Source organism: Macrobrachium rosenbergii, chromosome 10, assembly GCF_040412425.1.
Source record: "Macrobrachium rosenbergii isolate ZJJX-2024 chromosome 10, ASM4041242v1, whole genome shotgun sequence".
Taxonomy (NCBI): domain Eukaryota; kingdom Metazoa; phylum Arthropoda; class Malacostraca; order Decapoda; family Palaemonidae; genus Macrobrachium; species Macrobrachium rosenbergii.
In genome coordinates this window covers 67,919,875-68,064,053 of record NC_089750.1, presented here as the reverse complement: position 1 = coordinate 68,064,053, position 144,179 = coordinate 67,919,875, and the positions used below count along the sequence as shown (strand labels likewise).

Sequence of the window (144,179 nt, the reverse complement as noted above, 5' to 3'; positions counted from 1 at the left end):
AATTTGAATAAAATCTTTATTTAGCTTTAATAAATATCTATCATATTCTACAGTATCTTAATAATACACTTGGAAATTCGCTTCCATGCAAGTACCAAATGAAAAAAGACATTTTTACATTGTTCAAAAGCTCCCTGGAAGCCTTTCTTATTCTCTGGAAAACGCGTCTTGATTGATTTTCATAAGAAACGATTTCAAATTCATTTTTCTTCCACTGTTGACTGACTGTTATGATGAATGTGCCTCAACAGTTATGTTTTTCCCAATCTTCTTCCCTAGATGTCCCACAGGGGGGTATGCCGTCAGTGCACCTCATGCGGTGCACTGTGGGCATTACTTAAGGTTCCTTGCAGCGTCCCTTCGGCCCCTAGCTGGAACCCCTTTGATTCTTTTTACTGTACCTCCGTTCATATTTTCTTTCTTCCACCTTACTTTCCACCCTCTCCTAACAATTGTTTCACAGTGCAACTGCGAGGTTTTCCTCCTGTTACACCTTTCAAACCTTCCTACTGTCAATTTCCGTTTCAGCGCTGAATAACCTCGTAGGTCCCAGCGCTTCTTGGCCTTTGGCCTAAAATCTGTTTTCAATTCGTTTCTATTCCTTGCCAGGTGGATCGAAGGTTGGCTGAAGAAGTGGCGCCAGTCGGTGTGCGTCGACAAAGGCCGCCTGGACGAATACCTCCGATGTCAGGACACCGTCCACCGCCTCCGCCAAACCCCCTGTAGCAACAAGAAGAACAAGTCCATCATGGAGGCCCTCAAGACGGACTTGGAGTGCGGGTCCGCTGCCGGGGCGGACTTGGCATCGCCCTCGCCTCTACTGGCACTCCTACTTTTGGCACTCCCTTTATGGATGACGGCGCCGTAACCACATCCAGGCGCGCTATGATCGATAGTACTCCTCAGTCATTCAACATTTCTCATCACGGAATGTCTCTCTCTCGATCCCCCCACCCTGCCCAGAACCTCACCCGCCATCTTGAGGTCAACAGTGATGACCCCCTCGCTGGGAGATACCGGAGAAGCATTCGCGAGGAAGAGGTCAAGTCAGGTCAGGACAAACAAGATGAAAATTTAAGTTCCAGCAGGCATCCGTCTTGGAAGGTGTCTCCGAGACCAAAATTAGACGCCCTTTCCAGGACTATTTTAATCAACAGGGACATGAGTGTTACTCTGCTGAATCTCACCGGTGACGAGTTAGGAATCGAAGGTGGTGAAGTCCGCAGGTCTGGAAATGGGAATTCCAGTTTGGAAAACGACTCGCAAGGGAAATCATTTGCAACCCCGTCAATACTACCGAAGTCAGGCGCGAATCAAAACGAGTCTTCGAGAATATTATTTCCCACAGAGAAAAGGAAGGGAAATGCGATTCCTTATGATTCCGGTAATGGAAAGATCAGTGGACGGGAATCAGTTGGTGCTTCAGGGGATACTATTGACGAGGACCCACCTATAGCTGACGAAGTACTTGGCGAAAACGACAGAACAGAGGCGAATTGTGCCAACTTCCATTACGACGTCGTCTGCGAGTGTTGGTGGTCATTCGATCAAAGTCACAGTGCGGCGTATGATAACGTTGACGATAACAATGACATCGTTTTGTGTCCGACTTCGGACCCTACTTTATCCGATCTTTATCTTCCTCCTCCTCCCCCCAGGTTACCACCGCCTCCCCCTCGCCCACCTTTCGCAGATTTTTCCAGCCCCTCGTCTCCTTTAAACTCTTGCTGGAAGCCTTCTTGTTCCTACCTCGAACATCCACCCTCTCTTGCTCCTCTCCCTTCTCTCTATCCCTCCTTCCCTCCGCCACCTCGTCTTCCACCTCCTCCTCCACTCCCTCCTTCTCCTTTCCTTCCTCCCCATTATTATAATTTCAGCTCATGCGAGAACGAGCACAGATATCCAATATGTTTCCTTTGAACATCCCAACTTCTTTCCACACTCATGTTGCTGTTGCTTTTTTTTTTTTTTTTTTGTCTGTTGGTGTAATCATATTCTTGTCGTCGTTTCATAGTAGTTTTTCTATTTACTGTTTATTTAAACTGTCCAGCTTGAACTAAGCTTTTTTTTTTAACAGTTTTAGTAGTCTTAGTGGTCCTTCCAACAAAGATTTCGGTTTTTGAGAAATCCATAATAGCTGCCAAAGAAAAAGACCACAGTTGATGTCCGCCATAATCGCATTCGCTTTGTGAAACTTTTCAAAGAAAGATGAGGGAGAGAGAGAGAGAGAGAAAGAGAAAGAAATAAAAATAAAAAGATGTTATTGCCATAATGTGATCCCGTAGTTTACGTATCGTAGCTTGTGAAGCCAAGTAGCTTATTCAAGGAAAGCGCGAGATAAAGATAGAATAAATATTAAAAAAAAAAAAAGTCTTCCCGGAACCCCGTATTTTCTTCCCTTTTTTTCTACCAGGGGAAGATAAAGTAAGAACAACATCCGGCAATAATCTACACGGCCGTCTTGATGTAATCGCCCGGCCGTTGTTTTCACGTGATGCTTTTTTTTTTTTTTTTTTTTCTTCCATGCTCGTCTTGTGGTCCCGCCATGTTGGCGGGGCTTCCCCATTGGGCGTTCTTAAATAGGAACGTTTGACGTGTTGATTGATTTGTTTTTCTCTGATGTGCCGTTTCACTCATCGCCAAGAGTAAGAGGAAATGTTTTTGTATTCATCCAAGATTCTGTCTTACTTTCTAGAAAGCTGAAACTGAGCATGAATCGTATTTTCATTCCCAGCTTCTTCGTGAGTGAACCGGATTCAGTATTATTCTTGTCATTACTTTTCAGAACTAGGTATTGTTTCTATTATTGCAATGTTGTTTGTTGAGATTCCGAATGTAATGGTGATTCGGAGTTTTTGAGAAATTAATCGAGTATACCAAAATTAGAATTAAAACAAAAATAAATAAATCGGAAATTACAAGCACCAGATGAGTTCTATCTGGATGTAGTACATGAAACTGATAGCCATAAGTTGTTTTTGAATATAGATTTTATTATGAAGAGACTGTCATATACTTGATATGTGTTTCTATGATACACCCTAAGGTTAAGAGACCGCAGGTTTCTGTATATGTCCTATAATATATATATAAAAAAAGCCATTTGTAATAACTGTCTTGTTTACTGTTAGAAGGAACAGAGATTCAGTTGAGAGTAGAATTCGTCACTGCGAAGCCAAGTCCACTAAGTCCCTTCCCTGTACAGTAGAAAACGGTTCCTGTAATTGTAATAACTTCAAATGAACTGTCCCTTCCTCCCCCCCCTCCCACACCCCTTCCCTTTCCCCCTCCCCTACTCCCAAGAGTGCACATCAGTACATGCATTTAAAAGTTACCAGATTTTATAAATGGTAATCCTTTTTACTTCACACTTTATTCCATGTATAGAATAAAAGGATATGTGATATGGAATGTTTTCTTTCGTAATCCTTCCCATAAAAGAAATGCTTCTCTCTCTCTCTCTCTCTCTCTCTCTCTCTCTCTCTCTCTCTCTGGAATAGCCTATATCTGTTATATCTAGTCAGTATTACAAAGTTTGACCATGTCTATGTAATGAGCAAAATGGGTATTTGCATGACAAACAATCATCAATGGACGGCCCATACGTGGAGAATTGAAATCAGAATATAAATCACGGTGCTTAGCGAATGAGTTTTTCTCACTTAAACTATGTAGCCTCATCCAGTGGTAAATATAATGGCATATAAATATACATGCACATATATTTATTGCAAACAGCAACAGTTCAAGGCAAACTATTTCTCAAAGAATTATGTTCTTTTAAAAAAAAAACATTGCTTAGCGAACGAGCTTTTCTTAATCAAATTGTATGCAAACTCATCCAGTGGTAAATGGCATATGAATACAAATGCACAAATATTATTAAAGTAAACAACACTTCGACAGTTTGTAACTTTGCACCTGTGATGACAACCACAATTACTGAACGCCACTATTGATCTGATTCTTACAACATAATGTCGATTAATGATTACAAGGACAAAATCCTAAAATGAGATGAAATGAGAATTATGTCATTGGTGATAAACATGCATACGACTGGAAATGACTTGGCGTAAATATGTAGTCACTGCATCGACAACTTGACAATACGCAAATGTTGTCGTTAAATATCCAAACCCAGCAAATAGCGGGAAAAAACTCACCAGTTTCTTTTGATTTCATGACAAAAACACCTATGGTGACCTCCAACATACAAACAAACAAAAAACAATGAAACAATTCATGCAGTGAATCACGTCATTCTTTCGTACAAATGTGGGATGGATTCGTAGACATCGTCGTCTCTCTGTTCGCCGGGTCCTTGTTGCTCTTGCGGTTTACTAGGCTGATGAAATTCGAGCTCTCCTTTGCCAGACCCCATTCCACTTGAGACGGCCGATGGATAGGCGTTGGAGAACTGTTGGTGTTGGTGATGGTGGTGGTGAGTGCGTCCTTGCGTGGAACACAACGCTCCTTGCATCTGGAGTCCTTGTCCACTGTTTGCCTCTGTTTGTCTCTCGCGGGCTGCCGCCCGTTTCCTCATGCAGCAGACGATGCAGGTAAACGTCATGACTGCATTCAAAGCTAGTGCAGCAGACCAAACGATACCGTCCATCATTCCTGTAAAATTTCGAAGATGAGTGATTATCACGTTAAGTCTCAGTAGGTATGTCAAATGTCTGAGATGATGATGAGCCTAATGGTGAGGCGAAGAATTCGTGTAATTTGCTGTATCCTTTTTCTGCTCTGGTTCACTTGCCCGTATCAGCGCTAATCACGAAGCTAAGTTGAATATGGTTTTGGAAGTTGTAGTACTGATGTTAAATATTACTCATTAAATATCAGACAACACGTACTGTACGTATAAAATAAAAGTATATATACAAAGATAAAGACCTATAGTCTGTCAGAAACTCTTAAGATCGTTAGCGTGTGTTCCGGTAGAAAAAAGCAGCATGCCACATTTATTTAGCCATTTAAATCTTTCACTTAGTGTTAACCTTTTGTTTATGGTTTTGCATAAGACCTGTCATTTACTGTAGCCTCTGCTTTGGCTTTCCATATTTTCGTATCACAATGGCAGCTTGAACTCGATAGTTCCTTAAGCAGATGGCCGGTTTAAAATTAAGCCAGTATAGCCTAGTTACCGCTGACTTTCTAAATGCCCTATGTCTCGTGTCGCGTAAACTGAGGTTTGGCATCGCCGGTCAAAATTACGCCACATTGTGTTTAATGTAAAGAATAAAGTTTCCAGTGAAAATATATAAAGTCAAATGTGTTTTAGTGTCAATGCTAAACTCCAGGCCTATACTTTTATCATAACAATGAGATGTTTGTCATCGTGGGAACTCCTTAATCGTTCCGCGAGCGCCCTAACGGCTAGCGATCTGTGTCTGACAGACTTACGGGGTGCGTGAAATCGGCAAACTGAGTAAAGAAATACGGTTTTCTCTTTTTCCAAAATGCACTGCACTTGAGAATTGTATGTACGGCCCGATTCCTAAACGTTTAACGAACTTCTTAATTCGTATGATTGTCACAGAAAGCGGTCGAGAGCTCACCGAAGGCTTAAACTCACTTGCGTCACGTAAGCCTAAATCCCAGTTATAAATGGTCTCCCGTATGCATGAATTTACAGTGAAATTTGAATTATTTTGCCATTTCTCTGTAGACGTCTGATACCATACTTCTACCTAGGCCTACATAATGGGCACAGAGAATTTTTAATGAGATTTTCGATTTTCTCAAGCTATTTATTTGGCGTCGTTTGGTTAAAACTTCTGACATTACGTTAGTGTCTAATGAATCTTTACATGGTCTAAAGTGGACTACATCGAGTCTTGTGGCATTTGCACGAGTTTAGACACTTTGTGTGTGTGTGTGAGAGAGAGAGAGAGAGAGAGAGAGAGAGAACTCGTGCGTGCATGTTTGGGGAAACTGTTCGTATCTTCACTTGGATCACAAACTTTCCTTATGCATCCAACTTCCGACTATTTATATATAAAGGGTTGCGTTCTCTGGCAAAAAAAAAAAAAATATGCCAATATTATTTTAACTGTTCAAATTTTGTTTTCTTGATGACAATTCCAAACAAATCGTGACTTTAAGAATCTTAATCGGAAAAGGAAGCCACTTTACAACTGGAATAGACTTTTAATATTTTCCCGGCAGTCTCGTTTCTCATAAATTTACAGATTGAATTTGCGAATGAAATGTAAACACGGCTGGCAATTTCAAGATCATACTTGTGATATGCCAACCACTATTCAGGCGTTTATTTAATTTATAAAAAAAGATATGAAGCATCGGTACCGCTATTGGATTCTATTACTCGAAAGGTAATATATTATAGTTCCTTCAGGCCATAATTCCATTATCCGTTTCTGATATCCGACATCTCCCGCGTACGGACTGACTGTCTCCCATCACACGTAGAAGGTACAAGGTCGAAATTGAGTCAGTTAGCTTCCTATTAAAAATCCAAAGAAAACACAATTGAACAGAAAAATTCAGTCAGCTAGCGTACGACTGGAAATACAAAAAAAAAAGTAATGAAAAAACTTTGGCTAATCTAATAAATCATTTAGAAAAACTCCCTATTTGAAAAAAAAAAAAACTATAGATTCTTTCTTCAAAACCTAACACCAAGAAGAGAGCCTCATTTTCATTAACACTTTCCCTTGAACTGATTTAATTCCCCTTGTTACGGGAGAGATCGTAAACTCACCAGACTTCCAGCAGTACCAGGAATAAACATCCGATTTCTCCCGATAAAAAACGGCCGTGTAGGGTGGCCGGGTATCGTCCGTCCACCTGAATTGGTCCATGGGTCTTTGGAGGGTTGTCATTAGCAAGAACATTCCCTCCTTGACCAGCTGAAACTCAGTCCACTCGCGCAAAGGCAAAGGTTTCCATTGTTGTTCTGCCTGTTCAGACGCAGAGAAGCCATTCTTGCGTAAGATCAGGGTTACTTTCTTCTTGTCGCTGTCCAAGACATGTATGGTTAGACAGAAGTCGTCAGCAAGCGGCCTCAATTCAAAGACGATCTTGTGGGCATCGCTCCTCTCGTCTTCTCTCAACAGTTTGATGGACAAGGGAATCTGTTCGCAGTCTGGAAAAGACCGGAACAATTTCTCGTGAAGGTCTGACAGCATCAGAACATACAGTTCCTGTATCGTTTTTGACGTATTCATCTCTCTCTCTCTCTCTCTCTCTCTCTCTCTCTCTCTCTCTCTCTCTCTCTCTCTCTCTCTCTCAGACCACTGTCCTTTCACAAAATTTACACCTCTAATCCACCTCCCACGTACAGCAACCAGCCTTCTGTATTCTAACTGAATCCTCATACGATATCTCCCGAGAGTATGAAAACAGGATATTAGGATTTCGCAATTATGACATGGTCTGTTGCATTTTGAACTTTGTCTTCTATCTTCGAGAAACAAGAGTGACAATGATCCCTGTCTTCGATAGTAAGAAGAAAGACTATCCAGTAACCATCATCGTAACTTCTGAAAAGACAGTTGTGTATGTCAATGGTCTCGCGCGGAATTTTGATGAGGAAATTATTCCGAGATTAAAATATCCTCACAAGCTTTAATAAAGGTCAGGAGTTAACGTAGTTAGACATTAAGACGCGGCTCCATTTACCCGAGAATTCTTCTTCTTCTGCTGCTGCTGCTGCTTCTTCTTCTTCTTCTTCTTCTTCTTCTTCTCTTGTTTTAGAGCGGAGGACTTAATTAGAACTTAATAAGACAGATGGATAATAATACACTGCGGATTTTTTTGGCTAGCTTTTATATATAAACATTCCGTTTTTTATGACATATTTTATAATAATCCTTTTTGGGACTATATTATAACACCCTACCCTTTTTTGCTCGCTTTTATATTAAAATACTTCAGTTTTTTTTTTTTGCTGATTTTAATATACCACTCCGCTTTTTGTTTGCTGACATTTATGTAATACAAAACGGTTTTTTTTTTTTTTTTTTACTTTTATATAATAAAATACTCCATTTTTTTTTTCTGACTTTTGCGTTATAATACTCCGGGGATTGTTGCCGACTTTTATATTAAAATATGCAGTTTTTTGCTGACTTATAATACTCCGGTTTTTTTGATGACCTTTATGTTATGATACTCTGGTTTTTGCTGAATTTTATAGTAATAATCCTTTTTTTGTTGACTTTTATGTTATAATACTCCGTTTTTTGCTCATTTTTATATTATGATAACCCGTTTTATTGCTGACTTTTATATGATAATTTTCATTTGCTTACTTCTATATTGTTATAATACTTTTTTGCTAATTCTATGTGATAATAATACCCTTGACTTTTATATAATAATACCCCGGGGTTTTCCGCTGGCTTTTAAGTTATAATACCCCGATGTTTTTGCTCTTTTATTTAATAATACTACGGGTTTTTGTATTATATACCTCTCCGGTTTTTTGCTAACTTTTATATGACAATGCTCCGTTTTTTTTTTTTTGCTGACTTTTATAGTGTAATACCCTCGTGTTTTTAGCCAACTTTTGTATTGTAATACTCCAGTCTTTTGCTGATTTATTTTAACACTTTGGTTTTTCTTTTGCTCACTTATATAATATCATACTCCCGGCAAATTATATATATATATATATATATATATATATATATATATATATATATATATATATATATATGCATATACAGTATATATCAGGCCATCACTACTAGCAATCCCAGCAAATGCAACCCCATATGTATTTTCATGCATGCACTTAGGTTGTGACTAATACGAGAAAAGTTATTAAATAATGAATTAGTTACCATTATTTTCTTAAAAGAATGTCTGTTACCATTATTCTCTGAAAAGAACGTCAGTTGCTATTATTCTCTTCAAAGAATGTCAGTTACCTTATCCTGTTAAAAGAACGACAGTTGCTGTTATTCTCTTAAAAGAATGTCAGTCAGTTACCATTATTCTCTTAAAAGAACGTCAGTTGCTATTATTCTCTTAATAGAATGCCAGTTACATTATTCTCTTAAAAGAACGTCAGTTACTATTATTATTTTCTTAAAAGAACGTCACATCACGGCTTGACACTTACCAGCATTCGTAGTTACGATAACGCCAGACAACATGGAGGCCACAGTCAGGATAGTGGAGAGTGAGAAGGGGAACTTTGCCATGTAAGTCAGGGTCTGCGATTTCCGTTCTTTCTTCTGCCAATGAAATTGAAATAAACAAAGAGGAGAAGACTGTTTCATGGAATTTGTGGAACTAATGTGGCATATGACTTCTACTTCCTCGTAAACTCGGTGATTCGATAAAAGTTTTGCACACGCTTGCACACACTTGTATATATATATATATATATATATATATATATATATATATATATATATATATGTGTGTGTGTGTGTGTGTGTGTGTGTGTGTGTGTGTGTGTGTTGTTTGTGTGTGTGTATGCACCCTACAAGCCACTCACCCTCAATGAAATGTTGAAGACACACGGGTATCAAACATACTGGTTCCTCTGTGGTTACGGCGCCTGGCATCGAAAGAAATATAAAATATTCCACGTGACGCAGTTATTACGAAAGAACTTCCGGCGGCTATACTTACTCGAGATAGACACAAATTGACGGAATTGTTTTTTTCAATTCAGTTGCTGAGGCGATAATATTTGTATTCTTCACGCTCTGTAGGCTGTAGGCATTACTTATAGTTCATTGCGGCGTCCCTCCGGCCGCTAGCTGCAACCCCTTTCATTCCTTTTACTGTACTCCATTCACATTCTTTCTTCCGTCTTACTTTCCACCCTCTTCTAACAATGTTTAATAGTGCAACTGCGGGGTTTTCATCCTGTTACACCTTTTAAGCCTCATAGGTCCCAGGACTTGGCCTTCGGCCTAAATTGTATATTCTAACTATCAGGGGCGTCATTTCAGACTTTTGTTGGGGGGGCAAAGGTGGTTTGACGAGCGAAGCGAGCCTAACCAGCTGGTTTTTTTTTTTATTTTGAGCTATTTTATGTGCTTTTTGAAGCCACATGAGCAAGGTATTTCAGAAAAATAGGCAGACAAACAAACATTGTGTGTGATAGAGAAATATAGGTAGATAGATAGATAGATAGGTAGATAGACAGATAGATAGATAGATAGACATAACTTAATGTGGTGACACATTTGAATTTCGGTAGGAATAATGGAAAACCCACTGCTGTTACTTCTTGGGGCTTGGGTGTGTGAGGGGGCAAGTTGAGGCTGGGGGAAACTTGTGTCGGGGAGTTGCACCCCAGTCCCCCAAAATGACGCCCCTGCTAACTATCTATCACGCTTTGTAGATGTTTTGTCGGTGGTCAGACAGGCTTATGAATTGCAGACATCCAAGAATGAGTAATCTGTTCTTGAGCTAACTGTGCCAAGGTATATGGAGGTGCTAGTACTAAACGTGGCAGAAGCTCAACGGAACGTCGTATTTAGTACTAGCCCCTCGGGGATCAAAATATTATATACACCCATTTCTATATTGTGTGGTCGGCAAATTATATTAATAAACTATAGCTTTGATCCCCGAGGGGATAGTACTAAACACGGCGTCCCATTGAGCTTCAGCCATGTTTAGTACTAGCACCACGAAGGTGACTACGCCTAGATAACAAGCCAAGGTAGCACCGTATTGTATATGGATGTCATTGATTACTTTTAGATGTACGCTTAGCGAAAATATAACCCACATTATTGTGCATGCGTTACACCAGCTCAGTAAGCTATTGGCAGCTGTGTGATAAAATTAAATTTGGATACTGCAGATACCAGCTTTGCTGTAAACAGTTCGGTTGTGTCTTCACACGTACAAATTGCACGATCAGAAATAAGATCAAATTCAATAAATTCGGAATATTTCCCACCCTGTACGAGAATTTATATTAAAAAATATTATTATTATTATTATTATTATTATTATTATTATTATTATTATTATTATTATTATTATTATTATTATTATTATTATTATTATTATTCAGAAGATGCACCCTATTCATAGCGAACAAGCCCACAGGGTCCATCGACTTGAAACTCAAGCTTCCAAAGCATATGGTATTCATTCGAAAGAAGTAACGGAAGGTAATGGGAAATACAGGAAGCGGAGAGCCGTTATTAGAAAAACAAAATGTTTTCTTTAATGTCACTGGAATCAAGAATATTTTTCCGTGACCGAATGTTTGATGTCTTGGGCATCAACGTTGACCTGTGACCTGGAACGAAAACGGAGAGGATATACCCGGGTTTCCCTTTAGGGTGGTAGTGCCGTCAGTGCACCTCATGCGGTGCCCTGTAGGCATTTCTTTAGGCTCTTTGCAGCGTCCCTTCGGCCCCAGGTTGCAACCCCTTTCATTCCTTTTATTGTACCTACGTTCGTATTCTCCTTCTTACAGTATACCTTTCTTACCTCCCTCTCCTATCAATTGTTTCATAGTGTAGCTGTGAGGTTTTCCTCCTGTTACACCTTTCAAACCTTTCTACTCTCAATTTTCCCTTTCAGCCCTGAATGACCTCTTAGGTCGCAGCGCTTGGCCTTAGGCCTAAAGCCTATATTCTATTCTATTCTATACCCAGGATTCAGCTTCTGATTCCACCGAATTCCTGTTAAAAGTTATTCGTGAATCACCTTTAAATTGATGTTTGCTCTTTTGGACGAGATATAACTATTTAATCCAGCCCTCAGATTTATCCAGCATACCACAGACTGATTTTTTTTTTTTAGTTCAGGGCCACCTTTCCCCTCACGACCAAAGGGCTTTAACCTCGGGTTAACCAAGCGGGAAGGGTTGGTCTCCCTGTTTAAGTCTAACCTCAGAGAACAGAATAATAATAATAATAATTATGGAGTTATGACCCTGAAATTTAATTGCAGTCTAATTAATAAAATATGTTTTTGACATATCATAACAGAGGACGCAATACAAACGCGACAATTGCGACATAACTTTATGTAAACGGTATACCCCTACAAATTCCGTGACAGCAAAATGGTATCGTTTCCCTTTGAAATCTATTCCCACCACAGATTCCGTTTTCTTTTTTTCCAGGACCTTGCGTGGGCCCGAGGGCATTCCATTGGTTACACTAATTGGAAGCAAAGGATTGCAGACCGTAAAACAATGAAATAGGGAACAGGCAAACTCAGCCTGGGTTATGCGAAAGAATTTGACATTTTATCACAATACGTTCAATCAGTTTTTCCTACATTCAATCATTCATTCATTTACGATCCCTTTCCCAGTGCAAAAACGAAAGGAAAGGATTTGGCATTCTATCACACTGCGTTCAGTCACAGAGTTTTCGTATCTGTCCAATTATTCATGCAATTGTGTGCCTTTTTCCTGTCGTTCTATTTGTTCAAAATTTCCATTCTTAATTACTCAAAAAATATTTGATGAAGGGAAACCACGCTTTGAGTAGGAAAGTAGGTATGAAAAGACACGAGCGACGTCTCTCTCACTTAGGCTTAGCCCAAAGTCGGCACTGAGCTTATTCCCTTTAACACCTTACCGCAATTGCACACCTCCCTGAGGCAAGATTCTATGCTGGCATTAAGCGGACTTTAAACCACCCAGCAGTGATCGCCGAAAAAGAGTTGGGGTTGAATAAATAGAAAATAAGTCTAATTAGAAATAAAGCAAGGTACTGATATGCAAGAGGAGACGGAGAGCTACAAATAATAAAAGTGAAATCAGGCAAGTAAAGGTGTAAAAGCAGAATGCAACAGACCAATGACATTTTTACTCTGCCAAGTGTCATGCAAAGCGCTCAGTAAACGAAACACGCTTCCAAACTTCGTATATGCATCTTCTAGATTATTACCATTGAAATACCACAAAGCGTACATCTGGAAGAATAGATCTAGATATTAGATCATTCCCCGCATGTCATCCTGTCCATGATGTTCGTGGTAGAAGAAACTTGAGTTCTTCCCTCTACAAACCCATCTTCTGGATTATTCTCTCAGAATAGTGGGATATCGGAAGCCTTCAAGCATTATACCCAAAATATTCAAATAAAGGAGGGAAAGTATTGGCTTAACAAACTGCACATCGTATTATGAATGAATAAGTAAATACTGAAAAAAAAACTAAACCTATGGGATTAAATCTATGGCATAATCAGGAGTACAGGGGATGTGGTTATGATACCTTTGTTTCCGTACAAGTATCGTAAAACCGCCCTAGCGTAGTTTTAAGTAATCAGTGTTCTCGTCAATACACTCATTTCAGCCCTGGGAATGTGATGATTGCATACGGATCTGCATTACATCCGGGACTGTAAACAGTACGTAATGAATCTCGATGACGCGGAACAAACTTCGGTCGGAGAAGACATTTACTGATATATATGATTAGCCTGAGGCTGTTTGCACGCACCGAGAGTGGTTTAGCGATGCCATGCAATACTCATGGGAGCAGTGGCATCAAAATTATTATTTGCTGTTGAACTGTTGACTGCTATAGACATTCACAAAGCCTTTTCTTATTGTTCCATTGTAGGACAACGAAGATAAATGGTTCGTGTAAAGAAAACAGACTTGAGAATCACAAAAATATGAATTAGTGATTTATTTGCTCTCTTTATCCTACCATATATATATATATATATATATATATATATATATATATATATATATATATATATATATATATATATGTATGTATATATATATATATATATATATATATATATATATATATATATATATATATATATATTAATGTGTGTGTGTAATGTTCAGCTGTGGTTTAAGTTTTTGTTATAATGTGAAATTATAGTCTTATATGTATAAATACATACATTCGTAAATATATGGATGTGAAACTGCAAAAACAAAGTTAAGGGCGTTTGAAGAATAGATTATTCGCAGGAGTGAGCCGGTCAAGTAATCAAAAATCTAATAATGAAATTGTTATTCATGATGTCATTTATAGGACCATTGCATTACAATTATTATCCCATCGTATTCTTAGTGCGGACTATATTTTAGCTTTATCGAAAGATTTTTACCCAAAAATATTTTAGACCCATAATAGGAAAATATACATATTCAGTAGATCCGCTTTTGCCAAATAAACCAATGGTCAGCCTTTTCACCACTCACTTTCACCAGTGTTCGCTAAAAAGTTTCAGTTCACGTAGAGCTCACTTTGTTGTCCTTGTTCCTCCGCCGCTTCTGGCTCCTTATCCGAGAAGGTAGTTTGTCACGACCAAAGCCATTGTCGTTGAAACTGTCTAAAATTCTTTTTTCTTTAATGTGTGCATAATATTTACAAGTTGCAATCGTTGCAAGTGCTTGGTAGTTGTAATGGACAAAGAGGGAAAGGCTATGAAAGGAATTATGGATTTCCAGTTCCAGCGAGTGTGTTCTTTGGCAAGGGAGCACAAGTGGTCATTAAGAACGCTGTGATATTGACGTAATGGCTATTGCTGATGCCGTTTCAACGTAGCAACAAGCAGGTCAGTGACACTTGCAAGTTGTTGTAATGTTTAAGCATGAACCGTTAGCAGATAGGTTATTGGTGTATGTGCCCGATATGTGGTTGTGGTAGGCGAATGGTCCTTGCTGTCTCTCTCGTGTGTGTGTGTTTTTTTTTATTCACAGTTTTAAAGGTAGACATTTGTCAGAAAATTTCCAATATACCTTTCATTCAGAAGTTGTTTCAAATTGTTGAGTTTCGTCCTGGCCAAGGCTTCTTGTGTTGGGGACGAGTCTGTTGAAGGATAGCTTAGTGCTTAAGAGTTTTGATGTCTCTTAATACTTACGAGCTACAGTTGCTGTTCCAGCGTATAATCTCGTTCACGCATCTTATACGTCATACCTACAATAATTGTATCTTGCCTAGGCCCTGAGCATTCATTGGTGAAATAAAGCTAATTGGGTATATTCTACTGTACTATAACCTACGTGATAGCTTCATTTGTAGTTGCCACAAGGCAAATGACCCAGTTATGCTTAATCCAAATTACTTAATCGGATCGGAGGTTGTTCATTGTATCTGTTTCTCCTTAGGCCTAATGTACCATTAGGCCTATTCTTTGTTGCTGCGGTGTTGTATGCAATTTTGTTTAAAGCTGACACAAGGGGTAACTCATTTCATTTAAAGCATTGTTTTACCATAAAACCATCCTCAAGATGTAATTTAATGGTACACGGAAGTGGGAAAACCATGGTACTGAATAGCACTGAATGATTCTTGCTTCTCTATTAATTGCCTAAAATTTTTTTTATATTATAGTCTAGCTATGATATTACAAGTAGAGCCCCGGTAACTAAATCATTTACCAGGAAGAACTGTGAAGCCCAGCATAATGCAATGTATTGAATTAATTGCATTAGTTAAGATAATGGCATTTCCAAGGAAAATCCCATGATATATATATATATATATATATATATATATATATATATATATATATATATATATATATATATATATATATATATATATATATATATATATATATATAAATGTGTGTGTGTGTATATTATATATATATGTTGTCGGACCCTGTTCTTTCCTTCAAAAGGGCCCAACACTAAGGTAAGCGCGTCCGGCGTAGGGCGTGTGGTAATTATTGTAAGTAGGAACAAGTGGCTCTTTAAAACAGTTATTCAATTGTAAATTACCGAGGTTAAAGGGAAAATGATTAATTGTTCCCGTTTCTTCTTTATTTGTGATTTTGTCTTACAGTTCCACCTATAGTTCTTAACTGTTTCTTAATGGTTCGAGACTTTAAGATAATGGTTTCGAGACTTTGAAATAATGGTTTCGAGAGACTTAACGAATTAGATTACGGGGACTATTGTTTGAGAGAGTCCTTCTTCACTAAAACACTTCTTCTATTTCTGTCTTTTCTGCTTCCCACACTTCGGAATAGTTCTCTCTCTCTCTATCTTCCCACTCTGCGGCTTTTCTCTCTGTCTCTCTCTTTTCTCTCCGCGACTTTTCTCTGTCTCTCTCTTTTTTCTCCCACCTTTTTCTGTCTCCTTTCCTGTATGCCTGTCCTTATATCTCCCATTTTCCCTTGTGTCAACCATGACGTCATATTCTGGGCAGGTACTGCTTTTCTGAGGCACCTCCTCCACTTGCTTCATTCCAACTTTTGGAGGTGTGTTTTAAGGAATTCCTGTTGATTATTGGGTATTTGGTCCTTGTAGGATTTCCCTAGGTCTCTGGCACTGATGGCATTTGATTGGCCAAAACATCTAGGCTTGACCTGTGGGCGTGGCTTATTTCCTTGGGCTATCCTCGAAGTCAAGGGGGGTTGAGGTTTTTCCCACACTCTTACTAACCATAAGGTTCCTTCGTAGGACCCTCGTGGATTTCGAAGGCACGGCCAGATGCAATTTCTCTTAGCGCCTCGTTAGTGCCGGTGTGTTCTTGAAGATATGGTTGGAGACTTGTTTTGACAGACTGGGAGAGTTATTGCGTTATGGTCCTCCGTACTGACCCAAATGGAAATAGGATATTTCTACTTGAAAAAATACTTTTTCTCTATTCACTGATACATATAATATATTATGTATATTATATATATATATATATATATATATATATATATATATATATATATATATAAATATATATATATATATATATATATATATATATATATATATATATATATGTTATATATATATATAATATATGTTATATATATATATAATATATGTTATATATATAATATATATATATATATATATATATATATATATATATATATATATATATATATATATATATAATATATATACATACATTCATTCATTCACACAGTATACTTCAGTTGTTTGTAAATGGAAATTGAATATTCTCCAAATTGATTGTGATACGCCTAAATACTATGTATGTGAGTTGAGTGGGCCTTACTCTTTAAGTTTAAGAACTTATTTTGGTCCATCCCAAACAGTCGTTTCCAGTATTGGTTATTTTATTTTGTGTGGATTGGTTTGAGTGTCAGTTTTAGAATATGGTAACAAAACAGACATACAGGTATTGAAATATGTTTTCCTGGTATTTCAGCCATATCCAATTCATTTTAGTTACACACAGGTTGCTGTTACTTTCGTCATTTTATAGTTTGAATTTTAAGGCCTCATCATTGTCTTTTTGATGGTGTAGTATTTTTTTGGTATTATTTTACTTATGGACATTAATTGCTTTCAACATAAAATATAGGTTTTTCTGTTGTATTATGATGTGATTTGAATGATTTTGAGGTTTATTTCCATCGCAAATGAATACTTATCCTTCCCCGGCAAATGATATATACAAAATTAATAAAATAACGACTTGTCAGAATACTGCAACCCCCCCCCCCTCTCCATAGATAATACGGCAAAACTGTAATCAGTAAACACAGTTTTGCCGTATTATCTATGGAGAGGGGGGTGCAGTATTCTGACAAGTCGTAATTTTATTAATTTTGTATATATCATTTGCCGGGGAAGGATAAGTATTCATTTGCGATGGAAATAACCCTCAAAATCATTCAAATCACATCATAATACAACCGAAAAACCTATATTTTATGTTGAAAGCAATTAATGTCCATAAGTAAAATAATACCATTTTTTTCTTAGGTCATCATTATCTTTTCAGTGTTGTAGTCTTTTTCATCATCAGTACAGTACTTCCAGATTTTGTATTTAGATTTCTTCCTCATCCTTTAATTGCCCTAATGCTAGTTTTTGTCTTTATGGCATGTTTTGGCTGAAAAATCTTTTTGTCATAAATTGTTTATTTTTGGTCCCAGTGCACCACCAAATGAGCTCAGTTAGTTAGTTAGTTATAAATGATTTGTTTAACCAGACCTCTGAACTCTTTTAGGGTTCTTCTCGGGCTGGGAATAAATGAGCTCGGACTCAACAGCATCAAGTAGTACATATTTGTTTTAAAGGTTAATTTTTTTGTTTACTCTTTGGATAATACCATGTTATCTTGTGGTATATTGTTTTATTATACAGATTTGTTGTAGAGTTGTTTCATAGAGGGATCAGGGAAGCTAGCTAACTTTATTGGATGGTCATTGCTAAACATGACATTTTTACATACTTCTGGGAGGTACAATTGTACAGTGTATAGTTTGGAATGTGTGTGGTGGTTCAGACCTTTTACTGCATAGATTTTGATGTTTTATGGTTTGATCAGATTTTGAGTTCATTTGATCCACATTATTAATTTTTAATCATTGCAACATTTGTTTTCCATTATTTCATTAACTTCAGGTATTTTACCACTGGCCTTTACTCTCTATTTCATTCTAATTTGTAATGACAGGTTTTGGGATTTTGAATTGATTTCTGTTATATTTAGAGACAGAATGATTTTTTCTGTACACATTTTTGGACAGTAATATGATGATTTTTTTTATGTTTCTATTTGTTTTCATAAACTGCTGTTGTTCTCTGCAGTTTATTTATGGTGTGATGCTTTGTAACTCAGGCACTTGAAAATTTTCCGGTTAGTACTGTATTTTAATTATGTGGTGATCAAATTTAGTTATTGTAGCTATGGTGTTGGACATTTATTCCAAAGGCCATCTTAGTAGCAAATAGTTCTTCATCCACAATGATTGATCATATCTTCTGTTCTATTTCTAGTGCTAGAAACCTTGACCAGTGTTCAATACCCAAAAGCCATCCCAATGAGAGACTACCATGTTGAAGTTAGAAGGCTTCATCATAGAATGTTCTGTGGTGAAGTAATGTGAGGTGAGAAGGCTCTCAAACTGGAGGACTCTCTTTTCTCCAGATTCAGATCTAAATATACCCCTTTTAATATGCTTGTTTTCCCATTTGTATGGGGTAAGCATGATGCCTTCTTTTGAAGGACTTTGATTTGACTTTGGGGTAGACTGTAGTCTCGATCGGCTGCCCTGCCTGTCATCGCTTAGACCCCAGTAGCGTATGTACATGTATTGTACCAGTCACCAGTTCCCTTTCTCCCAGCAGTGAGGAGTCGTTGCGCGGTTAGGGCGACAGTCAAGACGTGAGGTGTCTTGTTATGTTTTTAGATGATGTTGGAGTGGCCTTGTTTGTGTGTGTATTAGTCTGTAACACCCATTTGCTTTAAGCAAACCTATCCATTGGTTATATACATAATCCCGAGGTGTCTGCATGGATAGCAAAGTGTCTGCCTCTCTTGACTGGTTGGCTGCCGATTTGAACCCGTGACACAGACCTCTAAGAAGTCCGAGCTGCTGCTCTAACCAACCTGGCCATCGAGGCTCCAGATTCAGATCCAAATACTGTACTGTATTTCCCTTTTATCTTTCTTTTCTCATTAATGCTTCAACCTCTTTCATATCCAGATTTTTCCCCATACTTAAAGACCTCAGGTTTGTTAGTTATGAAAAATACAAATTGATTGAAAATTTGTCATATGTCAGCCATTTGCTTATTGGGTTAGATGTGGAACAAGCTTTATTTACTCTCTCTCTCCCCAATTTCTGGCCGAGCTCTCATCTAGTACTGTATAGGTCGTATCCCCATTTTCCATTTCTGGGCCATCATACGAATCTTTCTCACTATTTTCATGTCTGTATAACTTACATATCTGATCTGATCTGTTCACATGTCCAAAACCCAGTGTTTCCAATCTCTATTTTCCTGCAGTTGTTCACAATGTGTCTTACTTCATTTTTAATAGAATTGTCTTTCTGCTGTCTGGCCACAAGTCTTCAGTCTGTGGTAAAAATTCTCAAAATCTCCGTTTTGTCAATGGCCATGTCTCTGCTGTATATAGTAGTACAGGCCTTATACATGCATCATAATTTTTTCCTATTTTACTACTGTAATGGCATGTTTTTACTGTATATAGCAGTCTCTCAATCTCCATGTCATCCAGTCTGTTTTTTTTTTTTTCTACTGCTCTTTTAATACCTTCATCATAGTCCACTGCATCCCAAGGTAAGAAATGTTTACCTCTCAGATCAGCCTTTCTACTAAAAAAGGGTGTTCCACCTCCCATCCTGTGTAATTTGCTCTTCATTTGGTCACTAAAAAAAAAAAAATATTTTGTACAGTACTTTGAACGCCTGAGCATATCTTGTGAAACCATCTGTTACATTCAGTACACAGTACTGCGCTTGCTCCAACACTTTCCAGCATCAACATGGTCACTTCCCAGACTACTGTTTTCAGTGCCTTCTTTCCAGTTACATTAGCTTTGTTTTGCTCAAGTTAATTTTCAGTCCTCTCCTCTCCATTCCATTCTCCTACCTTTTAAACATTTCTATCTCTTTCCTTTGCCTTTTGTGTTCATCAAATGCCTTCTCCAGACCTACAAAATTTAATGTGGTATATTGTAATCCCTTCCTCATTACATGGTACTTTTCCTGGTATGTATTGCATTGTTACAAGACTGCCTCTGTTGTTAAACTATATGGAATGAAGCCAAACTTACAGTTATCAGTTTTAGCATCTTTCTCTGCCTTTCTGCTGGGTAAACTTACTAAAAATCAAGCAATTTCCGTGTAGTTTTGTGTATACAGTATCAGGTTTTTGTTATTAAATTCTCAATAATTGGATAAATTGGAAACCAAGATTCTCTCTTCAGTGGACCTGCAATCAAGAGCTGCTGTTGATTGAAATTATTGTGGTTTTTCTTGGTTATAGTTTTGTGGGTTTGGCACTTTGCTATGATCTTAAAAGAAAAATAACTTTTGCCTAAAATTTACTTCTTTCAGGTTCGACTGCTATGATCATATAAGGAAAATAACTCGCTCAAAATTTACTCATTTCAGGGTCGACATTATGGTCTCATGAGGCAATTGGTGACTGTTATGCCAAACCACCACCATTTCCAGGGTCTACAGAATGGTCTTCAGAGGAAACACTGTATTGTTGATAAATTGAACATTACCCTGGATCTAATGTTTAATTGCTGTATTGTTTCTTGTAAAGGACGTCCACTAGCTGTTAAATATTCAACCTATTTTAACAAGAATTAATGTAGAATCCTCCAAAAATATATCAATTACAGAATGGAAGCCTTTCAAGGTCCTATCGCATTTTGTCAGCTCACCTTATCACTGGAGCATTTATCTCGTCAGTAAAATTCCAGGTAAAGTTGGGACTAGAATTAACAAAGCATAGGGTGGTTAAAGTAGCTACTGTGAAGTATTGTACCTGTATTATGATATAACTGTTGGTACAATATAATGGAGTTCTCCCATATCCTGATATGGACAATTTATAAATCTCCTTGCAAGATTAAAATACAGATTAGTATTTAGAAATCTCTAGTGAACTGAATTGAATATAGAATTTGGCCAAAGGCCAAGCACTTGGACCTATGAGGTCATTCAGCGCTGAAACGGAAATTGACAAAAAGACCTAAAAGGTGCAACAGGAGGAAAACCTCGTAGTGGCACTATGAATAAATTGTTAGGAGAGGGTGGAAAGTAAGATAGAAGAAAGATAATATAAAGAGAAGTATGGTAAAAATAACGAAAAGGGTTGCAGCTAGGGGCCAAAAGCATGCCGCAAAGAACCGTAAGTAATGCCTACAGTGCACCGCATGAGGTGCACTGACAGCACTAACCCCCCTACGGGCTTCAGAAATCTCTAGGGAGGGGAGGGCTGGGTCCTACATTGCCATTTCATAAAAGCCTCAAGATAACCTAGCTTGTCCAAGTCTTAAAATTCAAGCCTCTTAAAGAGGACAAAGACTCTCTCGTAGATAAACAAAGTGAATTTCATTGTTAACCCAAAGGATGGTCCCCCATGAAACTAAAGATATGTGCATTGTACTTCATGACAGCAGTGCCCAACCCGAGACAAATTCCATTATCATTTACCATTTATATTCATTATTGTTAGCAACATACACTATCACCATGATTCCTGTCAGAGAAATTTCTTCAAATCATTTTGACAGATTCAGGAAACTTCCCTTTTAACAATAGGCTAAAATGAAACTTCATCAAGGAATGAAAAAATATGTATTAATCAGACTTCTTAATATTGTAATAAATAAAACACAAGGAATAACTAACTTCCCAATCATAAAACAGCACAAGTACACATCTATTAAGTAAAACATACACCTAAGCAATTTCTCCTCAGTCAAATGGTGTATCAAGGACAAAATGCCATTTCATCCACAGTGACAGAAACAATCACAGTACAATAGTGGAACCTTACAGAAGTCATACCTGGTCAAGTAAATACATAACCAAACTACACTAATCAAAGTAGAATTACGGTATCCATGTACAGCAGAAGTTAGTCCAGCAGTGCCTAATAATTATTTGTAAATTCAAGTTTGAGCATGAATTTACCATTTTCAAAAGCTAACCAAAGGATAATCTCAATGTTGAGGGTAATATCCTGGTAAAATAGTTATCCCTAATTAATGACCTCACCAGGTATCATCCACAGAATCCTATTACTCCACAACCATTAACATTTGTATTTTACATTCTTCACATGTCAGTTGAATTACTATTTTAGTGAAAACTGATTGAGAATTCATCACTGAAAGGCAGGGGAAAAAGAAAGTGAAATGAATAGGTTGTGAACCTATGTATGATGGCTTTGCAAAACCAATAATTTCCCTATTCTCTGTAAAGTAAAAACTTAACATGCACATGACAATGTGTAACAAATGACATTCGCTCTCTGTACTGTGAATGTTTTGAGGAATAATGATATAACAGAACCATATGATAAATTAAGGACATTTTTCTCTTACTTTTGAAACCCAATATTCAAAATAAAATGATTCAATAAATAACAAGCACACTTTTTCTAGACTTAATGATATATAATCTTTGAAATCCAATAAGAGGTGTTGTTCAACAAATTATAGATAACACTTACATACAACTTTGACACATAAAACCTGAATCATTCATAAAGTAATAGTAGGAATAGCTCCAAAACTGACTGCTGTCATGTGACAAGAGATGTATTAAAAGACTACAAGTGCATCCTGTACAACAGTATCCCTTAAATTAACCTGTACATTCTACAAAATTGATAATGAAACCACTATGTACTCTTAAAATATCCAAAAACTGTACAAGATAGACTGATGCAGTAATATCGCTGTTAATATTTTCTTGGAATGAAAAAAAAAAGCCTTCCGAAATATTTTTTCCTGAACTTTTCAGTGAGGAAGCTCGGAAAATACTATCGCGTTTCATTCAATAGAATTACAATAAAAATCACCTTTGCAGTCAGTTTTGAGTCATCACATGACACCAAGCAACAGCTTGATTAACCTTATCATTAAATAGTAATTGCACTGAGTCTATGTGTTGTACTTAATTATTCAATCGTCGTTTTCCATTGGGTAGACTGTAGATTTTCACTGAGCTTAGGACTGCCATCGTATGTATTTTATATACAATGTACGTATACAAATATATCTTCACATACTCATATGCATACATCATTTACAAATATACAGAGAATTTTAATATTTTAAATATGTATAATCTGGTTTTCTTACGATGTTTCTAATCTAAATTTTAATAACTTTATTGACAGAACATTAAGAAAGTTGTACAGACTTTCAGTAATTGGTAACATCAACCTCTGACCTTCATATAAATACCAGACGTTGCTACAAACTGTAGTAAGAATGCAACATTTTAACATATCTAAGATTAACTTCTAAAAATGAGTATTCATAAATGGTAAAGCTGCCTCAAAGAATCCCACAACAGAATCGGAAATAGAACTGCCAGACAAATATGTAAAAAAATTAGTGAGAAGAATATATATTTTTTTGATTCTCCAATAAACATATTTTAACCAAACTGCTAAGTCTGGTTAAGACTTTCATGAGGCTGCCTTGAGGGACAGGAATTGGTAAAACTGGGAAGTTTATAACAGGTAACAGCAAGTGAGGATGAATGCTTATAATAGATATTACGTTCACTATAGAACTTAGAAAATGATTTAAATCAACTGTCATGGATTAAGATCATAAAGACGATGTTCAGTGCAGTATATCAAATTATATTAAGAATCAGTAAGTGCACCAAAAGTTTAAGTGGACACAATGCGGTGTGTAGGAATATGTCTTTCAGTCACTTCTGCCAAGGAATGCAAACAGAATATAACTGTAGATCAGTCTGTTGTTGATTGAAGACATTCATTCATGATATTGTGCACTTTCATCATTGCGTGAGGGAACTGAGTAATTAGACTTTTTATAAGAATTAATTTTTGACACATGAGCCCCAAGAGTGAAAAAGCATAAACATGTCTGTATGTACATGGGCACATCTCTAAGTTGAAAGTTTGTTTTTTTGTCCTTTATATGCAATGACTGGGGTAATAAAACTGTAAATTTACATGAATACAAGTCAAATGTCATGTTATTTTCTAGATATGCCAGAGAAATAATGGAGTTATGATTTCCAGATCTTATTAAAGAGTAAGAATATACAAGAAATAATTTTATATGAATCTCACTCAATTATAATACCTGTGTCAAGTGATATGCTCTTGAAAGCATGACAAATATATTAATTAAACCTTGCAAATCTGCACCTAAGCTGTAAATATGAGGGGGATTTAAACAAAAACAGTTGAATATCCACATTACAGTAAATAATGAACAACAACAACAATACTGATAAATAAAATAAAGACAGCAGTACAATTTACTAATTGTGATCTCAGTGTTGCTGCACAAACACTGGGTTTAAAACTAAAACAAATGTCCATTGAACAACAAATTGGAAAATATACAAAAAATATTCTTAAACCCTACAAAATGACTAGAAATTGTGCTGAAACAGCACTAATGAATGAACACAAAAAAGGTGGGAAATCTATGGAATGACTCTTAGAAAAGCTATACATTGGAATGTAAGTTCACAGCTAGATTCAAGTCAATTAATGAAAGCAGTAATAAGTTGGAAAGAGTACAAAGTTACCAACCAATTTAAATAACCTTACCTTTAACAATCTGACAATTATTTTACAATGCTAATCAGGATTTGCCACCAAATAAATGCATTAAGAGTTAGAGCAGTGAATTACAACACCAACAATACTGCTACTTCTGAATGTCCCAGACTAACATTACACAGCTGAGTTTCATACAAACAATTCCAAAAGGCTACTAGAAGGAAGAGATGAATTTTAACAGAGATATCACCAAGTAATGAGTAATGCAAGGTATGACATGACGACTTAATACATGAGTAGATGAAAAACATAAAAGTGAAAGGAACTACAAACTGCAATGACAGTAATTTGAGAATAACACAATAAGTTAGAAAACATAAAATCTGGAAAGTTCCAAACTGAAAACTAAACACTGGACTTATCCTGTATAAATACAGTATAAAGGACAATGGTAGCCAGAAACAATGAAATTAATATCTGAAATTACTATTGTAAAAGAACTGCAAATAGAAAATCAGTTAATACATAGAAACAAATCTGATAAGATGACTAAAATACTACTTTAAAAAACACTGTTCAAGTAAACAACGAGGCAGTTCCTAAAGCATGGATAAAGGTAAAAAAAAATGGCACACAATAATGAAATGAAAATTCATTTGTAAGGCAAAAGTTAATCTAAACAGATTTTTTAAAAATTACTAAGGAAGAATGCTACAGCATAATACCAAATAGAGTATTTCAATTCTGATTGGTATAAAAAAACAGTAGGTTTCCATAAGACATGAAAGTAACAATGCAACTAAAAGACAGGTACCATGAAGTTCACACTGTTCCAAAAATATATAAAAAAATAAAATGGATGTTAATTTGTACAGAGATGAAAAATATATTAAGAATACTATTGAAGGCGACCTCTGACTAATCTCAACTTAGTAAGGGAATGCTTCGCAAAAACAGGAAGGAAGGATATACCCAACATAGTGAGGGAATGCTTGGCAAGGAAAGGAAGGATGTAAGTATTGCTGTAACAGATGGATAAAAAGTATGCAATGCTTGTTCTCAACATAACGAACAAGGTGTGAAGAGATGTTTGATGTATATAAGCAATTTATTATAGTTGGCTATTTTCCTAGGTGGTAAAAGAACAATTACACCACATGGGATCAAGAATAAAAACTTTCAAAATCTAACAAAACATTACATAAAAATTAACAAAACCCTTTGATAATGAACAACGAGTCTTAATAGAGGAATTCATGTTAAATACATGCACACCTACTATTAACTTTCAAAATTTTCATAGGGCTGATACTCGGCAAGTGCCAAAGCTACTGGATGCATATATGTCGGGAATAAGAACAGACACTCTGAGCTGTAGAGGAGCTTATCATGAAGAAAATCTGTTGCCTCTATTAATTTTAAATTACTCTTTTTACTTCAAAGATGAGTTTTTCTGGAATTTGTGAAGGCAGTCCTGTGGCTGTAACACAACAGACTGCAAAAAGCCTAACAAAGGGGAAGAGACAGAAAATTTGAGATGTGACACATAAAGAAATGAAATACAGTATTCCTGCCAGTTGTCAAGACAATATTGACCGGAGCAAGCAAGCAGAATATGCCACAAGGAAAAAGATTTTCCTCAATTACAAACGAAAATTAGTGCAACTGATCCCTAAAAAGAATGATACAGACACTAAATAAATTCTGCCATAGTTTTTCCTTCTTTTAAATATATTTTCGCCACTAAGAATTCAACCAGATTCTTTAGAGCACGGTTTACAAATAAAAACTAAAGATTTTTCAAAACATTTATCTAGTATATATATATATATATATATATATATATATATAAAATTCATTATTCAACAAGGAACTTTACCTTATTGACTTGTCAAGGCATATATTGTTTTGAAAGCTTAATGCTACTAAAGTTCAATGCTCTCTCAAAGGAAATTGTAGAATACCTTTTTTGTTATACACCTGTAATAGTGTGAAATGGTTCTATCAATGTGTTGCCTTATAAAATTGAAAGGGCAAATTAATTTTACCATGAAAATCCTTTAAACTGGTCTACAATTTTGTTAATTGTACTGGTTTAGCAATTTTAAGGAAAATGACTAACTATAAATAATCAATAAACTTCCCTTTCTGGTAAAGCTCGGGTGAGATTTCAGTTAAACCTGAAACAATATATGCAAGCCTACACTTGGAATGACGAAACCTGCCACACTGCGACATACAGGAATGCTTCACCTCATCAACTGCTATTCACAAATTATCAAAATTATGTATTGCTACACCTGCACTTCACATAGCCCAACCTTTTAACAGCTCAATCATACTTCACAAGAGTAATAAAAGAATGGTGAAACAATTTACAATTCACGATTCCTTTCAAAAAGCTGATGACTTGAAAGAGAGGATAAATAGAATAATGACCATGCAAATGTACAATATTAAATTACCTAGCATCTACTAATTCACAGTGAGGCTGACAATCTCAATTGTGTTAAGAAACAACACATCAAAACACACAAGTTTAGCTGAATTACCTATTGTTTTAATTCATACAGTAGTACATCATTAAGCGTATAAAGGGAAGGCCCATTACCGGACCTACTGATGCTGGAGAAGTGAAGACATTGTAAGATAAATGAAAACTGACAAGTGCTCCTTCAATAGAGATCATAAAAAGATTAGCACTATTTAGGGAACTATTCTTTTTACTAACAAGCACAGGCTTGGGCTATATAAAATTGCCAAAAAAATACTGAATTGATATGTTTTAAGGGTGTTAAAATGTTAGCGCAAAATCAGTACATACTGTATAATAGGTAAAACATACTTTAACCAACGCTTTGAGGTAGCATCACGGCAATTTCACAGTCCATTTTTTAAACTCCAGCAATGGACCTGATTCAAAACATTATGAATTATAGCACTTTCATTTTGTAACACTTCATAAATCCTAAGCAATAAGCCTGTAATGTTTTATTCACAATAATTTACTCATTCATCATCCAACGATGGTAGAAACAAACCACACAATTCTTAAAAGACATTACCTATAAATAAAATATAACCCTTTCAATCTACGATTAATGCAAAACATATCAAAGTGGAATTTTCACTTCTAGTAATGCACCACATTAAGTATTAATCTTCAGTAAATAAGAGGATGACACTTGTAAGTCTAAAGCCTACAAAAGTATTATTACCAGACTCTTAATACAAATACTTGAACAACCACGGAACTTACAGGATTTAGAACAATGGTCAAAAGAAAACTAAAGAAAAAGAAAGACAAGAAGGCCCACCACCAAAAAAGACAAATTAAAGCAATGGCCAGCAAATACTTTTAACAAAAAGAAGCAGTGAACACAGAACTCAATGCCAGCTTCATTTTCTCTAGAAAGAAAATTGCATGGGAGAACAAGTACCTAGAAAACAAATTCCTACTAGCTGAGAAGGCAGAAGTCTTAACTATTGTTTATTAAACCAATAGCATTATTAAAAGGCAGCTACAGAAAACTGATAAAAAAATTTGATAACAAATCCGCTGGAAAGTAAAGTGAATATTTGTTAAACGTAACAGAACAGAGTATTGTAAAATGCTAAGTCTTAAACTTCTGTCAAGAGTAATTTTAAAGAAAGCTTTTCAGCACATACTTAATCATAATATAAAATTTCAGCATATTTTTCTGAATGACACTTCTGAATGTGTATTTTCACTTGCTGGAAAGCAATCAATAGGTAGAGAGCAATACATATTTTTTTTTAAAAGAACTTCCACTGTTAGTCATGACAGAATAGCACCATTCCAAACCCAACAAAAAATCCTGTTTCCCTGTGCTGAAATCTCCAGCAGAAATAAACAACTGTTTCTCCATTTTCAAAAAATAGAAGATCTAGTGAGTAACTTCACTGAGGCAACAAATCTTAAACAGAATGATACTTTAAACACGTCAAGACACAAGGATTAACAGAAAAATGCACAAGATGTATAGCCAAATATAGAACTGATAGAAAGCCTTTTCTTACATTTATGAGGGTCCCCAATTGCAATTGGAATATAAGTCTCAGTTCACACCCAAGAATCTATTTTTTATCTAATGACTTACAAAAAAATGAAAAGAAATAGATTGAAATCCAAAGAAGAATAACTAGATCAGCCCATGAGTCGCACTAGAATTGTCCTTCTGGCACCTTTTCCCTTGATGAATTGGTCATTCGCATTCTTGAGGGCTGACTCCTAAAATGAGTGAAGCCTTTGCTGCCAATCTCTAGAGATGACTAAAAATTGTACAGGGTATGAAAGATGCATGTATATATATACACATATATATATATAGCAAAACATGATGTGTACAGCGGTGTTTAGCAAGAGAAGTGATACATTCAATTAATATAATGCTTACAGGTATCTTCCGTGTTTCTTGAGCATAGCACAAAAGGTAGCAAAATGGGGTATTTTTTTAGGTCTTATGGAGTACTTCCATCAAACTGTATATAAAATTACTATGGGTAAAATAATGTAATTTTACAAGAAATCACAGCACCTGAAGTAAATTACTTTAGTATATTTTTATTAGAGATCTAGATATTTCTAGAATTAAAATTTGTGGAAACCTGGGTAAACTGAGAAATCCAAAGATCCCAATAAAGGCAGCAATAAGGTGTACATTCTTCACCTTACCATAAATAAAATTACAAACAGTTAAATTTAGCTCAGGTGGAGTAATTAAGCAACAAACAAATTCCTAGGGAAATTTAAAGAAAGACCACTGGTGTATCTCATGCAAGAAAAAGCAAAATGCATTAGAAACCTCAAGTTTGACACAAAAAAAAGTGAGTGATAATGAATAACAAAGGAAAACTTTGCATATCCTGTCCAATTTAAGAGAGAAAATGTTTATCTTTAATCACCCCACATCTTATTCCATATAAACCGAGTTCTTCACGCTCTACATTAGGCATGAAGAACAAAGCAATATCAATATAATACAATATTTACTTTAAAAAGTTATCACTTCAGTTGATTAACACTGCTTTTCAGAGCAATATTAGCTGCAAAGAAACCATTGTTTACCTGCAAAGTTATTTCACTTTAGTAATTACCTTAATACTGCTCTCCAATGACAGTAATATCTGTTGCTTATCAAGTTTTTTCACTACTTTGTTCACTTGTAAGAGGAACTCCCTGCTAACACTGATGAGAGCTTTACAAATGAATTATCATCACACCATGCAACAGACCATATATCTCCTAAATTCAACATACATAACAGACAGTGCCACTTGGCAAGTATTGTATTGGTGGTAAAACTATTTGTATAACTCCCATGTTCAAAATGGCAGTAAACTAAATAATAAAATTTATTATGTTCAGAGAATTATCAAAAGCAGTGTGGTTCAGAGCCCAATTCTACTGTTTCAGCTTACAAGAGGAACCATAATGTTAACTGTTTATCCAAGGCAATATTACCTAACAGAAAACCAGGTTCAGTAAATCTTGCACAATTATTACTGAAAAATATCAAATATTTAAATCCCAATGTTTTAGGTTTAATACCAAGTAATACACTGACTGGTTTAAAGATTAGACACAGCATGCTAGAGTACAAATAACAGTGAAGCACCGCTTGCCCTGATTGGTGACCTAATTACATTTCTAATCAAAACTCCCAGTACTTATGACTATATAAATATTTGAATTGCTACTGAAATACCTCGTGGTTTTTTTTAGTAATTATCTAAACTGTCAACTAGTTATGACACTTAAAATGGCACAATTGTATTATAGATTACCTCTTTCAATTCCAGAATGGCACCTACTTCAAAAATTGACATTTCAGTAGAGCAAATTGAATAAAGTCATATTACTCTATATATATAATAATACCCTCCAGCAGGCAATGGAAACAGTTTGTCAGACAGCCTTAAACATGTTAATGTTTGTATTTTGTCATGTTACTGCTGTCTGACCTGAGTAGTATTTGGTTGCAGGAAACAAACTATCAAAAATGACTGTAATATTTCTCTCACTGCGTATGACTCAAATGCTTGGAAAAAAAAATAGCAAATTGGATTTAAAAAAAAAACTTCACACCTCAGATAGCTTACGATTCACTTGACCTCATATCTCTATTAAATGAAGGAAGAAGATTCTGCTTTCCTTACAGCAAACATTTGTAAGTCACAAAAAGTGATTTACAAAGATTTTCATGTGCATCATACAAATCACAGTATTGCCAGTGGCCACCACAAGGTCAAGGAATAACATATCTAAGTATTTATGAGAGCTGCCTTAAATTATAGGTTAGTTGGGATCTACAATTTGCCACAAATCTGACCCATCCAACTGACAAATTGTATCTGAAAATAGCAGCAGCTGGTGAGTGTGCCTCACAAGCCCTGACTAGGGAGTGTGAGCATTCCACTGAGCAAGATTCCTAACCATGTCCTCATAAGACTGAAATAAAAAAAAATATAGGAAAGACTGGTTTTTGGATTACATAGGTTACCTACTGTGTTCCAACTAAAAGCTTATGCATGAGCATCGTGACAATTTCTAAAAATTGTTTTTGTAAGTGGCATACCAAGCCCACAGCTATATAGTCTAGTTTAAATATATTATCTTGCACAATTAGGAAGAACAAACTTTAGTATGTGTCAAGGGGTATAGTCTAGTTTAAATATATTATCTTGCACAATTAGGAAGAACAAACTTTAGTATGTGTCAAGGGGTCTTGGAATATTTGGAAAGTACTTAAAATGTGGAGTTTCAACACCTCTTTTGCACAGTGCATTTTTCTTGTCGAGAGGTGGGGGTTGTGCACGCTATCTCATCCTTGTCTCTCCTCTAGTCTCCAAAAATACATCAAATTCATAAGATCTATCACTGAGACTAACCTAGATCTCAACATATCACACACAAAAGCTCTATGCAATTTTTGTGCTTGGCATATAAATAACATGAAAATTTTTTGGTCAGTGCCTTAATGTTTTTGCAGTCATCTCAGAAGTACAAGGCATGATTATCACGGAAAAACAAAATGATGTAATAGTTCAATTGTGTATTTTAATGCTAAAAAGGCATCACTTACTATAATTATGATCAATGTTTGTTAATTTTGGTTACAAAGCCTAATGAGAAATAAGAAAATGTTTAATTACATATTTTATTCATGCTCATAGAGAAATTTTCTCCAATATCAAGAAATGGATTAACTTCTCTTCTTGCAGTAAGTCAAGAAAAGGAAAGGGTATTAATGTGCGCTTACATTCTTTATAAGGATCTCGGGGCACCTGGAAAAACAAGGTATGATGCAGTAACCCAGAACAAGTTACTATTCTTAAATCCCATAGAGCTGACACACAGGGTTCCTTTTAGTCAACATGTTGAATTTAAAATCCAATGCTATTGCCATAAAGGAAGTGCACTGACAAAATTGTATCAGTTGTATGAGAACAGCTGATATAGAGATGTAGAGGAGATAAAATTTCAAACGTGTGAGAGATGGAAAGTGGCAAACCAACCCGAGGCAGACTCTTCTTCCTTCAATAAATGAGGATAAATGGCCAATACATATTACAACTAAACCATAAGGTTTTCAAGACAGTGTTTTAGGATATGGGCATATTGATGATAAATATTTACTCAATGAAAAAAAATTCTAATTACTTTATTCCTTAGCAGATACAGGGCTTCATCTTTGGTGTGGGATATATTGACCCTGTAGTTAATATGTTCCATTAGACAAAATATGCTTACATAAAAAAAATTGTAAATTGTTCAATCTCTATAACATAAAAAAATTATATATAAACCAGACACCTACTTTATATAACTAATAATCTGTAAACCCAATTTCAACTTACTCATGAGATATTCAAAAACCAAATCTAAAACACCGGTTTTATATAGTAGACAAGTCCCTCAAATACCTATACTAACTACTACATATGATTCTGGGAACAGAACAATGGCAGTTCCCAGGGCTGACTTCTCACCCTCATTTTCTCCCACATTCCCCATTCACAAAAATATACAACCAACAATAGATCAACATGTAATGAAGCTTCCAAGAACTCTCATAATGTGAACTTTTAATGCTGCCCCATTATTTTCAACAACCTACAGCACTTACCAAATTTCAGGCACATATAAATGAAGGTTATAATCAAAATGAAGTTTTCATAATAAACTAATATTGTAATACTTACCTGAACACCTGAATTCGCCCTTAATCCCACTAGGTCCGAACAAAACTCAGCTACCCACCCCACTAGTGGAAATTTCAACAGCCAACGTTACCAACGCTGTAGGTAAAATCTTGTCAATTAAGCTACCATACCAAATGGTTGGCAGCGCTGGCACAGGTGTGCACTGACACGCTCCATTTTTTGTCAATTGCTTTATTCAAGGTCAAAATTGATGTGGGGAAAGGAGGAAGGGAATCATTCAGGTGTTCAGGTAAGTATTACAATGTTAGTTTTATTATGAAAACTTCATATTGCAATACACTCCCTGAACACCTGAATTCGCCCGATTAACAACATTTAGAGGAGGAGGGATCAATTCTACTGCACGCCCCTTTGACAACAGCAGAGATGGTAGCTCACCAATCTGCTCTGCATAAGATATCCGTTTAGTCATACACTCACCATATCAATCAATGCTTTCAGTGAAGAGACGTGTTGGAGAGTACTTTGATCGATAGTCAGGTCAGTACTGTCTCGGTCCGTTGACCTCCCATGTGGCTCTCCAGAACCTCTCATGTATGGAGGAGAATGAGGCAAGGTGCAGAGCCGCTGTCCCTCCGGGAGAATCATCTAAGTTTGCGGCACACCCCCTTTTTACAAACGCTGAGATGGCAGCTCACCGATCTGCTCTGCATAGGATATCTATTTAGTTATACACTCACCATATCAATCGATGCTTTTGACGACAAGGCATGCTGGAGAGTACTTTGATCGCCCGTCAGGTCCGTACTGTCTCCGTCCACCAACCTCCCATGTGGTTTTTCAGAACCTCTCGTACGGAGGAATACGATGAACCTCCCATGTGGCTATTCAGAGCCTCTCATGTATGGAGGTAAATGAAGCGGTGTGCTAAGCCGCTGACCCTCCACCATCCTGGTTGCGGATGAGGCCTGACGACTGACAAGTGAAGAAGTATCACAGTGCTGACGAGGAGCCTAGCCTACTGGAGCACCCCCTTAAAACGTACTAAACTTAAGTTCATGTGATTATACTATCACTGTTGCCTAAGAATTCTAAAGACTAAAAGGAATTCCTCTATCTGGTTAAGTTAACCTAAGAATCTCCGCATTAAGTGAATACCACCTCAGCTAAATGAATGCACCCTACATAATAGACTTCACTGCTACACGTGGACTAAGAGAATAACCCTCCGAATCTCTGCACTAAGTGAATACTGCCTCAGCTAAATGAACGCACCCTAGATAGTAGACTTCGCCGCTACATACGATGAGGCGAATTGAACGTCTCTTAAGTAAAGTAAACACTGAGATGGACTTCCAAGTAGCTGCCTCCAGAATAGAAGGCACTGAATAATTCCTTAGAAAGGAAGATGAAGTGGACATACTCCGAAAACTGTGCGGTTGGGGAAATACAGAGCTGAAGACGACAAAGAACAACACTGAGAAGCTGGGGAAATCACCTCCCTCCAAAAGTAACTGATCGCATTCTTTGACAGCAGATGGGAAGGATTCTGCGGAGAGACAAGAAATGCACATGGAAGCGGGAGTTTCTCAACCTTTGATAAATAAACTTTAATGCTCGAAACGGACATAAAGACATCTCTGCTGGATCGCTGGTAACAAACACTTGCAGATAAAGAATTTTAAACAAACGAGGCGGAGTTTTAACCTCCGATTCTGTCTTCACCACAAATTCCAGAAGAACGACAAATATGGTAATTTCTCGCATAGGAACCCAACCTAGAAACTGCCTGAAGCTTGCCCAACCCTCTAGCTGAAGCTAAAGCCAAAAGAAAAAGCAACTTCCTGGTCAGTGTCTTAACGTTATAGCTTCAACGAGTTCAAAGGCAGGGGAACGCAAGAAAAATATTGAAGTACTTCCAACAAGTCCCACGGAGAGGACAGAGTCGGCAAGACAGGACGTTCAGTCTTAAAAGAACGTAATAAATCCTCGATTATCTTACTACTAGAGATTTCAGGAGGGTGGAAACCGCTAATCGTTGAGCAGCAGTCAGCAATAGCCGAATACGAAAGACCCTTGACTTTCCGAAGGAATAAAAGAAAATCAGCTATTTTGGCTATGGAATGACCTTCCTTACGACCCAAAACTCTATACCTTGTCCAGCTGAACCTGGTAAGGCTTACGGGTTGACTTTCTCAAGCTGAAAGAAAGCTGTCTAGCCACAGCTTTGGGGAGTTCGGACTGTGTAGCTGCTCTCTCTAAAGTCGCCCTGCAACTAGGTGCAGCATGCGAGGGTTTGGATGATAATGGTGAGAATGCGGTCGTCTGAGAAGAACTTTCGCATGGGTAGGGACATCGGAACTTCTGTAAGGAGCTCTAGGAGTTCCAAAAACCAAGCATGTTAGGGCCAGCAGGGAGCTATTACAGTCATAGACGACTTGACACTCTCCCGCAATTTATTGACTCCTCTTGTTCCCAAACCCCCCTAGAGGCCCGAGGCCTGGGTTTCCTCCAAGGTTGTTCCCCAACCTTGATCTGAGGCATCTGTGTACAGATGAACATCGGGAAGAGGGGAGTCGATAGACCTTCCCAGTGTCAGATGCACTTCTTCTGACCACCACAGACGATCCAATAAGCAAGAATCGCTCCAGACTATAACTGCGTTCTCGTTGCGGAAGTGCCAGTGATTCCCGAGACATACCTGAAAAGAGCACATCCAGAGATGAGACCCTGGAATTAAACGAGAGAGAGACATTCTCCCAAAGAGGCTTCTCCAAGCTGGTACCGGCCATTTCCTGTTGGACAGGAACCCTTCTACCTGCTGAAGGACCAACTGGATCCTCTCCAGGGTTGGGAAAACCCTCAAAGGAAGAGAGAGGATCCTCCTACCTAAATAGGTTAAAGATTCCATAAGAATTCCCCCTCTCTTACTAGCTCCTCTAGAGAGGAGGCAAGGATCAACCAATCATCTAGATACCTCAACACTCTGCACCCTCGACGATGCATAATTGCCGACACCAAAGACATGAGTTAGAAGCAACAACATTCATCATACTGGCTACGTCATCATCCTTGAACAAAGAATTAGCTAAGGCTAAGGTGCTCTAGGCAATCCCTCTTATGAACGTCCGGATACTGAGGGGAAAGATGACCAAGATAGAAATTTTGACTTTTCTCTTCCAAATGTCGTACACAAAGCCAAAGCATTCGCCTGGGAGCCAGACCCCTCGAGATAAATTTATTAGGCTGCAAACAGCCACGGATCCAAAGGGACATAGCTGTCACTCTTTTAGAACCCCATTACAGTAAACCTGACAGCATCCAGAGCGAGTGCGCAAGAGCCTCAGTCTGATTGCGCAACGCCCTCCAAAGCACCTACTTCTCTAAGAGAAGTCCCTATGAGCCAAGACGAGGCCGGAGACCTAGACAGGATTGCCTCAACCAATTCGTTGAATGGCAACCTGACGCCTGCTGAAAGGTTACCTCGAACTGCGTAAATTGTCTTACGTGGAGAGAGAAGAGAAGAGTCCTGTCTATTAGAAGCTACTACCAACACTAAACGAACGTCCGACTCCTCCAAAGCCTGTCTAACCCGATCGAACCAAACCAGCCAACAAAAAAGAAGCAGGAGCTGGTTTAGTGGCATAAAAGGCCTCAAAAAAAAAAAAGACTGAATTGACGCAACCAGGAGGTCCGGAGCTCTTGCTTGAGGGTATGAAGAAGTAACATACTCAAGCATGCATCTGTAATTGTTACTGCTGGCAAGAGGACATTCTCAGTCCGCTAGAATCTCCTGCACCTCCAGATAAGAATTCTGTTCCGCAATGTCCGAACAGTCTAAGACCGACGAAGGAGGAGGAAATGAACGAAGCCCGGACAACGATGAAGAGTCCACAAGCAGACTGCCCTACCAGAATGCTGAACATCCACACCCAATCGGGGCGAAACTTTGCCGGAGCACCAAAAAACACACTCGAACCCAAAACCGGAACCCGTCCAGGAGAACGACTCTGCACCTTTACTACCTTCTCCTCAGTACCTAACCCAGACCTATCCTCCTTTATCACACCTACAGTAGATCCTGATCCTGACTAACATTATCAACATTAAATTTATCAATACTACAAGGGGGCTGAGGGGGAGGGATCCTTCACTGCCTGCTCTGCGGCGAGGGGGCCGGAGAATCTACCCACTCGGAGGCTTTGCGGTTCTCCATTACCCTCAGCACCCGTTAGGGCTGGTTTTGGAACAGGCAGGGAAGCCGAAAAGGAAGAAAGATTAGACATCCTAACACTAATACTATCCTTATCTGAGAAATGTTGAAAAGACTAGCTATTAAATTTTCCATACTACTTGCAATCCTGTCCTCTATCTGTTTGACTACCTCTGAACTCACTAAATTCATCAACTGATCTGTATCAGGAGCCTGAGATACTTGAGGCAACGAAGAATCTGACCGACGTTTGCTGCCCTTACTAGCCAATGACTTGCGATGACGAATGTAATCCTCCATGTCTTCTGCCTTCCAATTGGAACATTCATCGCAATGAGTCTGCAGATCACACTTAACCTTCCTACATACCTGATAGAATGTCTATCGTGTATCAAGGTACTCATACGTCTCTTGCAGGAAGAAGAAGCGATGAGCGCCAGTGTCCACAGTTGAGGGGCAGTCGAGGTCAACATTGAAGCCGATGGCGCGGTAGTAGGTGAAAAAGTTCATGATGACCAATTGAGACTAGGAACCAGCAAGTCCAAATCCAAAAGACCTTCACGTTGAAGATATCCAGAAATCCAGGAGAAAAACCATTAAATACAATCCAGGTCTTCACCAGAATTTCAAAATACAAAGAGAAGTCGGACAATAGGATTAAAACCTCGCACTGCAGAAGGAAACAACCTTCCAGCAGCGTGAACAAAAAGCAATTGACGAAAATGGGGCGTGTCGGCGCACACCTGTGTCAGCGTTGCCAACCATTTGGTATGGCAGCTCAAGTGACAAGATTTTACCTGCAGCGTTCGTAATGCTGGCTGTTAAAATTTCCACTAGTGGGATAGGTAGTTGAGAGTTGTTTGGGCCTAGTGGGATTAAGGGCAAATTCAGGTGTACAGGGAGTGTATTGTAATATGCATGTTTACTAAAGAATAAGCATAGATGAATTTACAAATAACAAGTGAGTGGAGAAAGCAAAAAAAAAAAAAACAAGTGCACAAAGACTGAACAAGGTTCACAAGTAGATACTGTATAACAAGATTTAACAAATTATGAAGAAAAGAACTTGATCAAATGTCAATGAATTGTCATTGGAAGACATTCTGTCTTAAAATGTTCCAGTTAATTGAAGAAAATAACCCATCTACACAAGTCTTTTTACTTTTCTGGAAAACCTAATGTCATTTCAGGACAACCAAATACTTTAAATTTAATTCCTGGAAAATTATTTCTGACTACATAAGCCATCAGATGTCTACGACCTACGAAGTGAGATTCATAGCGGAGCATTTTCCTTTTAATCCTCCAGTGAAATTAGCTTTCACCCACTTAGTATTATGCCTTCTCACGTAAAAGGTCCCCTTCTGATGGCCAAGCTAATTTGCTTTTCTTTTTCCAATATTAGTTTGTTAATTTCCAAACTATAACATTTGATGAGCAAACTCAAACTTAACCCTTCCACCATGTAAATATCTACAATCACCCTGATTTTTCTTTGGTCTAATTTATATGGTGACCACTCCATTTCCATCAATATAAGTATCAATTGCATTTGGAGAACTAAAAAAAAAAAAAAAGATAAACAAGCATACATGTCAAGAGGATTCCTCAGCACCAGCAAGCATTCAGACGCTGTGCGTTCTGCTGATTATCCACAGATATCCATTCACTGGAAAACAAATTAGAATAGGCACCAAAAGAACAGGTATTTATAACATTTTCCCTGGAATCTTTAAGCTCTATGATTTAAAAAATGATGTGCATCTGTCACAGTTTATGAACACTATCCTAGCCAGTGATGAATGATCTACACACCAAAACGTTGAGGTGATATGGGAATAATTAGCATAAGAATGAATGAAAAACAATAAATTAGCCCTTAAATAAAAACTGAACTTGTACCAAAATACGAATTGATATTTAGCTCGTACCTGACAATGGTATTCAAGAAGATATTTCACTATACAGTCTGAAAAATCTTTTACTTTGTATAAAAAAGTCTATGTTCACTACCTAATTATCTCTGGAAAAGTATTATCCAAAACTTAATCTACAATCTCTTTATATAAAAAAGTTGCAAAGACTTCTAACTGACATTTTTCTGACTAGATTTTTCCTATTTATGTGACTCATGATATTTACTAACAGCAGCTCTGAATACTAGACACAGTGAAAGGGTTAAGCCAATCCTAAATCTAACATTTATTACATTATTCAACCCATGTTCGTAATTTCATTTTAAATTTTATAAGTAATGTGCTAATTTTCAATACAGGTCACAATTCCAATGCCTGTGACACATGCAAAACTTACTTTTTATGTTTATATGTATATATACACAGAGCATATATATACATAATTTATACATACATGCATATTCATTTAAGTGTAAGTTTACGACATACCCCCAAATAAAAATTTTTTCGTATTAATTTTCAAGGCACATTGCACACTATACAGAGAATCAACTCTGGTAGTCATGCATTTTGACTTAATGTAGTTGCACAATATGGCAATGTCATTTTCTGTCTCTTGGAATATTTAGTGAATCTTCGCAGTCAACGTACTGTCTTTCTTTTCCCCAATCACAATTAAGGCAATTGTATCTTCCATGACTCGACTCGGAATGTCCCTTCCAAGTCATAATTAACCGTGGATTCCTGCATTTCAAGTGTGTTTAGGTATGGAATAGATAAGCGTGGAGATGTGATACATGGCTTGTCACGGCCACATATAAATAGCACATCCACACTATTTCTAATTGAGCTCCCAACACTTACATATCTGACTAGAAGTAAGCCTACTGATCCACAGTCCTCATGGCAACCTGTCATGACAAAGGCATGCACACAAAAGGACATTCCCTTGAGATCAGTAAGGAACCAAGCTGCACTTGGTATTCACAAATTTTCTGTGCTAAGAATACAACGGGTCAGCCATCCAGCGGAGGTCCTAGATATACCATGGAAACTTCTGTATTCCCATACACAGCAGATACTGAAGGATATAACTGTTTATCTGGTAACCCTGTAAAAATATCAGTTGTTTAATACAGTATACAAAATAAGCCAATTTTTAAATTAAAACAAAAACAGTCTAGCACCAGGCTATACTTGATAACTGGCATTTAGTCAGAACTTGAGCATACAGTATATAATGAATCATTGTTTGATAAAACAGTTATTCAATATGTAGACTGGGAATGAAATGTGATGAATATATATATATAATATATATATATATATATATATATATATATATATATATATATATATATATATATATATATATATATATATATATATATATATATATATATATATATATATATATATATATATATATATATATATATATATATATATATATATATTACATTACAATACTTTCAGTTATCTCCACATACACACATTTCACTAGACAGCAATCCATCTAATTACTTTGCAAACAAGTCTTTCCCAAGTTGCTGTCTCATGTCCCGTCCCAAGGTTACACTGAATGAATTATTACTTTTATTTTATAGTACAATAGTTTAACAAGACCAGCAAGTCACCTTTGAACTTAAAAAAAAAAGAAAAAAAATTTCAAGTTAAGAAGGTTTGACTGTTAAAAAAGACCAAAAGGAACAATGAAAAAGTTTAAGTAAAAAAAGCAATGCAACTAGGGCCAAAGAGTGCTGCTTTTAAGTACCAACCACACTGTGTTATGCAAAGCACCCTATAAGGGGAACATCCCTATGGGAAACACCTTAATAGAAATTGTTGCAGGCCCAAAAAGGATAAATTCTTGCAATGGTTTCTTAGAGGGATAGTTTTATGAATATTTTGTTATAAGTAACTGATTGCAATTTCTAGGGTTTCATACTGGTAATACTAAATCTAACTTTCTATGCAATCCAAAATATAAGTTACCTAAAAAAATATTTCCTGAACATGTGAAAAAAATATGATTATTATCTGAAATGATACACAAAGAACTTCTAATCAAAGATAATTAAAGTGGCACTTCAAATTACAACCAGATTATTGGTGCTATCACTATTTAGACACTGGCTTATCTCAGGTCTTTAAGAGGAAAGACTTACAGGGTGCCAAGAGCAACAGACAAACCAGTATCAATTGGAGGTGCACCTTAACTGTAATTGCAAACTAACACATTTTGGACTAAAAATCTGTCAGGCAACTAACCAAGATCATAAATATCCACTCCACTGTATGGCTAGCCTTTAGACATGGAGCAGCTGCTAGGAACCAGTAATCTAAGGTAAAAAATTATTAACAAAAAGAGAGGAATAAAACATTCTGGTCCAGATTTTTTCAGTCTTTATCATGGAACAGATATAAATTTATACCTCTCAAAAAAGCTTAAACCCAGACATACACTCTTAGCACCTTGAGGGTTATGTATCAGTCCACTGTGATCAGATCCAACTCTGACTTTTACACCAACTAAGCTACTTGAATCTACAGTTAAGAAGGCACGCTGTCCATCCTCGCCATCCTCCATGTTCTGAATGAATGCCTCCACTGAGCATTACTGCTCATGGTGTGCAAAATTTGTTCACCTCAGTGGAGTCTCATAGCCCCTTTAGGAAGAATCAGGAACTCCAGCGGCATTGTAAATCAGAACAGATGAAAGTAAGGCCACTGCAAATCCAGCTGGAAGAGAGTCAGAATCCTCTTCTGCCTACCTAACACACACAACCGTGCTTCTTCTTTCAAGGGGAAGTCCCTAGGCTTTTGACTAAAGTCTTCTACAAGGCAGTAGAACTTCAATGTACAGTGAACCCTCGTTTATCGCGGTAGATAGGTTCCAGAACTGGCCGCGATAGCTGAAAATCCGCGAAGTAGGGACACCATATTTACAGTATTTATTTAACATGTATTCAGACTTTTAAAACCCTCCCTTTACATAGTACTGTTAACAAACCACCCTTTACAGTAATGTACAGATATCTACAATACGTACATACAGTACACAGGCACAAATGATAAGCAATAAAACAGTAAGTGAACATAAAAAAATAGAAAGATTGTTATAGTGCGTACTGTACAATTGTACAGTATTTTACTCACCACGATAGAGTTGGAAGTTACAATAAAGCCCTCCTCGTATGTACTGTTAACAAACCACCCTTTAATGTACTGTTAACAAACCACCCTTTAATGTACAGAACACTTAATGCATGTACAGTACCCTAATCTAAAACAGGCACTAATATTAAAATGTTAGAATATTAAAGTATATAAAGAAATAAAGATTGTTACTGTACCCACCATGAAAGAAGTTGAAGAAAAACTTGAATGATGATGGCGATGAATTTGCTGCACAGTAGAAATGATGATGATGAAGCTGATGATGTCTTCTACTGTGCAGCCAATGATTGTATTTTACGTCTCTTCAGACTGAGGTGTCTTTTCCTGGGACACCTCTTCAACTTCTTCCTGGGACACTTCTTCAATTTCTTCCAAAGGCATAGTAGCAGGAGGAACTGGCTCTTTTTTGCGAGGCTGGAAGAACATTGTGATCGGAAGTTGCTGCCGCTGCTTCTTTTTTCGATCGAAGAGCATCCTGTAGGGAGTCATGTCTTCATCGATTTTGTTGCAGAACTGCAGAGAACGAACCATATCCTGGTCCCATTCTTGTGACAATTCTTTCAGCTCCTTCGCTAGGTTGCAGAGCTTGGCAAGCCGTTCTAATGTTAAGCCTGTTTCTTCGACAACTTCTTGGGTCTCTTCCTGTGGTTCATTTTCTTCCTCACTGGCTGATTTTGTCAGGTCTTCGAGGTCTGCGTCAGTTAGCGGCTGGGAATGGCAGTCCAACAACTCGCCAACGTCTTCCGTCGTCATGTCGCCAAACCCGTCACCTCCAATTATCGCAGCCAACTGCACAGATTTCCTTACTGCAGAGTGTTGAATCTTGGCAGGCGAATCCTCGCCGTCGTAAACAATCTCGACCACAACTTCCTCCAGCTCACGTTAACGGTAGCAGGTTTCATTTCTTGCAGTGCCTTCTGGATGTTCTGAAGGCACGGGCAATTGTGTACTGCCGCCAGTACGCCTTCAAATTGAATGTTTCATCCTCATCTTCTTGGGCGGCATCCACACACGCAACGAGGTCCGCCAAGGTATTCTTCATGTAGAGGGCCTTGAACGCCCTGATAACCCCTGGTCCATCGGTTGAATTAAGGGCGTTGTGTTGGGTGGCAGGAACTCAACCTGAATGCCCTCATGCGAAAGATCAGTCGCGTGTCCACCAGCGTTATCCAACAGGAGGATCTTAAATGGCAAGCCCTTCTCTAAGAGATATTTACTGACTTGTGGGATAAAACACTGGTGGAACCAGTTGGAGGTCAGCATCTTCGTAATCCATGCTTTTGGATTATGCATCCAATACACGGAAGGAGATTCTTATTTTTATTTTTCAAAGCACGAGGGTTTTTCGACTTATAAATAAGCCCTGGCTTTAGCAAAATCCCGCAGCATTGCCACACATCACGAGGGTAACACGATCTTTGAATGCTTTAAAGCCAGAGGCTTTGGCTTCTTCTTTGAACAGGAAAGTTCGCGATGGCATTCTCTTCCAAAACAAACCTGTCTCGTCCATATTAAAGACTTGTTCGGGCTTGTATCCACCTTCAGCGATAATATTCTTGAACGTCTCATTCGTGTAAGTTTCAGCAGCGACCGTGTCAGCGGAAGCAGCCTCGCCATGCAGGGAAACGCTTTTCAGGCTGAAGCGTTTCTGAAACTTGGCGAACCATCCTTTGCTGGCGGTAAAACGTCATGTCTGAGGCTGGGAATCAGTGGATGTCCCTGCTTGAGGTTCATCTACATCATCTTCGTCGTCTTCCTCTTCTTCTTCAGCGTGGTCGCCATCATCTTGAGGTTCCTTTGCCGCGAAATTCTCATACAACCTCAAAGCCTTGGTTCGGATGGTGTTCGTATCCAAGGCTATTTTTTCTTCCGCAGTCGGCAATCCAGATTGACAAAGCACCTTCCATATGGACGATCATTTTATTACGAGCCGTAACAACTCGCTTTGCTGACTTGCTAAAGGTGATGGCAGCCGTCTTCCTAATCTTCGCCTCATCCTTCTTAATGTAGCTTAACGGTGGATTCGTTCACTCCAAAATGGCGGGCCATGGCCGCGTAACTTCTCCCTTCCTTCAACATATCGAGAAGTGTCACCTTCTCAGCAATCGTCATCATTTTCCATTGGCGTTTAGGCTCAGTACCAGCCTTAGCAGAAGCAGAACGCTTGGGAGCCATTGTAGGGGTTAAACAAAGTTAAAAAAAAAGTTCAACTTCAAACACACACTGTCACGCACAACACTGGTAATGTAAACAGCATCTATCTACCGAGAGAGCGGGAAACGAAGTGGCCGCGAAGATGCTGCGGGTCAGAGACAAGGGAAGCTGCTGCGGGTCGGAGAAACGGTCAAAACACCAATCACAGGCGAGATTACAAAACTTGGGAGCTGATTCGTCATCTATCACTAATGGAACCAATCACAGCCCATCTTACATGCTAGTTTCAAATTCAAATATACTTTACGCTATTTTATGCTTTTTTTGTTCTAGTAGTATAGGTTTATTCGAGATGTGATTTTTGCAACAAACAATATTATTGGATGCAGTACAAAAGATTCATGGAAAAGATGCACATTCATTACATTTGTATTTTATAATTAGTATATATGTAGCCATCAGCAGCCTTACACCATTCAAATATGACAATGTCAGACTGCATCTGATTAGCGTTTCATGTTCAGTTTAATTTTACTAGTACTATAATGAATTATCGTATGATCACATTCTCTTTTTGTTTAATTTCATTTTGTACTGAATTATATGTCATAATGCAATGAACCAACAGTACTAGCAGATATTAATAATTATTAATGGAATTAATGAAATATTTGGGTCTTCATATATCGCGACTATTTTTTAAATTTCCGGAAAATCCGCTATATATTTTCTCTTATAATATACATACGTAATGGAAAAAATCCGCGAAGTCGTGAATCCGCGATAGTCGAACCGCGAAGTAGCGAGGGTTCACTGTATACTAACAAAGAAGGATTACAAGGGTGACCTGGAGATGGTCAAAATGATGTTACATCTTTCTGCCCTTTAGCCAAAGCCTTGAGACTAAACACAGTTTATCCTTATGGCAAATTCATATTGAAGTCCACACACTACCTGATTACTACAGGAAAGCAAGAGAAAAATGGAGCAGAAAAGCTGGGAAGAACCCCCAGCTAATTAGGTTAAAGCAGTTACATCAATGCAAGTGAAAAAAAAAAACTGCATTTACACAACTGCTCTCTGATGGTCCCCCTACAACAAAGGGCTCAGTCTGTACCCAATAAGAAGGTAAGGATGAAAAATGTCCTTTATATGCAATCCACTTTTCCTTGCAGCAATGCCACTAAATTTGCAAAAGATGTGGCAATCATTACAGTATTGTATATGGGACAATGTATTGCTCTAATGTTTGGAAAGGCTCTCCACACACTACTCTAACTTACAAGTACTACCACTGTATGTCAATACAGTATCTTTTTTAAACAGGACATAAAAGTTAAGGGATTTTGACGAAGGAAAAATCTATTTCTGGAGAGGGGACCGTGTCACCCGATGAAAAAGTCCATTCAGCACTTATTTCTAGGTAATTCCGTTGCTAGATACCAGAGAAAGCTAAATGAAATGCTGGAGTTACTACCCCCAGAGCGAGCTCCATCAGATGGAGTCGTGTATGGAAAAGGGTGAACTACAAAAACACGGAACCTTATCCTATAGAGATCCCAAGGTCAAAAGTCCCACAGGGAGGTGCCGTTACAAACCCATGTACCACCCGTGGACAGCACACAAAACACCGCTAGCCGCATTCCATGAAAGCAGCACCCCACTAGAATGATGTTTACTATGGGAGGGACATGACACATGGTGGAGGTGGGTCATCAGGTGACGGTCCCCTCTCCAGAAATAGATTTTTCCTTCGTCAAAATCCCTTTTCTGGATCGGGTCCCGTGTCAGCCGATGAAAATTTAACAGAGAAATAAACATAATTCTTAAACTAAAAAGATAAAAATTCTAAGGGGAACAAAAGACCGAAGGTCCAAAAAGAAACTTTTCAATCACTAGTAACAATAACAATAATGTACAAAAGAAACTGATGTTAGCTTAAAATTAACATGACAATGTGAAAAAGTACATAAACAAAATAACTATACAATATTGAAAACCTTATAATTTAAATGTGTCATTTAGACAAATACATGGATAACACAGCCAGGTGAGAAGTCACGGCAAGCCTGACTGAAATGACCGTAAGGGGATAACTGAGGCAGTGGAGGAGGAAATGACTAGGAATCAGAAAGGGAACCAGAGGGAGGGACAACGTTCCCTGCCGCGACTGCTGAGAATTTAAGAGCTTCTAAGGATTTCAAATAGTGACGTTTGAAAACCAAGGGTGACTTCCAACCGGTGTACCTGGTAAGATCCGTGAAATTCATGTAATGGAAGTAATTAATGGAGGTGGCCACAGCTCTGATATCATGAACTTTTGGGACTGAGTCAGGGTTAGCCTGCTTGATAAAGTAAAGGATCTGTTGTCTAATAGCAGACATAGAGAGATTACCCCCTCCTTCCCTGATAAAGAGAGGCCCAGAAGAGATGTGAGAGGACCTGTCTAAATAAGCCCTCAAAGTATGAACTGGACACAGGGACAGGTCTAGAGGCAGAGGAAGAATTTTCCAAGGCGACCACCTATGCTATGGATCTTCATTTTTGGCCAGGAAGGTAGGGTGAGGAATCAGCAAAACCTCCCCTGATGGAAGGAAGTCGACGTGGTTGGGTTCTCTAGAGAGTGCAGACAGCTCCCGAAATTCTAGCACCCAAGCCAGGCTAACTAAAAACAACGTTTTCCTCAACAAGGAAAGGTAGGGGCAGGATTGATTATCGATATCTGAGGCTAATTTCAACACGTCATTTAGAAACCAGGAAACCGTATGTGGACGAATTACTGGCCTCAGACGTGCACATGCTTTAGGGATGGAAGAAAAGTAAGGGTCTGTGAGGTCAATTTTGAAACCATACAAGAACACTTTACGTAGAGCCGACTTGACTGTAGTAACAGTACTAGCGGCTAAACCCTTCTCAAACAGTGATCTAAAAAAGGAGATTGCTAAATTAATGGTCATTACTGTAGCCTCAGATTCTCTTAAAAAGAGTGCTAGTTTCTTAATTGCTGAGTCGTACTGACGAAGAGTGGAGGCCCGCTTATCTGATTCTAAGAACATGGTATTGACAGGATCAACGTTAGCATCCCTTTGAGCCGCAAACTTCATAAAGTCCACAAAGCCAGGGCATTTTGGATTTTTGAGGAAGCTGACACAGTCTGAGTTTGTACTACTTGTGTTAGTTTCGGACTGGGGATTCGGATGTGGCGAAGTTTCAGTTCTAGTAGAAGAGGAAACCAGCTGCTCTTTGGCCAGTAGGGAGCCACTAGAGCTACTTGACCCTTGAACGTCCTCAGTTTGTGGAGGACTTTCAACAACAAGTTCACTGGAGGGAACAGATAGATCACCTTCCACCTGTTCCAATCCAATGACATTGCGTCCGTGAAAAGAGCTTGAGGGTCCAGGTTGGGGCTACGTAATGAGGGAGCTTGTTGTTGAGCTTGGTTGCAAACAAATCTACCTCCAGACCCGGAACTAGTTGGCAGATCCAATTGAACGAACCCTGTCTAGGGACCACTCCGACTGAGGGGAGTTGTCCTGGAGAGAGAATCTGCTACGACGTTCGGACCCCTGCAAGATGGGTGGCAGATAGGTGCCACTTGTTCTTGCAGGCCAAGGAGAAAAGTGCAATCATTACCTGGTTGATCCTGCTCGATTTTGAACCTCTCCTGTTTATGCAGTGGACTACCGTGGCGCTGTCCAGAACCAGCCTTATGTGAATCTTCTTGGGGAAGAAGCTTCTTCAAGGTAAGGAAGACCGCCATGGCCTCCAGAACATTTATATGGAACTGGCGGAACATGAGGGACCAAGTCCCCTGTACTTCTTGGTGTTGAGAATATCCTCCCCACCCGCTTAAGGAGGCGTCTGTGTGGATAACCAACGCCGGAGGAGGAAATTGAAGGGGGACTGACTTGGACAGGCTCTTGACAGACGACCAAGGACGGAGTCGCTTCTTCAAGATGTGGGGAATCAGAGACACCTTGTCCCTGAGACTGACATTTGCCCGACTCCGCCACACTCTGTTGATATCCTTCAGTTTCACTTTCAGCAACAGGTCTGTCACTGAAGCGAACTGAAGGGAGCCCAAGACTCGTTCTTGGGTCCGCCGAGAGGCCCTTTTGGATTTGAGAAACTGTCTGGTTGCTCTGGCTATCTCCTTCCTCTTGGGAGGAGGAAGAGAGAGCTTGTGAGAATTCAGATCCCACTGGATTCCTAGCCATTGAAAACAACTGCTGGGAACCAGGCGGGACTTCTCCTGTTTACACGAAAGCCCAAGGATTCTAGAAAGTCGACCACCACGGATGTAACTCTCCGGCATTCCTCGACGCTGGATGCCCAGATGATCCAGTCGTCGAGATACGCGCCAGCGTAATCCCTTGAGACCGGAGTTGTTGTACGACCGTGTCTGTCAACTTGGTAAAAATCCTTGGGGCTATGTTGAGGCCGAAAGGCATCACCTTGAAGGAATATGCCTGCCTTCCGAGCCTGAACCCCAGAAAGGGGGAGAACCTTCGCAACCGGGACGTGATAATAGGCGTCGGAAAGATCTAGAGAGGTGGTTACGGCTCCACGGGCAGTAGGGTCCGAACTTGGGAGACAGTAAGCATCCGAAACTTGTCGCAACGAATGTAGGAATTCAGACGGGACAAGTCCAGAATTACTCTCCGTTTGTTGGAACCTTTCTTTGGAACACTGAAGAGCCTGCCTTGGAACTTCAGAGACCTCACTTTCCTTATAGCCTGTTTCTGTAGGAGAACCTCCACAAAGTCCTCGAGATCCTTGGTCGTAGCCTGATAAAACTTGACTGGTGGAGGGGGATTGTCGATCCAACTCCAGCCTAGGCCCTTGGAAACTATACTCTGAGCCCAGGGACAGAAGGTCCACCGAGCTCGAAAATGATACAGCCTCCCGCCCACAGGATGTATGTCATCGTTCCTGTGATTGCTTTCCCCCTCTGGAGCCTCTACCTCCCCTGTTCCTGGGAGAGGAGCGGGGGGCTCCCCTTCCCCGAGCGAAGCCACGGGGCTTATTGCCTCTGGTTGATTGTCTCATGAAATTTCCCCTGACTTTCATATGCAGGATTGAAAGCTGGGGAGGAGACATAGGAAGGGGCAGCCAAAGACTGATGTGCCGGGTTTACCAGGACATACTGAGGTGGAGGATGGGAGGAAGAGGTCGAAGGTTGACTTTGTAAAGGAACCTGGACCAAGGACTGAGCTGGAAGACGTTTGAAGTGTTTAAATTTCTTACTGGACTTGGTGGGAGGGCTGGCAAGATCAGACTGTTTCCTTTTATAGGGCAGGCCCCAACGGGAACGGAGGCTTTGATTGACCCTAGCCGCCTCAGATAAGACTGCATCAACTTCTTCTTGTGGGAAAAGATTAGCACCCCAGATCGAACTCTTAAGAAGCTTATTAGGTTCATGCCGAACTGTGGCTGCTGAAAAGATGTGCTTCCGGCAGGCCAGTCGGGCAGTCATAAAGTCAAACAGATCTTGTTGAAAACTCGCCAAGAGAGATTTCGTCAAGACCTGGAACAATGGATCTTCTCTGTAAACCAAAGAAGTTGCTTCCGCTAAAACCAAAGAGTTCAAAGACCTGGCGAGCCTTTCCTTAGTATCAGCCTCTGTTTTCAAGAGCGACTCCGGGATCTTAGGGAGCTGCTCACTGAACAGATCAGAGGCGCAGTCTGGGTCAAGCCGAGTCACCGTAAACGTATTAGGGGCTCCCTTCCAAAAGTCAGTGCCTCCGGGGAAGACGAGCGATGTAGGGTCCGTCTCTCACGGAGATGAGGAAGGGGTTTACCTTGAAGCAAGCCTGGCTAGTCAGGAGGCCACTTTCAAGCGCAAGGGAGAAGGAGAACATCACTGAGAGTGAACATAGTGAACACTCCCTTAGCTGGTGTGAGCTTAGTGTTCTCCGCTTGCCACTCCGTGAAGGGTCCTCATCAAAGACGACTGGGCTTGGTCCCTAGGATAGATGACCGTCTCCTTAGGGACTTTATCAGACCTGTTCCAAACCTCTCCCTTCAGCCTGGCAAAACCAGTGTAGGGAGATGTCAGGTCCGGAGGATAGAACTCTAACTCTTCCACTCTCCTCGTGCCTAAACCCTCTATGGTAAGAGTACCTTCGTACTCGGGAGCATAAAGGGTGAGACGCCAAGGATTCCCTAGATCGAAGGGAGGGAGAGTGGAAGGGTCAGGAACAGAATGCCTAGAACGTTGTTGAGATTCCACCTTCTTCGGAAGGGAGTGAAGAGAAGAAGCAAGACCAGACAGCTTACTGTCTACCCTCGCGTCGATCTTCTCAAACCTCGTGTCGATTCTTTCCAGGAACTGTTCAAAGAACTGAAGTGTATCCAAGGAAGGAGGAGGGGGAACTACCTGACGTGATTGAGGCTCCGCCTGGGACCCGGAAGGGGAGGCTGTACTCGTCGACGGAACGGGGCTCGTTGCCCGTGCCGCCGCCGGAGGGACCCCATACCGGTCTGCCGGAGTAGGTAAGGTTTTCTTTTTAAAGGACTTCACCTTCGGGGCAATAGACCCAGACGTGCCCGAAAGGTATGAAGATTTAGAGAAGCCTTTAAAAGAAGCAACAGAGGAAGAAGGAGAGTTAAACAGTGAAGAACCTGCCTCACTTACCCCCTTACCTGCCTGATGCTCTGGGATAATGCTCGGAGACTCAAGGTCGGGATCGAGTTCGCCGGCGTCTTCCGGCGCCGCCGCTCAAAGCCGAACCGTCTGAGAGGGCTGGGTCAACTCCGAATCCCGGCAATCAACGGAGCAGCAACCTCGTCGGTGACAGAAGCTGTGATCCAAGCGCCGGGAAAAAGGACATTACAAATGTCCTTCGAGAGTATGTAGGGATTGCCAGCTCCTACGTTGCGCCCAAAGCCGCTAACCCAGACTTTGAGGGCCTGAATCGAAGAATCACGAGACTTGCGGTCAGCCTGCCGGAAGAAAAACATTATTGTCGTCTTACCGAAGGCGGAGGGAATCGGTAAAATTATAAACATTATAGTTGGCTAAGAAGGAAAGATGCATGATTACCTACCGAATCATCGATAGCCTGCTCGTAAAAAGAGCGTAGCAAACATCACATCCGTCAGGGTGCCAAACAATAAGATCCCCTACGTGGACCGCACATCCGAGTGAGACCGACAAACCGTGGCGCTGGCCTGATGGAGGGCTGCGAGCACCCTTCTTCTTGGCAGCGTACCACCTGTAAGAGTATGAGATTATGAGTACACTGTGTAAGGTGCGGAGTAGTGTGCGGAGCAACACAGTATTAAACCAAGCCGTGAAACCAGCCGGAATGATCCGGGAGGTAACCTGGTAAAACTCATACAAGCAAAAATAATAATAATAAATAAAGCAAAACAAATTTACCGGAACTAGCCGGAGTAACATGCCTTAAAGTAAGTGACGGATACAAAGTGAAATGAAATGAAATGGGAAGGTTAAACTGTCCGGAGAAAGCGTATTCCCAGCAACTAAAAATAATATGAAACTAGCGATAACGGAAGACCGATAAACGCTAGAACCGCCGGAGCGGGAAGCAAGGAATGCGCTCCGATAGAAGACAGTAGTTAGCTAAGGGCAGGGAACGTCAAGAGCCCAACACGAAGACAGTCAGGCGGAAAGCTCTAACTGGCAACGGAAGAAGGACTGAACCGAGTGTCGCTAAATTAAACGACACGCCGGAGAAGACGTATGAAGGGGGAGGAATGGGAACCCCGGAGGAAGAACCTAAAAAGGAAACGACCAGAGAGTGGGAATGCACAATCCGGGCGTTCCGTGTCCTCCCGCCCCACACGCTGACTGAGTCGTTACCCAGCAAACGCGAGAGAAGCAGGAGAGGAACAGGGAAAACCTCCTCCAAGGGGAACAGGGAGATAAACATGGCCAAAGATGGTGGACAGGAGGGGAAGCTCTCCCGGCCACTAACAGTCCCCGGAGGGGAGAGAACAAAGGTAAAGTCACGGACCGTACCAAAGAGAGGCCAACCATGCAGAGGAAGGGGCACAGGCTATAGGCTAGAAAAGGATGGGTCGACATAACCAAAAACTAGAACTAACCTTAAGTAAATACCAAACTAGGGTAGGCTACATGAAGCCCCTCTCGTTATCCCAGCTTAACCAAGAGGCTCATTAGCCTACGCTAAAAGCTGAAACAGGAGAGGGAAGCAACATGAGGTCCCCGCTATTCCAGCTTAACGAGAGGCTTATTAGCCTACGCAGAAAGCCGAAACAGGGGAAGGGAACATAAAGGGAAGACCCTGGTAAAACTTAAGGAAAGCGCCGCATGGAAAAACGAACACAAAACCCTAGAAGGGCATGTGAACGGAAAGAAGGAACGACCATCCTCTCCCCCTTTTTATGGAAAAAAGGGGGCAAAGCCTAACGCCCCAAAAAGGAAACCAAAGCTAACACCAACCCATAAAGAAAAATATCAAGACAAAACAAGAGGAGGACCATACCCAACACGATGTGGACGTGAAGGGAAATGGGCTCGAAACAAAAGAAACATTCATGATAATCATCAAATATCAAATGCATCCGAACACTGGGTTAAAGGGGAAACAAAAAACTTAAAAGTACAAACGTAAATAAAATTCCCAGAAGCTACGAGAAGGGAAGGGCAAAAATAAGGCATGTAAATGAACTGATAAAGGCGAATAGGCTCGAGGGGGAAGCCCGACGCCTAAACACCAGCCCTCAACTCGAAGCAAAGGGAAACAAACGTTAGTCAATCAAAATCACTAATTAGACCTCATGAAAAGGAAAATGCTCCTAAACACGAAGAGGAACCGTGAAAAAGATTGAAAAACAGGGCGACCTAAGATCACGAACCCCACATGGAGGTCACGTGAGGTCGTGAGAGGAGATCGAGACGGGCGTTATAAATCCCTTTAATTATTAAACTAAAGGGAAATAAGGAGCCTCAATCGCCTCAACTAAAAACGAAACATTGGTACTCAACTTAGGTGACGAAAGACCTTGTGAGGAAGCCATAATGAGCGAAAATGCACAAGATTAAAAGCACAACGAAAAAACGTGTGAACGATGGTGCTTGCTGAAATGGAATGCGGCTAGCGGTGTTTTGTGTGCTGTCCACGGGTGGTACATGGGTTTGTAACGGCACCTCCCTGTGGGACTTTTGACCTTGGGATCTCTATAGGATAAGGTTCCGTGTTTTGTAGTTCACCCTTTTCCATACACGACTCCATCTGATGGAGCTCGCTCTGGGGTAGTAACTCCAGCATTTCATTTAGCTTTCTCTGGTATCTAGCAACGGAATTACCTAGAAATAAGTGCTGAATGGACTTTTTCATCGGCTGACACGGGACCCGATCCAGAAAATGCTGCAATGGAACCACAGAAGGAATTTGCAAAACAGCAAAAATTTTGAACAAATGACAATGAACCGAAAATACAAGGATTTAAGAAACTAATCTACGAAAAATGCAAGATTGGGTTCTAACGTTATTTCATCAGTGTATGTTTAACAAAACTATCCTGCAATTTCCCAGATAAAACTTCCTGCAGTCAGCACTTTATTAACTGGCCTAATTGTCAGCTGTGTCTTGTTCCAAGCTTCAGTTATGAGCAGCACAAAGTACGACCGAGAGTTCTACTCAACTCCAGATGCTTCCTGATATTTTGCAAAACAATTTAACCATATATATAAATACCTGATGATTGGTCAAGTCTGTTTAACTGTAATCTAAATATTTGGTTTTAAAAATTAACATTAATACAACTGTCATCTCTGAATATGTAGTACTTGAAAGGAAATGCCAAATTCATAAATTCATGACACTCTTGACTCATTCATGGGATGGCTTAAAGTAATTTCATTTATCATACCACTATCAGTGTTTATTTCATGTTTTGCATTTCCTTTCTACAATACTGCACAATAATAACAGCAAGATTAAATAACTCACTGATCATTTAATACGGCATTATCCTTTACTGTATATGAAGGTAAGGTACAGTTCTTCAAATATAAAAAAATTATTAACTAGGAAGAATTTACAACCTAAGGTTACACATTATCATAAGACAAAAATACAAAAAAAATTAGTGCAGAACCATCATGGCACACCCAATTTTTGTACTACCAACATTCTTTCATCAACCTTCGCTCTAATGGTAGCAGTAAAATGAAACGCAAGTACAACACTGCAATTGATCTGTCTAGAGGTGTACAGCACTTCATCTTATCTTCTCTCTTGACATCTAATATATGACATAAACTTTAAAACTGCCATTCTTGAAATAAATATTCCTGCATGAATTCAACTTACAATTTTAACTTTAACTTTATGGAAAGTCATATCACTGAAATTTTTTTATATTCAAGGCATATTTTTCATATGTGAAAATGAACCCCAAAACAATTTACAATAGTAAAACAAGATCGTTCACAATACCTCTAAATGCGACTCCTAGGAACTCGTAGTTTTTCTCGAAAGCTAGCGTATTATCATCACAGTCCAGTATGACACGAATTCGCTCTCCTACCTGGAAAATACATATGAAGTAAGTGATTCCCTTTCAACATGAAGGAAACACCATGAATCTTGCACTGAAATCACGCACATCAGTACATATTACATGAAATCAGTTTCATGATTCACACACACACACACTGTACACACAATTGTTTTACAAATGCTTTTTTGCCCACACCAATTGTGTCAAGACTGAGTCCAGAATCTAATCTAGTTTGTGGGGCTTAACTACCAAGCAAGAGTCTCACTTTGGGGAGTCACCACTCTCTTACTCATTTGCACCTGATCATGTAGAACAAAGTGGTTCTTTCTGTCAGTAAACTTAGAGCAAGGGGCATTCCTTGAATTCTAGTCATGAAGCACAAATATAATCGGAAACATTAGTTCAAAATGCACAACAGTTTAACATCTGTAAAGTACTACTATACCTATTCAGGCTAGAAGTGAATGAAGACTAATCAGTTAATAAGACCCACGATGAATTTAGTAATAAAAGGTTTTTTTAACACTTGTTAAATAAAGTTAGGCAGCCTGGACCACTTCCAAGTCCCAACGTGATTATTCCAAGGGTAATATATTAAGGGTGTGTCCACATTTTCATGTCTAAAGTTATTCATTCAACATCTGAAATTAGGAGTGCTGTACTGTAAATGTCTTATTCAAGCCATGAATTTAAATAAACAGTACCTACAATTCCAGTAACAGCATTTCTGCCTCCTCACATGATTCCAGTCCAACATAATCCATCTAAATTAGTTGACAAAAAATTGCTCATACACCCAACATTAAAAGTGGCATCTAGCAAAAAATTACGAAGACCTACACTTTAGTGTTCAGACTACAGTGGACCCCCACCTATTTGCAGTTCCGGATTCGTGGCTTCACCTATCCACGGATTTCTCTGTGGAACATATGTACACATTATTCACGGAAAATTCACCTTTTCGCTGTATTTTTCATAGAGAAATATTCATAAATTACTGTATTTTCATATTTTCATGACTAAATGCACTTTTTGTGATAAAACTACTAAAATATTCAGGTGTAAGTATTTTTAGTTTTTTTTTGTGTTTTGAACTATCAAAATAGGCAGTTATAAGAGTTTTTTGAGGGGTTTTCAGTACTTGCAGGGGGTAGTGGTACCTTATGGCACAAAGTTTGTTTTCACTGAACAATGGCTCTGTTTTCATGAAAGAACTGTCCACAACCCTACCTCCATTAAAGGTTACTAAAAACAAATGTACAGAAATATTTGCAACTTTCAGCAATTCTAAAAGTGCCATAAAACTACAATTGTCCTAGAAATTCTTTTGCCAAGCAGATAAAATACTTTTGTTAAAAATTACACACAGCAGTTATAAATGTTGGGCCTTGCTAGATCCCTGCTGATGTAAGCATAAAAAGGAATTGAAATATGTAGACAAAACAGCCAAATCTGCATCTGGTAGGCTCTGTGGTGTAATAAAAACTTATAAAAAATTAAATCAGATTAAATGCACAGTACAGATGGTTGTCAACAACACAAAATATTTAGCAATAATATACCATCTGAGGATTGGGCACACCATTTAAAACATGGTTATTTCATAGCCATCATTCATAATCCAAGCCCCATGTACACAGAAAGCAGTACAGCATTAACTTCAAAATATATTTTCTACGACTTCTAATTCCAAACGACAATGCAGGCTATGACAAAACTTGAAACACAAATCCTGTAAAGTTGCTTCATCAATCTTCAATCCTTTCAACTTATCAAAGTATAGTATGAAAATTTTAATTGTCAATTTATTATTATTTTTTTTAGGACAATCACTTTACCAACAGCCTAATCAGTCAACACGACTGAGGTCAGCAGCTAACCAAACAGAACTTACCAGTGACAGAAGTGTAGTGTGATTATATAAGCCTATATATATTACTCCTTAATCATGGATAGCAATAAAAGTTTACACCTCCTGAAGGAAGACTTGCACACACCAAACATCCTGTAAAGCACTTTTTTATATAACATTAGTACATCTTTATTATAATGGAAATAAACCGGAAAAATGGGTCTAAACTTTTAAATATATTTTATACCTATCTGGTTTTTAAATTTTTTTCAAAATATTATTTTAAACAGTATGTGCAATGTACCTATGGTATATACCTTGCATTTTAATGAGTGATGTACCTGAAGAAATGTAACCTGTACAGGCAGTTCCCGGTATCAGCAGCCTTGGTTACTGGCGATCTGGTTTTACGGCGCTTGTCTAGCAGCGACGATAACCAGATTTTCGTCGCTGATAACCGGTTATCGGCACTGATCGCCTCTTATTGGCGGAGCTGATCACCGTTTATCGGTGCCACTAACCAGGGATCAGTGCTATTATCGCCGATTTTCGGTTAGCAGCGATTTTCGGTTGTCGTCATGCCGTCGGGAACGGAACCCCACCGATAACCAGGGACTGCCTGTATATCCATTACCTAAACATCTTCATACCTTTGTTTTTGCATGCAGTTGTCTGCTATCTGTTAGCATCACATCAAAACATTATATGTAACACGACTTATTGAAACTCACAACAACGTATGTAACATGACTTATTAAAACAAGACGAGTTGACCTACATTAGAAATGGAGTCCGAATCCACTTGCTTATTAACATGGTTAGGGGTTCTTATAAAAAATTGTCATTAGGCTATCTGAAATTCAGATAGCAAGTTTACTTCAAATTGCAACATTAAATTTTTGTTATTTATGAAGTGAACTTTTTAAAAAACACTTTATAGTCTAAAATCCTTTAACTCATGATACTCTTAATAGTAATTCCTACAATTCAGGCTTAAGATAATCTAACATACTTCTACCAAACTTAATCAATACTTTGCTGTCCATTCAAGGAATTAACATTCACTTCCTGTAAAAGGATTCCTACTTTGTATAGTACTCAAGACCCTTATACTGTACTGTAAACCTTATTTGTTTCGCAGGTCTTTAATTGTCACTTCTATACAGAGTATGTTTTATTTACATATTCAACTGTAAAGGGAGTATATATGCATTCACTGATGCATGAACGCATAAACATAAATGAAGTTATACACATAGATTTCAATTTAATGTGTTACATTTGTTCTCAGACACTGTGATAAGCATTTTCAATGTTGCAGTTCAGTACACAGAAGCGTTACATACTTTGATTCACTATGAATTCAAGTTATGAACACCCTACGGCCTCCTGTTTCCCTGTTTTCTTCCAATTTAAGGTTAGATCTCTATTCAAGTAAAAATTTTTTGTTGGACCTCTACTGCTAATATGGTGAATATTTCCATATATACAGTTCCTCATTGGACGGGTGGGTATCATTCTCAGCTAGCACTCTGCTGGGCCCGTGTTCGATTCTCCGACCAGCCAATGAACAATAAGAGGAATTTACTTCTGATGACAGAAATTCATTTCTCGTTATAATGTGGTTCAGATTCCACAATAAGCTGTACGTCCTGTTGCTAGGTAACCAATTGGTTCTTAGCCACATACAATAAATCTAATCCTTCAGGCCAGCCCTAGGAGAGCTGTTAATCAGCTCAGTGGTCTGGTCAAACTAAGGTATACTTAACTTTAACTTTTCTATATATACAGTATTTTTTTAGTGGTCTGGTCAAACTAAGGTATACTTAACTTTAACTTTTCTATATATACAGTATTTTTAATCTACACTATCATAAATTTAATGTTTACCTTATAAAGGGTATCAATACAAAAAACAAACAGTGACGTCAGTACAGAATTTATTATCCCTTTTGGTCCTTTTCAATTTGATAGACTTTCCTCAAGTTCAATGCTCTCATCACCTGACAGAGAATGGTCAACCACCTCATACAAGGGTTTACGCTTACCCCAATGACACTGTAGTGTCAGAGACATGTTAGGAGAATTAAAGCATATTTTAATAACAACAAATACCCGTCTTGTATTAGGCCTGCTCCTGCAGGCTGAAGAAACATCAGAAATCCCTTTCAACAACAGATGAAGAATTCCCGGCTATAGTACAGGCCTTGCAGAAGTTTGAAGTTTACTTTTCATACAATATTCATATAAAAGTGTAGACTGAGAACACAACCTGCCTGACACTGACACTGAAACATAAACCATTTGATTTTAAGATGGTCATTCTATTCTTATAAACCTTCATCCTAACTCCGAAACATACAAAAGGGAGACCACTCTCCTATTGCTGCTGCTGCTGTCTAGAACACATGTACACAGTGGTAACTTGATTCCAGCATGCAACAATCTCTCCAGTGTTAAGGAAGTTTATGTACCAGCTCTCCTTATTGTGTCTGTAATATCATCATTTGAAATTTTTACTGGCTGAGCAATTTATTAGTGAAATTCTGTCTTTTACAATAACAGTGAAGATGCCTGAAACACATTAAAAGTATAAAGTTGGAATGTGAGTGTAGCCAGAGTATCTGTTTACCAAATGTTTACAAATATGTTATAAAAATTTGTTTACTGACCAGTGATAGCGTGATCTGTACAGCTGTCAGTTTCTGGTGTTATGTATAGGCAGTCCCCGTTTAACGGTGGGGGTTCTGTTCCCGGCTCAGTGCCGATAACCTAAAATCGCCGATAATTATGGTAATAAATGGCAATTACCACGTTGTAAGTGCAAATAAACCGCTTATAGGCGTCGTTAACCACTTATTGGCGCTGATAAACTGCTTACCGACACTTATTGACACCGAAAATCGCGTACAGTCACTGAAAATCTGGTAAATGATGTTGTTAGCCAAGCGTTGTAAAACCAAAATGCTGTTAACCAACGCCGCCAATAAGCAAGGACTGCCTGTATTTTATAATGAAATATAACAATTTTATGTTACGATGTCAGTAAAACAGTATCCTGAGTCTTGTTATACTATCATGTTCTTCCAAGCAAAATGACCTTCGATCAGTGGAAGTATTAGCAAGTGTAGTTTAACGAAATTATCAACAGCATCTCATGAAATTAACATAATATTTTCCACAGCGTCATGGTGAAAGTACAGGCAGTCCCCGGTTATCAGCGATCAGGTTTTATGGCGCTTGTCTAGCTACGATGATAACTTGATTTTCTGTGCTGATATATGTCAATCTCCGGTTGTCGGTGCCGATTTTCAGTTATCGTCACACCGTTGCGAACAGAATCCCCGCCGATAACCACGGACTCCCTGTATATGTAAAAATTTTCCTTGATCCACAACAATACGACCACAATGACATGTCTTACTGGTCACGGGAATGGTCAAACATTTATGGCAATGCTAGATACCATGGCACTTTCATCTTACGCTAAAGCACATACGCCACAGATGTTTTCACAATTTGGACACCTGACAGATGACAGCAACAAGTTAGGTCTTAGTAGGCACTTCACAAAACAATTTTTCTTTTCCAAAAAATTTTAAACTGCTTGTAGCTCAGATAAGTAAAATTACACAATTACCAATAATCAGTGGGTCTGATAAACTTCAAAATGAAAAAAACCTATGAAGTGGTGACAAATGAGGTCACGCCACTGGGCAGCAGAGATTATATACACGACTGAAGTGATCTCCCAGTGCTAATGTGATTGGCTGGTAAAGTCTTGTGACAATGATTCTTGTCCTGAGGGTTAATGTTTTGAAAAAAAATATTCCAATCACAAAAACAATGACAACAAGAGTAAATAGCAGTAAGCATAAAACCAGAGTAAACAATAGTTCAGTTAATCGCCTATCACAATCTATAGGTCAGTGACGGGTCTCACTGAAATCCTGCTAAGACAGATATGAGCAAAAATTAAATAAAAAAATCTGATATGGTAACCTGGTATCACTCCACAAATAGGCTAGCCTACACCAAATTTCCATAATTCACATAGGCCTAGCCTAGCCTATGAATATCAGTGACTCAATTGACCTCCCTAGTCTAACAGCCTATAAAAAATGTCAGTAAAACTGAAGACCACGGTGGAATCAGCATACCTCCGTACGGCTTACTACCTTGGAAATTGAGCTTTTCTATAGTATTTTGGTTGCTTGTCAAGAATTCACCATTATTTTTTGGGGGTCAACTGTAATTAACCTCAGAACTGATATGTTACTGTATGCTGGCCATCCTGGAATGCTATCGTGCATGTGGAGTGTTATAGGGAACTTTTGGTAAAAAGTGGAGTTTCCTTCACCGGGAGGTCCGGCCCCCCCCCCCCCGACTAAGTAACAAAGCCTACTACATTAGGTTAGGTTAGTATAGCCCCTTTTATGATAGATTTCCTTAGCCAATTCCTTCTTGAACATATGGCTCCCCTATGCATTGCATATGCACGGAACCATTCCAAGGTGGCCATCATAACAGCAACATGTCTGTTCTCTCTCCATGTGTTTTACCCCACCCTAAACACCCTCCCCATTGAGACGTGAGGTTGATAATAATTGACCACCAATAAACACCACCACCTCCTTCATCGGCGACACTGAAAATGCAGGAAAACTCAATTTCCAAGATAATAAGCCATGCAGAGTTGTTATATAGTTTTACCATCACCACAACTGCACCCCACGGCTCAGTAACTGCAAGTTTAAATGCATAAAGGGTACCACGTTTACTGCCAGCCTCTTGGGGATGAATGTAAAAACGTAAAAAAATGACTGTAAATATCATAAACACTAACAAGAGGCATAAACATAAAAAAAAAATCAAGCAAAAGGCAATAAATATTAGCGTCGCTGACTGGTGGGAACCAGGCCGCGGTAGTAGGCTAGTCTTCAGTTTTACCAACCAAAGATATAAATGTTAGGTAATTCTATATATTAGCTCCACGCCTCTTTTTACTTTTCAACTGGTTGTTTCTACACTTTCAGGGGTTCTGATACTGGCGGTACATCTGTCTGTTGTCGGCCAAATGGAATGTCCCTTCGTCGTGTTTAGTACTGGCCCGGGGGGGGGGGTATCCACACGTTAACAAGTTATTGCACTTGCCGGACAGGATATGAACCGTTCTAAACAGACGTAGCCGTGCTCTGTCTTGTGAAGATTGCGTATGGAAACCCCTCGTTGGATAGACTTCAGGGGTTAATCACAGGTTAATTACACTTGAGTGCCAAAAATTAAAGGTAAATTCATAATTAGCAACCAAAAAACTGTATAAAAAGTTAAGTTGGAGGGCAGTCGCGGCCGCGGAGCTACTAAATAGTCCTACCAAACATTAAAACATAAAGGCGGAAAATATTCTGACTGGCAACTGGCAGGAACCAGGCCGCAGTAGCGGTGTTCAGTTTGTTGCGAAAACATTCCCTCTAAACTCCAATCAAAATTAGGTAGTTAGAAAAGTGACAGCTTAAGACCACAGAACACAACTAATGACAATAACCACCAGTTGACATTTAGCCTGACATTAGCAATTTTCCTACCTACTTTCCAATGTCCTCCAGGCTAGGTTAGCCTATACTAGCCATGGCCTATAGGATGCAGGACTGGCTTGGACGCTAGGATGCCACTTCCAACATTTTGTAAGGTATATCTTCTGTTCACACGTGTTTTGGACCATCCTCAATCAGACTCGGCTAATCCATAACTACAAAAAAGGACAGCAGGCTATCCTGAGGCTTCCACTCACCTGATACTTTGGTGCATTGTTTAGCAACGGATAATTCCCTTGGGAATCCCCATTGTGTAATAAATGATTGTCTACGAGGTTCCAGCCCCACGAATTTTCGTCTGACCCTAACAACGCCACGTACCCCGGGCACTGAACAGCAGCGTCCTTTGTCGCAATGCCAATCACGGCCACCGTGCCCAAGGGTCCTTCCCACACCACTTCCCAGGCATGTCGCCCCGACCTGAACCCGATCTTCCCCCTAGCACCATCAGTACTTTGTGCAACGGGATTTCTGTGCAAGGTGAACCCGTTGGGCTTCACGTATATGTTCCTGGAGCAGTCGTTCGGATTCCACGCGTGATAGAAGGCTCTCAACTTCGCTTTGTAGGTAGGAACAGATGCCAAGAGGTCCGACTTGAGAGCCTCCTCCGCCAGCTTCCTGACGCAGTGCAGCCGCCAGACGTCATTGTTCTCGTCATTGAGGTATCTGTACCACGCTTTACACACTAAAGAACAGTTTCGCAGGTCGTAAACGTCTAAATATGAGAATATGACTTCTAAAACATGATCTGGCAAAATGCACCAATTCACCATTTTGCCGGCTGTGACAACACTGGCAGAAGTATAGACGAGTGAGAACAATACAGAAGATCGGCAGTATAAGGGATAGAAGTGTGTATAGGGGGCACCACCTGCCAATAACAAAAAACAACTGAAGGGCAGACACTGTTATCAAGATTTCATAGACACAAGTAAATTGAAAATCCCACTCGCTTCGAACGTTAACCACTGTATCAACGTCTTGCACAAGCAGCTGCATTTTTATAGATCGGTTCTCGGTAAAAATGTAATCACCGTTCTTTATAAACGATACATCATTCTTTATACACAATACATACTATACTTGTGTGTGTGGCGTGTTTATTCATACGATATTGTAAATATGCATGCAGGCTATACTTATGAATAACGTGGTTACATATTACCTAACTGTGTACTGAAAACGTTTACACTTTAATATTTCCAAGAATTAGAATGCAGTGGAAGTTGCGTGTGAAAAAGCAAGAGTAAATCTTTCTGCCATGTGTTATGCAAATAATAATAATAATAATAATAATAATAATAATAATAATAATAATAATAATAATAATTAACAACTTACCAAAACGCGTTTTTGCGCCCAGAAAAGTCTCTTACGTCCCACAGCCCAAATAAAAAAAAGTGATCGGCAGTTAAATAAAAACATTAAAACTCCACAAAGCCATTTATGGCCTAGAAAGTCTTGTACACCACTAAAAAAAAAGGTTAATCAATAGTAAACATTAACAGCTCTGAAAAAGGTTTCTGGCCCTTCACAGAAATGTCACTGAATAGATAGGAAAAAAAAATATATAAAAATTTGACCGCCAAAAATACGTGTCTACACTCAGAAACGTCTCTTATCGCTGAAAAATTAAAATAAATTCACAATATAAAAAAAATTAACCTCGAAAAACAAGGGCTCGAAACAAGAAACATTTTTTACTTCACTCAAAAGGGATCAGCATTATAAAATAGATAAATGGCTCACAGATACATCATCTCCCATACGTGGAACTTATTAAACAATAAAAAAAAATAAGCGAACCTCCAAAAAAGTTATTCTAAACAAAGAAAGTCCCTTACACCTATATATATATATATATATATATATATATATATATATATATATATATATATATATATATATATATATATATATATATATATATATATATATATATATATATATATATATATATATTATATATATATATATTTATATATATATATATATATATATATATATATATATAGTATATATATATATATATATATATATATATATATATATATAAGAAATAAAGTAAGCAAAAAATCCCAAAAAGCATTTATACTTAGTTAAAAAAAAAAGTATGACAGGAAAAATTACCTAAGCCTCCCAGAAAGTGTCTATGATGGGCACTTTCCGACGAGAAATATTGCGTTGACAGTAAAAGTAGAAGTAAGTTTAAAAAGTAAAAAAAAAATGAGCCGAAGTTTCTTCAGCGCAATCGAGTTTTCTGTACAGCCACTACAGCGTATAATCAAGGCCAACGAAAATAGATCTGTCTTTCGGTGGTCTTGGTATAACGCTTATGAGCCGCGGCCATGAAATTTTAACCACGGCCCGGTGGTGGCATATCCTATATCGTTGCCAGAAGCACGATTATGGCTAACTTTAACCTTAAATAAAATGAAAACTACTGAGGCTAGAGAGCTGGAATTTGGTATGTTTGATGATTGCAGGGTGGATGATCAACATACCAATTTGCAGCCCTCTAGCCTCAGTAGTTTGTAAGATCTGAGGGCGGACAGAAAAAGTGCGGACAGAAAAAAGTGCGGACAGGCAAAGTGCGGACAGAAAAAGTGCGGACGGACAGACAAAGCCGTCACAGAAGTTTTCTTTTACAGAAAACTAAAAACTAAGACATGCATTTCTGGTCCTGAAAACATCTCTCAGACCGCCAGAAAATAAACAGACTATAAGCTAAAGTACACGTGAGTCTCCCAAACACCGTTAATTAAGCACTCTAACATGCCTTTCACGCCCGTAAATAAAGGAATCAAGAATAAAAATAATTAAAATAAGAAAATTCTGCCCCTGGGAATATTTTTTTATAGAAAATAAAATCAACAGGATAAGAATCAAATGAACATTCTAGCGACATTTTCTGTCCCCAATAACTTCTCCTACGCCTCCTTAAAAAAAAAAATGCACCAGTTCTGAAAATAAATAAGCGGCCTAAAACATATCCCCCCGACACGTAACCCACGTTAAAAAGGGTGGGGGAGGGGGAATGAAATCAGCATTAAATAATATCAACCCTACAGAAAAACGATTCTTCCACCAGAAACGTCTCCTACGGTACCTTCTACAGGAAAAGAAATGGGGGTCTCTTATCCTACTAAAATGTTTCGCTGGCTCCCCACCATTAAATAAAGTCACCTTGTACAAAGAATTTACACACACGCACGCACGCACACATATATATACTGTATGTATATATATATATATATATATATATATATATATATATATATATATATATATATATATATATATATAAGTAAACTTATCAGAAAGTATTTATTATGAGAATAATGAGAAAAGACTCTCGATCTCACTCTCTTACAAGAAAAAAAACAATAACCACCAGTAATAAGAAAGCCCTATAAAGCGTTTTCATTTATCGAGGAAAGTCTCTTGCCCTTCAAAAAAAAGGCGTTGATAAAAATACATAAAAAATTTACTTCAATAATAATATAGTAAAACTACGTAAATACAGTGAAATAATAATAATAATAATAATAATAATAATAATAATAATAATAATAATAATAATAATAATAATAATAATAATAATAATAATAATAATAATACACTAAAAAGTGTTGCTGACTCCAGAATCGTCTTGAGTGCTCCCAGCACTATAATATAGGAATCAGCAGAGAAAAAAAAACATAAATAAGCCTAAAAATGTCTCTGCCTCCAAAACCTCTCTCTCTCTCTCTCTTATGTACTAGCAGGAGCTCTTGTTTCTAGAACAGCCCTTTCACAAAACGCACACACACACACCCATACATATATATATATATATATATATATATATATATATATATATATATATATATATATATATATAATATATATATATATATATATATATATATATATATATATATATATATATATATATATATATATATATATATATATATATATGTTTCAAATAAGAACTATGAAATGTAGAGAAAATGCTATGGTAAGAAATTAAAAATGGTAATTATTCTTATCTGTATATATAAAGATGGATATATGTATGTGTGCGAGTATGTTCCAGCATAACTCTGAAATGCATTGAGCAATTTCAACCAAACTTGATATACATATGACTTACTATCTGGAAAAGAATACTGTGGGGGTGAGACATCACTAGCACCAAAGTGCACCAAAGGGATGGGAAGGGCTTCCCTGAAACAGGGCTGGCTCTGCCCATAGACTTAGTAACTAAATAAACTATGCGAATTTATCATAGCTCATTTCGGTATACACATGACTTACTATCTAGAAAAGAATGCTGTTGGGGTAAGACATCACTGGCACCAAAGGGGGTGGGGTGGGAAGGGGTGAATGGAAAAATAACCGAAAACGACAGATATTAGTGTCTAATCCATAGTTTTTGAGGTCGCTGAGATAAATGGTGACACTCCCGATGCCTTTTAAATCCAATTTCAGCCCTGTTATATATATATATATATATACACTATATATATGCATATATACATATATAGTATATCTATATATATATATATATATATATATATATATATATATATATATATATATATATATATATATATATATATATATATATATATATATATATATATGTGTGTGTGTATGTGAGTGTGTGTGTAGAAGTTATCCTTCCTAAAACGAACATGATTTTACAAAAAAATAAGTAATCATAAGTAAAAATATAATTTACATGCTGATATTGTTCGTACGGCTTAATGGCAGTGTACACATTTATAACGTTGCATTCCACCCTAGCCTATTCACCAGCCCTTTCTCTTTTTATTTATTTTTTATTCTTTAATCCATATCCCACAGTATAAATCCCCGCTGCAAAAAGGGCATTACGAATTTATCCAAATGCACCTCACCGCCCACACCACTTGTTATTTGAAAGCTTTAAGGCGAAATCTATAGACTTATGCAAGTGTTTTCCGGTAGCGAGCAGAGTACTGATAAAATGAAGGTTAGGGGGGAAATTTTCAGGTTTTGTTCCTCTTGTTAACAAAAAAAAAAAAAAAAAAAAAAAATACCACAAACGTTAATTGTTCCACGTGAAGGTAGCTTTTAGTGAATAGCTTTGCAAAATCAATCAACAGTGGAGAGTTAAAAATAAATGGCACTGGATTGGTCCACAATCCTGAAAGCGATCATTTGTTTTATTAATGTTGAAGGAAGCTCTCTCTCTCTCTCTCTCTCTCTCTCTCTCTCTCTCTCTCTCTCTCTCTCTCTCTCTCTCCCTGAAAGCTTTCGATTCATACTATTATTTTCTTTACTTAAGCTCGGTTTTCCTAAAATGTTTATAAATCAGTTAATAATATTGAAGAAAATATATTAAGAAACAGAATCAAACTTAAACCCAGTCCTGAGAGAGAGAGAGAGAGAGAGAGAGAGAGAGAGAGAGAGAGAGAGAGAGAGAGAGAGAGAGAAAATCAAACTCTCAAGTGTCTGAAGTGGCATATTGATTTGTGTTACTGACTGCATTGACGCTCAAGATGCAGGCGAAGGTAACTCGAAAGAGTCTAGGAATTAAGACAAAATTTCAACATTTAAGAGACCGAGGGATTATCGGTGTTAGAGTTTTCACTGTAGTTCCCCATTACATTTTTGGGAGAGGCTTCTGAGAATCTACACTGAGCTCGGGGAGATGATTAGGTCGTTCTTCTCAGTGTATGAGTCTAGGGAACCATTACTGGTAAATGAGCTGCTGCCTGTATATGAATGCTGTATGTACTATGTATGCATGTATGTATGTATGTATATACAGTATATATATATATATATATATATATATATATATATATATATATATATATATATATATATATATGTGTGTGTGTGTGTGTGTGTGTGTGTGTGTGTGTGTGTGTGAGCGTGTTTTATCGTCCACACTTCACTCATCTCCAGCCTCCTTTCTCAGAGTCCTTATCCATGTGGGTCTAGGTCTTTCTGGTTTTCTGGTGGCCACAGGAGCCCACCCGACACTATCACGTACTGTTCTCCCAGGGGATGAGCGAAGGACGTGTCCAAGCCATCTCCATCTCTTCTTTATCATTGTCTCATCTACTCATGGAACTTCCATAAATGAAGTTGATCCTTCACGAGAACCGTGAGTGTACTTCATTGTCATATGATTCAGCACGTACAGGGTAAATGTGACAATCAATGTGGTCTTGATTTTCTCTGAATTCATTCCCTTTCAATCGAAAGTTTCTTTTGTCCACACACATTATATATATGTATGTATATATATATATATATATATATATATATATATATATGTGTGTGTGTGTGTGTGTGTGTGTGTGTGTGTGTGTGTGTGTGTGTGTGTGTGTGTGTGTTGGTGCGGGGACAAAAAACTTCCGACTGAAAGGGAATGACTTCAGAGAAAATTAAGACCACATTGATTGTCACATTTACCCTGCAAGTGCTGAATCATATGACAATAAAGGACAGTCACGTTTCTCGCGAACGATAAACTTCAAAGGAGTGCAAGCCATACATAGTATTCAGAAAGGAATGGGTAAAATAAGAAACTATGCACGTCTATACACACTTGTGGGTGCATGGAAACCTATTAAGAGAAGAATGAATGGTTGGACGCTTCTGTGTGTGTTTCAGTAGATTTAGAACAAAAAAGAAAAAAAAACTCAGTGCACCGATTATATTCCTGTAAGCCATTGAGCTGTTGTCTGCTTTGCTGGCGCCCTTTGGTTTAGTACGAGTTTTATATGAAACCCTGTTACATAAGATTATTTCAGTAATCCCTGCAGTGAATGGACAATACTCCTTAAAAAACCACTTTCTAATAAACATTGGTTGCTAATAATAATAATAATAATAATAATAATAATAATAATAATAATAATAATAATAATGCCAAATGCAGCCTAATAATAATAATAACAATAATAATGATAATAATACTAAATGCAGCACAAGCGATGTCTGCGATCTATTACGTAGTGGTTTCACAGAACCGATTTATCAGCAACGTGGCTCCAATAATAAGTTAGACCGACATGACTGGGCCGGCCCAGTTCACATTATCTGATCGAGTCATTCCGAGAGAACGAATATTATATGGTCAGTTACTCGCTTGTTCAATTAATATATATATATATATATATATATATATATATATATATATATATATATATATATATATATATATATATATATATATATATATATATATCCTTATCACGTTCCGTATTTTCGTGATTCAGTTCTACATACATACATACATACATACATACACACACATATATGTATATATTTATATATATTTATTTATACACACACACACACACACACACACACACACATATATATATATATATATATATATATATATATATATATATATATATATATATATATATATATATATATATATATATATATATATATATATATATATATATATATATATATAACGAGTGCGTTTACCGTATATGCTAGGCCTATATACACAACATACGAACACGCGCACGCAATAGCCTACAAGCACACAAACAAACAGACAGTTTGATAGAAACTTTTGTAAACATCTTAATTCTTAGCGCATTTGCACCACATCAAATTAGTGGAAGTGGGACAATTAGAAAAGGTGATTTTTTATTTATAATCAGTAGTCCTACTGAACCGTGGCAGGGGCAAATAGTACATTTCAGTTTTTCATGCGACGTACCTATGATCTCGTATCTTTTTTATAAGTAGGAAATGATTTTACATGCTGCTGCCTTTTTAGCGGCATTATATTTTCGCTAAAATTCAGATGTACTGTATATTTGAAGCTGTGTTTATTTTGCATCGGTGTTAACATGATCATACATTACTCCCACTAGTAATAATAGTTTTGTTAATTTTAACTCCAGTTCTAACTAAAATCCAGGCGTCAAAAGGTCAAGTTGATTAAATGCAAATATTGAAACATGAGTGAAGAGAGGTGTAGAAAATGGAGTAAGCTTTATCTATTATGGCAACAATCAAATCTTAACTGCTCGATGTGAGTGGCCATTGTGCCCTTATAAATACATACATACATACATACATACATACATACATACATACATACATACATACATACATACATACATACATGTATGTATGTATGTATGTATGTATGTATGTATGTATGTATGTATGTATGTATGTATGTATGTATGTATGTATGTATGTATGTATGTGTGAATCTATACAGACACGAATTATATAACCAAAATATAGCAAGGTTCAGATCTGTGTGCCAGAAGTCAGAGATTAAAAGCAATGTTAAACACACACAAAAAAATAATTCCTTAACAATACTAGCTTTGACTACAAGGGGTCAATAAATGATATTGATATCTAATAATCACAAGTCAACATATATCTTTCACTTAATGCACAGCTCTGAAAAGAGATACTGATAATACAGAAAAATGCAGAGTTGTCTACGATAACTTGTTCGATCAGTTTCCGCTTTGCAGAGCGCGTCGGCTGTGGTTTCTGTTTTTAGGTGGTTCATTCCGTTCTTAGGGACGGTGCACTACTGGCAAAAGCTCTTATCAGCCATAAGAACTTCTTCAATTGCAAGACAAAAAAAAATTCATGAACACAGTGGAGAAGCTTGCAGTCACACTAATATTTACATAATATAAGGTAAGTTTCGGTAGGATAACCTGTTTATTTATTATAGATAAAACTGTAATTCTTAAAACTGTTAACATTTTAGCACACTCAGCATAGGATAATCTAATAAAATTTTAATAAGATCAATCATAACGACGACAAATATGAAATTTTTTAACTTTACTGTTGCCGTAGTACCCACTAGTACGCAGGATATGACAAAAAAGCCACACAAGGATCCGTATACCTAACTTTAACTATCAAGGTAGGCTACCCATCAACTGCATGTTTCTCATTTGTGAAGGATGGACACCATGATATTTATCTTGTATTGCCTAAACTGCCAGTTAGGATGACCAACTAACCCTGGAAAAGGTTGGCCTAAACCCCGCTTGTAAGGCACACGAATGACGCTCATTCTGGTCAACATGACGTCGATAATCAGCTGCAAGGTTAGGTTAGGTAATCAAAAATGAATTATTACTCGTTTGATCCTAGTGCTAATGTAATAATTAAAACTAATCTGTAAATAATAGCAGGTTCCTAAACATTAAAAGCAGTGTGGGAGAAGACCATAAAAACAGATATATATTCACATAGATCAGGATTTTGTAGCCCGGGCAGACGCTGCGAAAATTGTTCTAGTGATAAAAAACGTGAATCACAACTGAATACCACAGATTTGCGTGAATAATTCCACCATACTAGGGTTAGCGCTGCCGCCTAGCATAAATTAAATAAACTACTGCAATTGGCCTTGTAACCGCTAACCCGTTAAACTTTTTTTTAATCAATTTGTTCAGTTGAAATCTTGTGCTGGAGGTTCATTATAAATCTAATTTGATTCAATCCTTTCATAGAAGACAGTACCACATCGAGAGAGAGGAAACAGAAGAAGGGATTTCGCTCACCTTTTCTCTATTTTGATTACATTTTATCTGCGAAACTGAATTTCATTATTTGAAATGAAGCAAATCAATTAAGCGGCTTTTATTTGGTAATTTACACCTATAAAGTCATCATTATGCTAAGTTTTAACGTATCGGTGATTTCGCACAATATACAAAATACTGTGCTGGGTGTGTTTTTGCAATATTTATCTATGACTGTGTTTCTCGTATTAAGATGACTACCATATTTAGGATATTTTTTATTTAAAATGTGTGGTATTTATTGACGCTAACTTTCGAGTTTTCACGTATGAGTGGTGATCGTGCGGGTAGGGCCGGTGGCCACGGTAGGACGTGTCTGTGAAGTGCTCTGCGTAAAAGTGCCTGATTTGCGCGACGTTCAAAGGGAATACGAAGAAGGGGAAGGAAAAAGAGAAAATAAGTACTGTAGAAATTAAATCAAGTAAAGGGAAGATCAAACTGTCATATGAACATTATCTCATAATTATCGAAGCAGCACGTAAAGGAAATACTGGGGAAGGACGAGTCAACCCAAATCGAGAGAGAGTCAGCAACCTGCGGACATTGCTCTGGAGAAGTTGATGATGAAGGAACCTGCCGTGAAATGTGTGACATGGTTCCATTATGAATGCTCGGGTATAGAGGCAAGATACACACTCATACTTCGTAGTAATAACATATTGTACATATGTAATAATTGCAAGAGGTCTGAACAAAGAACACACAAAAAACTCATTGAAGATGAACTTGAAGAAATAAAAGAAAACACAGAGATATTAACAAAACTGATTAAGGATTCGGCTCAGAAAACTTGTGACGTAATCATCAACATAGATGAAATCCAAAACGAAATTGACAATGTTGATAAAGATGTAAAGACCATGACAAACATGGATAAAACTTATTCTGAATCACTAAAGACAAGAAAGGTGCTTCTGATCAAATCTACAAACGAAGAGAGCACAGCAGCAAATGAAAAGAGACAAATTATGATTAAAATAACGGCGCCAGTTGAACAGGTTAAAACAAGAAGAGATGGACACTTATTTGTAAGATTTCCAGACAGGAAAAACTTAGAAAAGGCAAAAATGGAGATTCAGGAAGTCAGCAATATATCAGTAAATGTGAAGGGTAAACTTGAACCAAAAATAAAAGTAGTCTATGTCTCGAAGGATGAAAATGTCATTGTCGATAACATTGTGAAGAAAAATCTATGGATAGGTAGCCTCATTTCTGAAAATGACGACCTGAAAATTGTAAAGGAAATGATAGTCAGAGATGACAAATATAAACACTGTATCATCAAATGCACACCACAAATACGAAAGGCTATCTATGATAGAGGAGACAAATCGTGTACACTGTATAGCCGGTGCAAAGTATTCGACTGTTACATGCCCTATCAATGCTATAAATGTCAGGAATTTGGTCACAGCGCAGCAAATTGTAAGAATGACCAAGCTTGCCATAGATGTGGTGAAAATCACAAACCGAATGAATGTGCTAGCAATATCTTCAAGTGTAAAAATTTTGTAAAGAAAGGTCATAGTTATACTAAGCGTAAAACATATGATGGCAAAAAGTGCACAGTATATAAAGAATATATGTCAAAGGTGAAAAATAATACGGATCATAGCTTTGACTAATAATCTATGCAATTTAATAAGAAGAAAGCAAATAAGAAAAGAACTAAAGACTCTCCTATCCTGCAGGAGCTACGACACTGACGAGAAAACACCGAAAGACAATTATAAAATATATATATATAAGAAGCACCTTATTTTGAAAACGTACAAGGGCCCGCCGGAGAAGGAATTATTCCTGTGGAAGGCTGTACATAAAACCAAACAAAGTGAACCAAAGTGAAAGAATACGTTAATTTCGTTACAGTAAAGAATCTTTGAGAGTTCACATGGTTCGTGAGTGAGGAATTTTGCGTATTTATCATATGAGAAGTTCTTGACTTTTGTGTGTTTTTATAATATGCTAAAAATAAAAATTGCATTTGCATAAGGAATCTTAATTTTAATTTCTTGCAAGTCTCTTCAGAAAGTGCACTGTTGATCATTGTCAGTGTTTCATATTATAATTTTCTTGTGTTCTAAATTTTTTTGAGTTATACAGTATATTCCATGTCGTACGAGCTAGAGAACAGGCTTTGCGGTACTATGTGTCCAGTGTATCTAATTTTTATTCCAATCCAAAAGAAGCATTCATTGGAATCGGTGTGTGTCACAGTTCATATTTATCGCGTTAAATACTGGTGACTGACTCACGGGATAGCTGCTTTTTACTGCAGTCGTCTGCCACGTTCTGCGGAATTCGTATAGGCTTATAAAAAGAGTGAATAATTACTTTCAGAAACGGATGCAATACATATTTACCGATTTCTTTAAATAAATACTTTGGTAATCCTCAAGGAATTCCTAAATTTATGTTTTAGGAGATGATAGATCGAAGGGAACATGGTTAGTTAATTTTATGCAACCTAATTTACATTTCTAGAGATCTTTTACCATTCAGTGGACTTTATTGTTTTAGGAAGTTGAAAAGATATAAGGTATTTCAATCAGTACATACGTAAAACGTCATGAAAACATATGCTAAACGTTACTGAAGCACAAAAACTAAGTAGAAATGCACAATAATTACAAATAACTTTTTTTGTCATCCCGGTTGGTATACTTTAGTCGAATAAATTCTGGATACTTTTTTGGGTTTCACAGTACAGGAAAAAATAAACTTAAGTCTATATTTATTGTCTCTATGATGCATTTTAGTAAATAAAGCTTATGGCAACACTGCTGTCACTGCAGCGCTACGTTTGACGTTCTACGTATTTTGACAGATTGGGCCACCAAAGATCGAAGGGTGAACGTACTTGACGCGTATAAAAGTAGTGATTGCACTTTATTCTGCACTTGGTGGTAATGTCGCTTTTATTCAGTGTAATTTCTGTACGTGACATTTCGCGTAAAGTAATATTCTTTCAGATTTACGCAGAGGAATTCGTGGGAGGGGCCATTCTTAATTGTTTGTCTGTCATGCTAGCTGTTGACACAAGGCAGCCTGCGGGCTGAGCTGATGTAAACGTCACAGTATCTGTTTGGTATGCATTGACCATTGCAACTGCCGCATTGCTTCAGATAATTAGATAGAGGAGAATAGTGACATACTTAAGGTACCATTCTAATTGTACTGGATAACGTTCAGGTTACTGCTACTGTTGACAGTGGGCTGACTAATGAGACTGGAAAATCACGTGACCCCTTTAGACGTTACTGTTAGGGTGAATTATCATTTTTAGCTAGTGTACGTTGTGGAAAATAATTTTGAACACGATATTTATTCATTACTTATTATCCCTATGATTTGAGTAGGCTAGGTTGATCATTTCAGGGTAGCCCCAACTTTGGGGGCTCCCCTGTGTACCATAGCATAGATGTCAAAGTTGGTAAAATTTTTTGTGTTGACAGCAGTTGAAACTCCGGTCTAGGTAAAGATGCTTGTGTAAGTGTAGGCAGTTGTTTACCATAATTAATAATTTTATAAAGCATGCTACTGTATGAACAAATCACTCTTTAAATTGTAATCCTTACCAATACTTGGTAATTTCAAAGAGCTCCACACAAAGATATTGTTTTTTAATGAACCATGAAGAAAAGGGTGTATATAATGTAGTACAAGTGAGATAGCCTAACTTGAGAAAATTAGAGAAATAACATGAGAAAATTAGAGAAATAGCCTAACGTGAGAAATTTACCATCTTTTGTTTATGCTTGTACATTAATCCCTGAGGAGCTGGTACCAAACATAATTCCCACAGAGCTTTTCTGTGTAAGAACTTTATCAAAATAAATTAAATTTCTCATATTATTTAGGTAAATTTCTCAATGTCTCGTGTATTGCACCATATACACGCTTTTCTGTGTTGTTCAGTAAAAAAATTTCCTGTGCCAATTTCTTCCCTAGAGTTATCCAAAGTCTTATGACTGAGATTCAAGGGTGTGTTACCTAATGTTGTAAGGTTTTCTGCCAGTTATAATCACCTTAGATTAGGTTAGGTTAGTTCAAGAGGTAAACTTGTAAGTGCTATTGATACATTTTACCAGATTTTATGGGAAATTCAGAGGTGCAAATGACAGCCCCCCCCCCTACCGTGCCCTAAGCCAGGAGGGTTTAGGTGCATCCCTGTAATTAGTGACAACACAGAACAACCATAATTTTTTTTCAGTAAACTTTTCAGTTTCACAGCCACTTCCATGAGTGCTGTGTTTAACCAGCCCCTTGGTAAGAATTGTTAAAACATAAACAGAAGACATAAATAATCTTGGAAACAGTAAATTTGCGATAGATTCAAATATGTTTTTGTATTAAAGATAATGAGACTTAAGAGTACAGGATAAGAACTTTTGATATTGAGTTATAGTTTTAAAATAAAATGATAACTTTTTTAGCTGCTTTCCTTGTATTTTGCTCATATTTTACGATTGCCGCTCATGCTATTCATTCATACGTTTTTTACCACCAAAAGCAGTGGTTTCCCTGTGCATGTTGGAAATTGTGGGTAGGATTAATTTTGTTTTATATCAAGGTTATTTTTTGTTATTTATATGATTCCTGTGGCTTTTACTATAGTTTCTGTCACCAGATGCTTTATTTGCTGTTTAATTCACCCTAAACCACTTGCCCATCATGTCCCCAATATTATTGGTGAAGGCAGTAATTTAAAATATCATTTGCAATGGAAATAAGTGCCAAACTTTGTAGGAATTACATTAAAACATTCAGAAAAACTACGGTTTACAGTTACACTGGAATAGATTTGAAAATAACCTTACACAAGTCAAGTTAGGTTATGATGGGTAACATGCTTAGTAATCCTTGAAAAACTTTTTTTTTTTTCTAAATCTCAGAGTGTTAACATTCTGAAGTCCATCGCTGCTTTAGGCAAGGTAGTCGGTGATGATATTGGATAGATATGCAGTATAGGCTAGGCTGTAGGAAAATGGTCAATTTGTACCTAGTTTGACGAACTGGCATAAGCAGTTTGTTGGAAAATATGAGAACACAAAGGGGTGAAATTTTGATATGTTATAGAATATAAAAAACTGAGACATTATGGCTAGAAAACTAAAAAACTTGGAAAAAAATGGGATATGCCAGTTCGTCAAAACAGGGACGAATTATGTCATTAGCCTACATGACAAAATAGCATCTTGCTGAGAACAATTGGCTTGTATTTTTCCCTCATTGAAATTTGTGTTTGTGTAGTTTTCACTGTCTTGTTTTAGCAGACTACTCATTCTTGTATTTTCTTCTACCCTACTGTCATTGACTATGAATTTACAGTAATAGATGAACGTAAAATTGAAACTCATCTACTGATCTTGGTTCTTTTACAGTTAATGACAGGAATGCTAGGCCATACTTGTAAGCTAACCCCATGATATTAAGTTGTGTTAAAGGTATCAATTTTGAAGTCTAGTGTTTATTGCGAGACACCTCTAGGAATTATCCCCTTAACAGACATTAGTAACTCTTTTAGTTTTTATGCCAATATCTTTTGAGTATAGTGATGTACAGTATAGGCTATATTTAGAATTAGCTAATACTAATTTTAGTTAATGCTTGAAAGATTTTGCCAGATGTATGAAAATATTTTTCCAGCTGCTTATCTCAGAGTTTCTCTTTTACTGTCAGTGTTGAGGCAAACTTGTGTGGTTCCCCTGACCCCAAATCTCACAGTTATGGGGGACCACTGTGGGAAACAGGGTTTAAAAAAAGATAGAGTGGATAGCACCAATATGAATAGTGAAATATGCTTCATGTGTGTCATAACTAAATGTACAAAAGGAAAATAAGCAAATCGGGTAAATATCAACCATACTTAAGGTGCAGTGGCCAGGCTAACCATAGCTACTATGTGAACAATGTGAAGAATGAATTGGGGCCAAATAAAATTTTGCAGCGCCTTATCATTCTAACATGAATGTACTTTACCATGCATATCTGCAACTTGCATTTAGTATTACAACTGGGACAGCAATATGTCAAATTAACTGCAATTTAAACAGCACTGTTTTTAGTCCTTGGTATGGACCTGTACAGAACAAGATCATTGTAAATAATTGTTATTTATAATTTTTTTCACAGGCTGCATTGTTGGTGAGGTGAATTAGTCTCCATTCATTTAATTCCCATTGTTATATCACAGTGCAAACAGTTTGGCCTATTTAACTGTGATATGCTGTCCATCACAGAGTGGCCATCCTAATAGATCAAGTGCTGGTCTTTAGCAAATGTTGAATGACGTACCAATGCCCCACTTCAATATTGGGTTCTTTTTTAGCAGTGTTGCATATTATCCTTCTTTATACTGTGTGTACTGCAACCTTATTATTTTTCATTGTACAGGTAGTTTATTACAGTACCGTGATTTCATATCTATCAGGTTTACATTTCTATAGTGCTGAATGTGTCCCCATTTGTGTTCCTTCCCTTTGATTTCTCTTGGTTGCGCCATAAATGGTCTGCTTCCCTCCAGTATAGTGCCAGCCTGAAACAGTCGTACTCTGTGCATATTATGGAAATCTTTTTGTTACACTGTGACCTCTTGTGTTGTGTAGCTCATTTGTGTTATTTGTGGTATTGTAGTTTTAGTTCCTTTGTTCGAGGTTAAAAGGTTTATTTTAAAACTTTTTTCTTTTATATTATACAAAGTTTTTAGTATTCATTGTTTGTAGTTGATGTTGCAATATGTCAGAACCTTTTTAATTGAGTGCATAATAGAATATTTATTGCAGGTAATAAATAAGACTTTAAATATTCACAGCTCTGAAATAAGCAAGCCCTGTATCAATTAGAAAAGCTTGAGGGCAACTATTACTACTGTTTATACACATAATTCTTGGGGCAGTACAGTAGTATACAAATAGCCAGTCTCAGAAAATCTGGGCGCTGTAAACAGAAGATGCAGGAATGTTTTTGATAAGGATCAGTCATTTGCTTAGACAATATGGTGTACTTCAAAACCCTTCAGCTAATGATTGTTGAGTACTGTCTGGTACTCTTCAGTCTTTTTACTGAACAGTCATGAAGATAAAGTCCATGCTTTAAGCATAGCCTAAGCACTGTTGTTTTTTAAAACCTAGGTGAGCGCTTTTTTGTGTAAACTTTTCTTGCAAAAATACTTGAAATATCAGTCCATTTGTGTTCCATTATCCCTGCAGCAGACTCAAATTCTATGCAGGAACAAAATGTCATAGTTCCTTGTGTGTTATTGGTATTATCTGACTGTTGATAGTGTTAAGTGGAACATAGTAAATTGCTGTAGATGTCCATGCCTCTGTCTTGAAAACTACAAAGGGCAGGAATGCTATTTCCTCCTGGCTGTGATTGGTTACTTGTAAAACTACCACTCAAACCAAAGTCAGTGTTGATGTGACATTCCAGTTTAGATATCACAAGATGATTGCCCAAGTTATTGAAGCAGGCACTTGTCATCCCAAGCTACTGTTTTTTTGATGTGGAGGCAGGTAATGGAAAATGTGAACTCAACTGATTTTTAGTTGCTATCTCTGTCCATTACTTCATATTGGGTGTTTTTCCCGGAATGCATGCTTCCCTGGGTTACGCAACATGCCAGGTAGGCTTTTTTTTATATCATATTTTTACTACATTAACTGCCTTTGTTGCTGGTCTTGTAGTGGGTTGTTTAATTCCCCTGTATGGTGTGGCCAAGTAAACCCTCAGTTGTCACAGACACGCAAGTTTGCCATCACTGCATTCTCTCCGACCCAAACTTATAACTTACTTGGGCCTCCACATTCACAGATTAAGTCAGTTTTCCTGCAGAGAAGTCACAACCTTTCCTTTCCTACCCTCCTAAAGTCATCCTTTGGTGAGTTGCATCAGCTGCCCTGTCCTTTCTCTCTAGTGTGGTACTGTATTCTAGAATTAACAAAAACTATTTTGTATTCATGTTGGAATGCCAAGGAAAATTTCAAATCTACTTCAGTTTGTTGAAAGATATGCACCATCCTTTTACTTAGTTGCATTAACTCCAAAAATTACCAGGTGGCTTTTTCATGTGATGGTAATGGATTCACCTTGATTGCCAGATAACACCACTGTTGATACCAAGCAATTCTGTTTCAACAATGAACAATAAATGTGGGCATTTGTGATATACAAGTTTTCTTATAGAATAGTGAAATTGATTTAAAGGTTCCATATATAAATATTTCTGGTAGTTATTGAGATTGCCTTTGAGGGATCTACACCGGTGATATTTCTGTATTTTGTAGGCTACTGTTTGACAGTTTTTGGAATATTGAGGTTTTTTTATTTTACTGAAGTTGCTGAAATCAACCTTCCTTTTACAGTGCTTTTATCGCCATGATGGGTGAAGGGGAGTATGAGCCTCTTGCTGATCGCCCCTTGTTTGGTGTAGGAGAAAGTCGACCAAGGGTATGTTTGATACTAAATGGTAATGTGTACAGCAGTTTGTTACTTCATTACGTATTTCTGTTTGCACCAGGTTTTTTGTGGGCCATGCTTTATTGTCATTGTTAATACAGGAGACTGGTAATTATTTTAGAAGAAAGATTTTTATAAGGAAGATTCTTTAGTAAAAGCTGTTGATATCCTTGAGTACTCCAAAAATTACTCTAAGGATGTTGGGTATCATATGTAAATGTAAAGTGTATATAACAGTAGTGCATCTGCATGTAGTGATATAATTAAATCATGATACAGTATTAATACTACAGTTCTAGTTGTGCTTAATTATAAAATTTAGCTGAAGTGTTCATGGTACGAGTTACTCTTTCTGAAAGATGCACAGTATTGCATACATAACTGGAAGAATGAACTGCTGCCATATCTCGTTAGTATAGTTGAATTCATGATGTAATACTTAAGCCATATTTCTCGTTACAGTACAGTATTGTTTTAGAGTTTAGCTAAAACTGTGCAATGTATTTATATAACTGAGAGTCCATGTAATTAGCATGCTGTATAAAATATTCTTTTTGTTTTTCTCCCCCAGGAACGAATGATAAATGCCTTGATAATATTTGTAACAATATTGCTGGTGCTTATCACTACAATTACAGCTTTCTTCCCAGGACCAAAGTTTCTTGATATGTTCTTTGTGTTTTGCATCATTCTCATCTGCATCTCTCATCTCACAGTGGTAAAATTTTTTGGATTTTTATTCAGTAGTGTAGTATGTAGATCTTGTGAACTGGTAGCATGAAGCCTATGAAATTACAGTAGATGTTTGTGTAGTACATTTTCTTTAGAGAAATTTAGCCTTGATATCTTATTTGGTGTTTGTTAAGTAGTGGTTTTTAAAGTTGATTATTCCATACAATGTACAGATCTTGTACTTTAACACCTAGTACAATGCATTTTGGCAGAAAGTGAAATCATTTGCTAGATAAGAGACCCTGAGTCCTTGTCTCACATGATTGTTCTTCCATGAAGTCTTCAGCCTTATTCATTTCTCAGATTAAGGAAATTTTGACAGTCTTGTTGATTTTTGGAGTGTCCAGTTGTGTACAGTATTACATTTTTAACAACCTGGAATTTGTTGAATAGAATGCAAATTTTACTTTTAAAAAACAACCCTGAGGGCTAGACCTTTTGCTGCCTTGCTGCCGTATGATTTAGTGTTTTGTTATCTTCGCTGTTTATTTTTGTCTTAGCTCATATACAACTTTCTTACCTCTGAAAAAATCATTATACTGTAATGGTCTTGTATTTATTATACGATCCGGATGTAAAAATATCAGTTTGACTGTTCTTAGCGATAATGTGAACAGAAAGTGAAAATACTATGTCAGGAGCTTGGAACATCTCTGTAGAAGAAAGGCTCATCACCCTTCAGATCAAAAGTGCCCACTAGTTTGCAAAGGTTTCCTGCTTGGCTAAGGTTTCTGCTGAAGGGGTCGCAATGTTGTGCCATAAAAGACGAAAAGGAAAGTGAGGGAGAAGCTAGTGCATATAGACTGCTAGGAGGGTGTGGCTGTCCCATGGGGGCAGACCCATTGATAGTGCACATACTGCTGACCCTTGGGAAGTTCACATGCTACAGAAGGTTACTGGATCCCATCTCTGTATATTTCCCACAGTCATTGGCTGTAAATCATCAACCACCACCACCTTCACTAGCTCACCATGCTTTTAAGACCAGGCCAGATAGGTGTTAAGCACTTACCAATAAAGTCAAAGGAATTCTGTAGAAAACAGCAATGGGGGAAGTTCAGGATGAGTTGTTGGGACAGTGCAGTTGAATCTTACCCCTTAGTTTTACCGGCATCATCATATGAGTATCTATAACAGGTTTTGAGTGATGTACAGGTTAACTCATATGGCTCAATGTACATATTTGACTGACCTCTGAAGAACGAGCAAATTATTTGCTGGATGGGATACCGTTAGTTTTGACAACAGAACGGAAGCTGACCAGTGTTGAAAATTTTAGGACTCTTGACTTGTTTCCAGGCTAATCCATACAATGTAAATGGATTAATAACCATGAATGAGACATGGTTTTAACACTTTAAACCTGAATTCAAGAATGAAAACAAGCAATGGTGGTACTGCCGTGGTTTGCCACCCTCCCCATTCCAAAAAAAAAAAAGACAATGGGCTTAGGCTATATCAGTAAGTTAATGACAATGTTTTTGGATTCTGAGGGTGATGACTTGGAAAACAGTGAGATGATTAATATGAACGTTGTAAACCAGGAGTGGGACAATTTAGAACAGCTTGGAAAAGGGTCTGACCATTAATGACAAGTACACTTCTAAACATACAATAGGGTTAGGCTCCTGTCCTAAAAACCTTCAACCCCATTCACAAAAACACACCAAAGAGGAAATATGGTAGCAAATGCTATTTGTAACTTGCATAGTGATTTACATTTGTGTTGTATGTAAATAAAAGGTGGAAAATGCTCACGAAGCATATTTTAGCTAAGCCTAGCTTGTTCTGAATACTGTAGTAATTAATAGGTAATAAATAGGTTGTCTGTACAGTACAGTTGCATCCAACTTACAGCACAATGGTCAGTTCTTCAATGAATCTCCATATGTTTATGTAACATTATTGTGGTGTTAGTAAAAGCATTTTCCTTACCTAGTGGTACATTGTAAGTGCTGATTAAATATCAGTCAAGAGTAGATGTTAAGTCAGCAACTGTGAGTGCTTGAATAAAAATGTAAAAATTCTCACAGTGCTCATACTTCAAGGTAGAAAATTTCTTACAAAGTAAAATATTACAGTCAAGTGTAATATGAAAGGAAATTTTGAAAATAATTGATATGATTCAAACTGATAATTTTACCACACTGCAAAACTGCTTGTCCAAATTCTTCAGCTTTTTCTCTGAAAATGTGTAACATCTGTCTTATTAATTAGAATAGAGATACAGAAATGTAATCAGAGACAAAATTAAAGTCTCAGTGCATTTTGATGTTAATAAAAAGTCGAGCATGGATACTCACCAAATATACTTGTGGATGTAAGCACAGAGGCATAGAGGAACAGACTTAGCTGGATTGCATTGTATGATTAGTTGAGGTGTGAAGGGCAAGGATGAGGGAAATCTCATATGTCTGGCCCTAAAAAATGAATCGATGATCGTTTGGGTAAAACTGCTCTCTTTCTTATCGTAAATTACTGTAGATACTCGTGTAATATTCAACCCCCATTTTGGCAAAAAAAAAAAAAATAGTTTGTCTTTTACTCTGTGTAAACTTTTGGTCTAGATTTGTAACCACTCTGAAGTTAGAGCAATATCCAAAGTTAGGTAGTGCTATATTGCACATCAGAATGTTAAGCCACATGTTTATAAGTCTTTAACAAATACAGTACAGTATAGTATTATAGTAGACCATACCATAAATATACAGTAATGCATTCAAAAGTTTGTAACAAAAAAAGAGAAATAAATGTATTGTAGTAATGGAAAATAACATAAAAAAACGTCAATTTTATAAGCAAGGAATGTTTCAAAACACTGGATTATGATTCCCGCAAGCATTAAAGAAATATTTAATAGAAAAGTTTTGCTGTAACATAAATTGCTCAACAAGCACCTGTAACAGTCCACTTCAGTGTTTTTTCCATTAATTTAATTTTTTTATTCATTTTTTACATTGTTTTATTTTTTAATTTTTTGAAGCCTCACTGATGATCTGAATTGACATTTCACACCCTAGGTATGTAGAGGAGTCTTTGTACTGTATTGTAAATCAGAATTTTGACAATTAAGCAATCAAGATAAAAAACAATAAAACTGCGAGGTGGCATTCTGTTGCATGAGGACAGTGCTCATATCTACACAGCACAGTTTCCCTGATTCCTCCTACTCACTTTACCTGTCACTGGATGACTTCAGGCTTTTATAAACTGAATTCCTGCTTGCATGGACACCATTTTGGGAGCAATAATTCATCCCTGCAGTGGAGAAGTAGAAACCACGTTTTAAAATTAAAGCAAGAACTGTCTTTCTACATTAACGCTTTTTTGTTGAAATGGAAGCATTCTGAATGACCCTTTTACTTAAACAGGGACTGAAGTGGGTAGTATCTCACTCAGTTTGGCAGCCAACATAAAACAAATGAGGGTTTGGTTGTTAGAATATATTAAATGTGTTAGAATGCGTTGACTTGTATCAAGAAACTGGGATTTGTTACTGTGTGGAGGTGGTATTAACCCTTTGAGATTCCAGTTACATCAAATGAAGTCATCTATGCAAAATAAAATGAAAAAAATTTAACCATAAATATTTTGTTGTTGGGTAGGAATGACATTGGAGAAGAGTGTGAGGAAAGGATTAACTTGTTTCTTAGGCAAGTGTGGCTGTTCAAAGAGAATTAACATTAAGCCAGTGTAAAATTATAAAACTTTTGTCCACTTTTCTTATCTTTTATTACATTTTCTTGTGTGTAATAAATAGTATAAATAGTATAGTCCTAATATAAATTATCTGTAGAATGAGAGGTGAACTGTATCCTATATTGATAGGATGCAAAAAGATTCTTTACTATGGTTTTAGCTGTTTATATACAAAAATTAAGAAAGTCCTTTGCTAACTTTAACAAATATTTTTGACTTTGTTTTTCATTTTTATGGCTACAGTATTAGATTAGTTATTTTGTATCAAAACGAGACAAAAACCAGCTCTTTGTCAATAAAGAGAACCTTGTAGCAAGGAATTAATATTCTTTAAGCTCATAACCAGTACTTACAAATGGAGAGTTTTACCACTGATTAGTTTTTGATCCCCCTACCCCCTGAAAAATATCAAAAGATTAATAGTATCTTATATATGCTACTGTATAGGCTAAATGCTTTTATAAGATAGAAAACTACAGTACAGCTTTTTGTTATTCATTCCAGATTGTTTGGTACAGACAAGGAGATCTTGATCCAAAGTTCAAGAAACTTATCTACTTTAATGCTTTCTCTATGATAATGTTGTGCATTTGTGGAAATATATTTTTCCATGAGTAGTTGTTACTTGTGTATAAGTTATATTGTACTAGGTTGTTGGAAAGAATCTCTCTCCCTATGCTGTGTGAAATTATACTATAATGTATAATGTAATAAGAAAAGTTTATATTTTTAATAAATTTGTTAGTATGGTATGTGTATTTTCAATGCTCATGGACAAGTGCTCTTACAGGGACGATTATTGTTATTCATGTGTTATTCACTCAGATAATTATTATATTAAGTTACATGTAGAAATTACTCTGTGAATTTTAAACAAACAAAATTTTTATGTGTTACTGAATACGTATTGTTGTACTTATCATGTTTTATAAAAGATTCCAGAAAGTCGCTCAAAAGGATATAGTGAGGTTAGTCAGGTGTTGTAAAGACTGTCTCTGACTAATAACCTACTCCATTTGGTACCATGTGGACTCATGACCTGTGAAATTCCCAAGAAAAAGTATTCCAAAAGGACTTGTTAAATTTAAGACCAAAATAAAAAAGAACAGATACATAGGTGCAATGAAATGTTGCTTAGCTGGAGCAATAGTGGATGAACCTGACTGGTGGAAAATTCCAGTTTACAAGAGGGAAGGTTGTGTGAATAATTCAATACTTCAACAAGCTGTAATTATCGCACAAGACCTGATGGTTTGTTAGGATATATTTGTTTTGAGTGTAGCCAACTGTAAGACATTAACATTGTACTGTACTGGATTGCAGTAATTATTCATAATTCTCGTTTAATGAATGCTTATGTACAGTATATACTGTATTGGATATTTCAGAGTGAAAGTGACAGTGTTACAGGTACAGTACCCTAATGCACAATGTATAATGATTACTGTAACAGTAAATGCATATTACATACAGTAAAAGATGCACATTATTTTACAACAACAGGTTGTAGTTCACAATCATTGTGTATTTATGACAGTATAATAAACTATTTTAAAACATCAATATTATAAGATATCTTATATATCTAAAATATGTAAGTTGCATTAATTGTATTCTTATATACATACTGTATATATTGGTATGTATAATGTGTCGGAGTTAGGGGGGGTGTTGAATGAGTGAGTTGCATTCATTGTTCTTACAGTAAATCATCATCATGATAAAAGTTTTTATGTGAGTTTTTCCCTTTACTGTACATGATTGGTCCTATAATAGAATAAGGTAAACAGTAACAATATTAAAACAAGAAATTATAAAATATAGTGATGATAACTTACCGCAAGGAGATTTAGGCTCCTGAAAAAAATAGAAGGGATAAAGGAGGAATACCATGATGTATAGTGGAAGGACAGGACTTAGAAGAGTAGATATTTCTGATGGCTTGGGTGGATTGTAAAGTAGGCATCAAGAAGGTAGTAAGAAAAAGAGTAGCAATAGACAGTACGAAGTGTGACCAGATTGTTAGACTCACTCAACTAGAGTATCCCATTAGTAAACAGACAAAAATTATGTGTTTACAAGCCTGTGCTATTTTTATCATCATAAATGGATATTCCAAAGAATTGGAATAGACCTGGAAAGGGGTGCATCTGAGGTGCATTGGGAAGATCATATTAGAAATCAAGAAGGGGACAGGACCAGGCAGTTCAGAAAAGCACAATAAGGTACTGTATTAGATAGAAGTAGCAGGACAAAGCCCGGTGTGAAGGCCCATCAATTCATGAAGTGCATAGTTGAAGATGTAGAGTAGAGAAGAGAGAATGCATTTCATACCAAGCCTTATAAAGTAAAACTCTATGGAAGAGAGTGGAAATAACGTTTCATGACTAACTCTTTAACGCAAAAGTATTGTAGCATTATTATGATAACTTAGTTGTATACAGTATTAGCAATTCATAATTCACTTTCATTGAGTAATTGTATGTATGTAGCTACATTAGGATGGGTATGAATGATTTTGTCAGCATGATTTAAGATTAATAAGACCACTTGCAATGCTAAACTCTCATAGGGCTTGCAGGAAGAATATATTGTTAAATGATAGGTGACAAGTTGAGCAAGGTGAAGTTAAAGAAGTTAGTTTAAAGTAGGAGATCAAAGGAAGCAGATAAGGTAAAAGGTAGAACTTGAGGTACTATCTGTAGTGGGACATGCAAGGCACTCTGTAAGTGGTATCCCCCTGTGGTGGAGAGAAGTTATGGTTATATGAGCTGTGTGTAGATCATGTAAAAATGTGATGATTAGCCTATAATAAGCAGCAACTGTAAAATAGACATATCTTTCACAGACAAGAAATTACACACACAAAATTTTAAAAAATGCATACAACAATATTAAAGTGTTTCAAGTTTTTGGGAGTGGTTGAATAATGCAATATATGTATACTAACAATGATACAGATCTCTTTAAATGTCCCTTAATTCTTTGTTGCACTGTACAAAATCACAGTAAATTTAGCTGTTGTTTATAAATGTTAATCAGCTTGTACACTGCTTTATATATGAACTACACCTTGCAAATTACACTGTATGCTATATAAATTTTGTCATTTATTTTTCACAAATGCTTGAAACTAACATACACTACATTGCAGTGTCTTTTAGCTTGCTCATTTTATTCCACTCAGGACATAACTTCATTGTTATTAAATCTATAGCCGCATTCACATGATAGATGAATTTTTTTTAAGTATTAAGCAATTGAGACCTCTTAAATGTCTCAGTTCCCTCACACTTGGATATGCATATTCCAAGTGTGAGGGAACTGAGACATTTAGAGATTAATCTTTCAAAGTGGTATTTGAAGCATGGGTTCAAATCTCAAATATGGGGAGGTAATCATTCTGTATACTGTACATTTCCCTCTTGTATTCAGTGTTTACAGGCATAACCTTATCCTAAAGTGCAAGAGAATCAAGAAGTGAAGAGGTCTTTTATTGGCCTAGTATGAAAAAAATAGATCATTATAAAGTTACTTTAGAGTAACAATACCACCGAGTCATATCTCAAAACTTGTATGGAACACCTGAATGACTTGATCTTGAATGTGTGGTGAAAACTGGAGCAAAATAAACTTAAAAAAAAAAAGTTGAGTTGTGAAGTAGGAAGATATGAAAGGGACTGCTTGAAAAGTAAAATGCAGAAGCAATGCAACTTAGACCAAAGAAGTTATGCTGAATCTTTAGTGCCATTAATAGGTGTCTCACAAGGCTCATTGTAACTGTTAATGCCACAATGGAAGTCAAGGCCTAACAGCTTCACTTGTATTCATATACAGCTTTCATTGCAAGCACGGTATGAGTATTTCCCCATACAGTACATTTTTTTCATTGCATTACTTACATTACTCATGGACCTGCTGATGTTGCAACCTTTTATCTTTTCTAATGTATGTACTCCTCATTTTCCTTTGTTCTGCAGCCACCAGACTCTTATCCAACTGAATCATTTGATGTATATATTGAATTGGCTGTAGCTAAATTAGCTAGATATGGTTCCATCTTAATTTTTCTCTCAAACTTCGGGAATGACCTTTGGATGGATTTGAACATAGTTTTGGTTGCTCTTATAACGTGAAGGATGAGGTTGGATGACATGCCTTTTTACTGGAGCTCCTTGATGTTGAACCCAATGTTGGTAGACTGATGACTCAAAACATTGAAAGTTAATTGCATATCCAGGTGGTTTCCCTGGGGCAACTATACTAGAGGTATATTTAGGAGGGTAGGAGTCTATCATGAATTAGCTTAACAAGAATTTGAGTCAGATCAGTAGATTCTCAGAGGGTTCACCCTATGAGATGTGAATAATGATTCAAGGTAAAGCTAAAGAAGATGGATATTCAAGTTCCCACAAAGAAGTACAATGCGGAGAACAATGCATCACCTCAAAATACCTCTAATGCTGGTTACAGTGTGCTGCATTTAATTATTTATAGGCAGCACCCATCATGAGTTATCCTTTAAATGTATTTGTTTTTGTATTGTGAAGAAAATTTTTAATATAATGACTAACAGGGGAAGATCAATGATTATGGTTATCTCTTCATAGCAAAATGGAGGTCCTAGTCAATTACAGCATTCCATGTTCTCATGGGCACTGCAGAAATACTCTGTTTGGAAAATCCATCCTCTCTTAATGGGTAATTAACATCTTATAATTAAGGTGTGGTTAACTGATCAGAGAAAGTGTGCTCTATTCAGTGTATAGTTACTAACTGATGCTGAGTGGGGACCAAATGACTGGTGATCTTGAACATGGGCAAGTGCAATGCTCATTGTGTGATGGCCTTCCTCAGTCTTTAGACTGAATTCCCTAGTATGGCCATGCTTGTTTTGCTTTTTTATTGTAGTTCTTAAGTGTTCATCTTTTTATTTGTAGTTTTATTTTTACACATACCCAGTTTTATTTCTCAAATTTGCTCTTACTGTACATATATTCAAGTATATTTTCATTTATGTATTTTGACTTATATTTCTTTCTTTTTTTCTCTCTCTTTTTCTTTTTCCTAAATGATCATATTCTGTGGAAGCTTGCTAAATAAGTCAAAGCCATTTAGCTTTTCCATGAGAAATTATGTACCCTGTGAATGAAAATCAGAGTGATGATGACTCATCTTTGCTAGATTCAAAAGCAAGTTCATCATATGGTCCCAGTGCTTGGCCTCTGGTCTAAATTCTGTATTCAATTCAATTCAATTAGAGCCTGTTAAATCGGCATTTAACCCATAAGCAGTTTATCTTCAGACACCACCACCACAGGTATTTCTACCACACGTTGGAAACTAAGGTCTGTTACATTGCTTGATGAACATGACCAAAATTCCACATTCATTCACTGAGTCATTGCTTGATCTGTGTGTCTGTCTTTTGTTTCATGTGATGCTTCAAGCACAGATCTAGAGTCACCAGAACCAAAATTCAATGAAGGGAAGGATGGTAGGATTTTCATTTTCGTTATATGATTACTCATCATGTGAGAAAAAAGTGAAGAGAAGCATGCTGATATACTTTGGAAAAATGATACTCATTGTTGCCAGTAGTTTAAAAAAAAAAAAGGCATACAAACTCAGTACAGAAGGATTTTGTGACTTGGAATATTTTTGGTTCCTTTTTCTGCAATAATTTTTACCATATCATATATAACTTAGCCACAATGTAGTCTCTGTTGAGTGTTTTTTCCTGTACGCTGACTGATCATCAGTCGGCTACAAATAAGAACGAGACACAAGGTTGCTCAACAATGCTTGTCCGACGACGAGTGATTCTACTGCTAACACGTAAATTGCAGTCCGTAGTAATAAGTACTAACATGCTGCAATTAGCTATTAAAACACTTACAGGGAATGGAAGGGAAAAAACGATGCATATTCACCAACGTACTGAAATATGTATGTATGTATATATGTCTATATATATATATATATATATATATATATATATATATATATATATATATATATATATATATATATATATATATATATATATATATATATATATATATATATATATATATATATATATATATATATATATATATATATATATATATATATATATATATATATATATATATATATATATATATAATATATATATATATATATATATATATATATATATATATATAAACATACATACATACTGTGAACCTTCCTTATAATTGCGGACCTGTGTGGAAAAAATAAATTATATATATATATATATATATATATATATATATATATATATATATAAGATTAAAGCCTCTGTGGAAAGTGAATTATTTAATTATATATATTATTCTTACTTACGCACTATGTATGTATCCGATATTATTTCCTGTAGTGTAGTACTGATGAGATTTTAGATTGTCAACTTCAAGTGAACAATCTGACTGTGTTAGCCAGCTGTAATTATAGAAATGACAGCATGACGTACAGTGATCATCACTTTTTAAAAAAAAATTATTACGTCTCCCCACACGCGAAATTAAAACAGTTCCAAATATTTCCCGACCTGTTTTTGATTACGCTTCCCACACCTGAAATTAAAACTATTCTAAATATTTCCGGATCTGTTTTTGATTACGCTTCCCACACGTGACATTAAAACTATTCTAAAAACTTACAGACCTATTTTTGACCACGTTCGCCACACGCTAAATTAAAACTATTCTAAATATTTCCAGTCCTGTTTTCGTTATGAGAGAACGACTGCAGTGGCGAGAGGAATGAAAATCGCCTCAGTATCCCTGGTGGCAAATTGCATGTCAGAAAACATTTTCCTCTGCCTCTTGCAATGATATTCGCTTGATTCGCTCAAACAGCCTTGATGAGTCCTGTGCTTTTGGCTCCCCAAATCAGTTGAATTCCGTCGTGGAGGTCAGGCTGTGCAGGATCCTTGAAGCAGGTATGGATGATATCTTGTCACATTATAAATTATATATATATATATATATATATATATATATATATATATATATATATATATATATATATATATATATATATATATATATATATATATATATATTTATATTGTGTGTGCTGTATTGTGTTCAGTCTGAGAGAACAAAGACGGTAACAAGCGCCTCAGGATGATTACTTTTCAGAATGACGACAAACTCTCTCTGTCTCTCTCTGATGTTGAAATAAATCACCGGGTAATAAAAACACCATATTAAGCAATACGTTTTGTTTGCGTATACGAGAAGGTTTGTCATTATGAATCTGAGAAAACAATATAATTTTAGTATCTATTACTTGACAACTTTAAAGTGTTTTTTGAAGAGTAAATTACATAATAATAATAATAATAGTAATAATAATAATAATAATAATAGTTTACTTAGTATAATCCAAAAATATGAAGGCGCGCATGTTCATAAAACCCAAGGTCTCTCTCCAGACCGTGGTACAAACATACAATTTTGTGGCCGTTATGGAGAAACAGTTGCGCTTGATGATCGTTATCCTTCCTTTGTCCGACATCTGATTTTTTATATATTTTTTTGTTTTCGCATTTGACATTTATTTAAATGTCATCCTGCTCGCCTCTAAAAAAAGATGAATAATAGCGTCCACTTCGATATTATGCCCTCTGTTTTATTTACAAAAGTAGTATCGTTTGAATGAATCAAACAGGCCCACATGATACTAGGCAAAGGGATTTTTGGAAGGACTTCAAACGACACGGTTACGCTCTGCTCGTGTTTACGATGTTGGTTGTATTTGAAAGCCGAACATTACTATTCTGTCCTGTTAAATTTGCAATGAATCTGACTGCTATTTTAGACAGTTGGTTATTCGAATGCAGACTGTGTCTCCTCAGCTGTCAATTGACGACCGCTGATAGCCAAACTGTATGCGCTTATTTTTATACTTTTATCTACTGCGTGTCTGCAAATGTTTATTTATATGTATGTTGCTGCCTTACGAACTGGCCGAAAGTTTTGCGATGTAAACGTTATGTCAAATGCTCTCGCTGTTGGTCGTTTTACGATTGAATATCATGCATAAATTCATGTGACTGTGTAGCCTACATAGTCATAGTTAAGGAATGTCAAAGTCAACAAAATTTAATGTTTATGGAATATATGTTGAAGGGAATTTATTATCTGTTATTGTGTGCACAGTAGAACAGATATGAGGAAGGGATTCATGAAGCTGAAAACTGCGAACCAATGAGCCAGTCTGAATGCATGTGTGTGTGTGTGTGTGTGTGTGTGTGTGTGTGTGTGTGTGTGTGTGTGTGTGTGTGTGTGTGTGTGTGTGATGGTTTGGTCACGAGGGGCGAATGAAAGGAAATCGATTATTGTAGAGGGCTTGTTTATTTAATCTGGGAGCAATGAGGAGTGCAAAGGGTTATCCTCAGCCCACATACACATTTTAATGGATGGTCATTCTTTAATATTCCACTCAGGTTTTAGCTGAGTTGCCATATTTTACTTGGAAAATGTATGAAATTATTAAGTTTTTGGACGGAGAGAATCTTCCTGGCCCGGGTGCGCTAGAACTAAACCCGAGGTAAATTGAAGAGAAAGAGAGAGAGAGAGAGAAAAAAAAACGGAAACGTCCATTAAGTTGGTTTGCTGGGCCGTAGAACGATTTTCTTCTTTTGATCTTCTCGGGGAGTGAGTTGCAATACATGAGTGGCCCCTTGAAACTTTTAATACTCGATAGTGGCCCGATTGAATGTCCAATGTCGCAGGTCCAGCTTCGAAACAATCGAGATTATTGGAAGAAGAATGAGACTAAGATAATTAACATGAAGAATAATGGTATGAATCCACACCGAGCGTCAAATTATGATTGACGATAACAAAGTAAACAAGCATTACGGCGGTTGGGGCGAAAAGGTCAGCTTAGTAATGTGATTATGATAAGTCTTTTAAGGAGGTTTCAAGAAGCAGCAGAGGAAAGCTGTTGCACCACTCTCCAAAGGGGTTTCGTTCCTCGCTAGCAGACACGCTGTAATGTGTGGTGACTGAGGACTTGTTTTCTTCTTCTGAGTTACTAAATTCTATCACTGGTCGTCTGAACACCGAAATTAGCAGTTTTCTGTTGGGGCGGTATAGTACAGTACTATGTTGTGTTTGGGCAGCATAGTACAGTTACTTGGATCTGTACTTTATAGTGACCCCCAAGGGTTTTTGGGGGTCGTCATCTAAGACTAATATTTCTTGGGGGTCATTATCTTTATGATATTTACAGTCTTTTGTTTATGTTTTTACGGTAATCCCCAACATTCTTGTATTAAACACGCCGCAAAGGTAGATACATACCGGGTTAAAACCCTTGGGGGTCACTATTTAGGAAAGATCCAGTATTTAACATACGTAGGCAGAGAGTGGGGTTATGAGGAGGATATGAGGAGTATGTATATATATATATATATATATATATATATATATATATATATATATATATATATATATATATATATATATATATATATATAATTTATATTATATACATATATATATAATGCATAAATGTGTATACATAATGTGGAATCTATTAGGGAACCCATTATCGGACTAATATAAAAGAAATCAAAGAAAGGTGCTGGTTAGGTCATCTTCAAATAGGAATGAATGCCACCTCTGCATGGAGTTATTGCAATACAAAAGGTCTCTTTCAAACCGCACCCTTCATGCGACTAAGCCTTCGGGTACCTAACGCGTAACTTACGTCGTGAATTTCTGCAGGCTGTCTGTGAGTGAACGTGTCTGTGTATGTTTACAATTTAGGCTTACGTACAAACATACAGAGTAAATTATGTGCGCATGCTATGTAATATCAACAAGATCGACGAATTAATTCAGCCATCGTGTCCGGGTCGTCTCATGTAGCCTTGCGGAAGCATATTTACTTTCGCAATACGATACTCTTTTTCTCGATTTCACATGCAAGAGCAATGGACCAGGCAAGAGCAACGGCGAAGAAAACCCAAGGTTTCATGGGAAATGACGTCACACCCCTTCGCTCGACATTTCCGCCACTCGGTTTCATAAGCCCTTCTTCTACAGACTAGGACGACTCTGCCACTTAAGCGTACTTTACCGTTTCGGCGACTGTGGTCAAGATCCGCATTCGATTTCTTTATTGTGCCTGTTCCTTATTTTGTTTCGTATATTTAATACTATTTTGAAAAAAAAAATTACAAGGTGATGTCAGAATTCACATTCAGCGAGCGAATTATTAAAATTTAATGTCTGTAAGTAAAACTACACACACACAAACACACACACACACACGTGTACATGCACAATGAATAAATATAACTACCTTACAGTGTGTGTGTGTGTGTGTATAGTTTTACTTACAGACATTAAATTTTAATAATTCACTCGCTGAATATGATTTCTGACATCGCCATGTAATGTGTGCTGTCTACATGTGTGTTGTTAAAAAATTACAAATATGCACATGATATGACCACCAGCAGAAGCCATGGGAAATGTTTGATAAGAAACGACAGAATACTAAGTCTTTTAGTGTGCTTAACAAATCTTTGGGCACGAACACGAAATGAGTTAAATACACGAAAGAACTTAATATGCTGCCATGACCTTTTAAACGTTTCCCGACGCTGCAGCTCGTGTGTGTGTGTGTGTGTGTGTGTGTGTGTGTGTGTGTGTGTGTGTGTGTGTGTGTTCCTGGCTCAGTGGTTGAGTACTAGAGTTACATTAGCAAGTGCGCAGCTTAAACTCAGCTTGCTGCCCACCAGTTGACTCAGCTGAGTGTCTTGAGATGGTTTGGTGTTGTGGAAGTAATGGAGCACTGTGAGGTGATATATATATATATATATATATATATATATATATATATATATATATATATATATATATATATATGCCGTTCACTAAAACGAAATTAAAATATAAAAGGCATCTGGTGACTATCGGCAATTACAGTCGAACGATCAGCTCCCCACAGTGTTCACGGAACTCGGTGCTCTTTAACGATAATAGTATTCACTGTGAGTCAGGGTGCCAGGGCTTCGTAGGTCGGGTGACCCACCCGTGTGGTTTAATTAAATTTGTCTTCCCTCGAAAATCTCATTAGTTGTAAACTTAGGCTGAAGCACGAAAATACTAAAGCGTGTTGGGACCAATATTTCTTTTCTTAACTTCAGAATAAAGTTTTGCTTGCCTCGTATTTTATGAAATGGGTCGAAGATCCAGGTTTTTAGCTCTCTCTCTCTCTCTCTCTCTCTCTCTCTCTCTCTCTCTCTCTCTCTCTCTCTCTCTCGTAGAAATTAGTATCTGTGAGTAATTGAAGAAATGGGAAACTAGACTAGTTTCAGATGGCAAATTCTAAATTCGTTGGTAATTAAGAGCAATATATTTGAAAGCGTGTTGTTAAAGACAGAAGTACTAAATCTTTCGCTCACGTGACCTGAAACCAAACAGACGTACAAATAAACAAATGATTAGTTGCAGCACACAGATGCGGCGATATGTTACATTTTACTAGTCTAGAACAAATTTTGCGTTGGTAAAGTATGATTGGAGTGCTATTTTATTTATCTCTCAAAGATACGGCACTTCAGTCAGCTATACGGAAATTTATGTCCGCGTAAATTTGAAGTGAAATTTGCGCTGGTTACCGGTGATTCCGCCCCACAACCTTCTTTCATTTTCATGGTAAGCAAATACTATGCTGTGAACACATCTGTTGCCGTCTCTTATGCCCTTTACTAATAAGGTCTTTCAACATAGCCCCGTTTCAATGACCAGTAGCCTCTTAACCTTACCGCCTTTGCTAGTTGCCCTATGGAGTAGGTTATAGCCATCGGATGGTTACACATATAGTGGGTCCTGCGTATCCCTATTATACGTAGCAAACTCGCTTCTATTGGAAATTCGACCTCGACCAAGATGCCCAAGATGTGTTGCAACGAGTGAATGTACCAACAACTTTGCTCACCATTTTTTAAGATGTTTCCAAATTTCAACATTAGCGGACTTAGCGTAGACTTACTTATCTTCCTAGATAGGATACTATATGTGGGGGTAGGTTATAACGTGCACCTCATCGATGACCATTTCCGAAAGCCATACAGCAGACGTTCGTGCTATGATACACGGCTCTCATATGAACACGTACATAGACAGGCAGATACATAAAGACGCACACACACGCACGCATATGCACACACACACACATATATATATATATATATATATATATATATATATATATATATATATATATATATATATATATATATATATATATATATATATTAACTTTATCGCTTACACAATTATCTGTGCATTAATACAATTACTAACAGGACATTGAAACGAGGTCCTGTTAGCATATAGTGTGTGTGTAGGTACGAAGGAAAATATTAAGAGGTAAGTATGTGAGGCAAGAGAATATATCTTGGAGAATAATAAGATTCACGGCTTACTTTATTGAAGAGAATAATGACCGCACATGAAACTTAAAATGAACAGAGATTCCAAGCTGATTTTAGCATTTTCCGGATCACGCTCACACAAAAAGCACGTGATGGGAGAGAGAGAGAGAGAGAGAGAGAGAGTATCCTAAAATTTAGAATCATATGTGTTATGTGCTGTACTTTTTTTGGGGGTGGGGGGGGGGCGGGTGCCTAAACGCATCTTCACACAACGAAAAAAGTAAACGTTTACTTTATAAATAACTTAGAGTAATTTTTGCCACTCTAAGAGCATCTATGAATAGAATTACGTGCATTTCTTTCCTCTCTGAAATCAACTAAATTACCTATATCATGTTATAAGATTCCTAAATAGGCAGCAATGATGAATCTTTAATGGAGGATTTTGTTTATTAGTTTCCAGGAAAGATTTTTTGACACTGAAAAGAGTGAAGGGATATTGCTTATGGTAGAAGTTTGTCGTTATTTGTATTTGTTTGACAAGTGTGAAAAGTTTTCTCTGGATGTTAGTCTTCTCAGCTTAATTACAAATTGTTTAATGTATGATGTAATTATCAGACAGTATGCATTTTACGTTATTCGGAAAGGACACCTTTTTTTCTTTCCTCATAACTGTCAATATCGCATTAATCTTTTCTAGTAAGAGAGGAGGTAAAAAGAGGGAAATTATCAATTATTTTTTGTTTCCTTCCCCATTATCCGAAGTTTGACACTGGGTCTGCGGAAATTAACACAAAAGCGCTATCTGATTTTTATCCTTTTTCAGATAAAGTGGCATCATAACCAAGTAAATGTTGAAAAACCATAGGAGAACCGTGATTATTTTCATACTGTTTGTGAAATAAGTTAATTTGCTCGATACTTTTTTATGTGTATGTAAATGCCACACATTTTCCTACTAATATTTTTTGAGATACAGTGATTGGAGACTAATAGTTCTTGAAAAGCCTAAAGCCTAAGGTATAAATCGGTGTATTTTTTCAAAGAGGTTAATAAGCAAAAGCACTTGAAGGCAAAATGTCTGGATAACAAGAGAAACAATTATGTCACCAATTGAAGCTCCAGTTAGATTTCGTTAATATTGATCTGAATCTTGAGGTTTCATCTTACATAGTTTTTTTAATGTTTTCTTAAACTAGCTAAACTGAGATCAATACTAACATCTATTGTGAAAATGTGTTTCAAAGTGGGGACGTGTGCAAATGGTAAATATTTACTTGAATACCGCAACCACTCCCAAGAGAATTAATGTTAAAACATAAACAAAAGATGGTCAGTATTTCTATGCCATAAATTTGTGGTAGATTTTAGCATATTAAAGAGACTTGAAGAGCACTGCATCAAAATCCCAATATCGAGTTGTGGTATTAAAGTAAAATAATACCTTGTAAACTCACGAAATTCACTTAGCAAAATGGCTACCGATAAGATACGCGAATAATGAACACTCTCAAGCACCGCGTACGTCTACGAAACTTTCTTTAGCTTCTTCTTCTTCAGACCCTCAGTGGAACAACGGGTTACCTATGTGTCAACGAAGAAGTACAACGAGCGCTGGAAATTATACTCTAACCTCCGTATCATAGAGTATCCAGGAAATTTTCAGGTATTTTCACATGTATTGAACGTTTGTTGACATTGTTTTTGGTTATGAAGATGACAGGGATCAATGCAACGCAGAATTGCTTAAAATAGGAAATGCTAATGACTGGAGACCGATGACATTTTTACCCTGGGCTGTTCCCAGGTAAGCCGATTTTAGCTAACAAGGAAATCGTAACACAGTTCAAGTATCAGTTGGAAAAGCTTTATTTTTTCAATTTGAGCGATTGATTTTACGGCTGTCCATTCGTATTTCGTTTTAATTTCGTGCAAGGATTGAGAGGAGAACGCCCGTAGCCTGTGCCCTAGCCTGAAGGGTAGCCTTTTGCTGTGCAGTGTCTTACTGTAGGCTATTTTGGCCTACAGGGTACTAAATATTCAAGAGGAACAAAGTAATAGGCTTGTGTTAGACTTTCTCTAAGAGTTTACGCCTAGGATAGCCTATTTTAGGTTTGGTTGTGTGTGTCAAATTCAAGCAGTATTTGGTAAAGTTATGCCTAAGAGTAAGATGTAATGAAAGCAACCTTTGCTTCATCAGTTTCAAGTGCATTTTAAGATATTTCATCGTAGCCTGTCGATCCTAACCTAACCTTTCCCAGTCCTGAAGTATCATGACTTTTTCGATCATTAAAAGGCTAGGCTACAGAGCTCTTGTCAGGTTTCTCTGGCAGACGCAGACACACACACACACACACACACACACACAGTTGGTCTCTCTCCTGGTTTTATTTAGGCAAGGAAACAAAAATTTGGAAATCTTGAAAATTATAGGCTAAAGTTGGTACTGCTGAATTGTTTTTGATGTCTTGCAGTCAGGATTATTAGTGCAGTAGCATGGACCAAAGACTTACGACTTTCCTCAAATCTGAAAACTCTTCAGGGGAAAACATGGTTGAGAATATGAAATAAACAAAAAAATTTCCCCTATAAATACAAACATACAGTTTGGTTTGGGCCTCTGAAATAAAATGGCCCACTGGGATATTGAAATATTACAGTGAGTTTTTGTGGAGGTGGTGGACTATAGACCTAGGAAAAGTATTGGAAATATTGAGCCAGGATTTTTCTTGCATCATGGACATGAAAACTATAGGCTTCAGTCATAAAGCAATTCCTAAACAGCTGGTAGTGGTATGGGCACTTTGTTTTTTGTACTTGCTTGAGAGGTCTGTCTCAGAGTAACTCTGCATGGTACATTGAATCCATGTTTCTCACTGTCGTAGATTGTTTTTAATTGTTAATTTTTCGTTGCCTCTTCCAACACTTTATTTGTAAATTTTTCATTGCTGCTTCTGACATTGACAGTATTGCAGACCTATTGGTAAAGAATTGTTTTTAGTTTCAAGCTTCACACATATATCATGATTTTATGTAGATTGAACATGAAAATGGTTCACTAAGTATAATTTTATTAACTACATTGTTTTTCGGGTGACTGCCCAGTCTAAATTGTAGTTGTAGTAATGATCATCAGTTGTAGAAACTCCAGCTTCATCCACTGGGAGAGATACTAACCCCGCTGGGAGAAAGTAGTGATTGTATGCTCAACTTTTAACGACATTGGATACTGTCACATCATTAGAACTAGCTTGACATGAATGAACACTGAAATCACGTATGAAGTATGTAGAAACCAAACAGATGCCAAGATCTGTTGAACTTACTACTTTTGAAAACTAGTAAACGGTGAGGTTAAATGAAATTTGTTAGAAGTGTCTTAGTAGTCTCTTATTTTTTTTTATAATGGGGAGTTTGTCAACTCATGGAAGCTAGTACTGTAACCTGGAAGTGTGGCTTGTAGTTATTAACAAGCCATTTGTCAGAGCTTATGGTGAGATAGAAAAAGGTCCAAAGTATATAACCCTTTTGCTTCTTTCCTTACTCTGGAAATCCTAATCATGTCTGTGTAAACATTCTAATATGTCTGTACTGCAGTTAGCTGGAAACACATTACTTACACCAGATTTGATATAATCATTACTAAATTCTGCGGCCTGGAAAAATGGAATACTGTAATGATTAAGGGTCCTTTAATATTTTAAAATGTGTTATAAGTTGTCACCAAATTTTTTATTATAATTCTGATAGAATAAACAGAATTTTTCGTGGCCCAAGGTTTAGAAGAATAGGAAAATTATATAATTTTAGCATTGTAGTATTTCACATATATGATTTCTCATGTATTCATTATTCTTATAGGTTCATAGAGTGTATTTATTGCTACTTTTGCTTATTTATCAATCCAAAATGTACAATATCATTGTAGTTAAGGATTGGAGTATGGTATATAATCATGATACAGTTTTGAGTATGCTCATTGCTAGTGCTTGTTATGATCTGTGTATTTAGACCAAAATACTGTACCTTGATGACAATCTGGAATTCACAGCTATTCTTTATCAGCAGACACATGTATACACTCCTGAAGGAAGATGCCTGCGCTGGTGGTGTTTCAACAACGATGGAGGATTGGCAGTGATGATTTTGTCATCCCAGGAATCATAGAAGTTTTGGTTCGCGCAGGATGGTGAATATTGGAGAGATTTGTTTTATAGTTTACTCTAAAATTTTGTAGCATTTAATATTGATAGGAAGTAAGATGTATTCATTAAGGTAGGCAACATAGCATAGAAGACTCAACTGAACGTTTTCTACAATATATGTACAGTGGTAGTTATCTGTGGTAATTATTATTGTTATTCTATGGAACAGAACCCATTTTATCATTGCCTCCAACATTGTGTGATGTAATGTGTGTGATGCAAAGGCCTCTGTGAAACTCTGCCACTCATATCTTTCTTTTCTTGTGCTTTAATTTTCAAAAATCTTAGCTTATCCGTAGCCTCCCATCTCATGGTTAGTTCTCATCTAAGTAGCCAGGACCTCAGAACATTTTTGGTGCCTAGAGGAGTTCAGATAATACTGCCACATACTGTGCAAAAAGAATTGATTTCTGAATTAACCTTTGATAACCTCACCCTTTGACAAACACGCAATGTCTTTTAGTCAATTACAGACCTTTTTAAGATCTTTTTATATATTTGGATGCAGCAAGGCTTATTTTATACATTTTTGCACTTGGTAGGTTTGTCTATTACTGATTACTATTCTATGCTGTTTAAATTAATTGTTAAGGTTTGTCTATTACTGATTACTATTCTATGCTGTTTAAATTAATTGTTAGTAAATGGAATTCTTTAAAATCAGGGTATCTGTATAAACTGTATGTATGTGGAGATGAACATTCATTATTGGCACGTGTATACCAATCATTTATTGCAATATAATTTTCTTTTTGTATTAACAGGCTTGGATTGGTGCTTGCCCTCTTCATCCACCATGAAAGTGATACCAGTCGATGCTCTCATGGGAGTGATCTTTTACGACTCTTCTTGGTGGGTGCCATGGTACTGCTGGGTGTTACGCTGATTGTCACTATTATATTGGTCATATTCAGCAGCCGGGGTACTATCATGAACACAGAGCCAAGAAAACGTGTAGCAGACCTGTTGGTCATCAGGTACAGTGTATTTAATGCTAATTAATGCTGTTCAGTGTAGACCAAGTAGCCTGTGGTAATGAGGAAATGTGTCTTTGACAGGAATGAAAGGAATTGAGGTCTTTTTACAACATAAGGATTTGTCATTAATTCTGTAGTTTCATCAGTGTAAGTTATTTTGCATTTGTTTTTATATTTTGCTAACTTGGATAAATAAATTTTACTCATGGTTTAATGCAGTGCTATTCAGTATTTGGTAGGAATTTTATGAGGATTTAAAAAACAGAATATTGTAATGTAGGTAATATAGGCTGTTCCTCTTATATTCCAAGGCTGAATAACTAAAAAAATAATGACCATGCCTCAATTTGAACTTACTCTTATTGCATCAGTACCAAATTGTGTTGGGAAAGGGAGGGGATATCAGTTTAACTACCAAATATGAGTAATGTTTGTTACTCCTAACTTTGGTCTTTTTCTGAAGAAAAATTTTTTTAAAAGTGACTAGAAACCAAGAGAATGCCACATGGATCTAAATGAATTATGGGTAGAAACATCTGTGGGCTTGAAACTTTGAAGATCTGAAAGAGGCAAAGATGAACTAGCTGCTGTTGGAATGACTGGTGTGGGCTATATATGAAATGTGTAAAAATGAGAAAGGCTATACTGTACATGAAGTGTTTAGAACAGAGGAAGGAGAAATTGAGCCCTAATGTGATAGTGAGAACAATACACTACTGGTGAAATGGCACTAAAATCCAAACAAATTCTGTTTATGTTGCATGTTGCTCATGCGTTAATGCCCTATATTGTTGTTCTGATCTGTGTTTAGCTCTTTATTACCATTCTGTCATCCGTCATGCGATAAAATATATCTTTTTCCTTCTGTATTGTGCACCAAGGTGCTTTAATTCTGTTATTTCAATTCTGATTGAGATTATCAGTAATTTTTTAATTTCTTTAGATTAAAGATATGCAAAGATATGAAAATTCAGCTAACTGAGCAGAGTTTATGAATTTTCTGTCATGAATATACAGTAACTTGAAATGTGCATTAGTACTGTACAGGCAGTCCCCGGTTAACGCCGGGCTCAGTTAACAGCGATCCGGTTTTATGGCGCTTGTCTAGCGACGAAAATTGGCAATTTTCGGGACTGAAAATTGCCGATTTCCGCTTATCGGCGCCGATAATTGGGTATTGGCACTGATACATACCTAACAGAGGCGCCTATAACCGATAATCAGCCCCCGAAAATCGCCGAAAAAGCGCCGAAATTGCCGATTTTCAGTTAGCGGCAATTTTCGGTTATCATCACACCCTTGGAAACGGAATCCCGCCGATAACTGGGGACTGCCTGTATATAGTTGTAGGTTATTGGCCAGAACTCTTATTGAGAAACTCGAGAACATTGCATTGGTAATTGTAACTTAGAGATGAGAAGAGCAACAATTTGTTGCTCATTTTTCTTGAAGAAAATTTGTTAGTTGGGTCAGGTTCAACATCTGCTTTGAAGTGTGATTTATAAGACATTTTCTTTTAATGACTTAGAGTGAGATACTCCATATGGCAGTGTGAGGATTTTTATTTTTTGTAACACTCTCAATTTGCTCACCAGACGCTAGGCAAACTACAGGCAGTCCCTGGTTTACGGCGGGCTCAGTTTATGGCGATCCATTTTACGGGGCTTGTCTAGTGACGAAAATTGGCAATTTTCGGTGCTGAATATTGCTGATTTCCGCTTATCACCGCAATAATTGAGTATTGGCGCCAATACATACCTAGTAGTTCTGCCAATAACCGAAAATCGGCACTTTTCGGCACTGATAAGCCCCGAAAATTGCCAATAAAGCGCCAAAAGTTGCCGATTTCCGGTTTGCGGCGATTTTCGGTTATCATCACACCCTCAGAATAGAACCCCCGCCGATAACTGGGGACTGCCTGTATTAAGCTTGTAAGTTGTTATGCCTCAGGAATCCCATATTAAGTGGCAGTAATCTGTTCTGAGGGAAGTTGTGCATTTCATGAGCAATTTAGTAAAAGCTTGCTGGCTTGCTAAGCCTGTTGAGAGCTTTTGGGACTGTTAATTTGTGCCACCCAAAAACTATATAGTAGCTCCCTTCTGGTTGCAGAGGTGCCAACATCGCCTCTGAGCAATTTTTTGGGAGGTTTTGGCAATATCATCTTTTCAAGATTACACGGCCCCTTGTCCTAATGTATATTGGTCTTAGGATTATTAAAGAGCATTTAAGTCATAGCAGCAAAGTAGTTCAGAATATCCGTCTGATGAGTATATTGTACTATACTGTACTTGTATAACTAGTTTGCAATTATTTGTTACAGAGTCCTGTTGGGTGTCCCAGAGATTGCATGGAATGCTATGGGTTTGGTGTGGCTATTGAACAATCAAGTATCATGTGAGGAGGGCACTGTACTACCTATTCTGATGAAAGGTAATATTAATATGTTTCCCATGTTTGAGATTTAATTGATTACACATGATATTGAATGATTTTTAGGATGTGTTTACAATCTCTTCTAAGTTTGCTGATTTTTCATTCACAAAGGAATGTGTATTTGCTTTTGTCTGATCATTCAGACCGTAAGCATTAATATATGACAAAGAATGCCACCTGTTGGTGAATGAAGTTCCATGAAAAAGTGTTGTATGGAAAGCTTAGCAAAATGAGACTTACCGTATATTTCTGCGTATAAGACGACCTTTCAATCATAAAATTCACCCCTAAAAATTGGGGGTCGTCTTATATTGCCATTTTCTAAAAATCAAACCTTGAATTCTAAGTGATATTTATTGGTAGGCTAGCCACAGCCTCGGTGCGATAACCACTGACATACGTGAAAAAATTCACATAACGAAATAAACTGATAATAAAGGTTATAAAGCCATTTTTACCTTATATATTATTGGCATATCTTCATAACAAAGAGCCTATTCGAGGAATAATACCATATCAATGAAATCAATTTTATCTATGAGAGGCCAGATGACAAAATGTAAATATCGAGTTATGGTTCGGTAATGTAGTGTAATTATGGTAGTAATAACGTTTAGGATAACATCATATTCATTTTTCATTGAACTGTTTAGAACAGTTCAGTCATGCGAACGATAATGTATGATAATTATCATACTTAATCATATTGTTGTTAGGGGTTGCTTATGATTAGCGATGAAACGTAAACAAAATAATGGTTTCCCTTTTAGGAGATGCATATAGGAAAAACATAGTAATGAATTTACTTTGTTTACTGTATATACTCGTTAACACGTGATCTCGTGCATTGTGCGACCTCCAGATTTTCACCCATAAAAAATTATTTTATCTTGTATCATGTGTATCATGTGAGTTCCTTTTTTGAGAGACAAAATTACTATGGGCTAACCTCTTTTACTCAATCTCTGTATCCCATCTTCTAGTTAAAAAAGTTAAAAAAGTAAAAGTGAATAATTAAAGTATCTATCGTTAGTTACGTTATACTTGTTGAGTAAACGAGTACAGCCATAAACAACCGAACGAGAAACAACTGTTTTGCTATGAACACGGTCTAGGCCGTGGCTATGAACAACTGAATCTGATAACAAGAGCTGTTTTGCTTGCATTGCAACCATTGTACGATAGTAAATAGTTACTGTAGTTATGTTACAAATAACGTTAAATAGAATAGGTATGATGTATATTAACTATAAATAATTGTGTAACGGCAATATGGATGAAACTCCTAAACTTCAATATGCCCTCAAACTCGACCGTAAAACATATTGGAGAGAAAAGTATTTTAATCAAAACTACTGGGTGTAAAAGAACACATTTTACTGTTGTTTTAAAGTGACGAAACCTTCCCCATGGTTATCTGTAAACGGAAATTGAATTGATGCAGAAACAAAAATTCCCGGAAGGTATCGTTGTCCACGTTCACGAAAACCTAAACAATGCAAATGGCACATGATCGCTATATTTGCATTTTATGATACAATCAGTAATATGTGAATACTTACAATATTACTGGATACAGTAAAGTAAAGCATAATTTTTGTTTAAATATCCATGGAAAAGATGCATATTTGTTATGTTTGTATTTTATAATATGATACTAATGTGTGAATATTACATACACTAATTTTATATTTCGTGTATGATGCGACCCCCTTAAAATTAGCTCCAAAATTAGGTCTTCAAAAGTCGCATGACATGTGATTATATATGATATTTTGAATTTCTAAGGATACAGTAAGTAAAACAGCATATGTAATAACATCATCTTTACATAACCAATATTTCATAAGATACCTTTTGTTGCAAAAGCTGTCCTATACACAGATGGTTTTGTAATTTATCAGTCGTCTTATACTACAGATATGAGATAAATTCATGAAAATTTGTCATAATTTTTTACCTCATCTTATCTAAAGGTCATCTTATACATGAAAATATATGGTAATTTTGAAATCAAAATATTTTTAAAGTGGTAAAAGTATTTAATTATAAAAGAAGATATATATTCTGCCCAGAAAGCATTCCTGTTTATGTAGGAAGTATTTTTTAAAAACTGTCTTGGCACTGGAGTGCTGTTAAAATGTCAGGATACTTTATTTGTAAAATTAAGTGAAATTCATGGGCAGCAAACCATATAGCTTCATATTATATAAATCCTCAAATCTATGAGGTTAAATTAGAAAGCAAAAATAGCAATCTTAATAGCTTAATGGCATTGTATATTAACTATTTCAAATGCTGTGTTGATGATGTAAAGCAGATATTACTAAGGTCATAAAGGTGTCCATGATCGTAATGTTTCAAACTGGTGTCTTTAACTGTGCTTCAATTTGATTACCTCATATCCGAGAACATGTACTTGGGGCAATCCAATGGAATTCGTAGAAATATAATTTATTAGCCTAAATGAACTATCCATGATGATAGTATGCTTTGAACAAAATAAGTGCTCATTCCTCTGAAAATCAGATATATAAAATTCTTGCACCACTATTGGGAAGAGTTCTTGTAGAAGGTTTATAAAAAAAATTTTCGTGTCAGATGGTTTAGAAAACCAGTCATTCAACAGTTCCAACTGCTTGGCATTAATAATCCAGGCTTGTTTTTGCTCTTGACTGTTTGGAGGAGCTCACTAAAACTAGTTGAATATATCAGGTGACTGGCATTATGGGTTTGGAGGATTGGCTGTTCCCTCGTAGCTCAGTACATAGTTAATTACCAGCATCACAGTGCATTGTGGAAGAGATTGAATTGACCTACTCTTTGCATGAGCCTGGGATACCAGCTCTTGCATTCATGTGGTTAGTAGGGACAGTAATGCCTATGGTGAAATGAGTGAATTTGGGGTTTGTTTTTATACCACTTTTCATTTACATTGTGAGCAGCATTTTCAGAGTGTTTTAATTTTATTTTGTGTGCATTATCAAGGTGTTATTCTCTTATTCAGTTGGCCTGTACAACTGGTTAACTTACCATTCTGAGGGAGGTAGAATTATTGGAAAAACATTGTTGGTGTTTGTTGGAAGCAGTCAATGGAAGAGCACATAGTGAGCTCATACGCCTTCTGGGATATTGGTAAATAGGTGAAAGACCCATTGGAGTTCTTGGCCCCGGGACATATGTTTTTGTCAGCCTGTAAGTCTAGAAGTGTGACACATTGGTCAGGTAAAACTACATAGTATTAGTAAGCATACAAATTTATATGAAATCATGTTACTTTCAATTCTGAATACCCTTCCCTAAACCCTTTCAGTTGGTACATATTTTTGGCCTGCAGGTAGATTTGGTTATGAAACCTTTGAAAAGCAAGAGTGAACTCCTATGGGACTTTGTCTCAGTCAGTAATAGCCATAATTTTTTTTTTTTTTTTTTTACAAAGCGAAACACTTGGTTTGTGTACTAACAATGGGGCATGTAGCCATAAAGTGAGAATACTTTATGTAAAAATGGGGAATAATTTTAATTTTATTTTTTGTTATGCTTTATAGTTCATTTTTTAATAGTTCATGTTTATACTTAGCATTTTAAAATTTTATTTTTCTTGATATTACAGCCCTTATGATTTACACTTGGGTGGCCATAGGCCTCATCATCATTGGAATAATGCTGTTGTTTGACTCCATGAAACGACCCAGCAGGCAAGGGGCCAATGATAATAACTACCTCATGGAAAGCAGTCCTTTAGGGTAGGCTAGTGATACCCTTTTATGGTAGAATATTTTTGTGTACTGCTCTGCATGACAGGTTTTGGTGTAGTATTTTATTGTAGTCTTTTTATGAGAATTTCCAAGCAGAAAACTGTTATTTAAATTTGGAGCATGTTTTAACCTATTTTGTTATATTAATTTGTGCTGCTATAATCTTGTAATGAGCAAGGCCTGTTATTGCACAATAGAAAATGTGATTATTTTTGTTCAGTCCAGCTCTGTTCATTAATCCTTTAAATAAGTAAATTTACACAAAGTAGATATACCAGGTACAGTATACTGTATAAAGTAAAGGAACATGTGCTTTGTTTTTTCCATATAAGCTTTAAAGGGTGTCTGTCCATTGCTTGTAATCCCATTCTTATTCTGCAGTTCTTTTGTTATTCATGATTGATTAGGTTTTGAAAGATTAAAATAGCTGGTGTATGGCTTTACTCCAAGCCCTTTGAGAGTTTAGAATTAACTTTGTCAATACAGTAAACCCCCCGTATTCGCGGCGGATGCGTACAACACCCCCTCGTGAATAGCTAAAATCCGCAAATACTTAAAACCCCTCTAAAAACACTTAGAACTGCCTATTTTGATAGTTTAAACGCAAGAAAAACCCTCTAAAAATGCTTATACCTAACTATTTTAATAGTTTTATCACAAAAAGCGCATTTAGTCATGAAAATATGAAAATACAGTAATTAGTGAATATTTCTCAGTGAAAAATACCGCGAATGGGTGAATTTTCCGCGAATAATGGGTAGATATGTTCCACGGAGAAATCCGCGAATATGTGAGTCCGCGAATTGTGAGAACGCGAATACAGGGGGTTTACTGTACTGCTAAGCCTTTTACTTTTTCATTATGGTCTCTTTTAGTGTAGCTGTTGAACTTTAAGAAAAGATCTTTCATGCTAGTCCTCGAGAGTAGAAATAGTACTGTCATGTTGAACATGTTTTTTGTAATTCAGTGTGTTACCAACCCTTTGGTTGATTATAATAAGATACTGTAACCAGTTACTTTATCTAACTTGGTTAGTTAGACTAAATTAAGTTTTGAGGACTGTAATAAATGTGACGTTGATTAAGGCTCTTGACTTAGTACTTGGTTGATTGGATTTCATGTCTAGAAACACGGTGACAATGTGAGAATAATTTTGTTTTAGGCAGCTGCAGTGAATTGTTTTTTTTAAAACATAAATAACTTTTTTAGGTTTTTCAAAATGATTTTAAATATTATTGCATAACTGTGTATGAAGGAGAGTTGGAGAATATATTTCCTTTGTAAAGTAAGATACTTTGTAAGCTTGGAAAGAAAGTGGGATTCAGAACTGGTGGAGTAATGACAAGTTTAATACCAATTTTGTTTGTATAAATGTTCATGGGAAGGGAGTTTCTCATTGCAGATAAGGGAATGTAGGCTCTACACTGATGAGTTTTTATGAAAGTTGAAAGAAAGGCCAAGTTTATTGCCACTGTTATATAAAGCATCGTATGCATTTTATTTGAAAATAATAAACAGAAATACAGTAAATTTGTTAAAGCATTCTGTGGCTGTTACCTTATTGCTGTATGTGCAAGTATTACTTAGGCAAGGGACTTCTAGGTATACAGTAGATACCAATTTATTTTATGAAAAATGTGCATTACGAAAAGGGAATAAATTTTTTTTTGAATTTGGGTCATATGTCTTCAGATATGTTAGGCGAGAAATGAATTTACTACTGCAAACAAGAGCAGGTTTGGCACCCTGAAATTGAGTTCTCGATCCTTTCCATATATCACTTGCTTTTTACAGTACTACCTTAATTTACTTAAAACATCCTTAGGTTAGTTTTTAGGATACTTTGTTTGATAACATTTTTGTGTATAGGTAAGTAAAAGTCTCCTTACTGGCATCAAATTTTTACTAAAACATTTGGCATTAAATATCTACTAAAACTTTGAACTGAATGTAGACCATCATTCAAGAAGTCCTGATTTGTGTAAGATTGTTTGTAAACCTTGCTCCTTCATATGATAGGAAATTCTGAATTGCAAAATAAAAGTTTTAAAGTGTTTAGAGAGCATTTTAGTTTAGATTTTTAAACAAGAAAACTCATGTTATTGTTGTTTATTTTATATGTAGGGAGGATGTTTTTTGTATTGTATGTATATTTTATAAAATGTTACAGTCCATAGTAGTGAATTGATATAGTTTGTTTTATACCCAAGGATTTCATTTCAAAACCTTCAACCTTGAATTTTTTTTCGTTAATTTCCAGGGCTCATTATATTAACCTGTGGGAGAAGCGGTGTCGTGTTTTGTGCTGCTTTACAATTCGGGATGAAAACAGTTCTGAAGCCTTCAAGAATGTTGCAGGTAAATTATATTGGCTACACATATTTCTTGTACTTGCTGTGTTGAAATCAAATTTTTAGGTAGATTGTATTTTTTTTTGAGCTTTATTGAAAATTTTGTGCACACAAGATGACCATGTAGAAATCAGCTTTTGTGTAAAATTCTTATGATGGCGTCTTTCTTAGTGTTTACTTGGCAACCAGAAAAGTCACTGCTGTATTAAGTTGGCAAAAGGAGCTGATAATATTTGGATTTTGAATGATGTTCCTAATTAAACATGTGAAGAAAAGGCAGGGCACAGAATGATTGATTGGTTTGCTATAAACAAATTAATTTTCTAATAGGAAGCCCTTTGGGCATTATGAATGTCTTTGTATGAGGTATAGAAGACAGTTTGTAAGCCGATGTTGAAAAAGCTTGAATGCTGGGAAAAGCTTCTTGGTGACTGATATTACGTACCAGATACTCTATTCATTCTACAAAAAAGCATCAACTAATCTCATGGAAACTAAGAAAATTACTTTTGGTTTTTCGACTTGAACAGACAAAATTTTGGGTAACTGCTAATTAGTAATGCAGATTTTTAGGGCATGTTGTATTTGATTAGTCTAATAGTTGCACTCAGGTGTACCTTGATTCTGATTTTAAATGTTTAATATTAAATTGTATTAATATATATACTGTATATATTACAAGTTGGCTTGATTTCATAAATCCTCAGTAAGTTATGGTTCCGTATATCTCATAATTGGTTGAGTATTTTGCTAATGTGTTGGTCTTATGAAATGAAATACAAATAAAAATTCATGAAATGGAACTGTGCTATAAAGAGGACGTGTTATGGGAAGGTGGGTGGTAAAATTATATACACAAATGTACAAGGATCTCTATCATGATAAGCAATACTTGGAAATTTAATTTAAGAGCTCTCAGTTCTTCCTTTTGAAATTTATTAAGGGGGCATAGTAATCAGCTAGTTGTATTTGATATACAAAGGAAATGACATCAAAACTGAAAGAAGTGGCTTGAGTTATTATTTGATTGTAACTTTTTATCTCACATTTTAGTCATACTAACTACTGTACTATCTTTTTAGATGTATTTGCATCACTGTTTGAGGATATTGACCTGGTGGCTTCTGATGTTGCTGCAGCGCTAGTGTTGTTAAGACTGAAGAGAAAGCAAGAGGAGAGGAGGGAAGAAAGCAGAAGAAAGACTAATCTTCATCTGCCACTTAGCCGTTCTTCTACTGCCAGCATAGGTGTGTTAGGCAATCTTAGACTTGAAGTAAAAGTTGACTGTTGAGTGCACTGTATGGGTCAGTTTTTCAAGCATTGTGTAGCATTTATAACAAAATGATTGACAGTTTGCATATGTTAAATGTCAGAGCCTGTCAAAGACTTAGATGTATTGTCATAAAATGTTGAAGTAAAGAGAGCAGTAATGAGATTTTTATAAGATGAAAGGCATCTTCATGCAAATATAATTTAACTTTATTTTAGAAAATGTTGTAATGCAGTAAAGTAGTCTTGCCTTGTTTTATATGAGATTCAGTGCCATCAGTTTTCCGGAAGTCTTATTGCTCATGTGAGTGAATTGGAATGATCATTCCGTTTAGTTACAGTAGTTGATGCTGAAACTTCTGAAGATCAAACTGTGTGCAGATACCTTTTTGTTGTGCAGGCTGAGACAAGTCTCGCTTCATAGTTTATGTGCACTTTGTCCTATTATTTTTTTTTATAATTTTTTTGGTTTTTCTTTTGTATTTCTCTTGTATAGTTTATAATTTTCTTGTGTTTCTTTTTCTTTACTGGTCTGCTTTCTGTATTAAGGCCCTAGGTTATTTAGCATTTTGCTTTTCCACCTAGAGGTGCAGTTTGGCCTGTTTAGTTAGTGAGCAAAGTATATATAGTTTTCTTTGTAAACAGTTACTGTATTTTATTAATTAGAAATAAGATATTTTGCCGTTTACTCTAGTGGACATTTACCTGATTATCATTGTAGTCACAGTAAATATTAATATTTTTATATCAGGTTTTCCTCCATGAAGTTAGACCATGAATTTTCTCTACTCCCTTCTGTCTTATGTATATTTCTTTAAGTACTATATAAACATAAGTTGATGGATTTTGCTTGTGTTGTGTGTGAGTATATGTTGTAAATTTATAAATGTATGCTTTTGTGTCATCCCTTCTTTTTAGCCATTGGCAGTTATTTATGACTAATCTTTTTTTTTCTCATTTTTGTGTATGATTAACCATGTTTTACAGTTTTGCTTACTTCAGCTTTACATTTGATTTGTCTCAAATATAGGTGCACTTGAGAGTGAGGGGGACTTACCACAGCAACAGTGTCCACGTCCAGAATGGATGAAAGTTGGAACTGCATACCACTTCATGAAGTTTGCTATGGCCTCATATGGGTGGCCATGGTTCATGTATGGTAGGTTTTGCAGAGCCACCTGTTATCTCTGGAAAAATCTGCAATGCTGCTCTTGCGTAAGGTAAGTGTCGTGAGCATTTTATAATTTGATTATGGTGCAGTGTAACAAGGGAGAGACCAAATTAAAAAAAAATACCCAGTATCTATTTGTCTTTAGGTTTTTAAACATACGTATTAATAGCTCTGAATGTTGTGTCCATCATATAATATGCTGCTTTGGAATTCATGGTGTACAGTATGGTGTTATAGATCAGGGTGGCATGTCCAGTTTTAATGCATATTTCTCTGTTAGTCAAAAATGAGTGTCATATGCCTTAGGTTCAGTTCAGATTTTAAGCTCAGCAGTTTTTTTTAAACTCTTATAAATAAAAAATGCAGTTTTTAAGTAAGTTTTGCAAGAGCTCTGAAGAAATTTAGTATATGTCTTAGCAAAATATTTTGTCATTAAGTTTATAATTGTTTAGAAAGTGGAGAACGGTATTTCTTTACCTAGTAGTCTTGGAATCATTCTTGGACTGGAGATTTAATGTAAATTGTCATCTGTGTTCTTACCTAAATGAGTCTTGTTCTGTCTGGTCAGTCCTCTGAGTGGCTGTGCAAAGCTCCTTTCTCTTGTGATGATATACATTCGAGTGTTTAATGTATTGACTAAAGGGAGAGTTCCTTGAGATTTTTAAGCACATGGACAACTACACACCTTAAATTTAAAAGGAAAGTTTTCAGTGGAAGCCAGTCGAGTAAGAAATTAAATCATGATGTGTCTGATTGCATGTACGTATTCTTGAATGTGTTCAGCCGTGATCAGAACCCATTAACTTTAGAGTGCTATTGCTTGGGAAAAGCAGTGTGAATTTGAGCTTAATATTACCTCAGTGAAACAATTTTTATATGTAAAGTCAATATGAACATGATGTGCCGTGTCTGGGTTGAAAAGGCATCCTGACATCCCTATGGAGTAATTACAGATCAGTGTGCATATAATTGATTTAAATTTTGTGGTAAATGTCAGTTAGATGTCTTTTACATATACTGTATGATCCATTTTAGTCTTTCAGTTTATTTATATTGTTATGGGAAAAATATTGTTAACTGAACAAGGTCAGATATACTTGGCAGCAGTTTCTGCATTATTTGTAAGCTCTGTCAGCGAAATGCCAGTTACTGTACTGCATTAATACGTTTTCAGAATAAGAATTAATGCCCACTATAATAACCTTGTTTCAGACATTCACCTCCGTATGTGTTGCAAGATAATTGTTGTATGTGCCACACAGCTGCTCTTAAGACCATTACTGGACTAACAGAAGAAAATATTACTTATATCACTTTTCATAACAAGATTTATGAGGTATGTATAATTTATGACCAATTTTTGTCTTTCTGACTGAAAGGCTTTTGAATGATTAAAATAATTTCAATAATTCTGTTCTTTGGAAGTTTTTTAGGAATAAGGTGTATAACGATGCTGCTGATGCTCATTTTATTGCTTATCTAATTGTTTTCATGACCATCCTCACATGTAAAACAGTTTGCAAACAAATGCTTAAGTATTTACTGTTGTCTTTTTAGATCATGATATTTGTTTGGATTTTCTTTTTCTTTGCTCTAAATTTAAAAGTTGAAGTCTTTTGTACCTGTTGTAACATTAACTTGAATGGAGCAAGTCTAAGGCGCATAAATAAATATGAAAATGATCTTCTAGATCAACAATGAAATTTAGCCTGAAACACATGATCTCATTTCACTGTTTTGTTATTCAAAAGAGGCAAGCCTCATCCAAAAATAAACCAAGCCCTATCATGGCTATCCAAAGGGCAGGTTTACTTATAATAAGGAACCTATTCTTGTACATAATTTGGAAAGTGATGTTATCTTGAAGGCTTCCTTGTTTCAAATGGTCAAGTTTCTGTTGTATGTTGTCTTATTGAGTTTAACCATGTACTGTATTACTGAATTTAAATTATTTTTTAACTTTAGTGTCTATAAACATCTGTTTTAACAGGTTCCATTCTTTGTTGCAATTGATGATGACACTGGAAATGTTGTTGTTGCAATAAGAGGGACACTATCTCTTCAGGATGCCATAACAGACCTTACTGCTCAATGCACTCATGTAAGTTATTTTGTTTGTGAATTATAAATTTGTTTGCATTGACTTCTATACAGTTGCCCTGTTGCACTTAAGGTTAATTTATATTTTTTTTTAAAGTAGCAGGAGTGTGTGAAATAAATAGCTTCTTGCTTTTGGTCTCTGTGTATTATGTAGGTACTTTGTAAATATGCATGTCTCTGTGGTCATGTTTTATAGAAATTTTGAGTGTGGATTCTATTTAAGCTATGATATTCATGATGCTAATGGCTGATGATAGTTGTAAGTTTTTGTAAATTTTTTTTTATGAAATATTGTGGTATTTTAAAGAAAAGTGAAAGAAAAATGTAGATTTGCAGTTCATCCATCTTGGTAATACAGTATTTAAATAATTAGATAGAAGTTCATGCTTTTTTTTTATAGCTTCCATTTTTGTCCTTTATAAGTTTGGCTTTGTGAAAACTATTGATGATTTGGGATGTGGTCTTGTATATTAATGATGGTTAAAGGTATTACATAAGCTTAAGTAGTTTTGTAGGCAGTATGTTTAATGTTTGTTTAATGTTAAATCATTACTTTATAAGTTTATAGTGCTTTTGCTCTGGCTAGCTTGAAACTTAACTTACAGAATATTTTGTCGAGGTAGCTTAAGTTGTTAATTACTACTACATAATTTCTAAACATCTGAACATCAAAGTAAAGCTCATATTTCCATAGAATTTCAACGGATTGAATGTTGTATCTATAGTAATAGTCATGAAGGAAGGTAATGGGTGTCTTGCTTGTTTATACAGTATCTCAGAAATATCCATTGTAGTAAATGAGTGACTAAAAAAATAATGTACATTATTGAAAAAGGCAATGCTAATGGCTCAAGTTCTCTGGGACTAGTCATTAAGTCTTGGCCTCTGTTACAGCTTGTTAATGAAAAACAAAGGTAATTTTTGAGAATTGTTAAGTATGGAAAAGCAAAGTGATTGTCAAATTTTCTGCCGACATAAGAGTGTTTAGTGTGAAAGAATTAAACTACAGAGATTTCTCAATGAAAAGGAAGGATTTCATTGTTTTGTAGAAGGGATTGACAGAGAAATGACCAAAGGCAGAACATTCACAATGGGAGAAAAGTCCAGATGGATATAAGCCTATAGAAATTTGCAAGAAGAGTATAAAATTTGGAGCTGAATTGAAGAAATTTTGACTTTTTGAGACAAAACAAATTTTTGTAATGCAAACCCATCAGTTATATCATGCCCTGATATTTTGTTTTGATTGTTCCCAGATGCATTCTATCTTTTGTCCTGCAGATGATGATCAGTTTGTCATGCATGTGCCCCTGTAGGCCCATGGGTAAATAAAAACTGATGCCAGACATCAAGGAACAAGGGGTTGGAAGTGGGCACTCCATATGATTGATCGGTTTTTTATAACAAATTGATGTTATGATAAAAAGTGAGTTTCTTTTGTCAAAGGCTTACACAGGTCACTGGGTAACCTTAATCTGTAGAAGACCCAGGAGTAAATCAAGAAGTTTATACTGGTAATTTGCCAACAGAAGGCATCAGCCAAGAGTACAAGTGAGACACATAACCTCGTAACCCTGGTTAACTGTGACTTATAGATGAATGAATGATGAATAACAGATACTAGTAAGAAGAAGTAGAAGATTAAGATTTTACTGCACCTCTCATTGGAGGTAAAATTTGTCTTGCTGTGGCCGCTGACCCTAATGAGAACAATCCCGTCCCATTGCGAATTGCATCATTCAGGCAAAATTACCAAACGTAGACTGATACTGCCAAGTTACTGCATTGAAATTTAAAATAATTAACTCCATGTTTTTTAAAAACTAAGAAAACCATCTTCAAAGCACCGAGACAGTTATTTAGGATGAGCAGTAACTGCTGATCCTAAATAACTGTCACCAGAACAATAAAAAAAGGTGAAAAATACACGATTTTGTCTAAATTACTGAAAAATATAACCTGGGCTATCTGTAAAAGCTTCATAAAGTAATTTCCTTGGAAAATGAGGTGTACTTACTATAATCATTTCAAATTGCTGTAGCTAACTGCTTGTCTGGAATACAGAAATTGGCAGTGGCTAACTACCTTCCAGTGTTAAGAAGTTGCACTTATTTGAGTTAAGTGAGAGTACAGGAGAAAAAGGTTGGAAAAGAATGAGTGAGGGGAGAATTAAGGGATGATGAGATAGGAATAACAATAAATATAGGCAATCTTGCTATGGAGGAAACACTTGGTGAAGTAGAGCTAAGCTGTTAATAGTACTTCTGACACATGGACAGTAAAGCAGGCAATTAGGTGTCGAACGCTTCAGGTACCATTTGTGCCATGTTACTACTGATCTTCTGCCAATTAAACAAAAAGGAGTGCAGTGCCTGGGGATATTTACAAACCAAATGTTGACATATATAATGATGGGTTTATGATGGAACAAATTAGATACTGTATTCTGGAGAGTGTCTTTAGAGCACACTGTTTACTAGAAATCTAATGCCAATACAGTTAACCAGTTGTAATGACAGAATGAACCGGGATTTTTAGACCCATTGTTGCAATGGCTATGTGCAGTTAATAGTTTTAGATGTAATATTAGAATGTACTAATGTAGCTCTTAGTTAATCTGGAAGCAGTTTCTGACTTGGACATATCTCAGTGGGTATGAGTTCACCATTTCGTTTGATCAATTGTATTGTTTTAACAGTTTAAAATTTGGAACATAGAATCATATTGTCAACTTGCAGTACTTCACATAAACATTCCATCTTTTCTGTATTGTTTCACATGCCTTTTTTTATCTCTGTGAGTGAAGTTGCCATGGACATAAAGTCCTTCCCTGAATCATGCCATCCTTTTGTGGTGTGAATTAGTAGCATCTAAATTGTTTATGGATTAGGCACATATTTTGTGTATTGTATTTCAGGTTGAATGTGAAGGGTTACCAGATGGTTGTTTTGCACATAAGGGTATGGTACACGCTGCAAAATTTGTACTTCAGAGATTAGAAGAAACTCGAGCTGTGGCTGATGCTCTGTTAGCTCGTAATGGTTATGGTCTTGTTATCACGGGTAAATTTGACTAATTTTCCAGATTTCAAAAATCTGTTTTATTGTGAACAGTGCAGAACCGTAGTTTTGTATTCTATCTAAAAATATATATCCATTGTAAATAATATTCTGCACTCTAAATTATGTGTAAGTATTTAGCTTGATGTTATCCATTTCCAGTAGTTTTTATGTTTTAAAGTATGACTTGATTGAAATTTGAAATTCCTAATGCCTTGGCATCATTGGTGACTACAGTAATAAAGGAATGAGTTTTTGCTCTTATTTTAAACATATTACAGTGCCTCTGTGTTCTTATAGAAAAAGTGTATTATGAAGTTAATAGATAAGCTTAATATTTATTGCCTTAAAGCTTTCTGTCCTCTTAAAAAGAGCTTGCTTGACTGTGAAAATCAGGTGGCAATTTTTTAGTTTTGTCTTATATTTAGAGATGTTGATACAGTACTTGATTAGTGTGCAGTTTAATACTGAATTGCAAGTGATAATGAAATAAAATGGTGCAGTAAGTGATATATAATTTTTGTATTGTACATCATCTTTTATTTTATAGGTCACAGTTTAGGTGCTGGCACAGCTGTAGTCCTGGCTGCCATGATGAGACCACAGTATCCTGGTCTGAAGTGTTTTGCCTTTTCACCTCCTGGTGGGTTGTGTTCCAAAGAGTTTGCGTTAGCTACTAAGGTAAGAACTGTTTGTTAGCTTCAGGCAATAGGTCGTATTTAAGGAATTGAGTTTGTGTATCTCGTGGCTATTCAAGTTTTTCTCATCATATCCTTATCCTTGTTATTGAATGAAGACCCTACCATGGAAATGCTATGGTAAACCTCTTAGCACATACATTTCATGAATGATCACATGTTACGTAGTATAATACTACATTATTGATGATGATTTGTATGTTAGTAATCTTTACTTCTGAATTTGCAATTGAAAAAGTATGAAATATTAAGGTCGAGTTTAGTCAGACATTTTGTAAAATATGCAATTTCCATATCCATTGCTGAATTCATATGCAGTGTTAGTCCTGATTTTATCCCTCATATTTTAGCCCCAGGCATAATAATGGCAATAATGTAGTCTGTTGCATCTGTAGTTACTTAGGATATCTTTGCAGACATGTTATACTTCATAATAATAAGAAATCTCGTTTTTGCACTCATGTATTGTTATGAGAAGAGTTGACATTTGGATAAATTGACACACACACACACACACACACTCTTTCTTCCTTAGTATTTAGAGAGAACAAGGATTTCAAAAAGTCTACAGACTGCATTTTGTGCTAATGAACTTATTAAAATCTCTCATCCTCCCTGTTATATACCGTAGTTATAGTATGCATCCTATAATTGTAGATTAAAGAGTTCATTGAACTGGCTTGTGCATTTGGATAATATAAATATTTAATTGAATTGTTTCAGAGTTTTGTGATGTCTGTGATTGTTGGGGATGACTTGGTTCCAAGATTGTCTCTGAATTCTTTGCATGATCTTCGTCATAAGATTATGTGCGTTCTGGATACATGCAAACAGCCAAAAGTAAGAATATTTCAGACAGTTATGTAGTATATTTTTACCTCAGTTTTGCTAGTTATAAAGAAGTCCATTTATATTTTGCTGTACATTTTTTTAGTTGTAAGGTATGGGGTGTAAACTTTAAGCTTATACAACATAAAAAGCCTCTTAGAAGATGCTGAAGAGTCAATGAACTGAAGAAAATTGACAAAAACAAAAAAAAATTGTTTAATAATTCAGAGAACCAAGATTAGGAAAATTTTGTTTGGCAAGATGAGCAAAAATGTTATCTTCATATTGTATACATGTGGGATTCATCATTTCACAAGGTAACTATGCAATTTGTCTTAAATTTTCCCACAGTATCGAGTCTTGGCTCAAGGTTGCTGGTATATGTTGTTTGGTATATCATTATCATCTTTAAATACTTCCTGCACTGTGGAGAGTCCCTCCCAGGATCGTCCTTTGCTTGATAACTCTTCAGGGTCCTACACTTACGTAAGTTTTGCCAAAAGCGTGGCTTATCCTTGAGATAAGTGTTAAAAGTAGTATTGTACTGTATTTTCACAAGAATGACTTTTATTTAAATATTAGAGATGCATTAACTTTTTATTTATTTTGCCATTCTTTCTTTCTTAATAAGTGAAGATATGAGCCAAGCATGATTTTACCGTTGGATGTTATGGCAGCATTAGTTTATTAAATGCATTATAAATTGTTGTAGCAGTAACTTTTCTCCTGTATTTTGTTAATCCAATCTGCTACAGTTTACCATGCTTATGTAGTCAGTGCTTGTAGTCTGTTAGTGTTGCCTAATTTTAATTTGATTCATCAAAATTTGTTTCATTACAACATATTTGAATCCTTTGTTCTTTACTTTTTATTCTTGTTGCTTTTTATTTTTAAATGTAGGTAAAGTTATTAATTTTATGTTTGTGCATTGTAGATTTCAGCTATAATTATTTTCACATCTTTTTCTCTCTAACAGTAGACTAGTAAGCTAGTGCAATAAGGAATCTTAAATAAATATTTTGGGGAGTTCTTAATTCAGTTGATTTAGCTGACTTCATGAATGTGCTAATGAGTATGTAGTTTGACTACTTGACCTTAAAGTGTGCTCATATGTTTCCTCCAGGCAGTTCCTTTCTTGAGAGAAATATTCTTTGCTGTTGGGTGAGCTGTTGGAATGCTTATTTCTGGAAACAAGTAGTAGGTCAATGATTTTTCATCTTTAACGTGCATAATTAATTCTTTAACAACTAACTGAAAGACATTAAACCACTAACTGAAAGACATTAATAATTATACTGAAGTTATTTACCAGACTTGAGGACTCACTTCATCTTGACTTGTGATCTATATGTTCTAAGTGAACATGCTGCTTTTAGTTGATTGCAATCCAGTTTATTAAAATTAATCTTGAATGAACTTATACACAATGTATTACAATTTTACAATGGGCAAATAACCGTTCCTGATTAAATATAATTTTTTGTATATAAAAGGAGATTTTAACAAGAACTAAAAATAACGATGTGTCCTGAAACTTGAATGCATAGCTTCATAAATGTGGACATAGCAAGAACTAAGCACTGTCAGTGCTCTGATTGTAACTAAGCACTGTCAGTGCTCTGATTGTAAACCCCTTTTACATGATTATTACAATTATATACTTGGGTGGGGTGTATGGTGATAATTTTTTTATTATCTTTGTAAGAGTGGCACATCAGGGAAATACAGAAAATTAAAGTACAAAGTTTCAGATTTCTCAGGTTGTTAATGCCTATGAGCTTGTAAAGTAAGTTGTCACAGACAAAATTAAAAGTATTCCACAGGTTCAGAATTCTTTCAGGATTCAGATAGCCCCCCTGACCATTTTTACCTATTACACCGGGGTACTGAGTATTGGGATCCCATAATCTCCAGGAACAACAGATAACTTACACAGGAAGTTGTTAATCAGGCTTAAAACTGAAATGCATTGCAAAGTAATTTTTCAGATTGCCTGGCTTCCACAACTCTGTCAATTAAGAGTACTAACCTGTTATTGCAAATCCTAACCCCATCATCTTGCCAAGGACTATGTCCTATAGAAGAGGAACTGAATATGATTTTTTGCATTTAGGATTTTTTGAAAGAAGGACCCACAAATATTGACGACAATATTGACCTGTTTTATTGTTACATCTGGTTGGCTGAGAATCAGAAAATCACACTTAAGAATTTGTTATTGGAAAACTCCTAGGTAGAGTAAAAACATTTTCGAGCAAAGGCTTAACAGCTTCATAAATGGACCAGTGTTAAAGGCATTTATTAAAAGAGTAAATTTCAGTGCCTCATAATTTTCAGTGCTTCGTATGTAGACCCTAAACTTTATTTTATATGTTTGTATAATGTCAAGGAAGGTGTGATTTCCAAATGTTCTATAAATGACAAGTTCTTGTTTCCTTGGGTGATTATGCCTCACTGTTAGGAGGAGCCAAATCTTATTGTGCAGCACTTTACAGTATTACAAACACAATAATTTCCAGTATAATGTATGCTATGACTTACTTTTGCTGTAATCTTGAGGAAATTTTAATAATGACAAAAGCAATCGCTTTGCATTTTAGAGATTATTGGCTTCAGATCTTTATGAATCTCTTTAGTAATTTGTATTAGTTTTTAGTTACAGTAAAATATCAGAGTACAAAGATTTATGAACAAAATACCAAAAACAGTGATCAACTCTACATGCTTAGGAGGTCCACCAGGTTAAACAGTTAGTCAGTTTTGCTTAGGAAGTGGTTTTGGATAACTTCAGCAGACATACAAGTCTCTCAGGGTGGTCACTGCTTCCAAGAGTGTAGCAGTTAGTTATGGAGGGCTTGAGGGTCATGATCAGCAGCTTAGAGGATGGACTCCATCTTTCAGAGTTCATACATCTGAAGGTAGACCTTACCTCCAGTGTCTCTTTGGATGGGTTATATCAACAAATTATTATTCAGAGGATTAAAACTAACCATGTCTGATCCCACTGGTCTCTTCATATTTAACTGTCCTATTTATTAACTTGTGGTGCTCCAAATTTCACCACCTGTAAACGGCAGTAATCTCCCTGGATAGTTCTATGAGCTTATAAATTTGGCTCTTTGGTATTTTTAATTTACAATAATAATAATGTTATCTGACGTTATTTTAACAATTGGCATATTTTCCTAGGGAAATCATCAATGTTTTGTGTTGACAAATGCACTTGTATAGTTATCTATAATTGTCAGGGGAAACAGTACCCAATTGCTAATGACGTGAAATGGGTCCCTTTATTCTTAATGAGGCTTAGTCCAATAATAAATATTGTCGGTATGCCAAATAGAGAATAATACCTACATATTGTGGATTTCATTAAATGTAATGTTTGGTTCTAAAACTCATTACATAGTGTCCATTTCACATGTAGTGAGATATCCCATTAAAAAATTTCCAAAAGAGGTTTTGATGTTAACTAACATACGAGAATTTTGTCGAATGAGTTGTTCAAGGCAGTTACATTATTAACTGCACTTGCAGGTACACAACTGTATATCACAAAGAGCTCTTCCTTGCGATTTTTGTCCGAGACTTTTCATGACAAGTTGAATTGATGCTGTAGACTATAGATTAATACAAAAACATTTTGATTTAAAGAAAAAATTTGTTTCCACCCCTGAAGTATATTCTTTGCATGCATGCATGTGCTCAAGAATCAGTCAGCCTTGTTTTCCGACAAACTTTCATATCTAATTACCATGTGTAGCTATGATATAGGATGTTGGATGCACCTGATCCATTTCCCGCAGGAAATGAAAGCAACAGAGATAAAGATCTAAAAGAGATTTGAGAGGTATATTAGTTCAATGAAGGCCCTCCTTGTCTAGAATTGCAAGTCAAGCATTTTTACCTTTATGCTTTTTTTTTTTAATTTGCAGTAGTGTGGTTTTCATTTCTGATGATGCCTTAACTAGTATGGTTTCTATATTTTGCCATCTTTGATTTTATGCTCGGCCAACTTTTAACATAGTCCTTTTCCAGGTCCGTAAGGGCAGTGGGCATCCTCCTTTAATGGGCAAGGTAGTACTTATTGGCAACTCATTTCACAAAAAAAAAAAAAAAAATTGCAAATTTGCTTTGTCTCAGAGCTGGCATGCTTTTATGAGTTTATACTAAAATTATTCAAGCTTTTTCTTATGTCATGTTTGAACTTTCCCTCCGTCCACGAAATGCTTAACTGAATGGCACCTCAAGTAGTATCAGTTGGTTGATTTTTAATGTACAAGGAGTAGAACCACCTTATGGAGTAACTGTCTGATTGTCACATTTTCTATCTAGGTTTTATTATAATAAATTTTCCTTTCTTGTGTATCAGTTGATTACTACTACTTATCTATAAAATTTGAACATTGTTTGGTAAAAAATTTACTGATATATTCCTATTGACATATCTTCATCTGTTTGTTATTATTGAAACTTGGAAATCATATTTTTGCTCTGCAGAAACTGACAAACACTTTACTTTAAAAAGCCATATATTTGCTCTTGCTTGATAAATTGACTTTCTTGAATTTTTTTGTAATTTTGCTTTTTAACAATTGCTTGCTTTCAAAACTTTGACACAAATTTTTCAGTGAAGTGGCTTTAAGATGACTTGAAGCGAAGGTCCTCACATCTCTTTTAGGTGCATAATTTACATCAGTTGTCAGAGATTTCTTATTATTCATTAGCACCTATCATGGCTTCAGTGTGTTGGCTCTATTTTTTATATATATAAGTAAATTGTGACATTCATGGATGTCACTGGATTCTTCATATTTTCACTTTCGTGGTTGTGCTCGTGGTTCTGCAATGTCTTGTGGTTTTGAGTTTTGAATTTGGCTGTAGGCAGAGTAATTTTTTACTCTGAAATTTGTTGTATATAGTAGGAATATTGTATTGATAGGAATGTTGTGTTGATAGGCAAAAGGTTGACATAGCATGAGACTTTAAAGTTTAAACTATAAAATAAAAATCAAATAAGAATAAAACATACACAGAACAGGTGCACTTGAGCTTATGATTTGATTGCACTTTGGTATCCAGTGACCTTTGTCATGTACTGTATATGTTGTTTTGATAATGTATAAATGCAGATTGGAAAAGTCATTTTACCACCAAATGATGTTTGGTTCCACCTATGGATAATACAAGGTATGCCCATGAAGGTTAGTTTTTCTTTTGTTTTGAACAAAATCAATTTTTCATTAGCTCAGAGGTTTCCAACTTATTTATAATTTATGCTCTTGTCACTTTTGTATTTAAATTTTCTCTTCAGTATCATCAATAAACCAAGAAACAGCCAAGAACAAAATGGAAGAGTAAGGTTGGCTCAGGTCACGAGTGACTCTTAGGCTTACTTGGTAGGATTTTGTTTTTCTAGTTCAGTCCGTGACAGCCTTGCACAAGAAACTCCATTATGAAAGCATAGGTTCTTAGCCTATGAAAAATACGAATTACTTTTTGAAATTTGGTATTTTAAGAAGGAATTATAAAGCCAGTTCTTTAAAGAGTTTATCATACAAATTAGTCTCTTTAATGTAATGTTTTATTTGAGATGAAATTTCTTGCAAAAATAACCAGATATTTTAATCAGGATTTTATAAGGGAAGAAATGCATGTCTACCCTGTTGCCCACTTAGCATTTGGTTGAAATGAAAGTTTTAGTTTCCAATGTCGTTTTAGTTTCCAATGTCAGACTTCAGGTTCATTAGTCAGGGTTCATTTTTGTGATGTGGTGGTAAATCTTTGAATAATATTAACAGTACTGTAATTAGTTTCTTGAGATGCTTTTCTTATATTGGAGTATTTTTCTCTATCTGTATTATCTTAGACTTATGTTGTATGTGTGTTATGTGAAAAAGGCACGCAAAATTCGTTGAGTTAAATAAGTTAAGTATACCCTAGTTTAACCAGACCACTGAGCTGATTAACAGCTTTCCTAGGGCTGGCCCGTAGGATTAGATTTATTTTACATGGCTAAGAACCAATTAGTTACCTAGCAGCGGGACCTACAGCTTATTGTGGAATCCGAACTACATTATAACGAGAAATGAATATCTATCACCAGAAGTAAATTTCAAATGAGCATTTATACCAAAGCTAGCTTAAATCTTTACTTTTTATTGAATATTCATTGAGCACATGTAATAAAAAGTAAAGATTTATGCTAGCTTTGGTATAAATGCTCATTTGTAATTGCCTCAGAGATCTGGCTTTGGAAGCCGCCAATATGAAAAATGAATTTTTGAGAGAGAGGTTTACCTTTCTAAAAGTGCCGTTTCATATAAGCATCTAAGTGTTGTTACTGTATGTTACAGTAATGTTCAAATATGTTTCCAAACATCAATGAGAGGTGAAAACTGGAGCAGCTTGATAGGAAGAGACAAAAGGAGTAGCTAAACAATGCAAAGCAAATTGTTCTCCTACCGAACGTTGTGGACTAGAGTTTTCCCTTCTTGTATTCCATCCATATGTTTATCAGTGTGCCGTGATGCTTTTTGTTATCGTGGATTTATATTCATTTAAGGAGATTTCACCTTGTCAGCACAACTCTTTCTACACAGTTGAAAGGATTTCTCTCAAATTTAGTGCAAAGATAGACCATCATGTACAAATGTGGATGAAGGGAGATCATTCATTTGCTTGTCTGTCAGTTTTCAGTCACATTTATCTAATTTTTGGAACTTCCTTTGTCTGTCCGAGTGTTTGTCACACCTAATTTGTCATTGCCACTCCTTTAGCTGAAGAGGTTTCAGTCAAAATTGTTGCAAATGTAGACCATCATACTTAGATGTATGCGTGAAAGAAGATAGTCCATCAATATGTTTGTCACCCTTGTCATTGTGATGATTCGTATGTGATTGAAGGAGTTTGTCAATTTTGGCTCAAAGGTAGGCAGTCATTTAAAGATGTACATGAAGGGAGGCTTTAGTCTATTTCTATAGTGTACTTTTTTTCCTCTTACCAATAAAGTTGGGGGACTACAGCTTTGGCTAATGTTTTTTCAGTTTCTGTCACACCGTGTCATCGTAATTTTCCAAAGCAATTGAAGGTATTACAGTCGAACTTAGTACAAAGATGGACCATTATTCACAGTTTTGCATGAAGGCAGGTTATCCATATGTTTGTTCTTGAGTACACTTACACTTGTTTTCATGTAAGGACATTGCTGAAATGTAAAGTGTTAGGTCCAAATTCTGTCGATTTTGTACACACCTATTGAACAGTAAGAGGTACATAGTAATTGGCTTGCTTACTCCCTAAATGAAAACATTTCATTTAACATGATTACTTTCATACTAAAACTAGTTGCCATTTGAGGCATTTGTATTTCACAAAAAAATTGTTAGGTTCTTTGCAAGAACTACAATACTGTTGTCTTCAGCATACCATTAATTGGAATGTTATTTGAGAGAAATTGGTTGGGTGCCAATATGGGATATGTATTGTATTAATGATACTCTCAGAATGTTTGATGTAGTTGGTACTGTAGTTAAGTATGGAGATGGAGATAAATCAGCCCATCTTTGCCCTTTTGTTGTGTCATAGCTATTTACTACGTGAGCACTTTGCAGCCAACTGTTTTCCAGATATAGCTGTCATTTTATTCATAGGTAATCAAAGTTTTTGGGCTTTCACACATATCACATAATTCGTTACCTTTCAGCGGACATTATCCTAAAGGCAGAAGACCCCATGAGGATCTTTATTGCCAACTATATTGATATCCAGTCAGACAGGAAAGCAGAGATACCATATTGTCTCCCACTCGAGTACCTGCAGTTTGCCGTAATTTGATTGTATGTTTTTGCATATTAGTTTGGAAGTGACTTATCACCCTCATGCACTGTTTGGCAAAATGTTTTGTAACAAGTTGCTGGAGTTGAAAGGCAAACTTTTCCAAAAGCAGGAATTAGTCACTTGATTTGTATTCTTTTTCCATGGTTGTGTCAGGTTTTATGTTGTGTTCTTAATTGGGAAATGAGCAAGAAAAATAAAACCATTTACACTCCCTTTTACCAGAGAGGCCTATATAGTAATAAATATTAATTTTATATTGAATGATTCTTAATTATGCATTGGAGGTTTGAATAGAAAGAATGAATTAACTATAGAAAACATTTCTACAATTTTTAGTTGTGATGCTGTGTAAGTATCACAGAAGGAAAATTTATTTGATTGTATTTAGTTTGACCTTGCCCCATAAAAAGAAGTACCAGTGAAGTGAGTCTGGTTAGTTTTCTTGGTTTATCTGAAATTAGAATTACAATGCATTTGCCTGTAACATGAGGTACCAGTACTTCTTTCTTGTCATCTTGCATTGGAAGGTTAAGAAGTCTTGTTTCTAGGTGTCTGATGAGTGAAGTCCCATTTTTTTAATGTACCCAATAGGCATTACTGCCCATGTTGCACCATGGGCAGTACTAAAGGTTCTTTGCAGCATCATTACTTTCTGCCCTAAACTTTTTATGTTCTCTTTAGATTCTTCCCATACTGGCTTAACTGTACGTCACTGACTTTCTCTTACTTTATTTTCACCCTCATCTATCTGAAAGGAAATTGTTTCGGGCTAGCCTTATCAGTCAGGAAGTAGGAGACTCTGGTATACTTAAGGTACTTTGCAACATAGTAACATAATGATATTCAGGTTCACATTTGTAAATGATGAATTATTTCACAAAATATTGAATGCCAGTGGTCAAGAAGAGAAGACCATGAAAAATGATTGCAGTACACTTTGAGTTCAGCTCATGCAATTCATCCCCTCAAGTTATGATAGCTTTGTTTTTTCTTTAATAAGCAGTGAGAATTTGATGCTACTTTGGTTGTTATCTACGCATCACCTACTCCGAGGTGCTAGTACTAAATACTGTATGGTAAGTGTAAAGTAGATGGCCATGCGAAGATATGGTTTATTCATACAATTTGTCGACCACACATTATAGAAATGGTTGTATATAATACTTTGATCCCCGAGGGCTAGTACTAAAAGGCATCCCAAGGAGCTTCCGACATGTTTAGTACTAGTGCCTCGGAGTAGGTAACGCGTGGATAACACGCCAAAGTAGCACCGATAATTTTATCCTCAACTTTATAATGTCCACAAGTTGAGTGCAATTATTACATCTTCTATTTGTTTTGTTTTGTCTTTCATACTAAACTTTTGTAATCTGCATATTTTATATTTTGTTTACCTGTCCAAGCATGACCGTTGCTCTGAATTAAGTAATTCCTTAAAGGATAGTTTTTTATTAATGGGTCTTGCACTGTTTATGATAAAAGAACTTAATTTGTTTATCTACATTTTATGTTTTAAATATGTTCTAATTTTCTATTTGTTTTTGTTCACTAAGATCAACCCTGTGTTTGGATTTCATGAAGAGCAGGTGAATATATAGTGTACAGTATGTTTTACAGTAGTTAAAAAGGCTTTTGGATTTTTATGTTAGGTTATCGCAAGTCAAGTTCTGTATTATAACAGTTGTACTGCTAAGTAAAAATACTATTAGTGTAACACTTTGCAAGTGTTGGAACAGATTCACTGGAAATATTTTTTAATATTGTTTTGCATATGATGGTTATCATATTTATAGTTTTATTAACACCAGAGAAACTAATTACAGTAGAGATTTATATATGTTTATGACAGTTGGCAGTACAGAAAAAACTTAAAGTATTAAATTGACTGTATTTTACTTTGAATTGCAAATTATTCTTCTTTCTTGTGCCTAATTAATCATGAGATTTTTGGGGTTTTTCTTTATGCAGAATGTCTGACATACAGCAGATGGATTTTTAGTTATATATTTTCACAGAAGTTGGCATATAATAGAACCTGTGCAATGTAGAAGTATGCTTGATCACATGAAATGTGTAGTCAAGGTACTGTACACAGTTGAACATAACTGGTGTTAAGTAACACTGCTATTCCATTGCACAGAAAGGCCACTAAAACGTGCGTGGAACATAGATTTTGCTTCTAGGCTTTATAGTTTTAAAGCTAAATTTTTTCAAATAAAAACAATTTTTATCACTGAGCAGTTGTACTTGGATTTTACACAAAGCATTGTTTATCATTTTTTATTTGTTGATAGGTAGTGAAATGAACCCTCGATCATTCTCTTTAAAAATTTTCCACCAGATATACCCTGAACAGGGGTTAGGTATGAAATGAGGTATTTCCAGTAACTTTTGTCCTGTGTAATTTTTCTTTGAATTCCAGTCTGGTTGGTCTGTATTGATGCCTATTTTTCATTATTCTCTTGACATTTCTACTTGGACGTGGTCTTGCTAGTTCCATATCTTCTGCTTTTCTGGCTTGTTCCTTATCACATGTTCAAACATCTCTTTAATATGTCAGTCTTTAGCAGCTGATGGAAACCTATATCTCTCTGCAACTTATTCATTTGTAATATGAGCTTCCTGCCACATCTTGACCATGAATCTTAGTATTCTGTTGTTAAACATTTTCAGAATATCCTCTGCATTCTTTGTCATTGCCCATATTTCTGCTTAGAGTAGTAGAAGTTATACATGCATCATGAAGCCCCATAATTGGAGTATAGGTTTAATATCCATGTTAGATGGGATTTAACACCATATTCACAAGAGAAAGTTATATTTCAAATATTTTATCTTTAATCTTTTTTTGTCCACACCCATTTATTTTCAGGTGTTCCAATTATTTCATCAATGCAGTGTCTTCTGTAGTACTTTTGACATTCCTGATGTGGTAACATATGAGCATTATTCTTTAATGTTTTTCAAGCACTTATCATGGTAGGAATTTTTTTTGTTATTCATAACATACTTTTCTGCACTGTGTGCTCTCAGTTTACAGCCTCTGTGATCTAGCGACGTTTTCCTATTTTTTCTAGCACTGCTTTCACAAGGGGTACTGCTTACGGTGTGCCTTAAGTGGCACATTGTAGATGGTATAAAAATAGCTTATAGTATCTTTTCAGTCCAGATGTATTGCTTCTTTCATATTACAGTGGTTTTATTCATCTCTTTTTATCTTTTTTTTTTCCCAACTGTCCAGTTTCTGTGAAATATAATAGTGTATTTTGGAAGGTTTAGGGTAGAATTGAAGCATTAAAACTGTTAAAATGAATTGATAAAGCACCAGTGAAAACTAGACTGGCATAAATTCAATATGGTTTTAACTTTTGAATATACTATACAGTGTATGGGATTAGGATGTGTCTTCACTTTCAGAGATTTATAAAATACTGTTTTAAAGTATTCTGTAGTTACATTACCACCTTAATTACTAAGCTCCTTATAATCCTGGAATCTGAAATAGCTTGTTTAGTGGAGGAGCCAGTATACATTTTAGTGTACCAGTGTTGGAAGTTGCATATGATTCCTGACTTAGGTAGCTGAAAGCACATTGGAATGTAGATTTATCCAGTTTTTCTTGAAAGTTTTGAGATCAATCATTTCTTAATTCATAATACTGTACTTTCAGTATTTTAAAATGTTTTAAATAGTTAATGTACTAAACTTCATTTTGCATTTGTATCATCACAAGGTTGCCAATCTTGTGAGTTACTACTTTCATGTTACATGAGAAGTGAGTGGGTTCATGCTTCAAGTCAGAAAATGTTATTAAGTAAAAGTGACTTTTTTGACACAAACAGGTCCTTGACTCATACCCTCCAAATGCTGTCCTAGATCCTACAGATATATACACTTTTGGGGTAGTCTGGAACTCTGTTCTCCCATCTGAATTGTGATTCAGGCATATACATGAATGATGGGGTTATGAAACATAATGACAATGATTTTTTATAACACAGAACTCGTATGTCATACAAAACCATCAATTGTATAGCAAGTTTCATCCTCCCAGCTCAGCTGATCTGGTAGCTGTATTCCCATATCACTGTACTGTACACAAAATGTGAATATGGTGATGAATCAGGAAGTTCAGGTTGTAAAGCCATGCACTGGAGCACTTAGAGCCTTGCCGCAATTAGGATAGTGAAACGAGGGAGTTGGAGTGGTTGGGCAGCGAGATAGAGAGCCTGAAATTAAAGATGAAGTACAATGATCTGAAGGTGGAACTGGGAGAAAATCCCACTGTTGCACTAAGAAGCAAGAGTAGAAAATATAAAGTAAAAATAGAAAATAATAAATTTTTGCTGGAATTGTTGATTTCAGGAGAAAGAGAACAGTACAGTAAAGTACACTTTAGATATTTTGGCTTGTCTCCCTTCCATGTGAATAATAATGATTACAGTGCATCTTTTTAGTGAAGGAGACTCACCAGAGGAAAAGACAAGACTGCTTTTGTGTGTTGATGACTATTGTCAACTAATACTGAGGTAGCATAAATTTAAATATGCCAAATTTTTAAAGTAATTTCCTAGGTATACAAATCATGCCATATTCAGTATAAAAAACTGAAGGGGAAACTGAGGCAAGGGAAACAAGGTGGGTTACCCAGCATGGAAGGATGAGGTTTGTATAGTACTGTACCTAGGTAAAATTAAAATTACATACGTTAAATGTTTGCCATTTGTTCGTATGGTAATACAGTAGAAACACTTCACCTTTTGTGTATGGAGACTTGCTGCTTAAGAGAGAGGTAAGGCTAAGTATCTTTGTGGATAGAATGGAGTGTTTCCATCCAGAGTAATGTCACGGGTGCTGCTCTCCTGGCACTGCCCTCTGGGCGGGGTGATGCTTCCTTCAATCCTCACTGTGCATGTTATGGACCAGAAGAACTTGGTTCCCCTGCCCTGCCTCTGTGGAGACAGGGAACTTTTGGTCAGTAGCCTTTCCTGTGGACAATGTAATACCTGGGTTTGGATAAAGGCTCTACCTTGCCTCCCACCCCTTGTTATAAGAGGAGATGAGGGATTGCATCTTACACCATGAAATAGGGGCTCCTAGAGCCATTTACCAGTACTCTTTCGGGTCCAGCTTGTACTCTGGCACAATTCGTTCCAATGTGAGAGAATGAGCGGTCATGCAACGTCAAGTAAGAGCATTCTATTTGTGAGCATAAAATTTAATTACGTACTAGTATCTTTTAGTCCCATTCAATTTTTTTACTCATCCCATATGATCATCATCATGATCATTTTTTTCTGAAAAGCAAGATATATTAGGGACTTGGCTTTGCTGTCATATTTCTGTGTGGTCAGTTTTTTTATCATGTACTACTAACCCACTTGTCATTGCTCACACCATTTCTAAAGAGGCTTGACAGAGTTTAGCATAAGGCCCCTTTGGCCAAACTGTGTGACTCAACTCCTGGTTAATTTCTTTTGTGATCTGTAACTGCTTAATAATGTTCGAATTTGCATTTCTAGAATTGTCAATCCTTGGGTCTCTTCTTATCCACTGTCCTGTGTATGCTTATGTTGATGGTTCAGCCCTCCATCTATGCTTCTTTCACCTGTCTGTCATTATCTGTCACTTGAAATATTTACTTTACTGTAGTTGCCATTTTGTTATCTTTCAGGTGATCTTGTAAACTATTTTAAATGTTCACTGCCTTATAGACTTGTATTTTCTGTCTACTTTACCAAGCAGATTTTTAAAAATTTTCTGTATACTTTAGAATGCAGATTTTATAAAAAATTTTCTACTCTACAATGCAGAAATATTAAAACATTTTCTTTAATGTCAATGAAAATCTATCAATATTTTTTAAGTCTGATAAAATCACAGGGGCTTGGTAGGATATCTGTAACCAATTTTGAAGCTTCAGACAACAGAAATATGGTTCTAGGAACAGTTTGAGAACACAAACACATCCTAGTATGCCCTCATACTTAGTACATTACGTCATTTTAGATGGCCTAGTTTTATTGCTTACTGGTAGATTAATGGACATTTGAATTTTAAGTTTTATAAATCTTATGGATGGTTATGTAAGTTTGGATTTTTTTTTATTTTGGTAAGTAGGTGAATCTGTTTCCAATAGCATTAAATTTTATAGCAGTGCCATATCTTAGTAGTGCATGGATCCATTGCTTTAGCTTTATTAGTGGAACTGTATGTATTGATGCAAGTACTATATACAGCCAACATTTTATTTTATGGGACTTAGCCCTCCATTCACAACATTCATCTTGATAACTGTGAAGGTCATAAATCAGAAAAATAAATACCCAAAAGAGGTGAACCACTAATTTCATAATTCATTTATTCACTTACTCCACCTGACCTGGTTACTATATGAATTGCAGTTTAAATACAGGTAAGTGACTTCCTCAGGACAAAATGCCATTTGCTCAGTCATCTTCATAATCAGCGTATACATATCTGTTATTTTTTTCATGAGAGCTAAGAGCTTTTGCTTCAATAAGTTTATCATAATAGTCCCTTGGATCATGCATACATATGAGTGGGCTTAGAAACATAAATTAGAACATGTAAACAATGAAGGTTCATATTATTTTTTCTTATACTAACAACTCCTAATTAAGCAATGCCTCTGTTTTCACAAGAATTATTGCCTATATTAAGGTGAATAAAAATTATTTTTACTAACAACTCCTAATAAGCAATGCGTCTGTTTTCACAAGAATTATTGCCCACATTAAAGTGAATAAAAATTATTTTTACTAACAACTCCTAATTAAGCAATGCCTCTGTTCTCACAAGAATTATTGCCCATATTAAAGTGAATAAAAATGATTTTATCACAAAAATTTATAATTTACTGCAGCTTTTGAGGGCTGATTGTCCTAAAGAATACTGTAGTATAGCAAGTTAAATATTCATGTCAAAAATTATGAAATACAGTACGTATGTATAAATATTGTTATGTTGAATCCCTACTTATTTATGTATGAAAGGGAATAATGAGGTGACAATAACTACAAGTGTATCAGCTACAAATAGTTTGATAGACATTCCCAAACTGTAGATCATACATCAACTTCAATTATAAAATGCTTTGCCATCAATGAATTTCAAACTTAGGCAGTTTTATACATGCTAACAGGAAGTTAAAAAAAGACAATCATAGGATTATGGGAGTCTGTCTGAGAACAGGATGGCACAGAAAAGTAATGTAGGTAACGAGGTCCTGTTTGAAGACAAAAGCTGGAATGTTGAGCAGTTATTCTCTACAAAAGTAAAGCTGCTGAATGTAGACGAAAGAAGGTGGTGTGGAATGTGTTGAGTATTAATGAAATATAAGTGACTTTATATGAATAAAAATTGAACTAAGTGATGTGATAGTTTTATGATTACTGTTTTTAGTCAACCCAGTTTTGGCTATCATCAGCTGGGGTTCAACATATTTCAGCATACATTTTATACATAATGTACCTCAATTTTTGACATGAGCATTAATCTCATGTTACCTTAGATAATGTTTTTTAATGATTTGGACTACCTTAGATAGAAATGTTTTTTAATGATCTGGACAAGGTGAGAATAGGGGAAGATAACTTATTGTAATTCCATAAGCTCAAATGGAAGGAGGATAAAGAGACCTAGAAATTGTTGGGTTGATAGATGGAAATTTTGTGGTAGAACAAAACATGAATATTCAGGAAGAGCAAGTGTTTGTGGAATGTACAAGGTGAAGGGTGCATTGTTACCAATAGGCTTTTTTGCAAGTACAAAGCCTTTAGATGAGAAGTTATTAGAGGCAATAGATGCTTGATATATGAGTTGGATGATGGCCTGTTTTACTACCTTACTAAGTTTTATATGTATTATGGTGGTAGTACAGTTCTGGTATTGATGAAGGAAAGGTTTTATTCTTGCCTACATTAGAAAAATTTTCATCATGCATACAAAACTTTTCTTTTCAGAGTTTTTGTGTAATTTGAAAGCATTTCTTAGTAAGGAGTAAAAAGTAAATTATCAGGAAACACTGGTTTCTGGAAGGAAAATTGTGTATGGAAACCCAAATGATTTTCTTTACATATGCCAGATGTTTGATGACTGGCTTGTTTGACAGTTGTGGTGGTTGCAATGACATTTACCAGATATTTGATGGTGGTCTTAACTTGCCGTTGGTGGTTATAGATGAAAATTATATTTTATATAAAACAACTTTTTAAAATAGTTTCAAAGCTTACAGGAGTTACAGCTGTACATATTGGTTGTTTTCTCTGCCTTAAAGGCCAGAGCAAGTCGGAGTTTAATTTAGCCTTTTAAACTTGCAGGAGTCTTTAGATGACGTCCAGGTTGTGTTTTCTAACGAAGACCGACGGTCCCAAGTTCCCAGGCATACTGAGGTGCCAATGTTCCTGCCAGGAAGAGTTTTGTATTGCATACCTAGTGTTTCAGAGGAAGAGGGGTGAGTAATGCAGTTTCTAATCTTTATGTCGTGGCTAGTTGTCTCAACCATTTTTTTTTTTAAATCGTATGCCGAATGCCAACCTTTGTCTTCAGTGTTCTCGCATTGTTGCATAGATCTTGCCCTCATAGATGTGTTGTAGTTTTGAAACCTTAATAAGTTAGTTAGCGTAACATTAGTTTATACGAGTTTTTTTTTTTTTTTTTTTACTTTTTGCCATTGTTCTGTTTTGTTACTTCCTACAAAAGACATACAACGGTTTCTGTTGTGTGCTCTTCACCAGATTGATTTTGATGATACAGTTCCATTTCCACCAGCTTTGCTTATATGCTGAGTAGTGAATACTGTAGATAGTTTAAAATAGCTTGAGCTTTTTTTTTTTTTTTTTTTTTTTTTTTTTTTTAAATTGAGATTTGAGGGATTCTTTCCATCCCTAAGCCATTTAGATGCCATGTGGATTGGAAAATGTGCAAGTCTTACAAGTTTAATAGTATGTTTATGCTATGAAAGTCTTAATATCAAAGTCTCTTGTGAATTTAAGCATGGTTACCTCTGATCAGTTTTCAAACTATAAAATATGGTAATTACTGTCTGAAACCTTTGAGTTGGCTGTGTGGAATGTTGAATCTGATTGCCAAAAGACATTTGATCCAAATGAGTGCCAAATTGAAGTAATACAGTACACACTTGTTTAACTTATGGGTATTTGATGAATAACTTACATGACCTAATTCCAGGAAACACACAGTTAATCATACCCTATATGACAGTCCAGTTTTCAACCAGCACTGAATATCAGGTTTTAGAAAAAAACCCTTTAAGCAAATTTTGTCAAAATCTTGAGGACATGCAAGGCACATTGCCAGATATTTGGTAATGTAGAGAGATTGCCATGCAGTTCACAAAGGCTGGTACCTCATATCATTAATTTATATATTTCACCTTCATTATGGCACTGAATAATCCTGATGGGTTCCAGCGCTTGGTCTTCAAGACCTAAATTTCATGATCAGTCAATCAATCAATCATAATTTAGATGGCTCCAGCATCACACTAGACTGACCAGCAGCAGGTGGTTTTGTTATTCCTTAGTGGTGCTACCACGTAGGTCATGTGATACCTTGGCAACTTATTACTTTACACCTTGGCAACTTATTATTTTACCATGTTTGCAGTCTAGTTTTTAAACATTAACTGTTTGCTATTTTCTTGCAACGTTATTTGATATTTTAGTCTTTCAACTATTCATTTATCCAATATCCTTAACAGTGATGGCAGTGCTGGACACTGGGACTACCAATGGGGCGAGGTGAAGCAGTTCTCACAGATACTCATTTCTCCGTTCATGTTGCGTCATCATTTCCCTCAAGTGGTGCTGGCTGCCCTGGAGGATGTTGCTAAACAAGCATCTGAATCCACCTAATGTCTGTCGTCCTTACTATGTGTAACTTAAAAGATGAAATTGTGTAGTGTTATAAGAATTAACTATGGCTCCTTCCCAGTCAGGTGTATGAAAAGGATTTTATTTGTTGCTCAGGCCATGGATGTCATGGTAACTTTTATACAGGTAGTCTGTACTTAATTTTAAAAAAAGGTATTTATGTATGGTAAATGTATGAGGGTAATTGATCAGACTATTTTTAAATAGCTCGATAAAGTGTATGAGTAGCTTTTGATAAAGGCACGGGGTTACAACGAAAACTGTGACTACTGTACTTGTAAGATAGTGATATCTATTTTCATATTGTCTCAGTATTTGGTAGTTATGGTGCTTGTAATCTTGAGGGTTTGTATTAAATGAAGTATTTATTTCCTGTAATATTATATTTTTAAGTGTAATAATGAAGCTAGATTAATTTGATATTTAGGAATGAAAGACTAGACATTCTCATAAAGATTTAAAGTTGAAATGTTGAAATACAAAGTAATTGGTCAACAAATATTGTAGAAACTGTAATGAGACAAGTGTCCAGTTCCTGATCACACAGTAATTGGAAAAATAATGCTACACACTAACTATCTCTGCTAACTCTACGGAAATGAATCAGCAATGACTTATTTGACACTTGACAGTTCCAGAAGTGTTATTGAGGAAGAGCCATGGATGCCTGACAAGTAGAACATTATTTATTACCAAATACTCATAGTAGTAACATAAATTTCACCCTGTGGTATGGTTTGAGGGAAACTTTCATACAGTATTCAGTAGATTACCGTAACCAATGGCATTTTTTCACAGTACCTGTATTTGATGTAGTAGTGCAAAGCTTTAATTTGCCAAATTAATAGAGCTTATTAACATTTGTAGGATGGGAGGATGAATCAGAGTACAACAAAAATCTGCTTGCTAGAACACAAGCATAAGTTGAAAGATAATGAGCTAATTGTACAGTAGTTTAAAACTTCCTTTGATTTTCACATCATTTCCCCAGAAATTTAACCAATTAGAGACAAATCTTTATCTTCATGTATCATAAAGGCACTGACCTTAAAAGGTATAGATATTTCGGAACTTCACATAGATTTAGATACAGTATTAAGCAGTTCTTTTGAAGCATAGATATTCTAGCCCAGGAAGACTTATCAGGTCATGTTGAAGTCATCAGGAAACTTGTCCTACAACTACTTTACCTTAGTAAAGTAGTTGTAGGACAAGTTCACACCAAGACCTTGGTGTTAAGAGGTAGGTGGCATTTTTAGAAGTTGTGGTGGTATTGCATCCTTGAGAGAGAGAAAAAAAAGCAAATATTTATTATTCAAGTTACGAAAGTCAATGAACCTGAATAGTCTAGGTGAAGACCCCAAATGCTTGAAGGTGTAGGAATAGTCAGGCTCTCAAACAGTGGCTGTAGGAGCCAAGTAAATAATCAGAAAAGTGAGTTACAATAGCTGCATGACTATCGTTAGTATGTAGTAAAAATAAAAATGTAACTGTCGTCATTACATGAAAAATAATCTATGTGGGCTGGATGTCAAGACTTTCAGATGGATATTTTATGGCTTTGTAATGAGTAGCAAAAATTGTTCAAAATATTTGATTATATACTGAAGGGCTCTCGTTGTATGTTATCAGCAATTCATGTATGTAGTGATCTTTTGTGAAGTAGTCTGATTGGGACAATTTTCAGAAATTTCAGAATTATGGAATTTGGGTTTCAGATATTACCATTTTCAGATAAATGAAGACTTTACTTAGGAAATGAAGTTTAGCTCATACCTAATAATTCTTATAATTTTCTCAATCAGGTGAGTTAGTGGGATTAGATTAATAAGACAAGTTGTCATTTTCTCAATAAAATGAATATGATAAAAATTTGTTCCTTAATGTATATGAACTGCATGGAAAACCTAGCCATTCTACCAAATTCTAGTTATAATGCCTTATGTATACAGTATACATTGTGCAAACCATGTTTGTTTCTAGAAAAAATACTAACCATTGCTTTTTTTTCCTAGGAATATTTCGTAGTGCAAGCTGGAAAAAGTCATTGAAACTTGGCAACAAGGTGGTTAATTGAAGGTAGGCAGGTGAAAGAGGGGAAGCCCAAACTTGCCTGTGGCAAACTGGCACTTTTTTTGGCCACTGGAATTATTCTCTTCTTGTTTGTTGTCTGTGAGTTTGTGCAAAAACTCAGAACCTTAAGTTTTGGACAAGAGATATGTGAATTTTTGGTTCTACCCCTTCAAGAACTTGTTAGTAGGGAGCTGGATAAGATGCTTTTTGCTATGTGCAAGCCCTGTGGCACACTAATGAAAACCTGACCTCTTAGACTGGTGTCAATGGGTCTGGAGTGCCAATAGACACAAGAAGGTGTCCAAGACCACCCTTTCTCTGTGGCTTCATTTTGTGATCAAGTAAGTATATGGTTCATCTGAGGAGGATGGTCGTTCAGTCAGGGTGAAAGCTCACGAAGTCGTTGGCCTGTTCCCAGTCTTTCAGAGAAATGCTTAGTTTCACAGGTAATGAGGGTATATGTCTGGCGGCACCATGCTACCTTTACCTCCTTTTATCTTGGGGCTTTTGCCCAGAAGTCTTTAGATTCATTCTCTGTAAGACTTGTGGTGGCTGTTGAACAGGTCATGTGGTTTCAAGTTCCTCTCACACTTGGAAAAGCAACATGCTTAAGATACTCAGAAGGTAAAAGGCTGGAGGTTGAATGGCTGAATGACTGGCTTCTCTCTTTCTCCCTCCCTCTGCAAGGCAGCAGTCGGGCAGAGTATGTGCTGGACGGAGTACATGCTGGAAGGGCCATGATGCAGGTGTGCTTCATAATCATGCATCTGTCTTGAGAGCTTTGGTTCATGAGGTGCAACACACACTACTCTCCTTTTTAACAGAGGGAGAGAGAGGCAGTGGTAAAGCTGTCATCTGAACCCATCAATTTATGATTGGCCCACATACTAGCTGCCTTCTGACTTATGCTACACTATCATTAGGGCAGCACTTGGTTTCCAAAACCAAGTTTAGCTTTGTAGAGTGAGAGTTCAGACATATCTCACTCTGGCACAGGGTCCTATCAGTCTTACATCCCATGCCAGACCATTTAAGAGTGACAGAAGTCATTGCTCCCCTGTCTATGGCATTTTCAGCTGGAGATTCAACTTGCCTAAGGAGGTCTCCTGCATAAAAAAGTGATGGTTTGTTTGTATTTCCATATGAATAAATACAGTGGCATCTCAAAGGACATCAACTTTCAGTGCATGGTTTTGGAAGGCAAAGGTTTGGCTCAAACAAACAGCAGAGGCTACGGGCATCAGTGTGTACTCGGTGCACACTATTATAACTGACAATCTTGGATGTGTTCAAGGTTTGTGCAAAATAGGTACCACAAATGTTGACACCAAAACAAGTAGTAGATGACCAGAGTGAAAACTGCCAGGAAATTTCATCAGGCTGAAGTAAGCTATTTCTACAAGAGGTTAATAACCAATGTGACATTACCTAGGTGAAAAAGGAATGTCTGAATTGCCCTCATTCAGCTGGTAGGCCTCATGACTATCATTATCAGTATCATCTGTCTCACAACTGAACTTGCATCCAACACTGTTATTACCCCACTAACCAAAGCAATTACCATTTTTGGCTTCAACTGACTTAAGATTTATAAGAAAAGAAATAGGATCTGAAGAAAACACTTAACAACCACAGCTAAACTGTCAAATGTATAAAGCAATTTGTATTTTTCTTAGGTATACAAACCATAGCTTTTCATAACGTTGTATATATGGAGTATCCTTCCGGAGTTTGTGCTGGACCAGCTGTATACTGCCTAAAAAAGGGTGGTGCCCAGGGGAAGATCTTTCAGCCCACAATCAGAATGGAAAACAGAAGGGAAAAATGAAGCATGTTTCTTCAGGGATACACTATGCCTTTCATATAAAAAGACTCACTACTTAGGAGGGAGGTAGTCCTTGCAGTTAGGGCTGAGCACCTTTGCAGGTGGAGTAGTAAAAGACTGAGCAGAAAAAATGAACCTTACAATGGTTTCTGTCACCAAAGAAATGCAAAAAGCATTCTTAACACTCATTCTTAAAGGAGAAGTGGCAAGGTGCCTCATGGTGACAGAAGACCACATGTTGTGGCTGCGAAGGCTGTTCCTGCCAGGACAGGAACCGTAACAGAACAGTGTCTTCCCAGAGGGCATCTGAAGGGCACTCTCCAGTGCCAAGTGTCAGTAAGGCTCAGGTGCTTTACCTGTTGCTTGGAGATCAGATTGGACTTTACTGATCACACACCTGTCTGTGATGGAAATGTAAGTCAATTAATATCTGTGGGAGTCATGCCCTTCAAGATGTGATTCTGTGATTAATGGGTATTGCTGAACTAAAGTCAGAAAGTATATAACATTTCTGGGAAACAGCCATCGCCAGTCTGAAACAGCATCATGAACTTACACACAATACTGCCTCAAGCAAAGTCAGGGTACTGTATTAACCAAGTTTTGAGGATTGGGTACTCATGTACCCATCATCCAGTTCTCATGAAAGTTAGAAAGAACTCTTCCTGTAGAAGGATTGCTTGGACCACATGCACTCCAAAGACAGTGAACGTCTCAAGCATGAAAACAATGTAGGTTCATCCCAAAAGCCACCTCAAGAAGGCTGGAAAGAACCTTCCTCAACACCAGGACTAAACCAATTGGTAGAACTGGTATAAGACTAGTGAACAAGCCACAAAAACTCTACACCAAGCAGGCTGTGCAAACCTTTCTCTGTGCATTCCCAAAGGAGTTGCAGTCAGGAGAGTTGCTCTGCTCACCTGACCACCATGATTGTCCAACTATGGATAGTAGTAAAAGCTGATCTGCAGACTGAGTATGTGACTAATGAACAGGCTTCGCAAACCCCTTTCTGTGCGACTCTTAAGAGTCATGGTCAGAAAGAGGAAAATTTGTGCACCAGGTGAACAAGCCACACAGCCTAGACAGTGTGAGCCCAAGAGGTCACTGAGAGATGAGATGGGAGCAGACCCTGAGTGTAAGTGGGCTGCCACCGTGGTGCCAACCTTACCTGGGAAAAGCCGAGGAGGAGAGTGCATAGAAGAAGCCTATCAAGATTTCTTGGGCAAAGAATAGACTCCTTATCTTGACACCTATCTGTGCAGGAAAAGAGAGCGGGGTTGAGGTGAAGGTAGATAATGAAAAAGTGTTAACAGCTCTCTTACCTTTCCTTTACTGTCATTACTTGCCTTGCACCACAGGGCTGGTCTAGTCAGGAACCGCAGACTAAGTCACACCCATCAAAGGAAGCTTGCCATGAAGGACTAGAGCAACTGGAAACCTTTTTCCAATGCAGCAGTCCATAAAAACAAGACCATTGTAACAATGAGTAACTACCTAAGGGGATCATGAGCACTTTATGCACGTATGAAGTTAATATTTTTTGTATATACGTCAAAGAACTACACAACTGCTGATAAGCCCTTCACTATAAGCTGCTGTCTTCCTTGAAAAAACAGTTTCAGGGTCAATTTCAACCTAAGACATAACTGGTCTAGTCCGTTCTCCATCCAGACAAGAACCAACAAAAAATACGAAAGCACTGAAAAAAAAAATACAACAGCAGCACTTTCAAGCACAAAAAGGCGCTAGTCACATTAGAAAGCACTTAGAATAAATAAATCACAAAAAGACTTATCAAAATTCACAGAAAGGAAATGCCAGCACACGTAAAAAGATTGAATGCAAGATCCATGCCTGAAACATATTGTGGCCAGAAGGGCAGTGGGTAACATTAGTTGGGTGAGAATGGGCATCCCCTCTCTCCCATCTCCACTTGGGTATCACCTTTGTTTAGTCAGTGAACAGCTGGTCCAGCACATGCACAGGAGGACACTCCATATCTGAAAGGCATAGTGTTTGTATCCCCAAAGGTACAAAGAAGAATCCACAAATTATGAAAATTACACAAAGAAGAATCCACAACTTATGAAAATTACACAGAATAATCCACAACTTATGAAAATTACACAAAGAAGAATCCACAACTTATGAAAAGCACACAAAGAAGAATCCAAAACTTATGAAAATTACACAAAGAAGAATCCACAACTTATGAAAAGCACATAAAGAAGAATCCAAAACTTATGAAAATTACACAAAGAAGAATCGACAA

The 144,179-nt window shown here is 36.5% G+C and overlaps 5 protein-coding genes and 1 long non-coding RNA gene across 14 annotated transcripts in view; 4 read left to right on the top strand and 2 right to left on the bottom strand.

Moving 5' to 3' along the window:
• The window catches only part of chp (chaoptin), an 86,107-nt gene extending 82,701 nt beyond the window's left edge, over nucleotides 1-3,406 (top strand). The window contains exon 13 of the mRNA XM_067110619.1: nucleotides 610-3,406. Coding sequence (XP_066966720.1) covers nucleotides 610-868 — 259 coding nt within the window. The 3' untranslated portion in view covers nucleotides 869-3,406. The remainder of the gene's footprint in view (nucleotides 1-609) is intronic.
• A 298-nt stretch (nucleotides 3,407-3,704) lies between these two features.
• LOC136842785 (uncharacterized) lies at nucleotides 3,705-9,519 on the bottom strand. The gene is made up of 4 exons (XM_067110620.1): nucleotides 9,479-9,519; nucleotides 9,098-9,212; nucleotides 6,731-7,114; nucleotides 3,705-4,623 (listed from the first exon to the last, which is right to left on the bottom strand). Exons 2-4 carry the CDS (start codon nucleotides 9,177-9,179, stop codon nucleotides 4,256-4,258), a joined length of 834 nt encoding a protein of 277 aa, XP_066966721.1. The 5' UTR covers nucleotides 9,180-9,212; nucleotides 9,479-9,519; the 3' UTR covers nucleotides 3,705-4,255.
• Nucleotides 9,520-14,361: 4,842 nt separating this feature from the next.
• Nucleotides 14,362-21,030, top strand: LOC136842787 (uncharacterized). Its single transcript, XR_010854356.1, has 2 exons — nucleotides 14,362-14,501; nucleotides 20,793-21,030. It is a non-coding gene; the product is annotated as an uncharacterized lncRNA (long non-coding RNA).
• A 16,366-nt stretch (nucleotides 21,031-37,396) lies between these two features.
• Nucleotides 37,397-63,330, bottom strand: Fsn (F-box synaptic protein). The gene is made up of 3 exons (XM_067110621.1): nucleotides 62,709-63,330; nucleotides 55,002-55,092; nucleotides 37,397-40,345 (listed from the first exon to the last, which is right to left on the bottom strand). The coding sequence occupies exons 1-3, from the start codon at nucleotides 63,282-63,284 to the stop codon at nucleotides 40,251-40,253; spliced, it is 762 nt and encodes a 253-aa protein (XP_066966722.1). The 5' UTR covers nucleotides 63,285-63,330; the 3' UTR covers nucleotides 37,397-40,250.
• An 11,736-nt stretch (nucleotides 63,331-75,066) lies between these two features.
• Nucleotides 75,067-88,087, top strand: LOC136842783 (transmembrane protein 243-like). The gene is made up of 4 exons (XM_067110618.1): nucleotides 75,067-75,584; nucleotides 80,462-80,546; nucleotides 81,127-81,273; nucleotides 85,491-88,087. Exons 1-4 carry the CDS (start codon nucleotides 75,577-75,579, stop codon nucleotides 85,602-85,604), a joined length of 354 nt encoding a protein of 117 aa, XP_066966719.1. The 5' UTR covers nucleotides 75,067-75,576; the 3' UTR covers nucleotides 85,605-88,087.
• A 3,630-nt stretch (nucleotides 88,088-91,717) lies between these two features.
• LOC136842781 (diacylglycerol lipase-beta-like) lies at nucleotides 91,718-139,878 on the top strand. Of its 9 annotated transcripts, none has more exons than XM_067110612.1 (18): nucleotides 91,718-91,938; nucleotides 98,962-99,067; nucleotides 101,467-101,590; nucleotides 102,371-102,583; nucleotides 104,904-105,013; nucleotides 108,630-108,762; nucleotides 111,035-111,132; nucleotides 112,208-112,372; nucleotides 113,425-113,614; nucleotides 114,778-114,901; nucleotides 115,556-115,666; nucleotides 118,583-118,727; nucleotides 119,275-119,405; nucleotides 120,146-120,262; nucleotides 120,602-120,736; nucleotides 129,643-129,675; nucleotides 136,432-136,565; nucleotides 137,835-139,878. In XM_067110612.1, exons 3-18 carry the CDS (start codon nucleotides 101,496-101,498, stop codon nucleotides 137,986-137,988), a joined length of 2,088 nt encoding a protein of 695 aa, XP_066966713.1. In that variant the 5' UTR covers nucleotides 91,718-91,938; nucleotides 98,962-99,067; nucleotides 101,467-101,495; the 3' UTR covers nucleotides 137,989-139,878. The 9 variants fall into 9 exon arrangements, with proteins under 9 accessions (XP_066966713.1, XP_066966709.1, XP_066966714.1 ...); XM_067110608.1 differs by lacking the exon at nucleotides 129,643-129,675 and adding an exon at nucleotides 124,289-124,327; XM_067110609.1 differs by lacking the exon at nucleotides 129,643-129,675 and adding an exon at nucleotides 124,289-124,327 and having other exon boundaries at nucleotides 91,774-91,938; nucleotides 101,470-101,590.
• The last annotated feature ends 4,301 nt before the right edge of the window (nucleotides 139,879-144,179 follow it).

Bases quoted from the DNA above. Each gene is read 5' to 3' on its own strand.
- LOC136842781 (XM_067110608.1), top strand. From the start codon at position 101,496: ATGCCTGCGCTGGTGGTGTTTCAACAACGATGGAGGATTGGCAGTGAT. The intron at 102,584-104,903 runs GTACAGTGTATT...TATTTGTTACAG, and splicing joins GCAGACCTGTTGGTCATCAG to AGTCCTGTTGGGTGTCCCAG. The intron at 124,328-136,431 runs GTAGTACTTATT...TTAAACTTGCAG, and splicing joins ATCCTCCTTTAATGGGCAAG to GAGTCTTTAGATGACGTCCA.
- LOC136842783 (XM_067110618.1), top strand. The intron at 80,547-81,126 runs GTATGTTTGATA...TTTCTCCCCCAG, and splicing joins TAGGAGAAAGTCGACCAAGG to GAACGAATGATAAATGCCTT. The intron at 81,274-85,490 runs GTAAAATTTTTT...TATTCATTCCAG, and splicing joins GCATCTCTCATCTCACAGTG to ATTGTTTGGTACAGACAAGG.
- Fsn (XM_067110621.1), bottom strand. From the start codon at position 63,284: ATGGTGAATTGGTGCATTTTGCCAGATCATGTTTTAGAAGTCATATTC. The intron at 55,093-62,708 runs GTGAGTGGAAGC...TGTATTTTCCAG, and splicing joins ACAATGCACCAAAGTATCAG to GTAGGAGAGCGAATTCGTGT. The intron at 40,346-55,001 runs GTATTGTGAACG...ATATTTTTACAG, and splicing joins CCTAGGAGTCGCATTTAGAG to GGTTACCAGATAAACAGTTA.
- LOC136842785 (XM_067110620.1), bottom strand. From the start codon at position 9,179: ATGGCAAAGTTCCCCTTCTCACTCTCCACTATCCTGACTGTGGCCTCC. The intron at 7,115-9,097 runs GTAAGTGTCAAG...GGTCTTTTCCAG, and splicing joins TATCGTAACTACGAATGCTG to ACTGCGAACAGATTCCCTTG. The intron at 4,624-6,730 runs GTGAGTTTACGA...GAAATTTTACAG, and splicing joins CTGGTACTGCTGGAAGTCTG to GAATGATGGACGGTATCGTT.